The sequence below is a fragment of the Lissotriton vulgaris genome, chromosome 12, assembly GCF_964263255.1.
Source record: "Lissotriton vulgaris chromosome 12, aLisVul1.2, whole genome shotgun sequence".
Classification (NCBI taxonomy): domain Eukaryota; kingdom Metazoa; phylum Chordata; class Amphibia; order Caudata; family Salamandridae; genus Lissotriton; species Lissotriton vulgaris.
The window spans coordinates 260,336,393-260,480,571 of NC_141700.1; the positions used below are offsets into that span (position 1 = coordinate 260,336,393).

Below are 144,179 nucleotides of genomic sequence, written 5' to 3' on the forward strand. Positions count from 1 at the left end.
GAAGAAGGGTAATATAGTAATATTCGCCTGTTCAACCGCTAGGATGGTAGTTAAACTAACTTACATACACCATACCAAGTGGCAATAGTGTAGATAGTTACAGATACCTTTAGATACCTTCTAACTAGTCCCCCTGGTCCTGAAGAATCGCTCAGCAAATTGTAGAGTAGCGAGAAACATGTTGACCGGACTTTAACACACTCCAGAAGAGAGTGGGAGACATCACTTTCCACTACTCTCCTCTAGGATATTGGTTTTAACTGAAGCAGTGGCCCTCCTGAATAAAATTGTCTCTGGTACCACTAGCTTTATTTTACTTCACATAGTAACATCTACCCCGAATCCTGGCCCCATACCCGCACTTCATCTACACGGCAGTTGGAAAAAGATCTCCGCCAAAGAGCCCCTCTATGAGGTGTTGCCCGTTGGGTATTGCACCGCCGACCCAACAAGGAGCAAGCCCAAATGATGAAGCATGACACCTGAAAGGGTGTGTGAGGGCATTAAATCCAACAAAATGGATTCCCAGGGCGACCACTCGGTTACCCTGTTGTAATCCACATGCATCACAGACTGCACTAACTTCTTCCCTCTCAGTAGGAACACCTCGACAACCTTTTGTATTAACGCCTCAAAGACAGAATCAATGTCCTGGAATATTAATATAACTGACAATAACGGGACATCCAAAACTCAAATTCGCTACTTGGGGATAAACATAATTAAAGACATCAACGCAATTGCTTCTCTAAACTTCACCAAAGTAGCTGCAGAATGCCGGAAACTCATGAGAGACTGGTCACATCTCCCGCTCACTGTTTTGGGTAAGGTTAATCTGGCGAAGATGAGTATTTTACCGAAAATTTATTTTCTGTTTAACTCAATTCCACTTTCTTTTGATGTAAAATTATTTTCAAAGCTGCAGAGCGCAATTACTAGCTTTATTTGGAATAGTAAAAGTCCCAGAATCTCATGGAAAAAAAAATCAGACGTCGTAGGGAGAAGGGAGGGCTGGCTGGTCCAGACCTTCAAATCTATGCATGGGCTTTCCAGCTCTCGCATACACGTATGTTGCTTGAAACTCCTACATCTACAGGGATGGGCCTTCTTTTTTCTACACTATTGGAATGCGAAAGAGTAGACCAATCTGGTTTCTTGTTTAAATTTGGAGACCCCAAATTCTTTAAGAAAATAAAATTAAAAGTTTTACAAGGGATTGCATCTCCTTGGTATAAAGTGAGGCAAGCGACTAAAGTTGGCTACTATTCTGGGAGGGCTCCTATATGGAACTTGCCCGTTCCCCCTGCATGGACAACGGATGCACTTACCAATCCGTTAATAGAAGCTGGTATCAATAGTTGGGATGACTTGTTTATGGACGGGTCTTTGCTTCCATGGGACTATTTAATTAACAAAGTAGGCCCAAGTCTCTCGAGATTTAAATATATTCAGATATCTAGCTGGGCACAGTCATATAAGGAGCAGCCAGCACGGTTTAGTAAGCTGCCTATAGGTGGTTATAGTGAATTGGTAACTTGCCTTATAGACAGCCCAGTGGCAAAGAAAGAAATTTCACTTTGGTATAACAAAATAATAGATGAAATAGATTCCAACTCCCATTTACCAACATCACTATGGGCTGAATCAATACAAGGTTTGGATGTTGAAGAGCTTTGGACGGCCTCTTGTTCAACACACTGGGACCTAGTCAAATCTGCGTGGCTTCGTAGGAACCACCTTTTTACTATACATAGGGCATACTATTCCCCGCATAGGTTGACTAAGTTTTCTCTAGCAGGTCCGGTGGCATGCCCCAGATGTGGGTTAATTGCAGCAACAGACATTCATATGTTCTTCAACTGTCCTAATATATCCGCTTATTGGGAAGCCATTAGCAGCAAGTTATCACAATCTTTGGGTGAACACATCTCTATAGACCTTGCTCTTGTTATCTTTGGTCTTAATAGCAAAGTTCGTAATGCCTCAACCAACTTGCTATTCTATGCTATTCTAGCGGCTCGTAGGGAGATATGTAGACACTGGAAAGATGCTCAACCACCCACAGTGCATGAATGGCGAGTCTCACTTCTTCAAATTTCTTAATTGGATCTCGCCAGGGCAGGAAATTCCAATAGGAGAGCTTTTTGGGCCATGCTTGGATAGAAACGATAAGCCTGGGTTTTTTTTCTTTTTTTTTCCCCCCAGGTCCTATGATTAAAGCGTGCATTGCCTACCCTTGTTTCCATCACTAAGCGTCTTGGAGTTATGGGTCTCGATAATTCGGGCACTATCTACTAAGGCTCAGCCTTAAGCAAGATCATGGCCTGTGTGAATGGTGCTGATGGGAATTGGTCTTCCTCCCTTCCCAATGAATTCTCCCTCCAGCTATACGCTGAGACAGCACAGAACACGACCATACGCCTTATTGCTCTGTGGCGGTCTTTTGAGTTTGATAGATTGGAGCCGTGCACGCAAATGAGGATAAAAAAAAAAATAAAATAAAAATAAAAAAAAAAAAAAAATAAAAAGATTGTACATGTGCTAGAGGCTGATTTCAAAATATTGTCTCTAGAGTCTCTAAAATAGAAGTTCTGTTCTCTAAGAATAGTTCTACTTTAAGCAGAGTATCATGACCTAAAAAAAGGTAAATATTTTGGAATTTGGAAAAAAAAATAATTTTGCTTTCATGGGAAAAAATAGTTCCAAACACTTTCAGCAGTGATGTTTATCAAAACTGAAGGCCGAATTCAGAGTTCAGGGAACGCTGTATGCTCGCTTTTTCAAATATTATTCTTGTTGTTAGGAGAGAACATTACATCAGCTAGACCAGCAAAAAATGTGTCTACAACAGTAGGTGAAAGTTGGGCCAACGCTGAAAAATCAGAAATAGTGCACTGATGGTAGTGTAAGACAGACGTCCAACACGCATTCTTCTCCGCATAGCAGACATCGAAGCACAGGTAAGATGCAATTTTGCCAGATTGGACTGAATGAAAGAACCCAGGTAGTATTCAGATCTCTTAGCCGGGCCAATCTGAGGACCTTAGTGATACAGTCTCGGTATCGTATTGCTAGGATCGTTTCTTCCATCGTAGCCTGAGTTTTGTCTGTGGCTTGGCTTGCCATATCGGAGCAGAAGGAACAAAAATAAAATTCCTGCTACGAGTCCCAAAATAAGAGGCAGGCCACCGAAAAGAGAATGGAGAAAATTTGGGAAGATGCCCAGAACTGTTTCAAAGGGTGCTAACAGTCCCGAAAAAATTGTCTTAAATACATGTGCGATGCCACTGGTATCTGACATGTTTAAGATTTGGCTTAACATTTCTACGAAATGCACGGGGCAATTTGTTGATAATAGGGTATGTATCTCTGCCGCTGTCCTTGCTACTTGCAGGTCATACGTCTCTTTGGACGAGGTTAAAGGCACAGTTGTTTGTAAAAGAATAGACGTCATTCTGCTTAAAGTACCAATTCGAATAGAAGAGATATTCACAGAAGGCCATATTGCTGCCTCCATGTCTGGATTGCTGTTTGGATACAATACTTGCATACAACAAATGACCCAGGAAGTAACGCTCATGAGATAGGCTTTTCCTGGCATCATGCCACAACAGCTGTGGTCACTTAATATAGCTACCGTTGGAAAGTTGTCTGAAAAAGGGCTCTATCTGTGTAGCAGGGGTGCCGTGCAGATGACATGAAAGGTTGTTTGATGAACCTTTGCAGGCTCCATGCAAGTTAATACCTTGACACAGAAGTGTACCGCTTAGTGATTTTTTACAATTGCTACCACCAAGAAATACCTATTTTTCCCTTCACTATAACATCTATGTGTATAAGGTAAATTCGAGGTTGATTTGATGTATCCTTTACCCAACCTTTCATACAGGCCTGCTGGTATATACTTTTGGCAGTATTGAAACTGAAAAGTTGTTATCGGGATTGTAATGGTGCCATGTATATTATCCATTCAATGTAAAACATGTGCAATGGGACCCCCTCAAAAAAGTAATTTATGGCCCTGGAACCGAGGGGAGCAAGAAAACACAAAACAAGAGGGGTGTTCCTACAGTGGCCGTATAATTCAATAACGTGTATACATCTCTAAGTAATCACAAGGGGCAGTGACAGAGGGTAAAGTGCAAACAAAGTTCATTTAGAAAAATATTTATTTATTCTTTTTTCAAATTTTTTTCTAGATATAAATTCATATAAATATTATTATTCAACAAAAAAACCTTTTTTAAATTAATAGGTAATACATAGATTAATTGAGAAATTTCATAAAGAGCACAAGACAGTCATAAAAACAGCAGCAAATTAGCAGGTCCCCTGAAAAGCAATCATGCACCACACCTCACTCACGTACTAACAATCATTCTACATTCATACCACATACGAAAATGGAGAAGGAACTGGATTCCAAATAGCAAGATGACTATGCTAATGTGGTCCAAGGGCACCAGGATGTAATTGTTGGCCCTTGTAGCGGGTCTACGCGCGTTTCGGTGGGCAAGCCACCTTCATCAGCCATTAAATATAATGTTCTTTTGTACATAGTCTTTTGGTGTATGTGCTAGTGACAGAGACTTATATATATATTTATTTCTTTTTTAGGCCAAAACTCCTCTTGTTTGATCCCCTGATATCTTCACTTTTTTGGTCAAGAAGGTCCTGATGAAGGTGGCTTGCCCACCGAAACGCGCGTAGACCCGCTACAAGGGCCAACAATTACATCCTGGTGCCCTTGGACCACATTAGCATAGTCATCTTGCTATTTGGAATCCAGTTCCTTCTCCATTTTCGTATGTGGTATGAATGTAGAATGATTGTTAGTACGTGAGTGAGGTGTGGTGCATGATTGCTTTTCAGGGGACCTGCTAATTTGCTGCTGTTTTTATGACTGTCTTGTGCTCTTTATGAAATTTCTCAATTAATCTATGTATTACCTATTAATTTAAAAAAGGTTTTTTTGTTGAATAATAATATTTATATGAATTTATATCTAGAAAAAAATTTGAAAAAAGAATAAATAAATATTTTTCTAAATGAACTTTGTTTGCACTTTACCCTCTGTCACTGCCCCTTGTGATTACTTAGAGATGTATACACGTTATTGAATTATACGGCCACTGTAGGAACACCCCTCTTGTTTTGTATTATCCATTCAATGACAGGTCAATGGTAATCTTTCTAGCTTTTCAATGCTCAGCACCGTATAGTCTGCTCCTTTTTGTGCCAACGAGATTTGTCTATCATTAAGGTTAAAGATAGAAAATAATGACGTTGTGTTGATTAGACGCCAGGGCACGTAGCCTGAACTGAGGTGTTGTAACGTCCAGCCTAGCTGTACATTAGAACGTAATTGGGACTGGCCATGTTGTAACATTAGCATATCCTGTTCTATTATATCAATAGCAGATGATACAATGCTGTCCAGTGAATAAATTCTGGAGGACAGAGTCGTTAACTCATTGTCCACTACAGAAAGTGATTTTTCCAAATTAATATGATCAATTTCTTGTATTTTTTCTGCAGTTTCAATTTGTGTTACTTTCCTAGCTTCATTGTAAGCTGCGTATATACCGGCTTATATGAAACGTTTTTGACGCTGTTTGCGAGGTCCCATTATGAAATCTCGCAAGTCAGCACCTTCTTTAAGTAAAGTTAAGTGTTGCTTAATTTCGGGAAGTGTGGATCTCTGTAGCCAATCGAGGCATAGTTTTCCTACACTGTATGTTGTAATTATCCCTGGATGTTGTCTTTGGGAATATCTTGGGTCTGGCCTGTTCTGTTTGAACCCCTATATTTTGTTCAGGAATCTATCTTGACAGTTATTAGTGTCTGTGGGCCAGATCAACCATTTGTTCCAATCAGGAATTGTTCTGTTTTGTTTTAAAATATAGGACACGTCTAACCCCTCATCTGTAGTGGTGTTTCTATCAGGCATAGGCTTGGGTATAGACGGGTTGTTTAAATCTTTTATCTTGGCTAAACCAAGACATGTTGTTTGTTGAATGGTGTCATTCAAGAATATTAATTGTTCTGGGATCATGCAGGCTCTAAACAATGATTCTAGACCTTGTACCTGCCACTCTTTTGTACCCCAGATGGTTTTTGTCTCAATGTTATTTTTCCAAAATTCAAAACCAAATGTGGACATTTTTTCATAAAAGTTTTCAGAATAAATCAGTTTAGTATTTGTCAACATGTTTTGCACTCCTGTCTTATTTAACATTTTGTAATAAAACGTTTCTGGATTAGTGTGATTAAACCCTGAGAAGTATGGAAATTTCTCATAAAATGTTTTTGAACTGCCTTTTGGCGGAGTTGGAAAATGTTTCCACTGATTATAACTGAAAACATTTCTAGGATTAGCAGATTTATGCAGATAATGATGCTCAAAGTGATTGTAACAATACAATTCCTCATAATTTGATGAACCCTGTAAATAATCATGTTCTGTAAATTTTGCTGACATTTCTAAATCTGACATCATATTATAAATATTTTCAAAGTCCCAAATCATCAGAGAAGGTACTAGGTGATACAAAGTCACTTAAGGAGATCTTAAATTGGTGTGGATATTTCAGGAGCTCAACCGGGCCATAGATTTCATAGTCAGTTTTGTCCCATGCTTTACCACCAGGTATAGGGATGGCTGTGATGTTCACTGATGATAGTTCTCTTTTTTTCGATGTGAGAGGATCTGTGTGGTTTCAGGACCAAGTTGATGTTCTGACTTGCTGTGTCCATTGTACTATATTTTCCATCAATAAATCTACACAAACTTAAAACTAAGATGAGCCACAGAAGGAGGAAAAGTACACCTAACACAATCCATAATTTAATCCATGGTGAAGTTAGATATGTTTCTCTGAGTTGATGAAAGAGCATCGGGGGATTTTCTTTTTGAAAGTTTTTGTTGATGGCTTGTCTCCATGTTCACTTGGATCATCGGAAAAGTCATTAAAGGTGATAAAGTAGCCAGATGCAGTTCTGTCAATTGGTGGAATTGCTTCCGGATTCCTATTGATCTTTGGATTTTGTTTTGTTACATTTGTATAGTCCGAGGCTACATAGTTGTAGACAGGTGTTTCTTGACGAACTGTTGCAATTTGGGTTTCAAGAGGTACAAGTTCCATTGCTTTGTTGCATAGTCCTTTTTTATTCACTGCATGTTTATCAAATGTGATTAGTCTCTCAGTTTGAACCTCTTGGATTATAGCAAGATTTGGTCTTCTGCTATTTCTTGGGAGTCCACTGGGCCTCCTACTTATTATTGGCCACATGGTTGTGGTTTCACCAGGTCGATTGATACAACTTGGTTCTCCTTTTTACCAGCTAGGGGTGGTAGGTCAACTGATCTTGTTCCGCTGACAGCTAAGACAGGCACTGCTTTTCTGTAAGAAGGCCCAAATTCCTTCTTAACTGCGATCTTTTCTCTGACCAGGTCCCCAATCTTTGGAATCCAGACAGGTCTTGCTGGGACAGGTGGTTTTTCTTCAGTGGTAGTTTGCTTTAGCTTTTCTTTACTCAGACTTTTTCTTGTTTCATTTAAGTCCTGTAAAACAGCCAAACGATCTTTGATATCAAAGGTTTTTTGTTCCACCACTGAAGTCTGACAATCCAAATCCTGGATTATCATTCTAGTACCAAATAAAAGTTTGTACGGACTGATACCTCCCAGAGAATTTCTTGGCATGTTATTAAGACTACGTTGGACACCTATTAGATGTTTGACCCACCCGTCACCCGAACCTAATACCCTCGCTGTTATAGAATGCTTTATGTCATGGTTTTTTCTCTCCACTACCGCATTTCCCTCGGGATGGAATGGACTAGAATACCGCAATGCAATGCCCATGCTGGCTATGGCCTCCTTGTAAGCCCGAGAGCTAAACACAGGACCATGGTCAGAATGTAGCACGCCAATTGCGTATGTCCCGATAAAGACTCGCAAATCTTTTATAACAGTTCTGGCAACAGCCTAGCGCTGGGGCTACATCCAAATGAATCTTGTCTTAATAATTATGGATCGCATTTTTCCGTCCAGATGTCTGCGCATAGATAGCCTGATGCTGTCTAATAGTGGTGTCTGGGCAGGTGTCTGGTCCGGTTCACAACTGCGATCTCTATTGCAGTCCTGACAATTCATTGCAAAGTTATAAATTTGCACTCTCATCCCCGGCCACCAGTGTCGTGATTGTAATTCTATTAGAGATTTTAGGATCTCTTGGTGCCTCAGACCCAATTCCATGTGTGCTTCTTCAATCAAGAAGACTCTCCGGTTCGTGTTTGGAATTACTCTATCCCCCACAACGGAGTTCGCATCAATTATGTATGTATTTCTGAGTGGATAGTTTAGCATTAACGCCGCATAATTGCCTTCCATTGAGGCTTTTACTGCAAGCAGCGTTTCGCCATCTGTTTGTTTTTTCGTACGCTTTTTTGTGGCTACGGAAGCCGAGTGATCAGCTGCCGCTGTGGCTCTGTCAGCCAATGAATTCCCTGCAACGTGAACGCCATCACGTTGAAGACTCTGCGTATGTATCACGTGAGTCTTTTGTAGTTCTTTCTGCAAAAGAACTATTTGTTCCCATAGTTTTTTATGCTTTATTGTGGCACCTGTCTCATCTTTGTAACCGTTTTTTATCCAGGTCTGCATGGAATTATTGCAAGACCGGACGCAGTAATGCGAAGCGCACACTATAAGTGTCGGGAATTCGCGATCAGCATTTTCAAGCGCCATCTTTAAAGGTCGTATTTCAGCTCGCTGAGCTGTACAGTTTCTGAGGGATTCAGTTTTAGTGACTATCGGTCTGAATTTACCTAAGCGCCAGCGACCTTTAACAATCGCGCACGCTGCATTGTAAATTTGTTTTTCCACAACGTAGTGTTGTGCAAATCTGTCTGTGTAGATTACACAGGTGTACTGTTCGAGAGGCAGAATTTTGATTGACAGAGGGCATTCATGTTCGTATTCCAGATTTTCTAGTTTTTTTCATTTTTGGATCAAACGCATGTTTCACGTCTTCCGTAGCAAGAGAATTTTCCCATTGTACCCATTTTGGATCTAGAGCTATAGCATTTGGAATGCCTGGTCTTGTTACTGCCTCAAGGGCTGATACTGCTGTTAAAACAGATATCCTTTTCCCTTGGGCTAGGGCTCTTTCCTTTGCTACAGCAGTTTGAACCGCAGTTAGAATTTTTTCAGTAGAACTGAATGTCATTTCAGCTTCCGTGTACAAGTGTGATTTGTAAGCTATTGGTACCGTTTCTCCCTCATTAGAGGTCAGGTATGTGAATCCGCATTTTCCTGGGATGACTCGGAATACAAGGTTGCGTTCGTTTGCGCGTGTTTGCAGTTTTGTTTTAGTTAACATGTCTGTCTGTAATGATCTTAAAATTTCTGTGTGTTTTTTAGTCCAATTAATTGGTTTGAAATCAGGTTTTATTAATTCGTAGAGAGGTTTAACCCTCTCTGCATAATTTAGAATGTATGTTCTTGCGAAATTCAGGAAACCTAGTATTGATTGTAAGTTTTTCAGCGTTTTTGGAGCTTTGAGTACTGCACACTTCTCTAAGAAGTTGTCTGCTAGGCTTTTGCCTTCACTTGATAATTCATATTCCAAAAATAGGACAGTTAGGTAGGCAATTCGTGATTTTTTAAAGTTAAATTTGTACCCTTCAGATGCGAACCCAAGTATTATGGTGTTCACTCTTTTCAAGTGAGTCTCTAGGTCATCGTCTGTAAGATAGATGTCATCGATATAAGATAATGCCTCATCATCATATATTTGTAATAACTCTGTTACCCTGGCTGAAAATAATCCTGAGCTATTCTTGAATCCCGGTGGGAGACGACAAAATTGTTTTTGGGTCCCCATGCTGGAGAAAGCGGTCATATATCTGCTTTCTGGTGCTATGTTTTGACAGAAGAAACCATTTGAAATATCTAATGTTGTTTTATATTTTTCGCGCACAATGTTATTCATTAGTGCTGCACTGAGTGAGGTTTGTACTGCAAATGTTTTACAGCAGGAGTTTAGGTGTCTGTAGTCCAAAACTAGACAATATGAATCGTCTGGTTTGGAGACAGGAAACAAAGGATTGTTCATTTGCAAGGTGCATGTTTCAATCACCCCCTGATATTCAAGTTGATCTAAAATTTCTCTTACTTGTTTTTTAGCTTCTTGCTTAACCGCTTCCGTGCGGCGCGAATTCCCCGCCCATGCTGACTCCGCCTTGCGCGGGCGGAGTCATGACGGAACGGTTCCGTCATCAGCACAGCTCACCCGTAGCTGATGACGGAACCGTTCTGTCATCAGCATGGAAGGGGTTAACAGGATACTGCCTCTGTGCAACTGGATTTTATGGTGAGGAGAATCCTCATCCCATCCTACATGATTTTGTATATAATGCAGGAGCTTGGGCCACTGCCCATTTTCTAGCAAATGTGTATTTTTTATGAATTGGAATGTGATTTGAGAAGGCAGGCATAATCATTTCTGTAGTAGGGGATCTCTGTGTATAGTCATAATCTAGTGAATAGTCCCGCCCATGTGCGTGGACCCCGGCAATCAAAAATAATCTCTTAAGTTGTCAAAATAATGCAGAAACTGCAAGACACTTAAGAGAGAATTTAAAGACAAATAATGCAGCCTATATCCACAGGCTACACTGTCCAGTACTTCAACTAGAAATTCCACCAAAAATCACCACACACAGCCCAGCCTGCTAGTTTCTACCATAGAGAAACCTGCCTCCCCCAGTCAAAGACTCAGGAATGATAGAGAGGAAGGTAGGGACAGACAAGCCCTATAGGCTGCCATTATGTGGCTTAAATAGGATACTGTGCCTTTAAGAGAACTTTCCAGACTTCTCCCAGTATCCCAGAATGCATAGCAGGTCCAACTTACTTTCAGTTCTTTTTTCCGGCTCCTGCTTACAGGACCCTGGCATTGAGCTCTCCCTTTTTCAAGGGTTTATTGAATTCGTTTTTGCACTTTTTGACTTTTAAAAGTGTTGCAGTTACTGCTTGGTGTTCTCTTCTCACTTTTGTGCTGTTTTTTAGGCGTTTTGGGGCTCCGAAATGCCTGGCCTTTTTGTTAAGTGCCCAGCATGTGAGAGGAAGAAGGCCAAAAGCGACCCCCATGATGTCTGCATCGTGTGCCTTCCAGAAGATCATGGCCCTGAGGAGTGTGTTATCTGCCAGCAACTTTCTGCTAGGACCCTCAGGGACAGATTGAAGATCAGGCTGGCTGGCCTGGAGGATAGGCGTCAACGCGCTGCAGGTGGGTCTGGGCAGCCTGGGAGGGATCCCTCTGCCTCTGCTGAGGCCCCTGGGGGGCTCCCCGGGGGCAGGAAGTCCAGCCAACGATCCCATTCTCCGTCGACGTCGAGGGCTTCGACGACGGCGTCGAGAGGGATGACGACGGCGTGCTCCCCGTCTCCCCGGGGCTAATGTATAATGTCTAATGTATAATGTATAATGTATAATGTCTAGCAAATGTGTATTTTTTATGAATTGGAATGTGATTTGAGAAGGCAGGCATAATCATTTCTTCACCATGTGGGCACTCCCTGACAAACTCTGGTGGCCAGTCCTTTTCTACTAGAAGGATATCATAGCCTTTAGATAGATTCTCCCAAAAGAGACCTTTTTATTTTCCTGTTTTTTTCTCCCTCTCTACATAATATTTTTTCATATAGTTTATGGGGCATGCTAACTGGGGTGCCTGCAGTTTCCACTTGAATGTATTCATTCATGTCCACTGTCTCCAGAAGATTCATCAGGATCTTGCGAGCTATGGTCACTTCCGCTGCGCTGTCTAGCATTTTCTGGGCCCACTCTCCGTTTTTCAGTTGTGTCCTCAGGATTCTCTGCATGTTTTATTTTAATACTGGCTACCTTCTTTCTAGGAAATGTTTTTTTTTTACTTTGATGAGCAGGTTCCTTGTCTTTGGACTTGACGTGCTCTTCTTTATGTTCTGACCGTCCTCTTCTTTCCAATTTCTTTGAGGAAGTCTGAAAAGATCGAGAGGGACGTGTATCAATATCTTGATATCTGTCAGGTTTTTTCAAATTGTACCTATTTCTAAGGTTGTATCTTTTTTCAGAGGGCTCCCGTTGAGGAGACTTGCCCCCTCCTCTATTTCTTTGTTGGGGAGACCTTCCTCTGGACTGAAACTTTTTTTCTCTGGGAGAGATTTGTTTATTACCCTCCCACTTCTTCTTTTGAGAGTTGAGATTATTTTTAACAAAAGTTTTTTCAGGATTTTCAATTAGTTGGGGTTTTACTGGTTTACCACCCAAGCTATCTCTACCTAATTCTTCATAGGATTTTTCAATTATTCTAGCAAGTTCAAAAGGTTGTTCTGCTATGTCTGTTTCTTTCAATTTTTGGCGGATCGTCACAGATGCTGCTTCTCCTTTTATGTTGGCTAATAATATAGCCGAGACCTGCTTAAAGTCTTTCAGTAATTTCATACCCAGAGTTAAAGCAGGTTCTGGACTGTATTCATTTTGAATCTGTCTTAGTACGTCTGGTATAACCGCCATAGACGGAACACCATGTGTTTTTGTGTAGATAGAAGCAAAGACTGTGCCCCAAGTGTCACAGTCCTCCACATGTGGTGCGATCCCCATTGGAAGACAGATAGTCAGAATTCTGTGTTTTTTGTGAGGGGTAGTATCTGGAAATACTGCCTCTATTTGAGTGATTTTTTGAGCTAACCAAAAAGGAATTTGTTCCCGTTTTGCGGGTGTTTTACCAAGACATGATTGTATATTCTGTGGTGTAACTTTATTTGTGTTCCCCTGTTGAGGGGTGTTTTGTGGAATTTTAATTGCAGGTTGGACTGTTGAAGTCCTTATGACATATTGGACAATTGTCTATGTATTTTAATTAGTTGTTTTAACTGAACTAAAATTTCTCTGTCTGACATTGTTTCAATGTCCGGATGTGGTGTGTAGCTGGCTAGAACCGGCCATGTGGCTCCTGGTCTACCTAGTGGACCGAGCCTGGTAATGTGATTTTGATGTTTTAGGGCAACATTAAACCAGAGCAGGTGCTCTTGGTATGTTAGCGGAATTTCAACTTCCTCGAAAGGAGAGTATTCCTCTGGAGATTCCGCTATTATGTAGTAGTGGAACTCATGTGTTACAGCATGTGCTGCTGGAAAATTTATCCAGGAATTGAATACCTCTTTCTGCCGATATTCATGTGCCTCTACCACAAATACGACCGTACCACCTCTTGATGTTACTCCATTCTCTATAAGTTTTATAGTTACGGTTTTTCTTATATTGACCGGGATGATTATTGCATCCGGGTCATTATCTTCATTAAACCCTGTAACGTCTGCACCCGGTTGATTCGCATTTACTGCAGCTTCACCGGTTTCGTTGTTGTCGCCGTGATTTGACATTGTTTAATGAAAGTTTGCAGAGCAAGTTTTGAGGAAACTAAGATTAGGTGCACAATATTTTGGAACACTGTATCCTTCAACGTTGACTAAACCAAAAACTAATACATAGGAATCTCTTCCTACTAAGTTTCGGCGAATATTAACCTTTCACCCACTCCAGACGTCCATTGGAGTTTTTCCGGGAAAAAGGGGTCTGTGTGAAAAGCACAACTGAGTTACTCTAGTATCTTGCGTTAGATTATCGCCTTACCAAACGTTGGGCGCCATGTAGTGTAGTTCCTATATTCCAAATAGGCTCTGCGCCTTGGAATAACATAAACGGCAGTTTAGACGTAGGACTGAGGTCGACTAGGTCTCTACTGCATATGTTAGACTTAATTAGGCATGCCAGCTAGCTCAGAGGACACTAGAAACTTTCTCGAATGAACAGGGAGGAGTTAACTTCCCTGATTAGACAAGAAGGGATTAGCTTCTGACAACCGCATAAACATGACAACTTTGCTCCCTCCAGAATAAGGAGTATATCTCCAGAGTCATGTGAAAACTATAGATAGCTATTTCACTCAGTCAATCGTGCATGCTTAGTTTCACCAGCGTGCAGAGAAATAGAGACACGGGCGTTTTCAATAAAAGGTGTTATTTATTGAGCAGTCTTCTTTCTCATGCAAGAGAAATGAATTGCCACAATTGCAATACTTGTCATAAAGTAAAGTGCGTACAGTAAAAGGAGTATTATGAAATAATACTGTAAAAGCATTGATCTGGTTTCTGAGCCATATGATACTTAAAACGGATAAAATATATACAATTATATACAATGATAAAAGTTGACTAAACATACTCAACTGGTGCTTCTAAGATACGCCTACCCTAGTGTACCTAACCTAAGCCTAGCACGTGGGAAGGGGTAAGGGAGTTGCAGTTTAAGTTAAGTTAGTTTTGCCAAGAATCTGAATCAAGAATTTTCTAAGGATCTAATCAGCTCCGTACCTTGGTTTTAGAATGAAGGAGGTCTTGTATCTCGTTCTCAGGACTTGATCTCCCAGTAACCCACAGGGGTGACTGGAAACACTGGAGCTGGATTTTCTCGGCAGGAGAAAAGACAGCGTCTTTCTCAGTGCGTCAAATGGGAGGGACGGCTTCCTTCGGCACTCGCATCAGCTGGGCTTCGGGTAAGTAGATAGCCGCTCTGCTCCAAACCACTGTGTGTTGCTTAAGGCAAATGCTGGTATATTTATACCTGGAAGGTGCCGTGTTTGACGTAAGGTTGGACACAAGCCGTCAATAAGAGATGTCACCAAGAACTGGCAGTTCTTTCAGGACTCGCAGGGGTTCTAGGACAAATCAAAACAAAAGCAGGGGGAATTCTCGGGTTGCTGGAGGTTTGGTTTGTTTAAAGAACTCGTTGTACTTTCTAGGAGTCTAAGGAAGTAGCCTTGCCGTATTTGGACTGCATTGGCTGTTACTAAATATGGATATGATTCTTATGCCTTTATAAGGATATGATTTGTTATAACCACATAAGGGCATAAATCGGGAATATATAATTAGGGGCCTAGATACGTTCACAACACCACCTTCCCCAGGCTGCAAGTGCAGACCTGTGCTGTCAGTTTGGAAGGCTAACCAGGGGTGGCACAGTGCATGCTGCAGCCCCTGGTAGGCCCAAGGTGCACCTATGCCCTGGGTACCTAAGGTACACTATACAGGGGCTCACAAGGGTGACCCAGTAACCAATCTGGTATGTACCTAAAGTACATGGAGCCCAGTTTATAGAGAAAGCAGATAGACTGGGGCCCTGATTAGCAGGGTCCCAGTCCAACTAAATCTAAAACCAGCAAAACACCAGGCAAAATGTGGGGGTAACCATATAGTCAGTTATCCACTTTCCTGCAATACCCATCTCCAACGTTCCCTTCTAGGTAAAAATTATTGGAAAATGTGTTCTCTCCCAGCCCAACCAACACATTTACTCTAACAACCTTCTAGACTCTCTCCAATCTGGTTTCAGAAAGGGTTGCAACACTGAAATAGCTATTCAGACCATAGCAGAGGACTTACACAAATCGCTAGATGCTGATAAATGCTGTCTTCTCATCCTTCAAGACTTGTTAGCGGCCTTTGATACAGTCAACCACAAGTTGCTTTTAATATCCCTTCATAATCAGTTCGGGCTGATGACTTGATTCTGAAGTGGTTCGCCACCTACCTACACAACCGTTCCCAACAAATAAAAAGAAACAATGCTATTTCAGGTAGCTCTGCCAAACCCCAAAGGCATCCCCCAAGGCTCACTACACTCTTCAATATTTACATGAAACCCCTTACCACCATGCTCAAACAAGCTAACATTGCATACCACCTTTATGCTGATGACATGCTGCTCTACTTAGAAATAGCCTCACCAGAGGACTTAAGACGATTAAACACTACTGTCACTAAAATCCAAAACTGGTTAGCATACCACCACCCAGAACTCAACCACTACAAGATTGAAATCCTCCTCCTGACAAACAGTGGACAGACCACCCTAGTCCGAGAATGGATAAATTCCATTGACTCTTTAAACTGCAAACTGACACTGGCTGATTTCGTCAAATTCCTGGGAGTAACCCTGGACCCAAGTCTGAGCATGAACCCTCACATAAAGAATACAGCAAATAAGGCATTCTTCAGTCTAAAACTTCTATCTAAAATTAAGTCCTTCCTCTCCCAGAATGATCTAAAAACTGCCTTGCAAGCTTTGGTTCTTTCACGGCTAGACTAAGGAAATGTCATAGTTCTCTGGCTCTGTGAAGTCAACTCTAGCTTCTTTAAGGGCCAGACTAAATGAGGCAGCAAAGATGGCTCACTGGAATCAAATATAGCAATATCATCTCCCCCTCCCTGAAATACCCAGCATGGCTCCCGATTGAAGCCCATTGCAACTACAAAGCTGCCTGTCTCATTCCCAAAGCCCTTCTCAGAGGAAAACCATGCTTCCAAAGTCACTAAGGCAAGACAATAGAGAAACTTAAGAGGCTCCAACACTATGCTTCTCATCTAATCTGTAGCCCAAGAACTGAGGAGGCCTGGACAGCTGACGGCCGCAGTTTGTTGCACAGAGCTCAACCCCCAAGATGGCCAGTGGGGCCCACAACAGATGAACAAGCAGTACCCGGCGTGAACCCTGGGACTTGCAGCCGGGGATGTGGTGGTGAATTGAGGAGACCTCATCGGCAGCGTGGCGCCAACGGACGAATGCCGTGGAGCTGAGGCGCCCCAGAGAGGGGCCTATTGAGGACGGACGCCTCGCTTTGCCAGATTGCAGGCAGCCTAAATGGAGAAACCAGAGGAGAGCCCCACGCACAAAGATGAGGTTAGTGCTCTCACCTGGGGGCCACTGCGGGCCAGTGATCATGCCCCAGATGATCTGTGGTGGAACTGGGCAGAGAGCGGACACCCTCCCCCTCAGCTGAACAAAGAGAGAGACAAAATGTTACGGAACCTCTAAGGGCCGTGGCAGGCACTCCAGCAAGCAGTAGGGGCTGGTGGGGGTGCCTGATGACCAGGAGGGGCCATCTCTCTCAGTGCAGCATATCACTGGGCTGCAGCAAAACCATCGGCGCGGGCCCACTTGGATATCCCGGGATCCAACACGCAGGCTTCGCTTACCAGCACCCAGCCTTTTACCCCTCCAGCCAGCACCAGCTCAGGGATCCCTGCAGCACCAAGAACACTGCCTGTGAGTGCAACAGTACCCAGAAGGCTTGGCTGAATGAGCACTGCAAGAACCTCAGCAATGGCGAGAAGCTCATGCTCTGTAAATATGTAATATATTTGTCTAAGCCTAATCGCTTCAATTTTTCTTAATATGTAATCTTGACTGAATTTGCAACTTGCATATATGTAACTCTAACCACGAGTATCTGTAGTAGACATATGTACTTACTACCAATCTTTTTGAATTTACAGTTTATCTGTTTGTATCTTTTATGTAATTCATGTACTTTGGAGTCCTTATGTAATGTAACTGGTTCTATTGTAAAGCGCTCTGACACCTTCGGGTAAATTATGCCCTATATAAACACGCATAAATAAACACCTCCCAAAAAAGACAAACAAAATCCCTAACATGCTCTTTCTATGGCAATGCACACAGAATAGGGAACTCCTCCCAGTAAATGTCAGGACAACCCCTCCTTCTTGAGTTTTAAAAGACAATTAAAAGATCTTCTCCTCAATCATCACCTCGGGCTCTAATGCCTATTACACAACCTGAATCCCAACTGAAAACTCCTCTTTGAGTTTCACTTTATTGTTTGTTCCTTCCCAGCAATTGATGTATTTTGACGTTAAAAGACTCTATTCTGTAACTTTTAATCTGTAGTCAATATGACCTCGAAAGACTCTAATCTGTAATTTGTAATCAGTAGTCATAATGATGACCTCAAAAGACTATTCTGTAACCTACTTTAATCCACCACTGCCCTTGACAATGCTTGACAATAAAATGTTTGTAAAGCGCTCTGATAGCCTTGGTCTTGCCAGCGCTATATAAAACTCTTTTAAATAAAAGTACACAATCAGGTTCCAGGTGATCAAGCTCAACCGCATGGGAAAATCAGGAGCTTGCGCAAAAACGATCAAAAAATTTAAAAAGCAGTGATCAGTCCAAGTGCAAAACACAGGGAAGAACAGGGAATAGAAAGGAAAGAAAAAACAACAAAGATAAGGGAACAGGGGGTGCGGGCTAAAATGTCATGGTAAAGAGTTGAAACAACCGATGTTGCTAGATACATCCATCACTTATTGCCCTCTGCCCTTTCTCACATGGAAGTCAAGTCCTGGCCCTCAAGTGCTGGGGCAGTGATTATCAGACCCGACATTAGCAATCTATAATTGTAGTTTCCACTGCACTGCTCTCCATCTCCTCGGTGGGCTATGCTTTCTGACTCTTAAGTGTGTCTTATGTTCAAATGTGACATGGTGATTGACAGCTGCTACTATAGATTCTTTTTCCCATCACAATGATAAGAAACATTGAAGGTGTGGTTTTAGGAGCTTTTCTAATAAGTTAGTAAACGCTTCCATAAACAATCTTTACTTTTTGTATAGTCGGAAATGAAGCGTTTATTGCTTATAAACTGCTGCACGTTTGTTTACCACAAGGTTAATAATTACATGTTGCCTTTTATATCGCTTTGCAGTAGTTAAACCCGCTCTATTAGTATTTATCTAACTCCTGTGTCGCAGAATCCTTTCCTTTTAGTCATAACTGCGCTCTCGTATTTGCTTCAGACTGATGCATGTTTTGTTTTTTCAATGAATCCCAAATCTATCCAAGTGACCATATGTCATGAGTAATTTCTTGAGACAGCTCAGACCTTTAGCCAATAGAAGTTTGCATTTTTATTTGAGGTTTCACTTTACCTATTAATAGTATGGACCTGCAAGCATGATGGACATACAAAACCTATGACACAAAGTGCTGCTGTAAAAAACACAGACAGAACTAGCTCAAGAAACGTTATTGGCATGACTAAATGTGTAGGTATTGTATGCAAGGCAACATTTAAGAACGCCTAAGAGGAAGATTTGGAGGAAACAAATGGTGGGAATATAATGTCTATAAATACAAAACAAAATAACTGTGGGTCGAAAGATTTGTCAAATGAAATGTGTCTAAATGAGTCAGTGTGTGCTGAAAGTTGTTAGAAAAGCACACAACCAGATATTGCACTGTATGGGAAGGAAATCCATCAGTTACTCGTCCTTTACCGCCCTTTCATCCTTTGAAACACTTCCCAAAGTGGAGAGTCCAAGTTGTTGCCACCTTGTCAGGGAAAGGCTAGTGTTGTGCGTAGTGAAAACCAAGAGAGGAAAGAATGTGCTCTAAGATAAAATTGAATAATGAAAGCAAAAAGACTTTATTCTAGTGCCGTTCATTTCCAAACTTAAAAACAATTCAGTGCAAAATTGCCAGTGATTAACCCTAATAGTCACTGGCCCAAAGTGATGGTCGACATATTTCTGCGGTAATTTAAAAATCACAAAATGCCTTCATGTCACCCTGATTTTTTTAAATATCTAGATCTCAGACTTATAGTCATAGATACAGCTCTATCGTGAGTGGTTCAAGTATGTTACAGTGACATCCACAGGATGTCCTCATTAAGCCCAGCTTTGTCAGTATTAAGCTTATACACCCATTTCTGTGGCCAGGTGAGGAGTGGCACGTTCCTCTTACCCTATAGGTGAGCGAGGGGACTTGAGTGACCTAGCGACTGCAAGCTGGTCATATAGGTTTTCCATATAATCAGTTGGCAATATGAGATGACTTACACTAATCTTGGTAATGTCGTTTTTATCTTTGTATGTGTCTTTTATCAATGTTGTCTGTGTCTTGATGACGTCTTTCCTGGGACATCCCCTGCACAATTAAGAGGACTACCAGGTTTGAACAGGTGATATCTGTATCAGAAATCCTTTTTATATCGCACCTTTGAGCAGTAGCAAATGTTATAGGTCCTGAAGAAGCGGGAGATACTTAGTGATCTTTAAATTACCGCAGAAACATGTCGACCATCACTTTGGGCCAGTGACTATTAGGGTTAATCACTGGCAATTTTGCACTGAATTGTTTTTAAGTTTGGAAATGAACGGCACCAGAATAAAGTCTTTTTGCGTTCATTATTCAATTTTATCTTAGAGCACATTCGTTCCTCTCTTGGTTTTCACTACTCATTTTTGCACTGCTCCTCAGTTACTATACAGCACTTCCTGTAGCGCCTAATTGCACAACACTAGCCTTTCCCTGACAAGGTGGCAACAACTTGGGCTCTCCACTTTGGGAAGTGGTTCAAAGGATGAAAGGGCGGTAAAGGACGAGTAACTGATGGATTTCCTTCCCATACAGTGCGATATCTGGTTGTGTGCTTTTCTAACAACTTTCAGCACACACTGACTCATTTAGACACATTTCATTTGACACATCTTTCGACCCACAGTTATTTTGTTTTGTATTTATAGATTTGAGAAGGGGGCTGTAACTGTGTGGTCGCTAAATATTCCCTGGGACCCTCCGTCTATCTTTTTGTAGTTTTTTGGAAATATAATGTCCCCATAAACCTGCTTTGGAGTAGAGACTGTTTTCGGTGGGAGAAAGCAAAAATGACTGCATTTTTTGTGTATAAAAAAGGAGAATATACCATTTAATGTTGGATTATTAACATTTATAGACTATTGCTAAAGCCTATTTGTATACAGTATTTCTTTTAGATATTTGTTAAAAAATATATACATTAAGGAATATCACCAGGCCTTCGTTGTGTGTGGTCCATATTCTGATAAAGGCTTATGGTACAGGTAGTGCCAGGTACTGTAATCAATGCTCTAGTTTCAAATTCACCAATTTTAACATAATATCAAGAATATCCTTTCGTTAATATACAAACTAGAAATATACCTAAAATATGTTTCTTAAATGCTATGCTAGTGCAGAGTTTATTGTTTTGCCTTATCCTACGTTTTCCTTTGAACTTCAAACCTGGTGACACTGTGAGCACAGGCAGCGCTCAGAAGCAGGCCAAGCATGTAGACAAATCTGTTGTTATGTGTACAGTCTAGATCAGTGGTTGTGAAGGACCGGGAATGGCCAAGTTGTTGACTTTATATTAGTGCGGCTTAGTCATATATTATTGTATTTGAATTTGACTTAACTTTAGGCCTGTCTTACTCAAGGCTATTTCAGGTATGTGGAATGTGTCAGAGAGACTAGAGAGAGATAGATCAAAGCTAGGTAGAGAGGTGGGGGTTGGTGTTGGGTACATATATGTGCGCTGGTTAAGGGTGCAGTTTCTTTTGCTGACCCTTGATCCATTGGGCGGTTAGAGTATTAGAGAGTGCTGTTTTTTTCTGTTACTTTCCCCTTCCACCTGGTCCAGCAGTATGGTTTGGGGAAGTGCGTTGAAGGAGTTAGGAGGTGAAGATGGCGGGGTATTTTGGGCTGTTGTTTTGGCATAGGTTGGGGCTTAAGTGTTGGGAATTTCATAGGAAATTTGCCTCTGTAGGACAATTGGTGACTTGTTTGGGTGAGGTGGCTGTAGAAAGAATGGCTGTGAGATGAGAAAGAGAAAATGTATATGTGGCTTGTGAGTGGTTTCTTGGGGATGGGTTTGCCATTTGATTGGGGGGGGAGCTTTAAGGGAGGAGAATGCCCAGGTTGTTCACTTTATATTAGTGATGCTTAGGTATACATTATTGTATTTGATTGTCGACTTAACTACAGACGCGTCCTAATAAATTTGGAATTTCTTATTATATGGTGGTCCTTGGTTTTGTGTAATCATGCCCGATCCAACAGCGCAACATATTGCCATATAAAAAATAAAGCACAAAAAGAATAAAATAAGGCGTAACCATCTTGACATGGAAATTACCTTAACCCAGGAAGTAAGTGCTCATGTCAATAAAAGGGAAGATAGTGGCCTAATGTTCCAGCAGTATAAGAGTTAACTGGCCCGTCTTCTGTGTTCTTACTATCTTGCTTGAATGTTTGCATATTTTCATCAAGTGATGCAACATAACTAACACCTTGCAAAAGAGACTGCTTTTCACACATTTGTTTTCATTTACTTTGTTTTTCAATTCACCCGTTTCTAAAATGAAAATCAACAGATTAAGAAAAGCTTTAGAGAGTATAGAGAGTATACGGATTTTACTTTACAGACCAGGAAAGAATTTCCTTTACAATATTTTGAAGATTAAATAATCTAAAAATAACTGACCCAACAAAAACAAATTTTACAAAACTAGGCTTTCGCAATAATAACTCATTATTATATAATTCTGCATGAAAACATGGGACTGGAACTCCTCGCGGAAGGAAAGCATCAGTGAACACGATCTTTTCACGTAATATCATCCGATGTGCTACATCGGGTTTCACTTTCTTCTCCGGACTCATCGTTTCCGTTTCACTTTAGTTGAATGTCCTCGTTGTTGTGAGGGCTCGGTTTGTTTCGGCTTATTTTTCTCTTGCATGAGCTTCTTTGGCAGGGGGCTGCTCGAGCTGTCCTATCCTGCCGTGCCCGGCAGAGGACGCTCGGCCCCCTGTACTCCGCCCACACCCCTGTCACTTGCTCCAGAGGCTGGTGACACTGAGCCTGGCCTCTTTTTTCTGCCGCCGGTCTAATACGCAACTCCAGTGCGGGGATCCGGAAGCACCGAAGGCCTCAGGTAAAGAACCAAGGTAAGGCGAACAACCCTAGGCACTGTCCCCTCCGGCACATTCTCCCTCGTTGAATAGCGGAATAGAGGGGGCGCTGGCCCTGGCCTGAGCTCAACCTCCGCCGTGGGTGGGGCCAGGGAGAGAACAGGAGGAGCGAATTGGATGTATCGATGTGTGTATCGTATTGAACACAATGATGCAGGGGGTAGGTTAGCTGGAGGTGTTGGCACTGTGTGTGCTGCAGGCACAGATGAAAGGTGTAGGGTTCTTGGAGAGATTGCGTGGAGGTGCATGGTGCAGGTAGAATAGAGATGAATAAAATAGGTGGAGGGTTCAGGTGGACCAATGAAACGGAGGACCCAAAATGGACATTTAGTGCAGCTTGCCTGGTGTATGCAGGGATGGAGAAGGCTTCAGTAGGAGATTGTGCAATCGGAAGTTGTGTCAAGGCAGTTTAACTGTCTGTGCGTATCAAGGGGTAGATTCTGGAAGTAAATGCACCGGCATGGCAGGTTGGGCCTTATAGAGCAGGGTTCTCCAACCTTTTCTGTGATAGGAGCTACTTTTTTTTAAATGGAAATCATCACAAGCTACTATTATTAATGTTGGAATAGTGACTGTAACTGACAAGATTATATTTGTGCCCACCATATATAGGATTCCCATCAGTGATCTCACTTCATCATTCGCTGTTCCTAGCATTAATATAGAAAATGCAATGTCAATGTGGTATGCCACTCCGTGGTAATACGTTTTATAGAATGGGCTGCACACAGGAGAGCTACTCTTAGATAGTTTGGGTTCTACCAGTAGCCCATGAGCATCTAGTTGGGAGTAGCCTGTTATAGAGTAATGGTGATGGCGTGGTTCAAGTAGAGTTACCAGGAAAGAGGGAAGCATTAAGGGGGTGGGGAGAAATGACCAAACGTTTGGGGGTATTTCTGCATGATGGTAGCTTGGTGGTGTCCAACTTTCTTGAATCTTTCCTCAGAGAATTCACTGCTGTTTAGAACCTTTTACAAAACGCCTAGCTTTTTCGTGAAATTGCGTTCTAAGCTGCTTTTTAAATGTGGCACCTGTGTGCAGGGCCGGCGCTAGGCATGGGCAGTATGGGCAGCTGCCCAGGGCCTCGCGCTCAGCTGAAAGGCAGGGAGCTTTGCTTCACTGTGAAATGCCACACTTTCACAGATTGCTCACCTGCTCCTCCAGGGCCCCCTCCCCATTTAATCACAATACACATGCGAGATGTCTCGAGTCGACCTTGCTGGTCAGGGTGTGGTGGCATTCCTGGGGGTGCAGGGTTGGGGGGGAAGGGACAAACAGAGTGGGGAAGGCACAGCAGCCAGGCCAGCAATAATGTTGGCTCACAGTCCGGGGCGGGGCAGCACCTCTGTTAAGTACAGGCCATTCCCTTTCTGGCTTTTGTTAACTTTTGCATCACCCATTATTTTTGATGGGAATGTGCATTTAAAATGTATGTAGAACTGCCAGTGCTAGGGCAGTGTTTTACTAAATGCCTCGTTACTGCTTCGAATGCCCAGGGGAGGGAGCCCCCTTTCCCTGGGTCTCTAAGCACTAGAGCAAGCTGCAAGGTCCAGGTGTGGGGCCCCCCTTCCCTGGGCCTTGTAGCCAGTACCCCCTCTTTCCTTTCCTTTATTTGTTCCCCTGTGAAATGAATCCAAAAAATAAAAACACTTTTGCTGGAAAGGTCGTTTTTTATCTGACCCTTTTCACTTTCAAAGAGTAGCCTTGGGATGGAGAGAAATAAAAGGGTCAAAATGTAAAAAATAACTAAAGCAAGACAGAGTGGGTCGAAAAGGGGCCAGATGGATTTTATTCACACCCAAAACAGATTAGTGCCACTTTACTGAGATTGCCAGTGAAGCGCTACTTTTGTTTTATTGTTTTTCTCTGACCAGCGTTGTTTTCCCTAGGTGGGGAAGTGCACCATTCCTGGATGTACTGCAATACCTGCTTGATGGGCGGATTGGAAAACAAAATGCATACAACGGCTCTGTATTCACAAATGTGGTCTTTTTAACCCCTTGACCGCGGCACAAATTCTGCTGCGTTGCTGGGCAAATAATGAGTGGGCGGGGTTCGGACGGCCCCCGACCTTCCTCCTCACACACCCACCGTGACGTCGGACGGCTGGGGGCCTTCCGACGCATGAAAGGGGTTAAACCATATTGCTTACGTTTTGTAAGGATATTAGCAATGGACATTGATACTGGTCCCTTACGGCCCTGTAGTCATGGCCTTAACTTTTCATGCAAAAGCACTCATTGATTTCTGAATAATAAGTGCAAAAGCGTTAAGGTAACCATGTTGTTCCTGCTTACATTTCACATGCTTTTACTTAATCTTACATTCCTTATGAATGTTTACTTTTTCCAGGATGTTGTCACTTTTTTGGTTTTAGGCAGCATATTGCTCTTGTCTAGTTCCTAATTTGAATGGACTCGCCTCCAGGTGTTTATAGCGGGCGCAATTGGGTTGTAGTTGAAGGCAGTGCGAGTTTCTCTCAGTAGGGCAGTATAGTGTTCAGTGGGGGGATAAGATGTAGCAATATGGTCAAGCTGCCGAATTTGGAACTGGGGAGCCAGGTTCAGCCTTCAAGACCAGTCCACCAGACCACTCTCCTGAGAGAGCACATTTCCATGCTAGACCTTCGAAGGTCCCGAAAGACTTTAGAAGAATGGTGTCGGAGCACCAGCAGGTGGACCATAGAGGTGTCAAGTGTGGGTTAACCTTGAAGGCCTGTCCACTACAACCCCTATTGAAGCTCTCCTCTTGTCTTTTGGGCAGGCCTACAAAGCAGCACACCCTAGATAAACAGTGATCCTGTCATTGAGGTCACAGGACCCTTGAGCAGGAAGGCTCTAGGGCGGTGCGACCGACGAGATTGCACTGAGTTCTGACTTTAGGTGGGGGCGTCATGTTTGCGAGTATATTGTGTTCCTAAAAGGACTTACTGCCTCCTTCCTGGCCTCCAGTAATTTTTGGCAACAATAAAAATGTCATGATAACTCTGGTGATTAATGTTCTTCCTAGAGAGAGATGTAGTTTTGTTAAGTGGAAGTTTTGACTTGTGGAAAGGTATCGCAGAGGGTTAATGTGCCTACTGCAAAGAACATGTACCATGCAGATCACTAACTCCACATAATCTAAATAGGCCAGTGGGTTACTACTCCTATTGTTACTTGCAGTTTGAGTCAAAATCCTAACATAGAACAATGAGCTATTAACTGTCATCTAAGAGCTGCATGCAAACTGCAAGGTATAAATTACAGCGTTATGGTTTTTTCCCCAGTCTTTGATTATCCTAATGTTGCAAAAAGCGTTCATTTGGACAGAAATCAGTTCTGGTTATTAAAGAGAACCCTCAACCATGGTGTTACGTTCTAAATTCAGAGTTTGTGTTTCTCCAGATCAATCACTATTAAACTATACTGCCTACTAGTATGATTGTCATGTGCCTCCTAGTCCTTTGTCTTATGTAACCATACCCTTTATGATTGATTGTCTCTGTGTAATGTGTGATATAAAATTCTCTGACACCCTACACTGGTATCAGTGGTGCTGTAAATCAAATTAAATGTATTTAAGCGAGAATGTGGTTATTCAACCTTGAGGGTCACTGTTAAAGGGGGGTAGTGAGGGAGTCCATGGCAGAGCGAGTCATTGGGGGGCACCAACATTGTCGCACAGGGCTCCACCAGCGCTAAAGGCGGCCACTTCTAATTCCTACAAATTTAACACCAGAAGAAAGGCGTTGATTTGAAACCCCCTTGAATCTGAAGCATACCTTCAAGTCAATGTATGATTTAGCAGTGGTCTCGGTTGTTCCAAGTCTTTTTTATTAATGTCCAATCCTTATTTGTTTGCAATGGTGTCTTGTAATTTTGTACCATATGTGTTGTGTTTTTGCACTTAACATAATTCTGGCGAGTAAAGAGCCCACACACAAAAAAGATTCCTACATCTCTTAGCATGTACGTGTGGGATACTGGTGAGGGGATTTACATTATAACAAATTACGAAGTATTAATGTCATCCTAATGTAGCACAATAAGATAAGGGAGCCTTTTGAAATTTTCAATTATATCCATGGTGTGAGAGGTTTTCTCTTGTGTCATTATATATTTTGAATGATCCCGCCCCTCATTACCTCAACAGGATCTCCTACCTTTATGAGGCAGAACTGGAAATTGTATCATGCACTCATCTGGAAACAATCAGTTAACGAGGAGTAAATAATATACATCTTTGTGAGACCTGCACCTAGCTTTTCCATTCAGTGTGACAAATGTAATCCATTTAATACAGTTTTAAAATATATGGACTTATTTCATTTGTACATTTATCTTTTTGTCCATGTTACTGATATCCCTGTTAGGTCTCTTCAGTGATGCCAAAGAAGATCAATAGTCCTGCGAATTCACTTTCTGTGATGTCACTTCTTGTGATGCTACCAAGGGCGGCTCCTCCACTAGGGCAGTGGAGCGTCGTCCCACTGCTTTCTCACAGAGCGAAAAGCAGAAACACAAAATACAAAAACTACCATTTTATGTTTCTGCTTCTGTCACTGCGAGAAAGCAGAAGTGTTTGGTTGGGAGTGGGCGGGTCTGCTTTAGGGCAGGGGAGGAGTGCCTTGTCCCCTGCTAAGGGTGCTGACTGTTTGGATAGCCCTCCGGGATCGGCCAAACCAATCATGTACACAATGGCCTTTCTCCATGTAGGATGCAATGCAGCCTACATGGAGAAAATGGCCTCCCCATAGGCGCCTGCTGGTCGGTGTCCCGACCAATCACAATGCTGCCATTTCAGCGTTGTGACTGGCGGGGGGGAGGGAGGCTGCTTGCTTCCTGTTCCTGCAAGAGGCAGGAGAGCTGGTCAGGAGCAGAGACAACACGAGACCTGGGAAGGTAAGTTTATTTTATTTTTAAATTAACAACCCCTGCGAGACCCCATATCCGCGAGTCAAGCCAGCCGCGACTTGATGCTACCTGCAAATTGGAGGGGCCTCACATCTTCCCTTTCGCCCGGGGCCTCAGAAGTTCTAAGACCGGCCCTGCCTGTATGCCTTGGGTAAGGAAGAAGGATGGCCTGGCAGATAAAGAACATGGCAAGAGGGTGAACCACCTCTCAGTGGTACGTGTTTCCCCTTTTCAGGGATTGGGGGATGCACATTGGAAATTATACATGTATCAAGCCACCTTTATTATTGATAAACCTTGCGTAGAAAAGACAGTGGTTGTAAACCATTTTTTGTTGTATTACGTTGCAACCAACTCTCTCTTTGCGATGCTCCTTGCACAGCAAAGAGAGACCTGATGCACTAACAACTTTGAATACTCACCAACGCCAGAGTAACTGACTATAATTAATTAATTAATTAATTGTGGGTTTGTAATGCGCTAAAATCGATTCCGAAGGAGTATCTCTGCGCAGTAGACCGCTGGGGAACCCGTCCTGGCTTTCCCTGTGAGATGGTCCCTACTGGGTATCTCCAAGGTGAAACCAGGCATCCCCGGCGTATGTGGGGGGCCGTTGTGGAGATGAGGCAAGCTAATGCCCAGAGTTGCAGAGTGTGATCCCTGGTTAGAGTAGGCACCGAGATGAGAATTATCGAGTCCGCTGACCCTGGTCCACGACCCTGCCGCGTCGGGAATTGAACCCTGGTCCCGGGCCGTCCTCTGCTCTCGGGTCTGCCACCTCTAACCAGTGAGCCACACCACTCCAGGAGTGCAGAGTCTGAATTTGCAGTGCACAAAACTGCTTTCCTATTTTCAGTTAACTTTGTGAATTGCGATGCACACACAACTAACTCTTGTTTTCCAAACCGGCGCAGTAGCCCTTTAAGTGAATACTGAGCACATTAAATACAATAAAGTGACCTGAAGAGGTGTTTGAAATGACCAGCTTACTGAAAATCGTAAACCGCTCTTCTCTCTCACACGTTTTTATCAGGGCCGGACTGGGAAACAAAACCGCCCCTGGCAAAGTGCTCGGCCTTCCCCCCTCACCCACCTCCCGAAGGGCCATCAAATTGCAGTTATCATATTGTGGGGCGCAGAGCTTAGCATTTTAGTGCATAAAAACCAGGCCTGTACTGGCCGTTGCGGGCACCGGGCAATCCCCCGGTGCGCCGCATGGGTGGGGGCCGGTTTGGGGCCCCTGGGGGGCGTTTTTGTTACAGGGTCATAATTGGTGCCGTGGTGTAATAGTGACGAGTATGTTTTTAGTGTTGCGATGTCCCAGTCTGTGACAGAAAGAACATTGAATATGTACTTCATTATTTTAAACTTTAATTACCCATAGTAAAAGAGAGGCTGCCACAAAGTGTACAAAAATGTATTTTTAAGATTTTGAAAACAAAATTTGCATCAAAAATATAGATCCGAGTAATCTGCAGACTGTACCTTGTGCAAACATGTTTTATAACTGTCCAGTAAAAGCATTCACTACACAGCTCATCAGGTCACCTTACAATGCCTCACAAAAAGAATACTCTTCAAGTAACACCACCAGTTAAAGCCAAGCTCCCAAGCAGACTTTACATTTGCAGATTAACCAAATGCTCACATGTAAATTTCTTTCTGGCAGCAGACACCCTGGCCTGTCTCTTTTTCAGTTCTCCGTCCCTCCCTCCGCTTCACAGCACAGCAGACTCTTTCCCCTCTACTGTAGCTGAGGCGTCTCAAATGTCGTAATTAACTGTCCCTAGATGGTATTGTAAAATAAAGTAGAGAAACTGTTTTTTTTCAAATTGGAAAAAGAATAGACACGTAGTCCCCCTCAGATTTCTCCCACTTCGACCTCTGCATAGCATGCTGCTTATGTAAGCAAGAGCTTCTGTGCCCCACATAGCTGTAGTAAGCGCTGTGTAAATGTTGCAGTAAAATGCAATGTAACCCTTGCAATCTGTCTGCCTCTGGATATTAATAAAGGAACAGGATTTAAAATTTGCTAACATTCGTGCCAAGAATTTTCAATTCTATTAAGGACAGGAGGCGAGGATTATGCTTTTCTCAATTTCTTTACTGAACACAGGAGCCAATAAAAACACAGTAAAGAAAACAAAAAACTACGCTACCCATAAGCACTGGGTAACCATAGAGTACATAGAAGGTATATAATGAGTCATAGAGGTTCCAACTTCCTCTTTCTTTGTCCAGAATCATAAGAACAACAGAAGATAATATCCATTAAGAACGTCCAAAGGAAAAGTCATCATCCATAGGAAGGGACTGAGGCACTTCCCAAATCCACAGGAACAGAAGCAGGCCCACGAAGAGAAGGAACTCGCAGCACATCTCATTTAAGGTCGGAGCCTGGAGGAAATAAAAAACAGAGCTGTAAAGGCCATTCCAAAAGTAAGGAATGCAAAATAACATAGGGCGGAAACTTCATATAATCAAGAACATCACAGAATATTAAATATGCATACAACAATACAATGCATATACTGTCAATAAGGGTGGGATAATCCTCGCCTCCTGTTCTTAATAGAATTGAAAATTCTTGGCACGAATGTTAGCAAATTTTAAATTGTATGTCAGGACGGAGGCTCCGATTATGCTTGTTCAAAGCTTATCCACCACAACAGAAGCAACATCAACAATTGGTTTAAAATAAAATGTTTTAAAAACAGATTCTGAAGACCAATCAGCGGCCTTCATGATATCCTGGAGGCCAATCCCCAAGGAAAAAGCCTTTGAAGTTATAGCTCCCCGAGCAGAATGGGCGCCAAAGACAGAAACGTCAATGTCCGCTTCAAACATGAACCAGCGAACCCAACGAGTCAAGGTAGCGGGAGAGACAGGCTTGAAAGGCTTTTGTAAAGCTATAAGCAGTTGACCCTGCAAATCATGACGGAAAGGTGCAGTAGTCACCTCCTAATCCTTAATGCACCGTACCCCACACAGCTTGGGATTGTGTGGAACAGAGGGATAAGACACAGTAGATGTGTTACTCTTAGTACGGCGAGAAATGGAAAAATAAACACCTTCTGGTGAGAGAGTGCGCCCGGCAAGATGTAGAGCACGAACATCTCACACACGCTTGCAGGACAAGAGGCAAAGCAACATTGTCTATTTGGCGGATAACTGTTTCCTAGACAGCAATGAATTTTCAGGCCAAGAACTCAAGAAATGTAAAACCACAGATACATCCCATAATTGAACATACTTAGGGCAAGGAGGTTTTACAATCCGGATGCCTCGGAGTAATTTGGAAACCAAAGGATGTTCCCCAATAGGCTTTGAATCCACTGGAATATGACCAGCCGAAATAGCAGAACGAAAGTTATTGACTGTCCTGTATGCCAAACCAGAAGAAGCAAGAAAATTCAGAACTAAGGTGACATCTGCCGTAGAGGGATCCACTGATCTTAGAGAACACCAATCACACCACCGTTTCCAAGCTGACGAATAACGTTTGTGAGTGTTGGGGGACCAAGCTTCGCCGATAAATCGGGCAGGGTCAGAAGAAAGGCCTGTGATTTGCCAGCGTCCCCCGAAATCTGCCACACTACAAGACGGAGATGACCCGATAGAATGAGAGGGTGGGGCTGCAGAAGAGGGTCCAGCAACAGGTTCCACCTGTTGGGGAGAAGGGGCAACTCATCTCCAGAAGAACTGGAAACCACGCCTGAGCCCTCCAAAGTGGAGTGATGAGAACCAGATCCAAGAGAAAACGCCTTGTGCGGGCCAGAACACTGGGAATCATCATGAATGGGGGAAACGCATAGCACAGGAGAGGAGGCCAAGACTGGAGGAAGGCATCCGTGGCCAGAGCCTCCGGATCCGGACGTCAACTGTAAAACAGTGGAAGCTGTTTGTTCAGGCGAGAGTCAAATAGATCCAAGTGGCATGGGCCCCAAACCCGGACCAAGGTGCGAAACACTCGAGGGTGGAGACGCCAGTCGCTGTAATCCCGGAGGTGACGGGAATTCCAATCCGCCACTAGATTGTCGCGACCTGGAAGGTACTCGGCAATAATCGTGATCTGGCATTGTAAGCAAAGATGCCAAAAGTCCTTGGCGATCTCCGAAAGGAGTTTGGATTTTGTGCCCCAAGTTTGTTGACATATCTCACCGCTGAGACGTTGTCCATGCGGAGGAGAATGCAACAGTTCGTCGTTTGAGGGGAAAGACAGTGGATCGCAAAAGAGCCCGCAAGAAGCTCTAGACAATTGATGTGGAGGGATAATTCCCCCTGGGATCAACGGCCCCCTGTCGTCAGAGAACCGCACCGGGCTCCCCATCCCCAAAGGCTCGCATCGGACTCGATAATGATGTCTGGAGTCTTCCCGAACAGCTCTCTACCGTTCCAGGACTCCATGTGGTCCAGCCACCACAACATCTCCCAACGAGCATCCTCCGACAGGGGAATGAGATCGGAGTAACGAAGGCCCTTCTGAAGATGTCTGATCTTGAGGCGCTGAAGAGCGCGATAATGTAAGGGACCCGGAAATATGGCTTGGATTGAAGAGGAAAGGAGACCTACAATCCGAGCCACAGTCCGCAAAGAGACCAGTTGTTTGGACAAGACCAGACGCAACTCCCGTTTGATCGCTCTGATCTTCTGACCTGGAAGTCGAAGCTGACAAGCTACTGAGTCGAGGTTGAAACCTAGAAAATCCATCTTCTGCGAGGGTTGAAAGTCTGACTTCAGAGGATTGATAAGAAAACCTAGAGATTGCAATAGTTCGATGGACCATTGTAAATGAAGTTGCAGAAGAAGGGGGCAATGAGCCATCAAAAGAATATCATCCAGATACACAATCAAACGGACTCCCCGGGCCCGCAAAGATTCCATTACCGGTCTCATGAGCTTGTAAAGCACCATGGAGCGGAAGAAAGACCGAAGGGGAGTACAGTGTATCCGAACCATTTCCCCAACCATTGAAACTAAGAAAGCGACGGTGGGGAGCATATAGACAGATAGGCGTATTTCAGGTCCAGACGGACCATCCAGTCCCCTTCTCGAAGAAGATCCCGAAGAAGATGGATACCTTCCATCTTGAAATGACGGCAAACAACCCCGCCGTTGAAATCTTTGAGGTTTAAGACTAAACGGGAACCTCTCCCTTTTTTCTCCACTAGAAATATATTGCTGACGAAACCGTTGGGATGACGGGAAGATGGAAGGATGGCTCCTTTCGTCAGAAGGGACTCGACTTCTTCGGAGATGAAGTCCTGATCTCGTTGGGAAAAAACAAGGGGTAAAGGAAGGCGGTGTTGGAGAGGGCGGTCGTAGAACTCTAGTTTGAAACCTTGCACCGTCTCCAACACCCAAGCATCGCTGGAGATTAGCTGCCAATTGTGGAGAAAATACTTCAGTCTGCCCCCCAAAACAACCTCGGATGCCAAAATTAAGCTCACCTGAGTTGGAAGAATCTTGACGTCCTCCCTGGGCACCTCCGTAGCTGCCTTTGCCGTAGCTGTTTCTGCCTTTGCGAGAGGGGTAGAATCCAGTGGCGGCTGGTGACATTTGAAAGTGGTGAGGCGTAAAATGAGTGGTGGAGCACAACGTGGCGAGCGAGCGAGCCGGAGCCACCTAAGGAGGGTTCGAGAAAATTTTGAAAATGAGTGGGCAAATGGTGCATTTTCAATACTTTCGGAAGCCACTGTGCTAAACAGAAACAGGCCACTACCTCCCCTCAAACTATCATGAGTTCCAAGACCTCATGAATAAACCATTCTAAATTGTAATAAGCCAAAATTAATTGTGCTAGGTGAGTATTCACTGTGCCATAGGGTTCTTCACTGTGCTTTGGTACTACAGAGGGTGCAATAGCTGTTGCAAATAATTCTCTGATAACTGCACTCAAGTGTTGATCTTGCATGCTCAGATGTCATACAGCAGAGTTACCGTTTAGACCACAGATAAAGAATGATGACACTGTCCACAGTATTTCATTAAGAGACACACATTGTCCCTTCAGATTACACATTTTCTTAGAGTATAACTGTTACCCGGCTTACTGTTTGAAGCCGGCATTCATTGCTAATCTGATTTCAGTTTCTGAAGAACTATTGACAGATGCTAGAATAAGCCTCCAGTTCTTGATAGTGTCCTCATTACACAATAACATGCACATTTCAATATTTCCCTGTGTATAAAACACCATTCCAATGCCATGCTCTGCCTTTACCCCTGGGTGGTGTAAAGCACCATTGCTGCCATGCCAGTAAAATGCATAACATTGATTTATTTAAATAAAGATAGGAACATTTATTTTGGGAACATACAAAAATACATACAAAATAACAAAAATTGAACTACTCCCCCTTGCTCTCAAGCAGATCAAGTTTAACTTTCATCGTTAATTACAGTGAAGTTTCACTTTTCCTTGAGAACATGTGTAATCTTTTCTCGTCAGGAGGTGGGATGATCCAAGCTCTGTTTCACTGTCACTGCACTATTCTATTTCTAGATGGCTGCAGTCTGAAGATTATGGGAAGTGCTGCCAGTGCGCTGTGAGCCAAGTGGTTTGGGGACAAAATTCTGTTTTATAGGAAAATTATAATTGTATGCAGGCACCAAACTTAAAACACATGAGTGACAGTTGCACTATAAACAGATATGTTTCAACATGACATTCAAAATCCAAATCCAGAAAGACTACATATTTCTTCGCCTTTGCTAAAACGGATTCTTAGAAAATCGGTTGTCTTCAGCCTGGGACTCCATCACCACATCCATAGCCACAGACCTCTTTGTCACTTGTTCCAGCACTGATGCACTATGCCTCCTCCTTGCCACAGCCATTACCAAAGAATACCTCTTAGCCTATGCCACAGATGTATGCTCCTCTACTGTTGGAATCCATATCTAAAGCATTACATTTTTTCCACAAAACCATGTTCAGCTGTATGTTTTAAACAATTCCTACCTGTGATTGTACCATACATCACTAATTTGGAATGCCTCTCTTACCATGGGAGTTGTTCATGCCCCCGATCAAGCGACTACCACCCCGGTCGTTCAATATTAACAGCACATTGGTCTGTCTCAGGAAACAGTTGGGTCAACCCCGTGCATGAAAAGAGAAGTTACAAGTCCAAAAACGTTTTGGTACAGTTAATATTCAGAGTGACACAACTAGGGCACAGAATCCATATTAGCCAATATCACAGAATCTCACTTTCCCTCTCGACATGTACGAAAAAATCCTGACAGTGTTAAGAGGCTGGGTTCACACTGGTTCACATGACGCTTTATAGAAACAGCGACCATTTCAGAAAGGTCGCCAGCGCCACTTGTTAATGTGTGTGCACAGTGCACTGCAGCAAGCTAGCAACTTAAAAAATGCCTGCATGGGCCTTACTTGGGCAGGGGCTTCTGATGAACTGCGGTGGCATCACAGTCAGTATCAAACACACAAATATCACTTAAACATACAACAGCTCAGAAGTGTTATTAATAGAGATGCGTAAGCTTTATACTCCTTAAACAATTACTTTAAGTTGAGGGAATTCCGAAGGGAGATGAAATTAACTATGATAAAAAAGGCTTTGCTGTCAAATATATATATTTTTTTCTTGATTTAATCCTGGTTAATATCAATTCGTCAATTCTTTATTCCCAAAAGCTGAAAGCTGTGTTCAGTAGTCTGAATGTACAGATGCCAAAACTAATTTTGAAATATATTGGTACCACACCCTTCAGCTATTTTGAATGGGCTTTTCAAAATGGATATATTCACTGCAGTTTTGTAGAAAAAAATGAAGCACGTTCTCACTGCTGTGGTATGGCACTCGGCACTCTTCATCTGACAAATTCTGTTTTACGGATACTTCAGACCCAATCAGAATAGGTATTTGATGGTTTTGCAGCACTCTACAGCAAACTTTACAGAACAAATTAGCAGCAGGATTACCAGTTCGCTTCCATAAACAAAGGAACTGCGGCTTACCCCAGGAAAGGGTGCTACCTGTGCTTAATTTTACTGCCCATCTGCTCGCACAGGACTTGTTCACCTCTATTTGTTGGTGAAACTCACTGTCCCTGCGTTTCCCATGCATTCCTTTCCTGGAATGAGGCCCGCCAGAAGCCTGTCTCTGTCCTTCCACGAGACTGTCAGGTGGTTGTGAGTGTGTCTCTAGGACAGAGGTCCGGGCCTGCTGACGCCACAAGCACTGGCGAGGAGTCAGTGGCAGGTTGGGGACGACGGCTTGGGTGTCACTGTCCAGATAGTGAGTTTTGCACCTGCTCTGTGTATCAGACAGTGCGCAACTCACTGCATGGCATCAGACAGTGTGGTGCAATCCCGGATTGCCGGACAGTGAGATTGGCACCTCAGGAGGTTGAGCGGTGTGCCTCACACTACAGGGCATCGGGTAGGGGACACACACACGACACCCGGAGTTACACAGTGTCTCACAGTGGCGGGCCTCGCGTCATAAAACTCTAAGAGCAGATGGGATGGGCCCGTCTCAGAAAATGGCCTTGTGTCAACCCCGTGCATTTAAATAGATAAGTGACTGAAGTTACAATAAATCCAAACACTGCCCACATGGGCCTTACCTGGGCAGGGGCTTCTGATAAACTACCGTGCCGTCACAGCCAGTCATATTAATCGGGGAACTACTGCAGTACACTCCGACCGTGATCCAGATTTTCCTTGCAGAATATTCTAGATTTACCACAGGACAAGCGCTGGAAGGGTCGAGTCTGCGCAGACTCGAATCCTCGGTTTCCCGCCTGCCACACCCCTTTCCCAACTCATTACAGGATGGGGTGGGTCACACCACGCCCTGTAATGAGTTGGGAAAGCTCTCCACTCTCTGATTGACGTGGAGGGTTAGCGATCCCGGGCTTGGATTAAAAACGCCCGGGGCTAACTTTCCCTCCACGCCATCAGGGGGTGGAGACTGGGCCCTGAAGCTAGGTCTTTGCCGAGCTGATGACATCACAGCCTTCAGGGCTGTGAGGTTCTCAGCCGGCAAACACCTAGGCTTCTTTGGGACGCAAGGGGAGTCAGTCACGTCACGTGACATGCTTTGCTTCCAGTAACGGCGAGCAGCGGTATTGGTGAGTGGCCGGAGCTGTGTTGAAGATGTGTTCATTAATGCGGATATGAGACAAAAGAAGTCAAAACAACACGTATTTTTTTAAAATAAATAATATGATTGATGCACTTTTGGGAAGCGGGGCGGAGCCCCGATGCCCTCGGGGAGAAACCGCCACTGGTAGAATCTGGTTTTTCCAGAGCCATAGTTGTCCTGGGCTCCTCCTCTCTGGGACTGGCCTCCTCGTTGAGCAGGTTGGTCACCTCCCCGGCCGGAGGAACGCCCCCTTCGTCCGGCCCGTCCGATAACCGGACGGAAGGCACGGCGCAGGTTTGATTGCGCCTTGTCAAGGCCACTAAAGGTCGCAACAAAATTAGTGAGTTCTTTCAGAAAGGGTGGACCAAAAAGGAAACCTTGTGCCAAAGGGCCTGATTCGGAAGATGCAAGCTCTGTTAATTTAGGGTCCAATTACATTAGAATCGGACAATGGCGCTCACAGGACAGGGCGCAATTTGCATTACCTAAAATGCATATAGCCCTTTGAGACCACCCTGCTAACTCATCGGGATCAATCAGTGAATTAGAATTTTTTGCAGAATAAGCCAAATCCAAAATTTTGGTCAAAGGACCCAAGAGATCTAGTAATTTGTCCTGGCAGGACTTCCACGACCTATCCAGACCCTTCTTCGGGTCTTTGGCATACTTGCGCATATATGTAACCATGGATGGATCGACTTCAGGAGTCTCAGCTAACTTGTCCGCCAGGTCTGGGCGGGGACACTCAGATCGCAGCCTGGCGCGAACATCTTTCTCGAAGGGACGACGAATATGTGCTTGCACATATTCAGTAACCTCTGGTGAGGGGAGCCACGCTGAAGAGTTTGAGTGAATAATGTCATCTGGCTCAAAGGTTAATACTTGTGGGGTAGAAGAGGCATCGACGAAATGCTCTTTGCGATCCTTCTTCTTGGGTGGCGGAACCACAGGATCCGAAGAAGAATCAGTTGAAGACGAGTCTTCAGTCACGGTGGAGGCTTGATGTGTCTGAAAAGACGTGGCAGATCTTTTGGAAGACTTGGCGGTGGACAGATTTTTAGCTAGTTTTACAAAATCTGCTTTATGAGGATTTTTAGGTGATTTTTTTGGACCGACCTGAAGAAGGAATCCAACCCTGCTGAGTAGCATATTCAGCCAAATGTCTCTTGAGAGGGGCTATAGCGTGATACAAAGCTTGGTCCATGAATTCAGCACCTTCAGAGCCTGCGGGCTCTTCCTCAGCGTAGTAATATGCGTCCTCATCCTCCTAATACTCTGCCATTCTGACCTCTGGAGAGGTGATATGCCCAAGAGGAGGCAAAATATATTGACACCCAAATGGCACTTCAGGGGGAGTGTAGCCCAAAAGCAAGCCATTGAACAGGAATAACCTGTTAAAACAAAGATTAGAATGTGGAGGGAGGGCTTGCTTAAGACACTCTATGCAAAGCCTCTGCAATAATTTTACAACCCCAGGTAATTTAAAGAGCACTAGGGCGTCAGGGGCCTAACGACAGGAATAAGGGCAAAGGCAGAAGCCAATTCAACTCCACTCCGAAGAGACACTCGAGCGCTGGACGTCCTGTCAGAAATTCTCTCAGGAACAAGTGCGCAATACGACCGCCGACCACAACGCGAGAACAGCCGGTGGACTGCGCATGCGCCGAATGAACCTGTCGAAAATGGGAGACGCGCGAGCAGAACACGCATCTCTCAGCCCCGCTCCACAACAAAAGAACAGGCGCAAGAAGCAAGCCTGCAATCGGGGGGGGTGACACAACAATGCGGAACAGTAAAGCGTCGAAGGCAGTAGCGGTAACATGCGAACCGGAAGGTTCAAATTAGCATTTAGCAATAACACTGCAGTCAAATGCAAAGCGCGCACAATATTAACATGAATTAAGGCAAAATAGCAAGTAAATAAGCAAAGAGCACTTAACTGGCTGCGGAGCAGCAAAGAAAGAGGAAGTTGGAACCTCTATGACTCATTTTATATACCTTCTATGTACTCTATGGTTACCCAGTGCTTATGGGTAGTGTAGTTTTTTGTTTTCTTTAGTGTGTTTTTATTGGCTGCTGTGTTCAGTAAAGAAATTGAGAAAAGCATAATCGGAGCCTCCGTCCTGACATAGAATTGTGATTCAGTGCAAAAAGTAGTGAATGCTGTGATGGGGCAGCAGACCTCCCTTACAGCATTAGCAGTGTGCCTGCAATTTTATTACTGAATGATTGATTGCCCAGAATTAAAGTATTTGAAGTATGCATTTTTAGGTCTAGCCTGGGCAACGCATGCGCTGCTCTGCGAGGCATGCTGTATTCAGGTAGGGACTTAAATCTCCGGCCACTCTCTGCCCATAATTTTTCATTGGTTTGTGTCATTGTCCACTGTAAGCTGTGGCTGTTCATTGGTCAATAGGCTTAGTGGTCCCTCTTTAGTACCGCCATGTCTAATTTTGTAACCTTCCATGTCGTTACCCCCTGTTATGTGTGTTGTTACTCTGTAGGCTTTCATTACAGTAGCTGTAGCAGGCTGGACACACTCTCCTAACGTTAAAAAAATTATTTTATAGCACAAACGCATTTGCAATGCAATAGGTCTCTCAGTTGCGAGAGTTTAAGTTAGTGGCATTGTAAATAACAATGCCTTTTATTTATCTGTTTTAAAAACAACACCTAAATAAGCAGCATTGTCATTTACAATGATAACAAACTCTCAAATACGAGACCTCTTGCATTGCAAATGCTTGTTAATTTTTCAATAAGGTTTAATCGACGAGTTCACAATGCCATAAATAGTCCATATTGTGAACACATAATCCACCTCTTATTGTCTGAAATTTGCACCAGTGGAGTGTGATTTGTCAAATTTTGACAGCTTACGCATTACAAATGGTTATCACCGTATTTCGGAAAATGATGACCATTCTATAATATGTGACTGCTAAATGGTTTCACAGCATTTGCACGTGTGAGTGACAAAGGGCCTATACCACCCCTTTCCCCCTGCTATTTTAAGTGGTTTAAATTACAGAGAACCTTTGGGCAATTCAAATTTTGCTTTTGTTTTTATGTTAAGTGCCTTTGTATTGAACATTTCCAACATTTGCAAAGACTTGAAGCTCTTTTTCATAGTCTCTTTGATTGGAGTAAAAGTGGTAAAATGATTTCGGTTTTGTTTGAGTGTGTTCTGTAAGATAGTTATGACAAGGCTGGGCTAGGTTAATGTATTATTTAGTGATATCTTGTAAGTGAACAGCTTGATAAGTCATGAAGCTGTGTGAAGCAATATGTAAATGAATGCGTGTCGAAAGACCGTTTGGCTCATCTTCTAGGGTTTACAATGGACCATGGCTCATCTTCAAGTGGTTACGTTTTAAGTCCTATTTACTTACATATGTTATGATTAAATTAATTTCAACATGGTTGTTGGTACATATGCTGCTGGGCGGGGGTTTGGTGTTTCACGATAGTGCCAGCGCTGTGTAGAATGTGAATTTTCTGCATAATGTGAGGATAGCTTGATCTACATATGCTGCTGTTGTGGCTAACCAACAGGCAACTACGTGGTTTGGATCTGTGTTGTATGCCGCATGGTGCCTTGAGTTGCTTAGTGAGTACTGCTGTAGAGTGAAGTACAAGTAACGTTTTATCTAGATGTGTCGTAGAGATGGCAAATGTTGAGCCAACCACATCACATGTCTTTGTTCCATGCTGTACTCATAATGGTGTCATGAGTCGAATCTAATGAGTACTATTGGTTTGAATCAATATCTTGATTACTGGTGCGTACTAGATGGTGGGTTATCCTGTGGGAGAGACATCTGGAAAAGGACAGTGTAAGCTTTACAGACAGTTTTTTGAGGTTTTTGCATAAATGTACAACATAATGATCCCTTCCCAACTTCAAGAGGCACTTTGTCTAGTGTCTGCATTGTTTTAACGGTTCCCCAATAAATGAGTTCTACGCTGGACTGAGTTCCGCCATACCGGTACATGATATTATAGAAAAAAATGCACTCATAGGTATAATTTAGTGGAATAAATAATTGAAAAGTATAAACAGCCACGTGCATTTAACATGGAAAATTTTGTTCACCAAACCATCAAGGTACTTTAAGACAATATGCATTTATAATATACACCAACATGCAAGTTCTACACAATTACAGACGAAAACCATAAAAACCAAAAAAAAAACATGTACAGAAGTGCATAGTGCCCCCAGTGCAACAGAACCACAAAGAACATAAATAACCTGATGTATAACATCAAATTACACGTGTGGTACAAGTAACAAACATCCACATAAAATTAACGTAATTAGTCTATTAGCCTCAATTTGATGACGAATTCTCTCTTTGTTTGTTACACTTGTGTAAACAATGTTTTAACCGTATGGAAGGAATAACTGAGTCTCATCAGGAACTACAATTATATGAGCAATATCTGAAACCATGAACAATAAAAATAAATTAAAAACAAATTAGTAATTAATATAAAGCCTGAGCAAAAATGAAAAGAAGAGTTTTAGGTTTACAGAAGTGCCTTCTTCCAGATAAGTGTAAAAGAATGCCTAGTATAACACACCCTCTTGAGCAAATACAACAATCCACTTACTCGGGGTGCGGGGGGGGAATGGATACCTAATAATAATAATAATAATAATAATAAATTTCAATATAAGATCTCTAATAAATAAATACCAGACACCTACTCTCAAATAAGTCCAGCATCACCCACAAAAATGAGCTATCTTCTCACCCAGAGTACAATGAAAAACCAATATGGACCACAAGGTTCCAAACTCTAAACCTTTGCAGTCCACAATGTTATTTCCTTGTACTCCGGTTGAGTAGTTTATTGATTTTTAGGGATTGCTAGACTTATTTGAGAGTGGGTGCCCTTTATTTTTCATCAAAGATATCATGCAAAGATTTATGAATATTGCAGCCCCTCTCCCCCTTCAATATTTCCCTCCCCTCCAGTGTGCCTCCCAGGACATTTACGTCCAGGATCTCACCTTGGTCTCTGTTAGATCTAGGGGTCTCTAGTTGGCAGAGGTAGGTCCCTTTGTCCAAATAGGGACCCTTGCTTCTAGTCCGGGTAAGGGGAATACACACTTTAGATAACCCCTGCTCACCCACTTGGTAGCTTAGCAGGAGTAGACAGGCTTATCCCAAAGGCAATGTGTAAAGTATTTGTACCAACACTCACAGTAACACAGTGAAAACACCACAAATGGACACCACACCAGTTTAGGAAAGTAAAATATCTTTATCTAGACTTAACAAGACCAAAACAACAAAAATTCAACATAAAGAACTCAGTAAATTGTCTTTTAATAATAAAAAAGGTTGTTGTAAAAATAAACTTTTAGATCACAAATGTGGCACTTTAGTCTCAATGTCCCTGGGATGCGTAACGCAAATCACACAAAAGGGTTGCAGAGAAGGCGATGCGTTGGTTCTTCCTGTGCTCCGGTTCCGATGCGTTAAGATGGCGCCTCGAAGCGACACGACTGTCCGGTGCGATGAGACAAAATGGCGCTCTTGTTGCAATGCAACAACATAGATCTGATGCGTGCACGCCCGACGGCCGTGCGGCGAACTCTGTAAACTTTGGAGGCGCGACAGGCCATGCGACACGCTTCTCCAGTGATACGACGACACCTTCGGTGATGGCGACTCGCTTCTCCGGTGATACGACGGCACCCTCTGTGGCGGTGGCACGCTTCTCTGGTGATGCGACGGCGAGCAGCGGCGACACGCTTCCTCGATGATGCGACAGCGGCGGCGTCACGCTTCTTTTGTTGCGTCGCGCTTCCAGCTCCCTTCAGCAAAAGGCCTCACACACAGTTACAGGCCCTTCTGGTAGACTGGAACTCCCAGCAAGAAAGTTCAGGGAAGCTGGGGGTGTAGTCCTTTTGTGCCTGTGACTTCAGAAACAGGAGGGAAGCTCTTATCAGGCCCTTGGAGACTTTTCTTCAGATGGACACAGCACTGAGCAACGTCTATCTTCAAGCAGGGCACACAGCACACAGCAGAGTCCTTTAGATCTCTCCCCAGTAGAAACAGCAAACTGCAGGCCAGCCCTAGACACACTGGGGCAGTACTTCTCCTCAGTCTCTTCAGTTGATCTTCGTTGGCAGGGATTCCTCTTGATCAGGAAGTAGTAGTCTAAAGTTCTGGGGTTTCAACTCTGATATTTATACCCCAAAAGTCTTTGTTCTCCATGTGTGAGGGGTCCTGGACCCAGTCCAAACCAGTTCAGGGTGCCTTCTGCCAGTGCACCTCATCTCCTTGGTGAGTGTGGGCCAGGGCCATCAGACACACCGCAAGAGGTGGAGCCAGCATTGTGGAAGGCAGGCACATCCCTATTCAGACCCAGATGCCACTCCTCCCACCACTCCAAATGCAGATAGGTCTATTCAGCCTAGTGCTGACTCACCCAGCCTCCTGCAGCCACCCTCAGCCCCTGTCACTCACAAACCAGACCGTCAAATCACAAACAGGCAGAGGCACACAGAAAGGTTGAACTAGAAAATAGCCACTTTCTAAAAGTGCTATTTTCCTAAACCAAATTTAAAAACCATCCTCTTTAAAATATGTGTTATTAAATTCTGAGTTCAGGGATACCAGACTCCAATTTTCTATCTTTCTCCTATGGGAAGATATGCAGGTAAATATGATACACAGCATTCCCCATTCTAACCTATGGGCAAGATAGCCTTTCAATAGTGAAAAACAAAAATGTCTGTATTTAACTATCAGGACATGTTACCCACCATAGTGTATGTCCTAACTTTCACCCTAAACTAAACCCTGCCCAGGGGGGTACCTTGGGCCTACCATAGGGGTGTCCAATTTGTAAGAAAAGGGAAGGGTCAGGCCTGGTAAGTGTGTACACTGGCCAGGACAACATGGCAGTTAGCAACTGCCCACAGTCACTGCGGTGGCAGGCCTGAGACCCCATTTTAGGGCTACTCCTGTGGGTGGCACAATCTGTGCTGCAGGTCCACTATTAACATTTGAATCACCAGCCCTGGCACACTCAGTGCACTTTACTAGGGACCTACTGGTAAAACAAATATGCCAATCATGGATAACCAATCACAATTACAATTTGCATAGAGAACATATGCACTTTAGCACTGATGAGCAGTGGTAAGGTGCCCAGAGTCCTATAGCCAACAACCACAGGTCAGAAAAAACAAAGGAGGAAGAAGCAAAAGGTTTTGCAAAAAGAGCCAACTCCAACAGTCTCCAATAGCATCGCCACAGCAGAAACCATCAGCAGGGGCCCAGTCAGGTCATGAATCAAAGCACCCCTCAAGTTCGGGTCATCTGCCAGTTTCTCATCCTGCCGCACTTTTCTCATACGGACCTCTTCCAGCCCTGCCGATTCGATCAATTCACACTGCCAGCTCACTGGTGGGGATGGGGGTGTTATTTCAGGTTCAACTGTCAAATTGGAATGCTCCGCTTAGCCAAAGTCAAACCAGGCAGCGCCAATTTCCTACTGAGTTTTTTATTTTTCCTTCCAGGAAGTAGACCCAAGAGGCATTGCTGAATACCCAACGAGGGATTGCCCAGCCCATGGCCCTATGGGGCTGTTCCAACACCGCCTCCCAAAATTGTGTACCAAGGGGGCAGCTCCACAGCACATGAAAAATATCCTCCAATATTCAACTGCAGCTCATACATCCTGGGTCTCTAGCGGGATGTTTAGTATGCAACTGCCTGGGGAGAGGTATTCAATATGGATTATATTAAATTGAATAAGCTTAAATCGAGTATTGATTGATACCTCACACACTCCTGTGCCCCCCCGTCCGTGTACTCAGGCCCACTCCCTCGTCGTAATAGGGCCATGACTAAACTGCCAAGCACTCTTTTGCCTCCCAACAGGAGGAACCCAACCTGCGAATTATCCCCTCGTCGAACCATTGAACTGCATGCTGCCGTTGGGCCTATTAAATAACACAATTTGCGGCCAGAAACCTCCATTTACTCCATTGTCCCATTCGAATTTTAGCATTGAGAGTCCGACTCTGCAACTTTTCCTGGCCATAGTAGTTCTACCAGAAGTTGATCTTAGTCACTGAATGCACGGGAAATCTCGTACATTGTGCTCTGCAGCAAATAGAGGCGGCGGGGTAACACTACCATTTTGATATCAGTGCTATTTTCCCCACCAGGGAGAGCTTCAAGTTATTCCAGAATTTAGTAGAGGGACAGCGGTTGCTAATGACCCATCCCAGGTTAAGCACATGATATTTCTGCGCCTCATGTGTGATATGCAGCTAGAATATCGTACACTGTCTGTCTTCCAAGGCAATCCCGCCTCCGGGAGTACATCTCCACTCTTTTCAGCTGTCTTGGAACAAGCAGATTTCGACTAATTTACACAGCTTCATCAGTTCCCCCAACTCACTTGTGACCTTCAGGAGGATCTGGAATGAAGTGACCAGCTGGCTCAATTATATCATTGCGTCATACGCATATAATGACTCCGCATGAACCATCTGTTCCACCTGCATCCCCCATCCATTCAACACCTGGCTCAGTCTACAGGCCACAGGTTCCATCACCAAGTCAAACAGCAGGTGGGCAGTCCAAACAGCAGGGAGGGGCAGTGGGCATCCGTGTTGCGTAGCCCTCTGCAATAGGATTTTGCCCTGGACTTGTAAGTTGTACTCCTTTGCTAAACAATTCAGTTTGCCACATCATATGGCAAAGTGGCACAATCTAGTCCAGGGTTCTCAAATCTTTTCGACAGTGAGAGCTATTTCTGGTCAAGGAAAGTCCCCCAGAGCTCCTATCAAACTTTATCACTGCAAAATAGTGACCAGATATGTTAACTACTCCATGTACATCCAAAGCAGAATTATCAATAGTCAACACCTTCCCATTTCAGGCTACAATAACAGCAGAAATGCCAGGAACACACTGATCAATGCCTCAACCTGACTAATCAAAGACCAGCCAAAGCATCACATGCCCTCTGGCACAAAGAACATAACCCATTACAGTAAGTCTCCTAGGCTCAGCTTGGATTATGGTTAAGGCTTCCTGTTTTCCCTTTTTACAGATTTTTTACAGATGAATACAGACAGAAACCCATTTATTTTCCTGTCTGTTTTTACTTTTAAATGTGGATAAAAACTGAAATTGGGTTGTTTTTAAATGAACTGAATGCTGTCAGTCATAACTACAAGGTCACAAGCTGTGCAGATTGAGAGGCAAGGGATTACAATAATAAAATAATTTTAGTAAAGAGCCTTAAGCAGCAGTAGATTTGTACCACCATGATACTAAAATGTGCATGTTTTCTTATAAGTGCATATGTTATCATCTGAGTGTGTGTATATATATATATCATTAAATCCTGTCAGGCATTCAGGCACAAGTGTACTTTAACTGGTTAAATAAATGCAGAAGTATACACATTTCGGCTTCATTTTTTCACAATACCTAAAATAAATATGAATAAATACAGGTAAAATAGCAAAAACTAAATATGGATAAATGCAGACGGAAATTACAAAAATATAAATACCTAAAAAACGGGAGCTCTAGATATGGTTGAAGTATCAACTTTAAATGTGTTTTAGAATTGCAATCTTTTGTGTTCATCAGCATATCAATTTCTGAAAGTATACATTCTTTTCAAGCAAATACCACCTTCCATTGTGGAAAAACAAATTCAAGTGTTCAGAAGAAAAATCTTTACTGTAAAAATGTAATTTTTGCCTTCAAAATATCAGTTTTCATATTTAGGAAATACACAGTCCTCCAGAATATTTTATCATTTTCATCATGTACAAATACTTCATATGGATGGATTCTGCTTAAAATGTACAGGTATTTCAATTGTAGGCTGTGTGTATGCCAACCGTAACATCATGGGTGCCTGTTATATGCCAATAATGGCCACCATTAGACCAGGGCCATCATTGTCCCAAGGCTGGACAACATTATGGCCAAGATGCCCACCATATGTTAGTCATGGCTATTATTATACTAGGGGTGGTCACCATTATATCAGGGATCACTCAAAGAAGGGCAGTCACGATCTTAGTATGTCAACCATGGCTGTTTGTATACCATAAATAGAAAAAGATGGCACCAACTGACAGAATATGATCTATGAATAGGCACAACTGTGCCAAAGATGAACCCCTTATGAAAGGGGGTAGCATACGCTTTTGGTGATCCTTGACATCAGGCATAGCGTCTTGACTAAAATTGTCTGACATCAAATTATAAAAATTGGCGCTAATTAGTACCCTTTGGGCTACGTGTTGTCCTGTCTTTTAACCCCACGGGTGTGTAAGTGCCATATGAAGATTAGTTTGGTGGTGATGTCCACCTTTTAATATATATCACTGATAAACACTTTTTATATAATTTGATATAACGCAAGGAAGTTGATGAAAGGTGCTAATCTTGAGGGAGAAGGAAAAGTGAGGCATATGAGTACAACATTTCCTTTTCTGTTTCTCTTTACAGTAAATGGTGTCCTCTATGTAATGCTTAGAAGGCAAACTGGAGACTTTCCTGTTTTCCTTTTTGCAAGACCCCAGTGAGGGGTAAGACCACGTTAATTGAAGGAATCTATACCCTGATGAAGGCCGCCGTGACCCTTGCGGGCATTTTTAAAAAGGCTGAAACATGCTGGTTCCTGCAGCTCGGATATGGGAGCACTGATCTCAACTGTATATCCTAATTTTGATGTTTTAACCCTGTCGAGGGGAACCAAGAATAAAGGTAACTTTTGGTACCCTTTGAGATAGTTCTACTTGCACTTGCTTGCACTTCACGATCCCTTCTTGAGGGAGCATATTCCCTTTTCTCTTCTTCTTTTTTTGTCATACATTTTTCTTCCTTCACCACTATATATTTAAAAAAAGGTTTTTGCGCTCCGTCCAGTGTGTTGGTCTGCACCTGGATGTGGGATGCGGCTCTATGATGCACGACACTGCAAAGTGTGTGAGGGCAGTATTAACAAAATTAACTCTTTTCCCTTTTGTTCTGCCTCTTGTTGTACGAGTTATAAAAAGCTCATAGTGAGAATAGGGAGCAATAATAGATTTTACGATTTTGCTCTGAGTTCATTTGTTTGCTTTATTTAGTCCCTCTCTCTGTAGTGAGTTGTATAGCTTCAAGGGAGCCTGGGCCACTGCCTCCTCATTCCCTTTTCCATGCCTAAAATAGTCTGCATTGTCACACTTGTAGGAGTGGGATAGTTAGGTGTCATGTTACTACTATCATTGTCAGCGCTGGACGGGGCAGTGGGTGGTACAGACTGCAGTGGCCTTCCAATAAGGTTCCAGGCCCTTAATTATTTTTCAAATTAAGTACTGTGTGACTCCTCACTGTGCATGGACCTTTCTTTGAATAGAATAGCCATTGTCATTCTCTGTTCCCTGTTCTCCTCAAATGTTGAAAGTAGCATAAATACTGTTAGAAATGATGCCTTAATTGGTCTTTGCATTCACAGTGTACACCTTCAAGATTAGGGGGTGGGTGGAATTCCTACTTGATAAGTGGGATTGCCATATCTGCCAACTCACATGGTTCCCCTTGTGACACAATGTCGGCTTTCATCACGCGTTCTCCTCACTGCTTCTAATCTCTTGACACACCCTTGAGATTTCTCGATATTTTATGCTATCTCAAACATGCCCTATAGTTTGGGAGTTTGGTCTACCAGTAGCTTTTGTATGAAATCTCCTGTTAGCTTTAATTAAAATCCAACCTCTCACATTGTTCTAATGTTTGGAACAATAGGTTGCTGCCCAGGTCCCTAATGATGAGGATGAACATGTAGGTGTCATCTCAATGCGCACCTTGCCGCTTTTGTTGAGAGCTTGGAATGTCTCGATTCCTCTCAACATGGTTTCAGGAGGGAACACAGCAATGAGTCCGCCCTCACCATAGTGTTGGATAATATCCGCACTCGTGTTGATGAGGGCCAGACCGCCCTCCTGATCCTCCTAGATCTAACACCGGCCTTTGATACCCTCTCCCCCTCAGTCCTAACATCTCGGCTGAGGGAGATTGGGGTGCGTGGAGCAGCCCTGGATCTTCTCACGTCTTTCCTCACCTATCGAGTGCAAAGAGTGAAGCTGGGGGAGTAACTACCTCCATCCCTCCCTGTGCAATGTGGGGTCCCCCAGGGGTCGGCCCTCAGTCCGACCCTATTTAACATCTACGTGACCCCACTTGCCAGGCTCATTAGATCTTATGGGATGGAGATAGTTTCCTATGCGGATGATACCCAGATCCTGGTCTCTCTCTTCCACGCTAGCGTCCCGACTGCCTCCAATTTTAGATCTTGTATGGAGGCAGTCGGTAAATGGATGATCTTAAACTCGCTTAAATTAAACGGAGAGAAGACGGAGGTGATGGTGTTCGGAGGGAAAGAGGAAGTATGGTCATCCTGCTGGTGGCCAGACTCACTAGGAGCCAGTCCCACCCCCACCTCCTCCGCAAAAAACCTGGGGGTTATGATGGACCCTGCCCTTGACATGGGTAAGCAGGTCAGTCGAACCATCTCCACCTGCTGGGGCATTATCCATATCCTGAGGAGGATTAGGCATTACCTATCCTTACAGGCAAGGAAACAGCTGGCTGTTGCCCTTATCGGCTCCAGAATGCACTACTGTAATGCGCTGTATGCGGGCATGAAAAAGAGCCTACTGCAGCGCTTACAGGTAGTCCAGAATGCCGCAGCTAGGTTTGAAGTCCTACGAGGGGTTTGTGAGTATTCAGAATTGCGTTGGCGCACAACAGGTAGTGGTAGGGTCAAAAGAAATGTTTGAATGTGGTTGGTGCAGCTGGATCAGAGAAAACCCTAAACTCTGATAACAAAGGTGGAGGAAGTCCTCCCTTGTGGTCAATATAAGCAAAGTCTGATGCACACAACAGAGTATGAGTGATATGATTGATCACCAACACGTAGTAAGGATGAAATCGTACAATTGTGTTCTTTTGTGTCGTTTTATTTGTGAATCAATAATTAGAACATGAGACCAGCCGACACGTGTTTCGTCAAAAAGGGTGATGGCCCTTGACTCTTCAGGTCTGTAGACGGGTTGTGAAGGGAGGGGTCAGGGGACCGGTGATAATTCCAACCCGGTCCTAGTCGGGTTTAGTAACAGCAAAGATTACGCACTAAGAGGTGCGTGTGGATTTAAGGATCAATTTGTATGGAGATATCCCAGGCTGCGCAGGCGGCGTGTATTGCCGTTTCTGTGAGCAGCGGTTTTTTGCGCACTTCGAAAAGTGGTTGATGAGGGTAATCGCGGAACTGGTGTTCCCCGGGGGCAGAGAAGACCTTATTTCATTTTGGTGTTTTAGGAGGATGTCGTTCAATATTTTATAATTTTTCTCAGTCGCATCTTTGAGATCCATAGCTGTAATGTCTTTCTCCAGTACGTCTATCTCCGCTTGTAGCTTGTTCATCTTGCGTTCGGCATTCTCTATGAGTATCAGTATCAAGGTATTGGAATTTGTGGTGAGTGTTTCCTCCCATTTGTCTAGCAAGTCATCATCCAGATCTTCGAAAGTGGGAAAAGTCTGAGATCGTAGTCCTCTTGGTACTCGTTTTAGTCGTCTGAGGTACTGTTTTAATGTAGCGCTGTCCCACCATCGGGCATTTTCGGTTTTCTTTAGCTTTTCAAGTTTGATAAATTTAGCTTTCAGACCTTGTCGGTCGTTGTGATTTCCACTGGTTGAAGTGGTGGGTAGTTTGGTGCCACTGGCTAAATTCTCAAATAAATCTGAGGCGATTTTGTCCCTATCCATGGTGGGGGATTTTGTCTGTCACTAGTGTTGTGACTGGTTAGTGTCTAAGTCTTATTAGTTTGTTTGATTGTTACCACTGTGGCAGCCTTTCTGAGACCTTAGAATTGAAGTCCTATGAGGGGTTTGTGAGTATTCAGAATTGCGTTGGCGCACAACAGGTAGTGGTAGGGTCAAAAGAAATGTTTGATTGTGGTTGGTGCAGCTGGATCAGAGAAAACCCTAAACTCTGATAACAAAGGTGGAGGAAGTCCTCCCTTGTGGTCAATATAAGCAAAGTCCGATGCACACAACAGAGTATGAGTGATATGATTGATCACCAACACGTAGTAAGGATGAAATCGTACAATTGTGTTCTTTTGTGTCGTTTTATTTGTGAATCAATAATTAGAACATGAGACCAGCCGACACGTGTTTCGTCAAAAAGTGTGATGACCCTTGACTCTTCAGGGCTGTAGACGGGTCGTGAAGGGAGGGGTCGGGGGACCGGTGATAATTCCAACCCGGTCCTAGTCGTGTTTAGTAACAGCAAAGATTACGCACTAAGAGGGGCTGGAAATTTCTTCTACGCACTAAGAGGGGCTGGAAATTTCTTCCTTCATGCGTGCCTACCCACCCGTCACACAGAAACATATTTTCCTGCCACATGGCTAATACACCGAGTAGTGGTTACCCGCTGTTAGTCGAAGTATTTCGTGCTTTGTGAGATGACCAGCTCATGCTGGAATCTAGCATCCCATTCCTGGCTCCAACTATAGTGACATTAAGATGTAACCATTTCCTAGCCCGTGCAAATACAAGTTACAGTACTATTAGGGACACCGAGATAAGGATTACAATTTACCTTCTTTACTGCATGTGAACAGTAGTCACACCAAACATATAGTGGAAGAACCTAATCTTCCAGCAGCACCTGGGATTTAAACTTTAAAGCATGTGGTTGCAATGCACCACGTTAGCCCAGAGGTGCCAGGAGTGGCTTTTTTTTGTTTTGCAAGAATACTGGATATTTCCCCCCATTTGCGTGTGATTAAGTTGGCAAGTTGGCTTAATAATTGCGGTGTGTGCTATTTTTGGGTGTAATGCTGTCTGTACCTTAATGGCATGGCTATGCCTCTTGATTTTTCCAGGCTCTTTGTCTTCCTTGCCTTCTCCAAGTGTTCCAGGACTGTCCATCATACAAGCACATGGAAACTCCGCTTATGGCAACCTTGCTTGATGCCTTTGGCTTGCCTCAAAATGATTTGTGTGGCTAGTGTGTATGTGTGTGTGTGTGTGTGGGTGTGTGTGTGTGTGTGTGTGTGTGTTGGGGGGGTGTTTTGGGGGGAATCATTGTAATCATCCTTGCTGGCTAGCAACATGAATCAAAATATTTTGGGGATTATTGTCCGTCGCTGGCCTCTCCATATGGCCCACTCTCAGAAACTGTCCATCCCTGGCAGCAATGTGACATCCAGCTGTGAGAGGAGAGTTGAAGCTTACCTGCTCAGCCTCTGACTAAAACCACCTCCTCCTTTGGAAGACTAACTTCCGCAGGTACCATTTACGGTCCTTGATCGGCCTTACTGCCATATGGGACTTTTGCCCACCGATGGAAAATCCATCCAGTGGAAGCCCGTGTTGGAGCTTGGCCCGTCCAGCTGCTGACATGTTGATGTCTTCTTGTTCGAGACGAGCTGAGGCGGAATGGGAGGACGTGCAAATCTTTGAGAAGATCACCTAGCGCCTGCCCACGCCTCACAATGATATACTGCAGTGCACTGAAACAACGGTGCCTGTCTGATGAAGCTATATAGAGCACAGCTGATTATCTTCACTGACAAAAAGGAGGAGTCAAAGATGGCTCGGGGTGCCCCCAGCCTAACTGCCAGAGCGTGAAGGCTTCCACTGCTCTGCGTGCTCCCTAAGCCTTTTTTTTAATAAACCCTAAAGAGTGAGTGAAGGGACTGGAAGGTAGTGTAAAGGTGAAACAAACAAATGCTATGTTTTGCACCCAATGTAGGTGGGCTCACATGTTGACTGTCTCTTCTACCTTTTCTCTTCTCTCTATCTGGCTACTTTCCCATCACACCCTCTCTCCCTCTTCTATGTATTTCCTTGTTATCACTCTCCCTCCTGCCATGCCTCTCCTCTTCCATAAGTTTTCTCAACTCTCCCATGTCTCATTCTTCTCATCAATCCAACTCTCTCTTCTTCTTCAGTCCTCAGTTATTCCTCACCTGTTTCTAACACTTGTCATCTCTGTCCTGTATCTTCTGCCGTTCCTCTAAGAAGTGACTCTTAATTTCCAAAATACTGGTTCTTCCTCTCCCATGTCTCTGATCCCTCCCTCGGCCACCTTTCTTTTCTCCTTTGTTTGTCTCTGCTACCATCTTGTCTTCCCTATCCATCTCTTTACATAGACCAGCTGAATAGGAGTCCTTCCACTCCCCGCCCCCCACCAATCTGCCTTGCTTCATGAAGTGTTGCGCATCTCTCTTGTTAGCGGCGGCTGCCTTGTGCCTCAGCAGCATTACCCCGAGACAGGATTACTCTGGCAGCCCTATCTAGTGTGTATTTCTTTACAGAAGCAACTACAGTGCTTCATGGTTTCGGTTTTGATGCATAGGTGCATTCATAGAATAGGTCTGCAAATACGCTACAAGTGCTTGACGTGCGCACTGCCCTTAAGGACCTGTACACCATTATAGTCTCTAAGGCAGATCCGGCTGGTGTGGGGGCTGATGGAACAGTACTGGTTAGGCAAGCTGAACTTTGAAGAGAACAAGTAGTCCGCTTGCAAGTTTCACGACTATGGGACTCAATAAACTCTGGCCCCATGTCGAGTCACATCGATAAAATGCTCTGATGCCAGCCATGTCTTTTACTCTTATTTATGAATTTCAAATTTGCCTGTTCCCTGTGTTAGGGAACAGGCAAGGATTGGGAGACAGCGGGCTTCTGGATACCATTCTACTTATGAGACATTCTACGAGCTTGTGGCTAAGTGTATCCAAGCAGTTCTCTCACCATTAGGGTGATCTAGGGGCCCAGTCATGACAGATAAAACGGATTTAATCAAGGAGTGCCTGCTATGTAAAGCCTGTTGCCTTCCTTACACATCCAGGCAAAATGCACTCTTTTTCACACTGAGAACACTTTTTCCCAACAGTTTAAACATCTTCAAGTCTTAGGGGGACGTGGCTTGGACAGCAGTGGAAATGGCTGCCTGAAGCCGTCGCTCGACACACAGAAGAGCGAATTAACCCATTTCCAGGAGATTAACCTATACTTTTCAGCCCAGGACCATGGGCTGCAGGACCGCATGTCTTCTGGCGCACTCCGTTACCTGTATTTTGTGCCTTAATCAACCTAGACGGCGGATCTCGGCTCTGGTAATCGGACCGCTATGGACCCTTCTGACGAGCCCCATAATGGCGCTGACCCTCGGCACTGACTAGTTTGCGACATCCGCATTTTGGACCCTACGACCCTCTATCCAAGGCGAACTAACATCCAGACAGGCAAACTTTTCACTCCTAAGGTGAGTGGCTCCCGCTTACAAGTTTCGGGGGTAAAAGCTCACCCGATGCACATCGTGCATGTAGTGCCTGACCTTGTAATGGCAGAGGAGTGTCGCGACAGCGCTGCAGATCCCCTCATGCTTTACGCTGGTGGAAGTGATCTCTCTCTCTCCAAAGAATCCCTTGCAGACGTCTGCACGCAGTGCCCAGTTTCCTCCCTCTTGCCTGCCTCCCAGCACTCGTAACGCCCGAATAACGCTAATACGGTAACGACAGGGCTGACTCCAAAATGGCTGCGGTGGCAGGAATTAATCCGCGCAATGAGCTTGTGAGTGCAAGAGAAGCGGGAGATATGAGAGGTGCTGAGTGCTGTGATACTGATCGCAAATGAGTATTGTTATCGGTAGCTGCAGCTATACAGGGACCAACATCGAGTTACAGTGTGGGAACTACGTGAGGCCTGCTATCACTGCCAGCCCGACCTACACTACGAGGAACTCAAAATGAAAGATACTACCACCACAACCTGCTTGTATTGTGCCAATCTACTTAAGACCTATCCGTGACCCACATATTGCATAATACATAGAACCTCTAGGTGGGGTGCCCATCCGCAACAGCAACCTACCTACCTCAGCCAGGTTCTCATAATTCTGACTGCCAACTATTTGTTAAGCATTGCCAAGTGGTTACTACCGGCACATTGTGGTAAGAGGTGCTTCTCAATACCTTCGTTCTGCCTGGAATCAGTCCCTTTCCCCATTGCTGCCATCCATCTCCAGGCGCAACCATCCACAAGAGCATTGCTCACTATCTGGGTTTTTCGCCTCACAAGGGTTTCTACTGAGTTGGCATCTGTTCTGCGAGTAACAGTCAACTACACAAGTGTAACAAGTGTGGTGCCAATACTGTCAGTCTTTAGTCTCCTACCAGTTCACGGCCTAGCCAGCAGCGCCAACAGCACTCTTACGAATTACCCTGCAGCGCCCAGCTCCCAGCTCCCGGCTGCTCCAACAGCACCAACAGCACCCTTATGACTTATTCTACACGAGGATCGTTCATTGCCTTACCACTTACCTACCAGCAGCAGTGTGCTCCCCCTCATCAGCACCCTAACCAGCAGACCGCAATTCATATAAGCAGGTACTCTCTTTCAAGTTCACGGTGTAAAAGCGCACTACCTTATCTGATCTCATCTCCTCTAAGTCTGACGGTCCACGTAAAGATGGCGGACAGAGACTGCAAGAACAATAACAAGAAAGTAAGACCTGAACCAACAATATCTGAATCTCCAATCAAAGCTAAATCAAACCTGTCTAGCACGATGGACATGATTCTTAAAAAACTGGCGGAAGTCCACAACTTAGCTAAATCAACGAAAAGCAGTACCGATACCATGCAATTGGAGCTCACAACGATCAGAGCGGACATGAGTTCTATGAACAAGTGCATTAATGAAGTGGAGCAACGTATAAGTGACATAGAAGATAAAACCTCCCAATCGTCCAAAATAATACAGCATATTCAGTGCGCCACAAATGATCTCCAGCGGCAGAATGCGGAGTTGGAGGATCGTAACAGAAGAGGTAATATACGCATCTTTGGTGTTCCGGAGGATTCAGAAAAAGACGCCGATTCCTGCGTGGCCTTTCTTGAAGTATGCATACCAACGGTCACGGGGATTACTTTCCACCACGGTCTAGAACTGGACAGGGCGCGCCGAATACCAACATTCATCACCCAGGGAAAGAAAGGCCCTCGTCCCTTGATATGCAAGCCACTCTGCTTTCAGCACGCTGAGGCCATCTTGCAATTCGCCAGGAAAAACCACCACATCACCTGGGAAGGTCAACGTATAATCTTTACCCAATACTATTCCAAAGAGACTGTCGAAATAAGAAAAGGATTCCGGTCTCTAAGATATAAACTGAAGGCGAAAGACATTCAATTCTCCTTTGCTGGTGCATCAAAATTTACGATCATCGAACATGGCAGACCATGCTTTTTTTCGTGCCCTCAAGCCCTTGCACACCATCTAGAAGACTCGCCTCCACAATTCATGGACTCCTCAAGCGGCTCATCGAATAAAAGGAAAACGGACACCCACGACGCTACTGGCCACTGAACTGTTCATCTGTTGGACTCCACTGGTACCTTAGTCTTCTTACTCTCTCTACGTGGCAGAGGACTCACCATGCTGATCTTTAGCCACAGGTTTCTGCCAAACTATGTCTTAACCTCAGGCCGTAACGTTGGTTTCATGTCCTGCTGAGGTAGTCCCACTATTGGGACAGCCTAATAGTATTGTCAGAACTATGTAGTCCTAGTTAGTTAGCATAGACCATTATAGTGGTTCACTCTTTATGAGCAGTCACGTTCTTAGATCTTGTAAGAGATCACTCTATTTCAAAGATGTTCAAGATGTTCAAGTTGTTAAAAGGTTCTCACACGTGCTAAAATATACTTGAGGTACACCTGAGTTTCATGTATATCCCAAGAACAACTTATGATACTTTGAGTTGTGATACTATGAGTTTCAGGCCGTAAAGCTGGTTTCATGTCGTGCTGTGATAAGCCTCGTTGAGCAGCTTACTGATTTAGTCAGAGCTACGTAGCTCAAGTTAGTTAGCATAGACCAATATACTGATCCACTCTCCATATGTAATTACGCCCATAACTCTCGTATGTGATCACACTATCTCAGAGCTGCTCAAAGCAGTTAAAAATTTCTCACATGTGTTAAATTACACTTGAGGTACGCCTGAGTTTCATCTATGTTCTAAGGTCCACATCCGACAATATATTTGCTGTAGCACAGTTGTTCTGGGGTTATTCAATGCGTTCGTTTCTCCTGTTTAGATACTACCCTACTAGATATTTCTGTGTTGTCTTTAGACGGTACTGCCGTCGCTGCTCCTAAGTTCGAGTTATTCGAGGGACGGGGCGAGGGATGGGAGGGGCGGGAGCGTTGGGGGGGTGCAAGGGTACTGTGGGAAGGGAGGGGAGGGAGAATGGGGTTTTGGGGTCAATGAAAGTTTGGTTGTTTCCTTATTGTTTCTCCTTTCTCTCTTGTTTGTCGCTGCCCAGTTCTCAAAAGTAGTATTGTACGTTTCTTATTCATTATGTTGTCCCAGTAACGGTCACCACAGGCTGTTTATCATGAGTCGGTCCCTCCAGCGAATGGTCCACAGTCTTGTAGCACAGACGTTGTCTGCGTTTTACATTGATCCTAACGTTTACACAGCAGCATTCATTATAAGCTGGCCACTTTCCCTGCGACCTCTACCGCTTAGATGACTCAGGCTAAAACATTGGCAGAAAGCCTTAAGTAGTTTCCTTAAACGTCAAGGGTCTTAATCACCCAGTAAAACGTAGAATAGTCTTTGATTATTTGGCAAAATCCAAGGGGGATATCATTCTACTTCAGGACACAAAACGGTCAAAAGAAGACACTGAATTCATTAAACATCATTAGATCTTGTACACCCTATGCTCCCCAGCCGTCCACAAAAAGAGGGGGGTGATCACCCTAGTTAAAAAAAATCTAACATTTCCATGCTCTCACACACTCAAGTCAACAATGGTAGACTGTTGGTTACACACCTATTGAGAGATGAAGACCCCATCCACGTGGTAAACATATACGGGCTGAATTCTGACGATCCTGAGTTCTGGGAATCTGTCTCATCCCCCATTGAGGGCATTTCCCATGATGAGCTCTTGATAGTTGGTGGGGACTTCAACCTCCCTCTAGACCCCCTTCTGGATCGCCAATCCAAATGCGTATATCACCCCTCACGATCCCATGATATACTCAACCGCCTCTGCTCCAAGTTTAACTTACGTGGCTCCTGGCGCCTTCAACACCCTGACGGGAGAGATTGCACATTCTATTCGGCTCCCCATAATTCTTACTCAAGAATTTACTACATACTAATCTCCAGCCCTTTTACACACCTTATAGAAGAAACGGACATAGCACCCAAACTGGTCTCGGACCATTCCTGCATCAACACTAAACTCGCAGGTTCACGATCTATCCTACCCCCGAAACGTTGGCGTTTTAATGATGACATCCTCTCAGACCCAGAAAACAAAAAACGAATAGAGAACGCCATTTGTGAATACATTACATTGAATGATATACCAGCTCGGACATCTCTGTTGTATAGGATGCACTTAAAGCCACAATTAGGGGTGTCATTATAGGCATCCGGGCACAGACAAACAAAAAATTGAATGCAGAACTAGAAACACTTGAGAGGGACATGAAAGCACTGAAAATCTCCCATTCGGGCGACGTAAACAATAATTCCTCCTTAGAACTACTCACTAAAAAGAAATACGAATATAATTCAATTATGAGCAAACGCTCTGGTGTATGGATAAATAAATTCAAAGCACTGTAATTATGCGAAGGTAACAAAGCAGGGAAATTGCTTGCATCTTACCTCAAACACAAAAACACTTCAACATAGCTTCAATAAAGGACACAGCCAGCAACATCCATACCAAACAAAACAAAATCCTAGACACTTTCCATTCCTTTTAGAAGACCTTTACAAAAATAAGATGACTTTTGACCCAGAGGCATGTACCAATTACCTAAGTTCATTAAACCTCCCTAGACTCTCTGACGATGACAGCTCCAAATTAGGATCCCCCTTCAGGGACAAGGAACTCTCTTCCTCCATCAAATTCCTTAAGAGCAATAAAGCTCCGGGCCCTGATGGCTTCTCGGCCAGCTTCTATAAAGAGTTTGAAAATCTTCACAGCCCTGTCCTACTAAAACTGTTCCAGTCCTTTACCGTGAAAGGTGGTGTCTCCAAATCAATGAGTGAGGCCACCATAATTGTTATCCCGAAAGAGGGTGAAGACTCTCTTTTAACAAAAAATTACCGCCCAATCTTGCTCATAAATCTAGACTGTAAGATATATGCAAAAACCCTAGTAAACAGACTCAATGCAATCCTCCCTAAACTAATTAGCAACTCTCGTGGGATTTCTTAAATACCGCATGTCCAACGATAATACGAGATTACTTTGTCATGTTCTGGAAAAAGCAAAAATAAACAGCCTCTCCCTCTGTTGCCATCACCCGGGATGCGGAAAAAGTGTTCAACAGGGTGTTGTGGCCCTTTTTAAAACAATGTATGTAATCTTTTAACCTGGGAAGCCCTATATTGATATGGTAATGGCTCTTTACTCCTCCCCGACCGCCCGGATTGACATAAATGGCTCCCTGTCAGATCTGTTTTGCTTACTACAAGGAACAGGCAGGGCTGCCCCCTTTCACCAGCCTTATTTCTCCTGGCCCCCGACCCCCTCATAGTGGATATAAAACGAAAGGACGATATCATGGGCGTGGAGTTTGGTGAGTTACGAATAAAAATGGCTGCATATGCGGATGACATCCGGGTGGTTACAGAACACCCTGAATCCTCCATCGAGGCTCTCATGTCTACCATAGAAAATGACTCTCTCCACTCCGGCTACAAATTGAACAGAGATAAATCTGAGGTTAAACCCTTGAACATATATGGTACCAGAGACATGCTGCGAAACTCTGGCCTGTCCTGGCAGACCGGTTTCATTAAATACCTCAGAATTGAATTTGGTATGATCCAGCGCTCCTACCAAAATTCTGCATAAATGATGTCACCATCTACCACCAAACTTACCAATCAATACCAGTCCCATAAAAATAACAGAGCAGCTGAATCATGAGGCGAATGAATCTAATATGTTGTTTAAACTATCTACAATAAACAAGACCAGCTTGTCATTTAGTAAGTTTATTCAAACCTATTCATGAAAACTTAGGTTTTGGAACTTTATTAAACAAGTATTAGAAAATGTCATTAAATAAAAGTTTATTCAGCATTTATAAAGAGAGCTTGATTCAAGAAATATAATTCATTAACAGAAATAAGTGAAAAAGAGCATTTCCAAACCCTAACTAATTCCCTGTCTCTACCCTCATCGCCTGAAAACAAAGTCTTTAAAAGTCTCCTTTCCTTACGTGTGTTCGTCGATCAGCAGAACACGACCCTCTGGAAACAAGTACCGTAGGCAAAAGTCTGCTCCTTGAGCCAATTCTTATACCCTAAAACTAAGGCTAAACTAACTATTTTCACATTCCAACAGCTGATTTCTGGCTCCCCGTTGGCTGAACCACCTCATGCCACAGTAAATTGTGACATCTTCCACCTCAGGTCCTGGCTTTTTCACTAACCCATTGTTCATGCACAGAGTCCTGGTGACACTTCCTTAGGCTGCTACATTTTGTAGCAAAGATGTTCATGTAGTACACAAAAATGCCGCAACTTACATCCTGGCCTTGAGCCTGTCCGTTCTGAGCTTCCCGTGGCACAATAGCAAACCTCTCCACAGGGTCGCATTTGGCAGTTCTTTTCACAATAAAAGTTTATAGGCTTCTCATATTTTACAGAATAAGTTTTCTCTTGTGGCTTTACATCAGCAGGCCTCTTTTCAGAAAGCGTCAATTTTCTGCGCCACTTTTTCTTGCGTTACTTTTTTTTAAAATGCATTATTTTTCTGCAGCCAACTCTAAGCTTCTTTTGGAAAACTATTATTTAAACAAACATAAAACATCAATTAATTAAAGAATTGACATTTGTTCTGTTACCCACCCCGCACATTTAAGCAGCATATATTACCTTTGATATACCAATCCGATCTGGAACTGCATTTGTCACAGAAAAGACAAGACAAAAGCACATTTAAAAAGCACATGCTATTATTTTTAACAGCAGCAGTTGGTATACAACAAAAACAATAGACAATTATTGTATTATTTCTTTAGCATTTTGCACAAATAGGCATAATGTTAGTCCCATATGTTCATGTTGCACAGTTTATTCTAGGTTGATTTAATAACATGCAGCAAACATATTAGTTTTATTAAACATTATGGAAGTCTGACTTCACAAGCCTGAACAAAATATTGTTCATTAACCCGCTCCATCAGGTACTACCCTTCTTGAAACCCTCCAGCGCAACGAAAAAAACATCTTAGAGAAAATTAAATCGCAACTTGATGGATGGTCTCCTCGGTTCATAACTTGGTAGGGGAGAGTTGAGACCATCAAAATGATGATCTCCCCTCTAGTGAATTACCTCATCATGATGTTGCCCCTTACTTTATCCCCAGACTTTCACCACAAACTAGATGCCTTAATCACCAAATTTCTCTGGACAGGTAAAGGAGCAAGAATTAGCATAAAGAAACTCCCTCTGGACAAGTCTCTTGGAGGGGTCAACTTAACGGACTTCAAACTGTACCAAACTGCTTTTCTCGCCAAACAGGGCTCTTACTGGCTGTCACCTCCTGCCGACTACAGCCCTGTTTGGCTAGCGATAGAAAAAACCCTTTCTGGAAAGATTGACCCAGCGGCTGTTTTATCAGAAAATCTGAACACAACCTCTTGCTCGAAATCGATCTTCCAGAAAACAAAAATCGCCCTGTTAAAAGTAGATAAACTCTTGGATGCCAGTATCTGACGCTCTCGTGGGAATCGATCCGGCATAACCATTCTGTGCTGTACAAGGGCAAACAATTACAAAATGATATCTGGATTAAAAAGGGTATTTTTTTACCTCACCAACTATACAAGGATTCATACCCCCTCTCCTTCAAGGAACTCCAATCCAAATATAACCTTGCCCCACTTGAATTTTATAACTTCCTGAAGGTAAAGGCGGCAATCACTAAAGCACAATTCTCTGCAAGCACTCCCTCTCTTCCGTCCTACTTCTCTAGACTAAACAGACTAGGCCACCAGGTGTCCTGGATTTATAAGCTCATGCGTGCCAATCTTATTAAACAAATCATACAGTTCTGGGAATCACACTCCTCTTTCCCTATATCTAATGTAGATTGGGCCAAAACCTGGGAATCAACCATGCGACACAAAATCAGCCCTACTCTTTCCCAGACAAAATTCTGGCTGCTCTATAAAGCCTTCTGGACACCAGCACGTCTTTTCGCTCACAACATCAGAGCTGATGCAACTTGTTGGAACTGCAAAAGTGCTGACGGTGTACTTGAACACCTCATATTCCATTGCGAGTGCATGGTCCCCTTTTGGGATAAAGTCTTCGAGTTTCTCAAAAAGATCTTCTCTTACACCCCCCTCCACTCCCCCCCCATGAGAAATGTCCTACCTAGTCTTTGGTTTCCTCAAAGCCACGTCCCTTAACAACAATGATAGGGCCTTATTAGATTTACTCCTCATGGCTGCAGTGAAAGTCGTTCTCAATAACTGGAAAGATACCCGAAAATCCTCCTTTGCCTGCTGGTTAAATTGGGTAATCAATCTTGTAGGTGCTGCCAAATATCACTTCAACACTCACCACGGCGACCACCTCGGAGACTATTGTGGGACGCTCTTGACAACTATTTTAGCACCCACAAACCACCTTGAATCACCTACATACACCCTCGACCCCAATCTCCTTCACTTCACTTACGTTCTGCCCATGCTCCTCGTTCTATCTAACTGGTTAACTAAACTTTCTCGAAAGAAGCCTCAATAACCTGTGGACCAACTCACTGATACTACTGATCCCATTGACACGAAATGTATATTCAATTTTATGATTTTCCTCATTATGTTTTGTTATCTTGTGTTATGTTCCTGACTGATTGTTTGTTTACTTTCTCCCATTCAATTGCCAATATGATAGCCACTATTTTAATCCCATTTATCACAACCATTTGCTTATGGCTTTTATGTACTCAATGTATGTATTCAGCATTTTTTCCTTTTGTTTATTTTGAAACTACCAATAAAAACTTTTGAAATTAAAAAAAAAAACATTTTCAAGTCTTAGAAATATAATGTTCTTACTATTTACGAAAACTCTTTTTGTGGACAGCTTGCTTGCATTGAACCACAAGATAGTAAACACCTGAATATACTGGTTCTTTAAAAAGCAATACAGAAATCAATAAAAAAAATTAAAGTCTCTGCCATGAAATGTGCTCCCACACCGGTAGAATGCCCTTTCAATTACTTTGCACCTGAAATGTTCCCGTTTTCCTCTGTGCTCATTAATGCCACCCTTGTTATGCACTGCTTTTCTCCTGTAAACTACATTAACTGCAATCCATTGCATTTCCTCTGTTCCATTTTCTGTATTTCTTTCATGCACATTTTAGAATGTTCAATGATTTTTGCAACTGCTACCTCCAGTGTTGGATTACTGGCAGCCCAAAGTCCCTCCTGTAGGTTTTCGCTGGAAAGTTTTATTTCCTTTTGAGGAAACAGTCAGTCCATGTAAAGCCAATATATAGTTTTCAGATATGTCTATCCATTTTCCACAGTCGACGAGAGATGATCCAGGTTGAGGAAAGAGGCAAGGTAGTGGTATTAAAGCATGAGCAGAATCCCTCTGGTTATAGACTGTAGTGACTATGCTTGTTATGGAATGTTATCAGAGAACACCTTAGCCTAGTTGTTTTGTACTAAGGTTCTAGGTGGGACAGTTGATGGTCTTTGACGAAGGCTGCTGCTGCTTTGCTCCGATGGCCTGATGTGGTTCAAAGAAGTTAAATCAACTCGATGTACTGAGTCTTCATTCACTACCAAATCTTTTATGGCGACGGGTGCCTGGCCATCCTCAAGAACCCACGTCGATCTTCATTGTTCAAAAATCACCGGAGAGCCGATAGAAGATCTGTCACACTATCAATCTGGCAGTCGGAAAACGAAATAAGTAAGGAGAAGACATCCGGGAAGTGGCAGCTTATAAACAGCGGTGGGAGCAGAGCGGCAACAAAAGAATTTAAGGTCAGTGGACTGGAACGCACAGTACAGACGTGCGTTCCAGCAACGGTAAAAGTGACGCGCTTGACGTCAGAGGCATCTATAAGCATGCACGTTTGCATACTTGATTTTTCGTTTTATCAATGAAACGCATGGGAACTTCCGAGGAGTTCGTCACAGTGCTTTCCTCATAGCTTTCCAAGAGGGATTACAAAGATTCTGCCAGCATTAAGCTCCACGTCACAATCAGACAAAGGGAGCGGCAGGCAGAAGGAGCAGCAAGCTGTCCTGAACCGTTCATTATTCCAAGTTCATTGAATACTCAAACTTTATTTACACACATTGGGCTTGGATATTATTATCATTATGTTTAAATCAGCACACAAAGGAGCAGGTTTATATTTTATCACTGCTTGAATGTTGTCAAAGTGCACAGACATTCTGCCAACGCAAATAAGCACAAGAAGGAGCACGTTTAAAAAAAAAAAAAATTTGTTCAACTTTGGTCAGAGTGCACGGATATATTTCCGCCAACACTGATGAGCAAGGCATATTCCATGTAATGTTAACCTTTGGATGTGCGCATAGTGAGTGAAATCATCGAGTGTACATCAAGTTCGCTGACGGACACTGCTTCACTTGCCAGTCCACATTGCCATATAACGCTATACACGCAGCATTGGTGTGTCAGTTTGCTATTTCAAGGAATCTTTATTATCTTTGCGATACACACAGCGTTGTTTTTTCTTTCTCTACATCATTGCTTGTCATATCGATGTGATAGAAGGCTTTCAATTTACAATTTTGCTAACATTGACATTGCTTGTTACAACGCTGCCATCTTGTGGCTTAATCCTATATTGCATTTTTATTCAGTTTAGCTAAGCAAGCTTTAATATACCTTTCTTCTTCTTTTGGGTAATCATTCTTATCATCTTCAACTAGAAACATGCAAAATGGTACACCTCCTGCACCTTTTTTAGAGACACCAGGTGATCCACCCATCAAATGGAAGCAATGGTACGATGGTTTTGAGACCTATTTTAGCGCAATTGGTGCAGGTTCAAAGCCGAAAGAAGATAATACCTTCTATTATATTCATTAGGATATGAAGTAAGAGAAATTTTAAAACATCTTCCCGCTCCTGCTGTTGATGAAGAAAATCCGCTTGATGAGTACCAGGAAACATTAAAAAATTTACAAAGCAGATTTGATGTCCAGCCTAGACTTGTTATGCTCCCTCACAATTTTTTTTTACGAAAGCAAAACACAGGTGAAGATGTGGGTACCTACATTACTTCTCTTAGCAGGCTTATAGCAGAATGCCAGTTTGAAAACTTTGCTGACCAACTTGTTTGTGATCAGTTCATTTGCCAATGCATTGACAAAGCTATCAAACAAAAACTACTCTCAATGGGTAATCCTACTTTGGAAGAGTAAATCAAAATCGCAAAAAGTTTTGAGGTGTCACAATTGTCGGCAAAAGAATTAGAAGAGAAAAAAAGTGAACGTGTCTCTTCAGTTAAAACAAAAGACCTCAAAACTGTAGAAAACAAAACTAATGAACGACAAAATTCATGGAATAATCAAAACTCTTTCTTTTCAGGAAGTAACATTTGCTTTAGGTGTGGTTACAAACCACATGCTGTTGGCACTAGGTGTCCAGCTAAATTTGTTACATGTAAAAATTGTATTAAAATGGGACACTTTGCTAAAGTATATCAGACTGGCAGAGGCAACACACGATCCAAACCTGTTATAGTAAACTGTGTCACTGATCAAACTGTCCATGATGAGGAAGAAGTTTGCCAAAGGTATAATAGAACCTGTAGAATCCTCTTTGTGGTTATCCCCTTTAGTGGTTGCACGAAAACAAAACGGTGAATTGAGAGTCTGTGTTTATCTCCGATGCCTGAACAAAGAAATACGGGTGGACTCTCATCCCCTTCCTAACATTAATGAACTGTTGGCTAGAATCTTCACAAAGTTAGACTTAGCGTCAGCCTATCACCAGAATGAGCTAGCTCCTGAATCAAGAAGTCTCACTGCATTTGTATCCCCTTTTGGCACGTTCCAATATGTACGTAGGCCTTTTAGGCTTGCCTCAGTGGCATCAGTGTTTCAACAACTTATGACGAAAATTTTGGAGGGGATTGATGGGTTGTCTGTATTTAAAGACAATGTTCTTGTTTTTGCTCCCGATACAGTCACACATGATACCAGCTTAAAAGAAGTACTTTCTAGGTTTCAAACAAATGGTGTTGTCTTACGCAGAGACAAATGTGTTTTCATGGCAAAAGAAGTTGAATACTTGGGACATTTAGTCAGTGAGAAAGGCATTCTCCCCAAAGCAAGTCTACTTGATTCTATTGTTAAATCCAAGGCACCTTCTGATAAAGCCACTCGTAAGTCATTCCTTTGGTTTATGTGAATTTTATTCACAATTCATTCAAGATTTTGTGAGCAAATAAGACCCTTGTCTCAAATGTTAATGAAAGGAGTGGTGTTTGAATGGACAAGAGAGTGTCAAGTAGTTTTTGATTGGGTAAAACCACTAATAGTTTCTCCTATGGTCCTTAAACATTATGATCCGCCCCTCACTTGTACTCTCACGGTTGATGCAAGCAATGTTGGTTTGGGAGCTGTTCTTTCTCAAAAGAAAGGAGGAGAAGTTAGGACCATTGGGTTTGAATTTAGGGTGCTATCTCCTTCAGAAGTAAAATATTCGGTTATCGAAAAAGAACTGTTGGCATGTTGGTGGGCGGTCATGAACTTCAGGAATTTCATTTGGGGAAGGAGGTTCTGCCTGCAAACGGACCACAAGCCTTTGGTCTTTATTCTCAGTGGAAAGAATGTTAGGAGTTTCACTCCCAGAATTGCACGGTTGTCATATAAGCTCCTTCAGTTTGACTTTCCTGCAGAATATATTCTTGGTTGCAAAAATGGGTGCGCAGATTTTTTGTCTCGTTCTTCAGACACTGTGGAAGATGAGCCAGATATAATGCAAGAGGACAAAGAGGATTTCATTGTAGCGGCAGTGGATTTGCCACATTTGTGTGCGGTTTCAGAGCAAAAATGGCGTCAAGCTCTTAGTGCTGATGTTTCATTAGTTCAGGTCATGAGTTTTATTGAAAAAGGTTGGCCTAAGGAGAAGAATTTATCCTTTGACTCCAAAACATTTCTACAAGTTGCAGATGAACTGACAATTGAACATGGTCTGTTGCTTAGAGGTGATAAGCTTGTCCCTCCTGTACTTTAAGGGCAAATTTAGTTAGAGATGCACATGAAGGACACCTTGGTGCCACGTTAACAAAAAAAGGATGCGATTGTCGTTTTGGTGGCCCTCCATGGATAAACTTGTGGATGAGTTTGTTGAATCTTGTGGGATATGTTCACGGTGTGATAAGGCTGTTAAGTTGCGCAGTCCACTTTCTCCCATTGAATTGCCTTCTGCACCATGGGTAACGTTAGGATTAGATATTGTAATAATGTGCATATGTATATAAACTGTTTCCCTTTCTTTTTAATATAAAATATTGAATAAAAAGTGAATTTGTAATAATATTTACCCATGGGTGTGTACATGTTTGTTTAAGCATTTAGTCCACTTTGTATTGTTTCCTATATAGTTTCTTTTATTTATACCATTATGTAAAGCCCATGAGACCATTTGCCAGAGGTGACCAAGTTCCACACCGCAATGCAAATGTCTGACCACCTGGCGGTCACGGAACATCCATCAACGATCCTTGTGACAACAGTCAGACCTGTGGAAAGGTCAGCAGTATTTGGCTACCATATAGGATATGGAAATAAGAGGTGCAAATCTAATCTCGCATATTGGAGAAGAGGATTTCTTCTGAAGTCTCTATTTAGACTCATACTTCAGAAGAAGTATTTGGAACAGTAGGGAATCAAATCAGCAGCACAGCATTAATATGTCTCCTTTTGTAGTCCTATGGTTGTTTTTTTCCGATTTCTAGCTCCAACATATCATTTGTAGCTGGCATCTCCATTGCTTACTCTCCCGTGCCATTCTCCCCGCCCCCTCTCACAACACTGAGCCCACCCCCACCACCACTTCTCGCTCCAAAGTCGCTGCTCGGAGTTTAAGATTGAAGGCTTTTATTTACTTTGTTCACCATTTGCGCATGTCACTTATTTCCATGTGCAGTGCCCTCCACATCCTCCAACAACACAGCTACCCAACCCCCTTCACTCTACCGAGCCAGCCTCACCACCACCCCTCGATCAGAGGTGGCTGCTCAGCAGCTTCAAATTTCAGGCAGTTTTGATTACTTTGTGCACCGTTCGCGCACATGATTTAATCCCTCCCCCCAACACTGTTTAACCGCCTCCACCAATACTCCTCCGTGGTAAATAACACCACTCCTTCCGCAGTTGTGGCTTGTACAAGCTGTTTTGCTTATTGGTAAATAGTCGAGCCCTCGGTAGGCCGTGGATGCAGACTGGCGGCTTTCTGGTTGGTGCATTTTAAGCTGGCCCTTCTGCGTCCCCGGTGCTCACACGGAAAGTTAGTAGGTAATAAAAAAGAGCACATTATCCACGCTTAGGTGGGGGCCAGATGATCTCGTAAACGAGCAGCCCCAGCTCCTGCTGTGAGCAGCGGCCGATTTTTCAAACCGGACTGGTTTGTAAGCACAGATTTGTATTCATTTTCACCTAATATCGCTCAAAGTATGGAAACAGGGGCATTTGTTTTCAGTAAGGTTTAGGGTGCCTTCTTTTCTGTGGCGGAGTGGTTTTGTCATGTAAAATTGTAACTTCTTTTTATTTGTTAAACGTATGCATGCAACCTTCACAGAGCTGGAGAAATTAATGTATTTTGCATATGTTTGCAAAAAATGCGGAAGACTTGCGAAATCACTTTCACTGAGCCCGGGACTTATTAGATTCTGCTTATGAGAATTGTGATGTGTCTGTATTTAACCCGCATAATTGTGATTTACAGAAGATCATTTAGTAAACTATTCTCTTGAGCAGCCAGTCTAATTATAAAAAGGCCATAGATAATGGGATCATGTCTTAAAAACGGCATGATATGACCATTTCAGGTCTCGCCTAGTATCTCAGCGCATGTGCTGCTCGCTCTGCGAGATCTATTGTCGTCGGGTTGCTTTCGGAAGTGGAGTCTAAGCTCCACCCATGCATTTCATTGGTGCGCATCACACTTTATGCTAAACACACGCTTTTGATTTGCAGTGAGGCTTGTTTGTACCCTCCCTGTCTCCTTTAGGCCCTGCCCATCCAGACTCGTACATGAGCATGCCCTCTGCCGCAGGCCCGGGCCGCCGTCAAGCAGGATCCTGAGTGGAGCGATGGCGACCTCTCCTCGTTCTCCGTCCCTTTAAAGGCTGTGTCCTTCTGGCGGAGGCGGCGCTTAAGGGTGAGCTCAGCTGCTGCTTGTTAGTCTTGAGTCCTGTTGTGGTAACTGCATTCTTTCAAGCTGATTAGTATTTTTGAAGGCTTCAACTCAATGGACTGTCTCAGAAAATCAAAGTTCTGAAAAGTGTATCCGTTTCAATAATCATGACCTCAGTGTGCAGGTGGGGTGAAATGTGAACACGTTTGCAGTGTCTTTCTAGTGGCATTTTTAGGTTCTTATTTCACGGCGCTGTAAATATAAACGTTTAAACAGCAACTTTGCAAATAGACTTGAAAGTGTATAAACTTGAAAAGTGCAATACTTTTCTCCTTTTACATAAATATAACTGGTCTTTTAACTTAAATATAGCTCTTAATGGTGACGTATAACCATTTCCAAGCGCTTGCAGTGTTGATAAACAAGGGCAGTGAGGCACAGTAAAACTCTAGCATGCTCCGCCCACGCGGACCTCCTATTGGTTCTCCCCCAGCATCCAGCCCTCGTTGAGTCAAAAAGGTGCTGGTGCCTCCGGGAGACAGCCATCGCAGGCGCCCCCTCCCTCCTCGCCCCCACCACCACTACCCGCGATGTCTGTGCACATACAGGGACCAGTGGAGGTTTCCACGGAAACAGACTCCAGCTGAAAAGGGGAGCGAAAATATAGTCTTCTCAGAACCCGACAGTTACTTCACCAAACCACTAATCATTTTAATTCTTTGCTTTTCTCCGGACTCAGTCTCTACTCTAAACGCCCTGCTTCCTTCTCTCTGCAGTCTTTCTTCACAACTCTTCCTGCTCTCCCCGTTCTACCCTCCACAGATCTTCTTTCTCTCCTATGCCCAATGTTGTTGAGGCGACTGGAATTATGCGGCAGGGGAGGTCCTAATTAAGCTGCACGGTTGATTAATCATCCTGCAACAAAAGGCAAATTATGCTGCTTAACCCGTTCGGCCCCCAGCCATCTGAAGTCACAGTGAGCATGTGAGGAGGACGCCTGGGGGCTGTCCGAAACACGCCCACTCAATAAATCACATGGACCACGGCGGAATTCGCGCCACGGTCAACGGGTAAATGTGGCGGTTAGAATGCTGGCAGTCAGCCTTTGCGAACAGCCTTCCGCTGCGCAACGCCGGTCACTGTGTTTTTAGCACCTTTCCATCCACTTGGGCTAAAAACCATTTTTTTAAAATAAAATCTGCTGATTATGCTGTAGATGATGGATTTGGGTGCAAATGCGTCACATCCATAATTATGTGGAAAACGCCAAAACCGCAGAATTGCACAATTCCAGTGGTTCTTATTATAGCCCCTCTGTCCACAGCTCTTCCTGCTCTCTCTGACCTTTATCATCCCACTCTTCTCCACCTTCTCAGCTCTCCCTCACTGCTATGGTCCAACTCTACAGGTGTTTCTGCTTGGCATCTCCTCCCTTGTTCCTCTCTCCACATCTCTTTCTGCGTCCACTCTCCTCTCGCCCATCTCCACAGCTCTGCCTGCTTCTACTCTCCTCTCGCCCCTCTCTCCACAGCTCTCCCTGCTTCCGCTCTCCTCTCTCCCCTCTCTCCACAGCTCTCCCTGCTTCCGCTCTCCTCTCGCCCCTCCCTCCACAGCGTTCCCTACTTCCACTCTCCCCTCGTCCGTCTCGCCACAGCTCTTCTTGCTTGCCTCATCTACCGTCGCTCTGCCCCCATTTCTTACTGCTCCCCCTGTGATCCCTGGTCCACCTCTCCACGACTCTTTCTGACTCCCTTTCCTCTTTCGTCCCTTGGAGAGGAGAAAACACTATCTTGAAGGAGGACATAAGACCGCTCCCTGCCTGGATGGACTATCTCAGTCAACCCTCATGTGGCCCCAGTGCCTGGATTGCTAAAGAACAATACTGCAGTTGTGACCTCCAAGGATGGACAACACAAGTCCTCACGGCTGCCGGCCGCACTTGGCACATTTCTTCCGTCATTGTTAAGACGTAGTTTGAAAGTTAAGGGTCATAGAACAGGATTAACCGGGTGGGCAGTGGTTATTCTGAGGCATTCACCTGTCACCTCAGTGCCCAATCCGGTCCTAGTTTGAGGCGTCAGTGGGTGCACTGGCCAAGCACGCTGTTGTAATATTTTTATAGTATTTAAGAAGCTTAGTATGTAGAATCCTTTCTATGTCATAGAGAATGTTAGAGCTGTGATGTGGCATTGTAACCTGGACCTGGATTGAGACAAGACTGTTGATGCTGACTTTTTTCTCCTATCTAATAAACCACTATTTTCCACATCATCTGGAGTTGGATTATAGTTTATTACACTGGCGACGAGGGACCCTGCTTGATTGGGGACAAGCATCCTCAGCATCAATTCTCATTGACATTGAAGACTGTGAATTTACCTGGATTTCGTCGATATTCAAAACTGTGAGTTTTCCTTATAATATGATTTATGACCTTATTGGAATCCACAAAGATTGAAATTTCAAGCTACTTTGGACTTTGAATTCTTCTCTGATGTGATATACGCTCGTACTCACAACTGTGAACCGCTAACCTGCTGGACTTCGTTTACAAGGTCTGTCAATTGTTTTAAAGACAACTCTTTTGTTGCTTCCTTTGATTATTTATCCAATGACTACGCTTCGTTGGAGGACAGTATTGGTAACAATGTGCTTATTTTGAACCTTCTGCACTAGCGCATATAACAATTGAATTTTATTATTTCCTTTGTGCTTTATTATTTCTCCAGCGGTTGATTCACTTTTGAAACACTATTGTACACGGAGGATTGACAATTCAAGAGCACTGGTAATTTACCTTTAGCTGGTTATCTTTCGATATTTTGAACAACCGCCAACCGCCATCTAGTTGTTTTTTTAAAACCATTTCTTCTAATACAAAAAAATAATTTAAAAAAATCATTAATTTTCGGGGCAAAATAATGCCAGTTAATGCATTTAAGCGCAAACAAATATAAAATAATCTACATATGAAGCTCCTTAAAATTATGTAAACAAAGTGCCCTAGGAAAAAAAGATAAAATCGCAAGCAGTGAAGTCTATTAAAATAAGAACTGTGACGTTAAATGCATGTGGTCATTGCCGGGCTGCACTGTAAGTGTCACATTTTTTGTATGGCCCATAGAAAAAAAAGCATTTGCACTGCAATAGGTCTCGCCTGTGCGATAGTTTAAACTATTGGCATTGCAAATGACAATGCCTTTTATTTATGTTTTAAAAACTAAAATGAATAGAAGGCAGTCATTTGCAATGCCAATAGCTGAAACTCTCGCAAATGCGAGACCTATTGCATTGCCAAGGCTTGTTTAGTTCGCATCCATCTTCACACCAACCATTTTTCAATAACCCGATGCAGGATACTTACAGGGAAACGACGGCATATACAATAACGTTTTACATTAAAAAAAACTATGTTGACGGGTCATATAAGGCTTTGCAATGATTTATAATGCGTGTGCACATGGTGAGGGAATTGTTTAGCGCTCACTGCACAAAACTTTTCTCTAGGCGCACTGTGCAGCAGGGGATGGAAGCCAGATGGAGGGGGATAAACACTAATCACTGGTTGCATTCTTAAATGCTCCAAACGCTGATAAATTGTGTTTATTATATAATAGTATTTATCACTTCCTTTAAATGATTAAAAAGCCTCGAGCATTTTTAGTTTCAACAGGAAACACTTACAGCTTATTAACGCGACGCTTTAACTCCCAACAGTTACTTGAGCTCTTCATAAAGGGCAACTCAGCCGCTCGTGTGCTTTTTCATTTACATGTTTTGTCACTACAGCAGAGCTGTTCACGTTTTCATGAATCTACATGCAGCACAACTCTGAACGCGCTCTGCTGTCTCTTTACTTAAAAATTTCATTTGCCTACATTTCTTTTCTTGCAAAATGCCCTATTTCCCGCTGTGACAATTGTACTTGTCAAAGCAGTGCTATTAATATCAATGCTTCCATGTCGAAGAACAGTAGATGTTGCGCCACCCAGGAACATGTGCTGCACGGCTAAATACATATAAGGTTTCAAGGGTGAGACCGATTGCATTGCAAGTGCTTGTTTTAATCTTGAGTCTGTGTAGAATACCTTTTATCTTATGTGTGTCATAGGATACATATGAACAGACAGCACATTCTGAGACAGAAAAGTTAAAGGTGAAGTGCACTTGGTGAGTAGTGTACTGATATTGGTATGGTTACACCAATATGATTTGCATATTATTCTGCATCTAAGGGCATCAGGCTAGGTCATGGTTTTTGACAACACTTACATAAAGGAACTATTGAGTAATGCGCAAAAAAGGATTACATACATAATTTTGTTGTAAAGTCGGGGTTATATATCCTATTTAGGAATGAGGTAAAGATATTGAGGCAGATGGTAGAAAATTGATTTATTGAGCCTTTAGATACAACAGAATGGCTCTGCTCAGTGGCTGTCACTAAGAAGCTGATGGGAATTTAAGGTTTTGCATAGATGTACATGGCTTAAATAACAATCTCCCAAAAATGTTTCCTCTGCCCAACATTGACTAAATGGTTTTATTGTTAAAAGATGGATTGTTTTCAAAATTAGACTTGAGCAGTGCTTATAATCAAATAAGATTGCACAATGATGCTAGAGTGTAGATTGTGTTCTCTACCACTGAAGTCAGCCTCCAGGTAAGTGTGTTACAAAAGCTTATGCCAAACATATTTGGGGAGCAGAGGCTTGTCTTCTTTTAAGACAAAATATTTCACTTTGAAAGAATATAGTGGAGCACAAATTTTTTAAAACAGACTGGCTCCGATGAGCTTGCTGGGATGGATGCTAGACTGCAGAGTTTCACCCATTCTGTTGAATATGTTGCAGGCTGGAGAAAGAGTGGCAGATTGATTATCACAGTTACCTGTTGTCAGTGAGAAGAGTTATGTGATGGAAACTGAAGAAGTAGTAGCAAGTGAAAGCAATGTCATGGAAGGTTTGGATGGTGTGGTGTTAAAGGAAGAATGAGAAAGAGCTATGCTAAGGGTAAAAGACAGTTTTGATAATGGGGAAGGACTTGTTAATTAGGAGTTGTCTTCTGGTGCTCCCAGTCCACTTTTCAATATTATAGATGAGTTGATGTGTGAAGAGTTTGTAATTATGAGGGGTGATAAATTTGTCCCACCCCAAGGGGTCCGAAATAAATGAATTGGTCTTGCTCATGAGGGTCATCTTGGACGAATGTTAACAAAAAAGAGGTTGCAAGACATAAAAAATAAAGAGTGGGTGGTTGATTGTGTGGAATGGAAAGAATACAAAAATGACTGAACGTAGTGGAAGGAAGCAATGCTGTTCCCAGGGTACTGATGAGTCAGGCACACTTTGGGAGAGAGTTTGTCTTGATATGCGTTAGTCGTGGTGGACTTACTTTCAAGGTGGAAGGAAGTGTGACTTTGAGATCTGTTACTACTCAATTTACAATTCGATTTTTCAAAAATATCCTCAGCAGAAAAGGCTTTCCCTCTTATCTAGGCAGACAATGCTACTCCATTAACTTCAAGTGAAACACTGCTGTTTTCTGGAGAGATTTGGTGTGAAGCATATTTGGACTACTTAGTATAATGCTTAGTGTAATGGGCTGGTCAAAAGAGTCAAAAGGTTAATTGACGGTTCTATGGAACTGTCAGTAAAGTCAAAGATTGATATAGAAGACTCCGTAAGATATGGTGCGGGTGAAAGCAGCAGCAAAACTCCTTTTCAGTTGACATGGGGTCGAAATTGGGATTACTTGAATGGTTCCAGGATAGCTGAGAAATTGTGACGATTTTGAATGTGGTGGTCAGAGGCGGTTCTCCAGAGGGATCTGAGTCAAGGTAAAGTCAAGCAGAACATCAAAAGGCTATAACAAGTTCAAAGGAAATTTAAAAATGAGGAGTGTGTCCGGACAGTGAGTGGAGTTGGAGAGTGGACAACAACAGAATTAAGGGTGTCTTGCCCTCTAGTGGCGGGGGCAGGTGGGTGCAGGTCATGTGTACTAGCTGAAACAGCTAGTGGCATGAGCTGTGAAATGAGACAAGGACACAGACGCCAGGAACAAGAGGGGTGAAGTGACGATGATGAGAGTATAGCATACCAGGTAAAAGATGGGGCAGTCGTGGAGAATCGGTTTCTGTGTTCCATGTTTTTTCTTGTGTTGGGATTCCAGGTTGTCAGAGGAGATCAACTGCTGCCATGTCAAGATCATCACATAGCGACCCTAATAAAGCATTCTCTTCATAACCTGCTGTTTCACCTATTTATCACAAGTGGTTTCTTGTGGGCAAACAGCGGTGGTTGGAGACCAGGTACGGTGCGGGGGGGTGCCCTGACCTAGCTCGCCTCGTTCCAGTTAACGATTAGGCAGAGCTCAGAAAAGTGCCACAAAAAAAAAAAGCATTAAAACTGCACCACCTAATTGGCACCTCCAGGACAACAGGTCATTCTACAGTGCAGTAAGCCATCTGCTCAACACAGGCTAAACAGTCTCCAACGCCAGAATCGGCTAACCCTCTAGCTTCTAGACCCCGGTCACGTCAGAGCCTGCTGACCCATCAGAGATCCAAATCACCGCTACTTTTTCAGACCATCAATTTGCAACCTGCTCCGGCAGCGCCTGCCCAGCAGCTTCAAGTACAACTCTCACTACAGTACAGAATTGTTTCTAATAAACCCCCAAGCAATGAGATCCGGGAAAATAAGAAAGACTTCAACGGCACCCAAACGGCAGAAATCAAAACAGCTGGGTCCAAAAGTCGAGCCCCATCAGGGCAACCATAAGTCCGTCCTGGCCTGTCAGGAAACTGCGACAGTGACTAAACCCTTGCCAGATGGTGGAGTGAAGACCTCAGCCAGAACATCTTGCAAGAAAGCATGAACGCAATAAGAGGAGGAATCGACCAAGAAGCCTCGCCAACTGCGACATGGTCAATGCTCTGCTCACACCTGATTAACCTTTTTCCAGCCAAACAGCAGACCCAAAGGCCATTCCAGCATCGCAAGTTCACAATGTCAACTCAGACCAAGTCACTTAAGAAAGCGAGAAACAACGCGTTGCGGTCACTCGCAAAATCTCCAGGGAACAGTGACTGTCTAATCTACTACCAAGTTGCTCAGAAGACTTTCAGGCTGGCAATGACCAAAGACAAACAGTTGCATGAAACCCAACTCTGGTGTAAACTGGTGTGGGAGAGTAAGAGTAAAAACTCAAGAAAATTTTGGGCCTTAATTAACAACATTAATCAGAGCACATTGAGCTTCGGTACAGCAAACATACAAGAATCGGACTGGGTAACATTTCTAACCGACCACTTTAGATCCTTTGAACATCCAAGACCAACAGGTCCCTACTCTCTAAGAGAGACTAATGGAGTACACTATGCTAACGAGGCCCTGGAGGTGACTCAAGAAAAGGTGGCTACAGCAGTGACAAAAGCAAGATCAGACGGAGCACCTGGTCCAAACGGCCTGCCACAGAGCCTGTTCAAATCTGACCCACCCTTTTGGTCAGGAATTTTAACAAACCTTTTCAACTATGCTTTGAACACTGCAACAATCCCCGACTCGTGGCGGGGTGCCATAATCCACCCAATTTATAAATCGGGATCCCGCTCTTTGCCGAATAATTACAGACTGATCACCCTACTGGACATTGAGGCCAAGCACTACGCAGGCCTCCTTTTGGAGGACCTGAGGATATGGGCAACGGAATGTAACTTGATCCCGTTGAACCAGACAGGGTTTGTGGCCAACTCAGGGACCATGACTAATTTATTAGCTGTATCAACCATAGTCGACAAGGCACTTCTAACATCTAGGCCAGTGTTTTGTTGCTTTGTCGACTTCAAAGCAGCATTCGACAGGGTCCCTAGGGCAGATCTATGGGAAAAACTGAGAAAATGGGGGATCCCAGACAAACTCTTGGAAGCCATTATCCAACTCCACTCCCGTACTTGGGTTCGAGTGAAGTTGGGGTCCGGCACACACCTCTCGCGGAAAATTATGACAAAGCAGGGATGTGTGCTGGCCCCTCTTCTTTTTAATCTGTTTATATCAGATCTGTCAAGTACGCTGGACAACACAAACAGTCACCCCCCAAAGGTGGGAGGCATGGCCATAAACAACCTATTGTATGCCGATGACCTGGTTCTTTTTAGCCTTACCAGGGTCGGGCTGCAAAGGCTACTCGATAAACTGCTGAGCTACACAATTACTAACCAATTAGAGGTCAACCTTAAGAAAACACAAGTTGTCCCCTTTGGTAAAAAACGATACGCCGGTGGTGGGTGGCTATTTGATAAAACAAGCCTCGCTATAGGTCAGTCATATAAATATTTAGGTGTCCACTTAGACTCCAGAGGTAACAGCGCAACGAGATCGCAGTTAAAGCCACGTCCCTGACAGTGTCACTAAGCAAGCCTTCCAAAAATTTATCAGGCCCAACACTGGCACCTCTCTTGGAAGTCATGAGAGCTAAAATTGGCCCCACTCTTTCTTACGGCATTGAGATACTCAGGGGGAAATTGAACACTGCCTTAAATCAGCACACAACCAGAATTTATAAAAGAGTTCTCCGACTCCCAAAGTCTGCATCTCCAGCGCAGATAAGACTAGAGATGGGGCTTCCTAATTATGAGGCCTTAAACGTGGGCACTTACCTAAAGTTTTGCCATAAATTAAGACAGGCGGACTCAGGTACCCTAGAAGCCTTAGTCTGGCTAGAAATCACTCAGAATAACCCATGTGGAACGTTTGGTCGCCTTTTCAAGGACGCCATTGATCTAATGTCAGCAAGTGATCTATGGGTCCTGAATCCCAGTCAGTCAGCATTTAAAATGGCTATTAAAAAATGTGTGACATTGAGATCGCTAAATATGGATAAAGCACTTTTTGCAAAACGTAGCCACTCCTGGGCACTCATAAACTCATACAGACGGCCAGCTCCCGCAACCTATCTGTCTTGTACATACTCATTGTACCTTAAACGTAGCCTTATAGCAATCAGAATGGGTGACTGGCATTTTTTGCAAGATCGGCCCTCCTGGCAACGTACGGTGGAAGACACAACCTGTAGAGGGTGTGGCAAAACGGGGGAAACTTTGCTTCACGTGGTTTGCCTTTGCCCTTTTTATAATTCTCAACGTAGGTGCAAACTAAAAGCCGAATGGAACAGGTTGGGTGCCCGGACCTGCAGGCAAGCCATCATCGTGGCCTTGAACCCAGAAAACACAGTTTTAAATATAAGGCTAGCCAATTTTATTCAGCAAGCATATCGTAATTTTAACCAATTGAGTCCCCACTGAGCCTTGCCCAGATCCTTTTAACTACTAATACACCTTACAACATCTATTAACTTCTAAGGAAGCAAAAATGAAACCACTATAAAATGTGTTGTAAGAGTATTGGGCTGGTTTTATACGTAAGCTACCATTGGTCGTGTTCATCTCATAATGTCATTCAATAAGAAGGATCAAGTTGTGGATAACCTCTACTTTTTATACGACTGTTAAACAATTTATCGTGTCTTTGTACTTTTTTAATATTTGTAGTATAATGTGAATTTAGCATTCTTTTAAAGATATTTGTGTTATATCTAAATAAAGACATTTGATTGATTGATTGGCAATCTTTTTATTTTAAAATGGGAAAGCTCATCCATTCAGGGCATTGCAATGAGTTGTTCTAATATGTTTTTTTCACTAAAGTTGATAAATGCAGGAAGAGCCTGTGGGCTGAAATTATTAATGATTTTAGTGCCTCTTAGGAGGCCCAGAAGCTTATGTTTTTCTATCAAAATGCCTTCACCTGCTTCTGCTACTAGCTAATGTAAGTAACCTTCAGGCAGTGGTGCCCTGTTCTATGCACCACCATCAGTCATGGAATGGGGTGCTTGATTTCTGAGGTCATATCCAGGTGGTCATCAGAGTAAAGCTTTTGTGTAAGCAGGGAGCACACCTCTTGGCAAAAGTACAAAAAAGTGGCTTCTCTCTGTTCGTTGAAGAGCATTTTTTTTAGAGCATGACTTGCTCAATGTATGTTGTCTGACCAGTTCTGATGTCTAAGAAGAGTAATGGAATTATTTTACAAATGGAGTATGTGGAATTTTAGCCAAAGCTTTTTTGTTTTGCCGACAAATTGTTAGGTTTTACTAATAGGCTCCTTCAACTGTACAACCTCCACTCTTGTTGCAAGACGCCAGTTAGCTTGAGATTTAAATATTATGATACCGTTACAGACTCCAATGACTTTTGAGCCATGCTTTAAAGTTGGGGCTAACTGCCCCATAGTAGACTGATTTCCTTTTAGCTGTTCTATGCACCCTAAATGAGCATGGTCTACCTCTCTTTTTTGTGTTATTCTATACTATATAGTGTTTTCTTGAGATAACACTGTTCCTTTTACTTGTTCTTTGTTTTGACAAACGGTTGCTAACAATGTATTCCAAGTCATTCTTGTGATGCGAAAAGAATCTTGCATGGTTTGAGTGTAGAAAGGGCTCTTGTTGTAGACCAATTCCTTTAATTTCTTGAATATGCTAATACTTGCATAAGGTTTCCCAGAACCCGAAATGGAAGTACCATAGTCCTCCGCTGCACGTTTGGTCATCTACTACATCCTTTCTTGGATCCTCTTCCCAAAGGTGCAGCTTGCCCTTATACAGTTAGGGCTAAGGCATATTAGTCTAGATGCACTATCCACTGCTTATACTCAGGTGTGTGGATTGGCACGGGGTTCTATGTAGTCATCCTGTCAGTACTGTGTTATTGACATTCACATTGTTAACGTCTAGTGCAAACAGAAGGTGAAATTAAGAGGACCATTTGATAGATTTTTCTAAGGGAAACATTAAACAATTGCTTCTTTTAAAATCCTCCAGGGAGTGCCAGGGCTGTAAGTGCTGTTTGTATGCATTTCTGTGTAGTGGCTATGATTTTTTATTTTATTTTATTTTACAGAGGTTTATAAAGCGCAAACTTGACCCGAATCGGGTATCCGAGCGCTTTACATAGCACCAGTTGCATTAAATGGGAACACATTAATTTTTGTTAGGCAGGGGGAGATTAAGTGATTTGCCCAGAATCACAGGATGTTCAGCGACATTGCCGAGACTCGAACCCAGTTCCCCAGATTCGAGGTCGACCGCCCTAGCCGTTAGGCCAACTCTTCTTCCCTGAATGGCACTGATTGTGTGTTTGATGTAGAGCTAATAATTCAATCAACAAGAGAGTAAGGGTCGGAATAAACACTCCCATGCCCCTCATCAAATCAATATTTCAAACAACGAGAGAGTGTTAATACAAACATCCAACACAGTAGGCAAGCAAAGGATTTGAACAGGCACTACTGAACTTTTAGAAGAGAATGTTATTATCAGTAGGAAAAGACAGAGTGCACGTGCTCAGAGACCTAGCTAAAAAGAACCCTCAGGCCCCAGTGAAACACTGGTAGCCGGTTGTCTTCATTGGGTTCTCATTGTTAGCTAGGGAAGGTGAAAGTGAGTTAAAAAGAGTGTGGACTACTCCTCGAAATTATTTTAATAGGAGGGTAACTCTAACTCTATTAAAACCAGTGTTTAGAAAACGTGATAATTTTCCCGGACTATTGAAAGGTTGTGCAAGTTTGAACCAATCAGTCCCTTAATAAAGTGAAAAAAGCAAAACTAAAAAAGTGGTCAACATGTTTCTGCTTTGTGAGCACTACTCCGCTCAGCATTCATCAGGACCAAGCATGAAAATTAGTACCGCTCACTGATCAGAGCACGCTAAAGCGCTCGGACCCAGTGGTGGTTACATGGAACAATACGACCTGTAGGTGTCGAAGCTCCTTTAGGAAAATCTTCCTCAATTTGAATTTCACTCCTTATTGTAGGAGAAACTGTAGTAACCTATATGGGTGGATAAAAAGACATCCAAATTGTGAACCCTTACAAAAATGCATTTACGCTGATAAACTCTAAACATGTGCACACATCTACTTGAGACAATATATATGCAAACTTTAGCAGTTGTCTGTCCCCTTTCTTTTAAATTTAGAAAAAGGAGCATGCTAATCATATATGTATTAATCATTTAAAAATACAAACCACGTTTTGTCATTGTCTGTGGTGTTTTAAATATTTATCAGGAGTGAATAGTTGCCTAAAAACAGTGCTCGGATCGCCAAATGAATGGTTGGGAAACTGGAAGTATTTAACTCCTTAGAACACCTGTGCAAGAAGCATGTGGGGCGCAGTAGACTACTAGAGAGAAAGAATCCGCCAAACACTTACTTAATATCGTAAGGTGAGGTGCCCCATGGGCATAGCGGCAGGAGGAAATCTTCACGTTTGGGTTTCTAACGTGAAAACAAAGAAGGCGTCTCAGTAAGAAGTTCACAATGCCGCTATTGGTGCAATACTGGGCTCTCATTAAGACCAAGACGGGACTTACTTGTCTCCAAACGGCTCCCCGCTGGATAACCTACACGCGGCCACGTCCGCCGCCCGTTACAACAAACGCGGAACTGGAGCCGCGAATGATATAAACAAAGAAACGGAGGGCTGGAAGCGTGTGACGCGGAGCGTGTGATCACGTGTCTTGGGTGATCGCGTCAGAATCTTAAAGGCGCCTGTCTGTTTACAGACGCACTCGGGCGCATTAAAGACGAACAGTTAAACCTATGTGAGAAATACCTCAAGGAACACAGTAAATGGGGGTCGAATATAAACGGTAGCATAAATAATGCCTTGAGATGGAATAGGCAAATAAAATTCTTTGCCCATAGAGGACCGTGTATTAGAAATATTATGGTCACCTCATAGTTAATCAAAACCTTAGTATTAGGGAAAAAGTATCAGTTCTTATCTCAGTGTCCCCAGACTAAGAAACCACGGACTATAGAAAGACAATTAATTAACAGGGATGGTAGGTTGTCTATCTACGCATGACTGATCCCCATGGGATATCATCGTTTAGGCCATATTTATGGGTAGATAGACGGTATACCCATCGCTGCTCCTTCTCATATAAAGTACCTTCATTCTTAGAGCTCAACTGTTCAATTATAACCCATTTAACATCGTTTGGACAATGGCCTTGCTCAAGGAAATGGGTGGTCAGTTTTGTAGTGTTCCTGCCACATCGGATATTACTACGATGTTCTCCTATTCTTGTTTTAATTTTTCTGGTGGTCATCCCTACGTATCTGAGACCACACGGACATGTAATCAAGTAGATGACGTTACTTGAATTACAGTTGGTGTGGCCTCGTAGGTGCCATGTTTTGCCCTCTTCTAATTGTAGTGTTTTCGTGGATGACGTAAGATGGCATACACTACATCCCCCACAGGGGAAATGGCCAGTAACAGAAGGCAAACCCCAAGCATTCAAAACAGAAGCATCATGTGTGGGTTGATTAGTTCTTGGACGAGTATGTACTAGAACATCATGCAGACTCCTTTCTCTTTTATATGAAAAGAGTGGTTTCTGCCAATTTCTTCCATTACTGGTCAGGATCTGCCAGTGTTTACCAATGCAGCGATTTACAGAGTTAGAAATGTTATTATAAGTGGTTACACAGGTCAGAGGGACCTCAGATTCACTTTCTTTCTCATTGTCTTCCAACAGAGCTTCTCTGTTGTTGTTTCTCGCTCTTTTACGACTCTTTTGTAGGATTTTCCTGGGATACCCTCTCTGTTCTAGTTTAGTTGTTAGGTCATCCGCTTGTTTATTAAAATCCGTGGTGTTACTACAATTTCTACGAACACGTAGATATTGGCCGAATGGGAGGTTTTCGCGTAGTGAGCGCAGGTGAAAACTGGAGAAATTAAGGAGATTGTTCCTACTGGTGGGTTTATAGTAGGTTTTGCTCGTTAGTCGATTCCCAGTTTTTGTGAGTGTAACATCTAGGAAGACAATGGAATTGGAATCATATTGGTGTGTGAATCTTAAATGGGGGTCACAAGTATTGACCCAATCAAAAAAGGAATGTAGACTTTCCTCCGACCCTTTCCAGATTAAAAGCACATCATCAATGTACCTCTGCCACAGGATAACATTGAGAGCATAAGGATTGGAATTTGCTTGGATGTGAGTTTTCTCGAAGTTGTAAACATACAACCCCGCTATACTGGGGGCAAAAGTAATGCCCATCGAGGTGCCAGTCTTCTGTAGGTAAAAGGTATCCTGGTATTGGAAGAAATTCCGTTTTAATGCCAGGGTGGAGCAATCCATCACAAAGGTCTTAGAGGTATTGCACGACCATGTGGTTTGGTCCAGGATGTCTGCCAAAACTTTTAAAGTAGCATCTTGAGGGATACATGTATATAAACTTTCAATGTCTAAGGACACTAGGTAGCATGGTTCCTCAGGAAGTTGTACATTAAGCAACATTGAAAGAAGACTTTTTGTATCCTTGATGTAGGTACTGGTTGATTGGATTAAACGTTTGAAGAAAAAATCACAATACTTAGAGAGTGGTTCCAACTGGGACCCAATCCCTGACTCCATAGGTCTTCCCGGAGGTGGTGTACGATTTTTATGGGTTTTGGGAAGAGTGTAAAAGTAGGGGACTTTCTCTTCAGAGTTGGTAAGGAAATCAGCTTCTTGTTTAGTGATGTATCCGTCTCTTTCTGCGGTGGAAACAAGTTCCAGAATTTCATCTTTAAGGAAAGGAGAGGGGTCCTGTTTGAGTATGGTGTAACTAATAGTATCCCCTAGGAGCCGCTTGCACTCAGCATCGTAAGCCGTGGCATCCTGGATAACTATACCTCCCCCCTTGTCAGCACTTTTGATTACAATGTCTTGATTCTCTTGCAGAGATTTTATAGCCTTAAATTCTCCTGCTGTCAAATTTTTAAAGGAGGTAGGTTCAATCAGAGACTCTACTTCCCGAGATACTGCCTGTTCAAAAGTTATGATGTCAGCCGGTATCAAGTGTGTTGGAGGGGTGAAGTTGGATTTCTTTTTAAAAGGTGTGTCACCCGCTGTGGCAGGAAGTAGTGCATCTTGTTGTTCAAAAAAAGATTTCAATCTGAGTTTCCGAAAAAACTCTCCCAGTTCGCATTTCAATTTAAAACGATCCAGGCGAGGACTGGGTATAAAGCCAAGTCCCTTTTCTAACACTGAGATTTCATCTGTAGTTAGAATCACTTTGGATAAATTTGTTATCAGGCTTACAGGTTGCTCGGTCCGGCTCTCTGATCCTGAGCCTTGCTCCGTGTGTTGTCCCCCACTGTTTCTGTGGGACCCCAGTGTACCTGATTGCCTGTTCTTCTCTTCCCCCTGCCTCTCCGGCCAAAACCTAAAAAAGGCTGCGGGTACATGTTTTGATGGAATTGTTGTGGCGGGGGAGCAAAGTGTGGGTTCCAACCAAATTGTGGTGGAATTGGTGGTTGGTTAAAGGGATTTGGATGGAAACCTCCGGGTCCTTGGTGTGGATAGGGGAACCAATGATGGTTGTATTGGTTGTAATTTTGTTTTCCCCTGCCTCTGCCTCGCTGTTTATTCCCTCTACTTTCAGTGTTTGAATTACTAGAGTCAGAGTCTGCTGAGGTATCTGGGTCATCATTGGTACGGGTTGGAGGAGCATAATCTTGGCTAGCGTAGGGGTAGGTTTTATCATAGGACCATCTTTTTAAATCTTTTTGAAATTTGGCTACTTTAGACTGTGCAAGATTTTCTTTGTATTCATTAAGCTCTTTATTGAACTCATCAAGCTTCTTTTTGTAACCTGTAACGGTTGCTTTTATATGGGCTTCTGTGGCTTGGATCTCTATTAATAAAGCCTCGGAAAGACGCATAGCTGTCTTGATGATAAGAATGGCCCAGTCGTGCGTGCAGTGCCAGGCTATTTGTGCCCATTCTTTTCTGAATACACTGTCCTCCAGAAATATTCGTGGGGCATTAGTGACCAAAAGTCCCTTAGGGGCCATTTTGTTATTGAGGTATTCCTTCATCATAGTTCCATGTAAAATTGCTCTAATTCTATTTTTCCTTTGTTCACCAAGTTTGTCCCAGTCAGTAGTCTGGGATATAGCTTGAGCGACTAGTGGGTCCGCAAAAAGGGAAGTATCATTAAAAATAGCATCAGCCTCCTCTCTAGAGTATGACAAGCCCGATGCCTCCATTGCAAAAGTGTACCACGATGCACTGTTTGAATGCAAAAGACTCCTGAAAATGGTTATTAATATTAAAATATATACTCTCGCAGCTGCGCGCTGCTTAGAATAATTCAATCAACAAGAGAGTAAGGGTCGGAATAAACACTCCCATGCCCCTCATCAAATCAATATTTCAAACAACGAGAGAGTGTTAATACAAACATCCAACACAGTAGGCAAGTAAAGGATTTGAACAGGCACTACTGAACTTTTAGAAGAGAATGTTATTATCAGTAGGAAAAGACAGAGTGCACGTGCTCAGAGACCTAGCTAAAAAGAACCCTCAGGCCCCAGTGAAACACTGGTAGCCGGTTGTCTTCATTGGGTTCTCATTGTTAGCTAGGGAAGGTGAAAGTGAGTTAAAAAGAGTGTGGACTACTCCTCGAAATTATTTCAATAGGAGGGTAACTCTAACTCTATTAAAACCAGTGTTTAGAAAACGTGATAATTTTCCCAGACTATTGAAAGGTTGTGCAAGTTTGAACCAATCAGTCCCTAATAAAGTGAAAAAAGCAAAACTAAAAAAGTGGTCAACATGTTTCTGCTTTGTGAGCACTACTCCGCTCAGCATTCATCAGGACCAAGCATGAAAATTAGTACCGCTCACTGATCAGAGCACGCTAAAGCGCTCGGACCCAGTGGTGGTTACATGGAACAATACGACCTGTAGGTGTCGAAGCTCCTTTAGGAAAATCTTCCTCAATTTGAATTTCACTCCTTATTGTAGGAGAAACTGTAGTAACCTGTATGGGTGGATAAAAAGACATCCAAATTGTGAACCCTTACAAAAATGCATTTACGCTGATAAACTCTAAACATGTGCACACATCTACTTGAGACAATATATATGCAAACTTTAGCAGTTGTCTGTCCCCTTTCTTTTAAATTTAGAAAAAGGAGCATGCTAATCATATATGTATTAATCATTTAAAAATACAAACCACGTTTTGTCATTGTCTGTGGTGTTTTAAATATTTATCAGGAGTGAATAGTTGCCTAAAAACAGTGCTCGGATCGCCAAATGAATGGTTGGGAAACTGGAAGTATTTAACTCCTTAGAACACCTGTGCAAGAAGCATGTGGGGCGCAGTAGACTACTAGAGAGAAAGAATCCGCCAAACACTTACTTAATATCGTAAGGTGATGTGCCCCATGGGCATAGCGGCAGGAGGAAATCTTCACGTTTGGGTTTCTAACGTGAAAACAAAGAAGGCGTCTCAGTAAGAAGTTCACAATGCCGCTATTGGTGCAATACTGGGCTCTCATTAAGACCAAGACGGGACTTACTTGTCTCCAAACGGCTCCCCGCTGGATAACCTACACGCGGCCACGTCCGCCGCCCGTTACAACAAACGCGGAACTGGAGCCGCGAATGATATAAACAAAGAAACGGAGGGCGGGAAGCGTGTGACGCGGAGCGTTTGATCACGTGTCTTGGGTGATCGCGTCAGAATCTTAAAGGCGCCTGTCTGTTTACAGACGCACTCGGGCGCATTAAAGACGAACAGTTAAACCTATGTGAGAAATACCTCAAGGAACACAGTAAATGGGGGTCGAATATAAACGGTAGCATAAATAATGCCTTGAGATGGAATAGGCAAATAAAATTCTTTGCCCATAGAGGACCGTGTATTAGAAATATTATGGTCACCTCATAGTTAAACACAACCTTAGTATTAGGGAAAAAGTATCAGTTCTTATCTCAGTGTCCCCAGACTAAGAAACCACGGACTATAGAAAGACAATTAATTAACAGGGATGGTAGGTTGTCTATCTACGCATGACTGATCCCCATGGGATATCATCGTTTAGGCCATATTTATGGGTAGATAGACGGTATACCCATCGCTGCTCCTTCTCATATAAAGTACCTTCATTCTTAGAGCTCAACTGTTCAATTATAACCCATTTAACATCGTTTGGACAATGGCCCTGCTCAAGGAAATGGGTGGTCAGTTTTGTAGTGTTCCTGCCACATCAGATATTACTACGATGTTCTCCTATTCTTGTTTTAATTTTTCTGGTGGTCATCCCTACGTATCTGAGACCACACGGACATGTAATCAAGTAGATGACGTTACTTGAATTACAGTTGGTGTGGCCTCGTAGGTGCCATGTTTTGCCCTCTTCTAATTGTAGTGTTTTCGTGGATGACGTAAGATGGCATACACTACATCCCCCACAGGGTAAATGGCCAGTAACAGAAGGCAAACCCCAAGCATTCAAAACAGAAGCATCATGTGTGGGTTGATTAGTTCTTGGACGAGTATGTACTAGAACATCATGCAGACTCCTTTCTCTTTTATATGAAAAGAGTGGTTTCTGCCAATTTCTTCCATTACTGGTCAGGATCTGCCAGTGTTTACCAATGCAGCGACTTACAGAGTTAGAAATGTTATTATAAGTGGTTACACAGGTCAGTTTTGCTTTTTTCACTTTATTAAGGGACTGATTGGTTCAAACTTGCACAACCTTTCAATAGTCCGGGAAAATTATCTTTTTTTTTTTTTTTAAACCTTTTTTTTTATTGAAGGAAGAACAAAGCTACTAGAAAAGTATATAAATAGTTACAATATTAATCGAGTAGACAATTTTTGGACAAAGAACATTAGATACAGAGGTTTGACAAAAATTAAACTTTGACAAAAGTAATATAGAAAAAAAATAAAAAAAATAAAAAAATACAGTCTTATAGATAATAAACCCATATTTGAGCTGACCTCTTTTTCTTTCTAGTTCATATAGATCATGATTCAAAAAAGTTTAACCACATTTTTTCCTTCTTTTGTAGAGCCTTGAGGCCCCTGTGTCTTGCTAGCGACAGTTCCATAGTGTTAATTTCTTTCATCAAAAGCCACCAATCAAAAACATTTGGTATATCTTTAGATATCCATAATCTAGCGATGACTAACCTGGCACATGCAAAGATAATAGTGATTAGTTCTTTATAGGGACAATTCATTTCCTGGATATCTAGTAAAATCAATTGTGCTGACAGTGGTGGTGTTGCAATTTGTTTATTAATTAAGATGTCTGTCAGTCCTTTCCAAAATATCAAGAGCGCTGGGCATGAATACAGCATATGCTCTATGCCTGCAGCTTCTTGATCGCACTTCGGGCATTTGGTGTTCTTATTTACTTGATTACCCTGTACCCAGCTAGCTATTCTCTGTGGTGTATAATACAGTTGTGTAATAGTTCTATAGGTCTGTAGTCTCAAGCTAGTAGACTGGACAATCAAATGTATATGACGTAGAGAATATGAAATCTGTGAGGGATTGATATTCATACCCAATCGAGAGGACCATCTGGTAGCTATTTTTGTGTAGTCTTCATTTTTACCCTGTGTTAGATATCCATACCCTAAACTTATTATTGATTTTACTTTATTTGAGTATAAACATATAAGTATATCTGATTCTATCACTTTCGTAATTTTCATTGTAGAGAACAAGTGGTCCCTTATCTGGATGTATTTAAAGTACATATGATCCCTTAAATTGTAAAGGATTTTAAGTGCTTCAAAATCCATAAAACCGTTTTGACAATATAAGTCTCCTAATGTATAAATGCCGTATGTCTTCCAAAGGGTTCCTGCTCCATCAGAAAAGATATCAGGAAGTCCTGGATTGTCCCATAAACTAAGCTCTGCATTGTAAAATAAGATTTCCCCAATAGTCATTATTTGATCCCAAATTTTTTTTATGTGCCTAGCTGATTTAAATTTCACTCGCTTAAAGTAGTTCGGATCATGCAAGCGATGCAAAAATTGGTTACTATCCAATCCCAACATAAGCCGGTGAAAGAATAGCGAACTGTCGTTTTTTAACAAACTTCGAATACGACAAAAAAAGGTAGCTAAAAAATAAAGTCTAAAATCCGGAAATGTCAGCCCACCCTTTTCTATTGACAATGTTAGTAATTTCAGCGCCCTACGCGCTTTACTGTAAGCCCATATGAAGCTGCTACATATACCCTCAAGTTTTTTAAAGAAGGTTTTATTAGGTTGCAATGGGATAGATCTAAACAGGTATAACACCTTCGGCAAAATTTTCATTTTCACTAGATTGATGCGTCCCAATAAGCTAATCGGAATCTTATGCCATTTTGTGAGTGACTTTTCAATTTCTTTTAAGAGAGAATGATAATTTAGCGCAATGATTTTATCAATATTGGATGCTAATCTTATGCCTAAGTAAATCGCGCTTTGACATAAGCCTGGGATTGATTCCAAGGGTTTATAATTAGCTATTACTTGTGTTTTACCTACATTGAGCTTATACCCTGAAACATTACCGTAGTTCTCAGCTTCTTTTATTATTTCAGGTGAAGCTTTTACTAAATCTGTGGTGAATACCGCTATATCATCTGCAAAAGCAGTGATCTTCAAGCTCTCTCCCCCATGTGAGAAAGGGTGAATATTTCCTTGCATAGTTAGTGCGTTTAAAAATGGCTCCAGAGAAAGGGCGAAAAGCAGAGGGGACAGAGGGCACCCTTGTCTGGTTCCCCTCCCTATAGTAAAGATCCTTGAGTCTTTCCCACCATAGCTAATTTTGGCCTGCGGGCTGTCATACAGTGAACAAACCCACTGTAGGTATTAACCATGAATGCCTACCTTCTTTAGTGTTTCCCACAAATACTCCCACCCCACTCAATCGAATGCTTTTTCAGCGTCTAACATTACCATTCCGAGTGGGGTGAGGGTAGTTGAGGCGACATCGAAGGCTGTAATCGCTGTATTTACATGGGTCGTTGTATCTCTCCCTGTCACAAAACCGTGTTGTTGTGAGTTGACCAGGATCGGCATATTAGGTGCTAGGCGATTTGCTAGTATCTTAGAAAAGATTTTAGCGTCTGCGTTGAGCAGGGAGATCGGCCGATAAGAGCCACAGTCTTCTGGTGATTTATTTTTTTTAAGAAAAAATATTATTTTGGCTACTTTCCATGATGTGGGAACTTCCCCCAACCTCTCTATGGAATCAATGACATTTTCGAGCAAAGGTGTTAGTTCTTGTGCACAAATCTTATATACTTCCATGGGCAGACAGTCCTGCCCGGCTGCTTTTCCTGATGGTAGGGCTAAGATAGCTGTATTTATTTCAAGTTGTGTTATTTTTGAGCTAAGTAGTTCCAATTTTTCCTTGACATTATCTTTTTGTACAGGCATATATTTATCTAAATATTGTGTAATGCTATCTCTGGAAGGTATATTATCAGAAGTGTATAAATTCTGATAGAAATTAACAAACTGGCCAAGATTCTGCTCTGGTTGGTCATATACATGTAAGTCAGACCCTTTAATCATTTTAATCTTAGTTCTCGCCTTCTTATCCGCAACTTTAAATGCGAGTACTTTTCCTATTCTATCTCCCCCTTCATATTGATTTAGTTTATATTTATGTATTTTAGCGCAATATCTATCTCTTAACGTCTTTTTTAGAGAGGATTGTAATTTTAGTAGTTCGAATCTTATGTCGTCAATATTTCCATTTAATAGCTTAGTTTCGTCGGCTAATTTCTGCTCCAATAAAAGTATATTTGAAGTAGCTTTTTTAGTAGCTCTCTGGTTTTCTGCATTGAGTCTGTAGATGAATTGTTGAGTAAACCCCCTTATACTGCACTTACATGCGTCCCAAACTACATTAATTTTAGCTGTATTAATATTCAGTTCAATAAACTCTTTAATATAATTCTTTAGAGAAGTAACAAAGCCCTGGTCAGTCAGTAAATATCTCGGGAATGTAAATTGTCTTAGATCTGGCCTCGACTCTCGATTTTCGAATTCTAATAATATTGGATTGTGATCAGAGGTGATCCTCGGACACAGTTCAATCTTACAATTGGTCACTATTTGATCGGTTGCCCACACCATATCAATTCTCGAGCAAGATCTGTGGGGCGCTGAATAGTATGTGTGTCCCGCTAGATTGGGGTGTTTATGACGCCATACATCTTTGATATTCAGCAGTCTGCCTAGTTCCATAATTGCAGATCTGACTTTGCGCATCCTGCGATGAGAGCTATGTCCAGTAGAATCAATTTTGTAGTCTATTACGCAATTAAAGTCTCCCATTACTAGTACTTCACCCTCCCACTCTAGTAGCTCAATGCTTAAATATTCAAACAGCTTGGGGTCATCTATATTAGGGCCGTAAACCAAACATAAAACAAACTTCTTGTGTTCCATTTGGACTTGAGCTATCGCCCACCTCCCCCTTGCATCTGATGATGTTTTTAAGATTTCTATCGCTAATCCTTTCTGTTTTAATATTGCCACCCCTCTAATGGAGGCACCCAAAGTTGAACAAACCACTAATTCATACCCCATTTGTGAAAGCAATTTCCTGTCTTGATAGCTGATATGAGTTTCCGAGAGAAGAGCAAATTGTAGTTTATACATGCCCAACTCTTCCTGAACCAGTCTCCTCTTTTGCTTACTGTTGAGGCCAGCAACGTTCCAAATTAACAATTTTGCCTTAGACATAGCTTACGTCTAAATTCCTTGTCTTTCCTCTGCATTAAGTTTCTATTAAGACATTTCATTGCTCTGTCCACATCATATTTCTTCCTTACAATATGTTTTTCCCCATTTTTCCCCTCACTCCCTCCACCCCTGTCTTTCCCTTCCCTCCCGAGTCCCTTTGGGGGGAGCACCCCTCTATCCCTTGCTGCCGCTGGTATGGCAGCCTAGTGAAATGGCTAACACAGGGGCATAATCAACCCTTTTTTAGGACAAAATTATTCATTAAATCCACAAGAAGCCCAACGTATATAAGAGTATGTAAGTGATATACATGAGACAGTGGGCTAGAACATATAGTGCATAAATTCAACAAATTTTTAATCCCCCTTGTATACCAGCATAGTCTTACATTTAAGTGCAGACACCCAACACCCTACAAGTCAACACTCTCATTTCTGTCTTTCAGCGGTGAATTTTTCAAGAGCCATAACCGCCTCTTCTTGGTCGGTAAAAAAGAAAGACCGCCCATCATTGATTACTTTGAGCCGAGCAGGCTCTTGCAAATAGACTGTACAATTAATAGCTTTGAAGGAATCTATTAGCTTTCTAAGTTCCCACCTCCTATCCATTGTTTCTTTACTTAGGTCTGACCGTACAAAAAAGGTTATATTATCAATAGTGACCGGGCTATTGAATTTGGCTTTTAGTAATACTGCTTGTTTTAGCAGAAAATTTCCAAAATATATTAAAATAGGTCTAGGAAATTTACTATTTGTATTCTTTTGGAACAGAGGAAGTCTATGTACTCTTTGTAGTTGAGAGTCCCAATCCCAGTCAGATAGGTCACCGAATGCTTTTTGAAATGGTTTCACTACAAATGACCTAGCATCGGCTCCCTCTGCCCCTTCGGGTATCCCAAACAGCCTGAGGTTGTGTCTGCGTGCCCTATTTTCCATGTCCTCAACCTTATTTTCTAATTTGGATATCCGTGTGGCATGTTGTTTAATTTTCTCATCAGAGCAAATAGTTCCTTCTTCGACTACCACTACACGTTGTTTAAGATCTTCCATATCTTGTGTGACATTCCCAAGCTTTTCGCATACTTCACTCATGAAAGCCTGTAGTTTTGTATTATCTTCTCTTAGTTGCAAAAAATATTGCTGGCTCTCTTGTCTTTGAGTGATAAGAGTCTGCATTATCATATCCATTGTCGTCAGGTTTGGTTGATCTTCGGTAGTTGCTGAACTCAAGACCTTTCCATCTCGTGTCAGATCGGCTAATTCAATATTAGGAGGGCTTGATGGCAACCCGTTATCTGAAGCGGGCATATGGCTTGTTTCAGATATTTCGATTTCCATATCAGATCGGACCCCCTCCGATGAATCTTTCGTTATATCTTTCGCTATATCATTTTCTGTCCCAATACTCGAAGCCATAGATTTAGGAGCTATCTCCTTTGTGGTTAACCGGGGGCGGAGTCAAGATGGCGGGTTGACGCCGCCAGGTGAAACAGGCAGCACGGGGTAGCTCTTCCCGTAAACTTAACTTAAACCCGCAAGTAGCCAAATAATATATCCGCGGCTGGCGTTTAAGCAGATAAACAGAAGGAGAACGCTTTCCGGGCCAAGCAGCTGATCGGAGTGTCGTGGTTGCCGAGAAAGCGATGTCGAAGCGGTGACAGATTAACTGCTTACCACTGTGTTCTCTGCGAGGGCTGAACGCTGGAGGCTCTGTCAAAGCGGCTGGGCAGACGAGACTTCGGATTAACAGGCTGCACGCAACCCGCAAGAAGCAAGAAGCCGAATGAGATATACACTGCTGCCATCCGAGTAGGGAAACAGAATGAAAACAGAGTGATTGATTTCTGGGCTTTGCAGCTGATCGAGTGGCGCGGAGCATCGCGTATGCTGAGAACGCGGAGGCGGTGAATGCTGTGAACGCAGAGGCCGTTTCTCGGGCTGCTGGACGGACAGACTTCAGATTGCGAACGGAGGCAAAGAGATTGATTCTTTCCACTTTTGCAATCACGCAATCCTACAAAATTAAGCGTTTGTGAACCATATCTGTGGAGGTGAAGGCGAAGGTTGAATGCTGCAGTTTCTCAATCGCTTGAGCCGCCTGAGCAGGAAGATACTGCTGGCGTGGAAGACTAGAGGAGCTCACACACAGCAAATTCGCTGGTTTAGCTGGGCGGGACTAGGAGCTTTAGTGGTGCAATTGAGCACTGCTACCCCAAAAACCACAGCTACAGCTGAGAGGAGAACGTCAGACACCACACGAGTGAGCAATAAAGATACAGATACAGGTATGGCTCCAAAGTTGAATACCCGATCTGCACGGACCGGCAAAAATGGTGGTCAAGAGTATTCAGGTACTGTAAACGCCGCAAACTCTAAGAATAACTCCAAATTAGGAGAAAGCGTCAATAATGGCAAAGGGAAAGTGGCGGGTGCGACAGGAACTATCGAGGGGGCTAAAGGAAGCTTGATATTGGCCGCAAGACAAATAGTTAGTCCGGGTGTATTCGATAAAAGAATCGCTAGAAACACTGAGACAGAGCTGCTCACCAGTGAAGAAGCTACTCCGAATAATACCTCGAATATCAATAACATAATGCCGAATCTGTTTGCAGACCAGATAGAGCATTTAGATCTGCTAGAGCTCGATGATAAGATTACAGGCGAGGAACAATCAGAGGAGGCTTTCAATCAAACAACTAAATCTTTGAACTAGGACCCAGAAATTGTACTTCCTGGCAATACAATCGGGCCTGTCGATTTATTATGTGTCACGCAGCTTACAACAGATCCCAATGGACTCAATGGATCAATAGACCAGAATTTAATTAATAGTACAGAGAGTGTATCGATAGACGAAGTGGAGATCAATGAGGATGGATCTAACTTTGAATACGAAGAGGTGTCGGAAGGCGGCGATAGCGAGACAGAAACTACACACAATAGACAGAATAATCGTAAACCATCAGCCTCAAGGAAGACTAAGAACAAAGCCTGAAATAAACTGAAAAAAGTTCTTAGTAAATCACTTATCAAAGTTACCTCCTCCTCTGTACCCAAAACTGGGCTAAAGACCAAGATCAATGTTGATGACAGTCCACTTAGAAAATGGATACAGGCTAAAGGGGGAGTAAAGAATATGGCAAAGAGGCTCTCTGGAGCTAATTTTGATGAAGATGTATATCAAAAAGGGGGCAAGAAAACAACACTGCTATTGGAGAGCACTGGCATAGCAGCAGACACAGATACGATCATAGATGGAACTATACCGCCAATCAATTCTGCTCAGAAGGATAGGGCTATGGGCACAACAGCAGATACGAAATTGACTAGCCCCACCTTAAATTCCCCAATCGCTACAATTCCAAACTCAAGCGTCCGGGAAAATTATCACGTTTTCTAAACACTGGTTTTAATAGAGTTAGAGTTACCCTCCTATTAAAATAATTTCGAGGAGTAGTCCACACTCTTTTTAACTCACTTTCACCTTCCCTAGCTAACAATGAGAACCCAATGAAGACAACCGGCTACCAGTGTTTCACTGGGGCCTGAGGGTTCTTTTTAGCTAGGTCTCTGAGCAAGTGCACTCTGTCTTTTCCTACTGATAATAACATTCTCTTCTAAAAGTTCAGTAGTGCCTGTTCAAATCCTTTGATGTAGAGCTGACATCATACTCAAGAAATCTTTTGCTGGACCCTTGTATTTCTTGTACCACCACAACCTTTCCTTCAGCTCAAACCCCCCCCCCCCCCCCCACAATCCATTATTACTCTTTTTTCAGATGGATACTTCTAATCACAGATCATGAGCTCTGCTCCCATTTTTGTCAGCCTTCCGACGAATTAAAAAATAATCTTCAGTGTTCCAGGGAACAATGAACCCAACGAAAACTACAGAGTATAGGGTATAAGCCGTACTCAGACTGAAGGAAACAGTCTTGTGCTTGGATGTGCACGATTTGTGCATTTGGTGCCTGGGCTCCGGCCACAACTCTTAAGTCATGTGACCAATGTGCTCTAATGCACCAAAATGTGAATGAGGCGGGTAGGGGAGTTGTACATCCCCAAACATAACAAGTCGCCGTGTTCACAAACGCCCTGCTCCCCCTCCAAGTTGTGTACCTGTTACTGGTCCTGAGGCATGTTCTTGTAACTGCCCACTTCCTTCTCAGAATCTTCTGGTAAGTCTATGTATGAGTCCAATCGCAAAAATAACAAATGCAAAAAGAACAATTGATGGACAGAATACAAAACAATGTACAGAGATCTGGGCCTAAATCCATCGTTTTTTTGCTCCCATGCCATTCCAGTTTTGACCCAGCCATATGTAAATTAGTCTTTAGCCTGTGCCCAATGGCAACAGTTCAGCCCGAACTGCCAGGCAAGATCCTTCCTGGACTGGAAACAAGCATACTAGGACCGGTTTCGGGCTTTTAGCCCTCATCAGCCCAGACGTGGGTCCCGTGCTCACTACACCACTGGATTCAAGCTAGCCTGGCTGATGAAGGGTGATGCCCTGAAACCGGTCCCAGGATGCTTGTTTCCGGTCCAGGAAGGACCTGGCTTGGCAGTTCGGGCCGGACTGTTCCCACAAGGAACAGGCTCAAGACTCCTTTGCATATGGCTGGTTCCAAACTGGGGTGGTGTTTTGAGCAAAAGAATGATGGATTTAACATAGATCCTTGTGACTGGGGGTGAATGTTTGCATTGTCCAGCATTCTGTCCATCAATTGTTTCTTTTGCATGAGTCCAAACGCAAGCACAAAAAAGGAAAGCAGGGCTTGGGCCCATGGTTTCAAAGAAAAAGTGCAAGCTCATCAAGAATTGAGTCTCGCACCCTCCAGGTACCCAGCCACAGAACCAATACCTCAGCTGGTACCTACATACTTCGAGTTCCCCGGGCCATTGACGGTCTCCTAGAAAATGGAGGATTGTAAGGAGGACATGCTGGAAATCTTTAGTATGCTTCTCGCTCTGTCTCATACACCAATGGGCCCCACAGAACTGCAGGGGCCTTCCATCGGATTACCAGTGGCAGGCCCACTCTTGAATCGATATGTACCCATTGGACACATTAATAGGTCATTACTGATTGCAGTACTGACTTCCATACTAGGCCCCACGATCCATACTGGTTCCTGTTCCAGATAACCACTCCAATGGTGCCGCTTGATGACCCAAGGCTGACTCCAATGTCGGACTCCGAACTGACATCAACCCTAACTCAACTGATGTACTGATGTTGTGCGATAGAATCACAAAAGGGCACGCAGTTGTTATGCAACTTCAATTTAACCCTGTGCCTCTACTGCCATGCAACTATCAGCAGAGACACCATTCTTTTGGTCGAAATCATGTTCTTGTCTGCCCATTACTTGACAAGCGGTCTAGGGACTCAGGCTAGCTCCTGGTGAACCAAATTGTCTCTCCAAGCACCCTACTCTGAAAAGTCTTATTGCACAATCTTCAACCACTACGGTTAGTCTTAGTTGATTTCTAACCAGTTCTTCCTGAGAAGGACGAATGGTTTTGACAAGCAAATGTTTTTTTTCTGCTAGCCAGGAAATGCAGTCCATAAACTCATTCAGTTGGTTGGACTGCTTATGTGCATGCTTATTGGGACATGTCCAGCAAGATCTTCCTGGCTGAGCCAGAGAAGCCCTAAGTATTTCCAGGTCTGACAGTCCATGAAGGGCAGCGCAATATGTCACCTACGCAGCTTATGCACACAAATTATGTTGCCACACAGAGCAATTGGCACGTGTTGTGCTCTGCAGACACACTGGGAAGAGGTCAACTGGATTTTCTGGCAGTGTGCAAGTATCACTGATGGACATGCTCTTTAAAGGGACACACCTTTTTTATTTATTTAAATTTTTTTTTTAGAGAAGGTGGACTCTGAGCTCAAATGGTTTAAAAATAGTAGTGCCACAAAACGTTCCTTAGATTTATTGGCTCCAGCGAAGCATTTTCCCCTTCACTTCTGCACGTTTAAGGCTTTCATGCAGGGGTGAGCCTGTAGGCAATGAGTATCTTGTCAGCCAATTATATAGCAGACACACCAGTCCTTTCGGGGCCTTGAATGCAGTGCAAGCAGACATCGTGCAGGCCAGCTTGCACAGAGCCCTAACTCCTTTTACCCTGCTACAGCAGTTGCCAAACAACTTTAGTTTATCTCAGGGCTCACACCAGACTGGTGGGAGACATCATTCAATAATTTCCTTCCAAGCTGGCCATCCACCACATCTGAGAAATGGGTCTTACTGATCTTCCAAAAGTGTTACACCTTGCTTTTCAAATCTGCAATCTGGTGCTGTGCCTGGGATACTGACCCCATACAAGTGAAACCATAGGAAGTCCTTTTGTTTGAAGGCCTTAAAGTGAACACTGTAACAGGTTTTTGGTCCGGCCTGTGGTCCTTGTATGTTGCTGGTCCAACTGCCCTTGTTTAAATCACCAGTTGTGAGGCAGTTTATTACAATGTTCACTCCCAAACCGTATGGGATACCCTGTGGGACTTTCACTTGATCATGGCATTTTTTGTGTATACACCCTTTTACTATATTCATAGTTGTTAACTGTCTCTTGACTCCGAAAACTGGCTTCTTCGTTGTGATTGTTAGCTCACATGAGTGAACTACAGTTACTTTCAGTGGAGCTTCCCTACACCACAACCTTCCTAGACAAATTGTTGCTGAGGACTTGGATGACATTTTGCTTTAGGTTGTGGGACACCCCCGCGCCGCACGGCCACCAGCTGCTGCGTGTGCCCCATTGCCTGCCTTCTGCCTCAGCGCCGGCCTCGCTGCCGCCTTGGTCGCTCCCCTTTGGTTTTTGCCGGTTTTTTGCCCTAAATTTGTGCTTGTTTTGTTTTTGTGCCGTATGATCGCTACTTTCGCTGTATTTCCACTGTTTTGTCCGACATTTGTGCCTGTATTTATTGTGCCGTTTTCCTTCCTGTTTTGCCCTCCATTTGTGCCTGCTTAATTGATTGTGACCTCTGTGCCGTGTTTGTCTCCTTCCTGTTTGCCCGCCTACCTCGCCGCCCTCCGCTCTCCCTCCCCGCTTCCCGCCACCGCTATTTGCCCCGCCCCTTTTCTCTTCTGTTCCCTCCCCGCTCCCGCCTCCCAGCTGCTCCGCCCACCCGCGCACTTGGCCTTAAATGGCGACCGTGCGACGCAGGTGAGTGTGCCCCACTTGTGGGACACCCCCGCGCCGCACGGCCACCAGCTGCTGCGTGTGCCCCATTGCCTGCCTTCTGCCTCAGCGCCGGCCTCGCTGCCGCCTTGGTCGCTCCCCTTTGGTTTTTGCCGGTTTTTTGCCCTAAATTTGTGCTTGTTTTGTTTTTGTGCCGTAAGATCGCTACTTTCGCTGTATTTCCACTGTTTTGTCCGACATTTGTGCCTGTATTTATTGTGCCGTTTTCCTTCCGGTTTTGCCTTCCATTTGTGCCTGCTTAATTGATTGTGACCTCTGTGCCGTGTTTGTCTCCTTCCTGTTTGCCCGCCTACCTCGCCGCCCTCCGCTCTCCCTCCCCGCTTCCCGCTTCCCGCCACCGCCATTTGCCCCGCCCCTTTTCTCTTCTGTTCCCTCCCCGCTCCCGCCTCCCAGCTGCTCCGCCCACCCGCGCACTTGGCCTTAAATGGCGACCGTGCGACGCAGGTGAGTGTGACCCACTTGTGGGACACCCCCGCGCCGCACGGCCACCAGCTGCTGCGTGTGCCCCATTGCCTGCCTTCTGCCTCAGCGCCGGCCTCGCTGCCGCCTTGGTCGCTCTCCTTTGGTTTTTGCCGGTTTTTTGCCCTAAATTTGTGCTTGTTTTGTTTTTGTGCCGTATGATCGCTACTTTCGCTGTATTTCCACTGTTTTGTCCGACATTTGTGCCTGTATTTATTGTGCCGTTTTCCTTCCTGTTTTGCCCTCCATTTGTGCCTGCTTAATTGATTGTGACCTCTGTGCCGTGTTTGTCTCCTTCCTGTTTGCCCGCCTACCTCGCCGCCCTCCGCTCTCCCTCCCCGCTTCCCGCTTCCCGCCACCGCCATTTGCCCCGCCCCTTTTCTCTTCTGTTCCCTCCCCGCTCCCGCCTCCCAGCTGCTCCGCCCACCCGCGCACTTGGCCTTAAATGGCGACCGTGCGACGCAGGTGAGTGTGACCCACTTGTGGGACACCCCCGCGCCGCACGGCCACCAGCTGCTGCGTGTGCCCCATTGCCTGCCTTCTGCCTCAGCGCCGGCCTCGCTGCCGCCTTGGTCGCTCCCCTTTGGTTTTTGCCGTTTTTTTGCCCTAAATTTGTGCTTGTTTTGTTTTTGTGCCGTATGATCGCTACTTTCGCTGTATTTCCCCTGTTTTGTCCGACATTTGTGCCTGTATTTATTGTGCCGTTTTCCTTCCTGTTTTGCCCTCCATTTGTGCCTGCTTAATTGATTGTGACCTCTGTGCCGTGTTTGTCTCCTTCCTGTTTGCCCGCCTACCTCGCCGCCCTCCGCTCTCCCTCCCCGCTTCCCGCTTCCCGCCACCGCCATTTGCCCCACCCCTTTTCTCTTCTGTTCCCTCCCCGCTCCCGCCTCCCAGCTGCTCCGCCCACCCGCGCACTTCGCCTTAAATGGCGGCCGTGCGAACGCGCAGCGGGCGCGCCGATTGTGCGCCGAAGGCGCGCCAAAGGTAAGCCCGTCTGCGCCCGTCCGCGACCGGATCGCGACCAGCGCCTGGACCCCTGGCCCCCGTAGACCCCGTCCGACCCGCCTGACGTACTCCGCCGCCACTCTCATCGCTCTCAACTCCGGCCGACTCCCAGAATGCAATCAAGCCACACCACGACGCACCCACGGACCTTTCAGCTGCCACGCCTGCAAATTCACCTGCATCCGGACCTGCCTCGCACCAGCACCCGCCAAGTCGAACACCAGCAGCACCCACCTCAAGTGCATCCTGCTCAACACCCGCTCCGTCCACAGACACGCCATCGAACTCTGGAACCTCCTAGACGCCACAGCCCCTGACGTTGCCTTCCTCACGGAGACCTGGATGAACGCCTCTTCAGCTCCCGACATCGCCATCGCTATCCCAGAGGGCTACAAGATCGTCCGGAGGGACCGCAACGCCAACCAGATGGGAGGAGGCATCGCCATCATCCACAAGAACACCATCCGTCTCACGACCAGCACCGACAACACCCTGACCACCGCCGAACACCTGCATTTCCAGATCCACACCAACCCGAACACCACCCTCAGAGGCACCCTGATCTACCGACCCCCTGGACCACGCACACAATTCAGCGAGGACATCGCCGACTTCGTCAGCCCGCTTGCCCTCCCCTCCTCTGACTACATCCTCCTGGGGGACCTCAACTTCCACCTGGAGAACAACAACGACCGCAACACCAGCACCCTGCTCGACAACCTCGCCAACCTGGGACTCAAGCAACTGGTGTCCACCCCCACCCACCTCGCCGGACACACACTCGACGCAGTCTTCTCTTCCAGCACAGACATCGACTTCAGCCACGCCACAGAGCTTCAATGGACGGACCACAGCTGCGTCCACTTCACCTTCAAGAGAACGACGACCCACCACCACCAGCAACAGGCCGCCCGCAGAAGCTGGAACAAGATCACAGCAGACCAGCTCGCCACCTCCCTGAGCCAGCACCCTCCTGCCAGCTCAGCGGACCCCAGCCAGGCCGCCGACAACCTCACGAAGTGGATCAGCACCTGCGCGGACGAGCTCGCCCCGCTGAGGACCCCGCCCAGCAGACCCAGCAGCAAGAAAGCCCCGTGGTTCACCGACGAACTCAAGAGCTCCAAGAAGAACTGCCGAGCCCTCGAGAAAGTCTGGAGAAGGGAACCTACACCGGACAACAGGACCTCCTTCAAGCTTGCCACCCGGAAGCACCACCAGCTGATCCGCGCCGCCAAGAAAACAGCATTCAAGGAACGGTTGGACAACAACGCACACAACTGCAAGGAACTCTTCAACATCGTGAAAGAGCTTTCCAACCCCAGCGCAGGAAACAACGACATCACCCCATCGCAAGACCTCTGCAACTCCCTTGCTTCATACTTCCACAACAAGATCGCGGACATACACAACAGCTTCAACAACCAACCAACGCACACCATGACCGAACAATCACCCCCCACCACCACCCTCCACGCCTGGACCCCGATCAGCACCGAAGACACCATCCGCACGATGAACTCCATCCACTCCGGATCACCGACCGACCCCTGCCTTCACCACGTCTTCAACAAGGCCGACGCTGTCATCGCACCCCACCTGCGAGACATCATCAACACATCCTTCGACACCGCCACCTTCCCTGAGAGCTGGAAACACGCCGAACTCAGCGCTCTACTCAAGAAACCACCAGCGGACCCCACCGAACTCAAGAACTACCGCCCCATCTCGCTCCTCCCGTTTCTAGCCAAAGTCATCGAGAAGACCGTCAACAAGCAGATGGCCGCCTTCCTCGAGACGAACGGATCCCTCGACCCCTCACAGTCCGGCTTCCGAGCCAATCACAGCACCGAGACCGCCCTCATCGCCGCCACCGATGACATCCGAGCCCTGATGGACAATGGAGAAACAGCGGCCCTCATCCTCCTAGACCTCTCCGCGGCATTCGACACGGTCTGCCACCGCACCCTAGTACAGCGCCTCAGCAACATCGGAATCCAGGACAAGGCGCTGGAATGGATCATCTCCTTCCTCGACGGAAGAACTCAGAGAGTCCGCCTACCACCGTACAAGTCAGAGGCCTCCGAAGTCATCTGCGGCGTCCCTCAAGGATCATCTCTGAGCCCCACCCTCTTCAACGTCTACATGAGCCCCATCGCGGCCATCGTACGCAAACACAACCTCAGCATAATCTCCTACGCCGACGACACCCAGCTGATCCTCTCCCTGACCAACGTCCCCGCCTCCGCCAGAGCCAACCTGCACGAAGGGATGAAAGAGGTAGCCGAGTGGATGACAACCAGCCGCCTGAAATTGAACTCTGACAAGACGGAGGTCCTCATCCTGGGCTCTTCCCCCTCCGCCTGGGACGACTCCTGGTGGCCTCCCGCCCTGGGCACCGCACCCAAACCGACAGACCATGCACGCAACCTGGGCTTCATCCTGGACTCCTCCCTCTCCATGACCAGGCAAGTCAACAACGTCTCCTCGGCGTGCTTCAACATCCTACGCATGCTACGGAAGATCTTCCGGTGGATCCCCACCGAGACCAGGAAGACCGTCACCCAGGCCCTCGTCACCAGCCGACTGGACTACGGAAACGCCCTCTACGCCGGTACCACCGCCAAGCTCCAGAAGAGACTCCAGCGGATCCAGAACGCCTCAGCCAGACTCATCCTCGACATCCCACGAACCAGCCACATCACCGGACATCTGAGAGACCTTCACTGGCTCCCCGTCAACAAAAGAATCACCTTCCGCCTCCTCACCCACGCACACAAAGCCCTACACCACCAAGGCCCGAGCTACCTCAACAGCCGGATCAACTTCTACGCTCCCAAACGCCACCTCCGATCAGCCAACCACGCCCTCGCCGCCGTCCCCCGCATCCGAAGAGCGACTACAGGAGGAAGGTCCTTCTCCTACCTGGCCGCCAAGACCTGGAACTCCCTCCCTCCCGACCTGCGCCTGACCCAAGACCACCTCTCCTTCAGGAAGAAGCTGAAGACCTGGCTGTTCGAGCAGTAGCGCCCCCCCCCCCCCCCCCCCGCCCCCCGCAGCGCCTTGAGACCCTACGGGTATGTAGCGCGCTCTATAAGTGTCACTGATTGATTGATTGATTGATTGATTGACTCCCTTCTTGTAGGAAAGTAACTTTTTGCCAGATACCTGGTCCAATTTGACTGAGTGTGCACTGGGACCTGCTAACCAGGTCCCAGCACCTGTGCTCTTTCCCAAAACTGTACAGTTGTTTCCACAATAGGCACACCTCTATGCCACATGCAATTCCCTTGTAAAAGGTACCCCAGGTACCGAGGGCCTTGTGACCAGATAGGGCCTCTGAGGGCTGCAGCATGGATTATACCACCTTTGGAGACCCTGCACCTTAATACCCACACACTGCCATTGCAGGCAGCGTGTTCAGGTGCAGACCAAAGTGAAGAGTCGACATGGCACACATCTGTGTGTGCCATGCCCACCAACACTGCCAGTGTAAAGGGTAAGTCACCCCTCTAACAGCCCTCACAGCCCTAAGGCAGGGTGCGTCATACTACAGGTGAGGGTATAGCTGCATTAACAATGTGCCCCTATAGGGTCTGTGCCATTCACAGACATTGTAAATGCAGTAAATCAATTTTGAGTACATGGGCTGGTAGCTTGTCAACACAAACTCCACAGATCCATGGTGACTTTACTAAAGACTGAGAAGTTTGGTTTCAAACTTCTAAGCATAATAAACCCACACTGATGTCAGTATTGGATTTATTATAAAATGCACTCAGAGGGCATCTTAGAGTGCCTCCTGAAAAACTGCAACAGTACCAATGTTGTTTATATGCCCCTGCGAACTTCAGTATGTGGGAATGACTTGTAGGAAAGTCCAACAGAGGATCTGCGAACATCGTATCACTATCTGGTGCAAAAAAACAACAACAAGACTAACTGAGCACTTCCTCCAAAATAATCACACTACCAATGACATGCGATGAACAGTCATTGAGCAAATAAAATCAGGAGAAAGATTACAGCAACGCTTATTCGAGAAAGAACAACAATGGATATACAAAATTTCCACACACAAAAATGGGCTGAATGATAACATTCCTTTGAACTCAGTCCTTTCTAAATAACCTGTCCTTCTTTTTTCTCACGATATTAACAAGTAGTACGGCTTCCATTGTGTGAGGACATTCGTACTCCCCTTGCATCTATGAACCGCCCTGGGCACTAGTCATGCCAGCTCTATAACCCAGCAATTGGTGCTATCAATACCCTCCTCCAGCCTGCCATTACCAGGCATCTAAAGCACTGTTTTCCATTGCCAGGCACCAAGAACATTGCCTTTACGTTCCCAGGCACTCCTTGTTAGGCTGCGCCTGTTTTTTCCTTGATCCGCGTTATGATATAGCTGGGCACTCGGCACTGCAAACTCTACAATCCAGTGATTTGCACGATTAGTACCCTCCCCCAGCTTGCCATTAAAAGGCACCAGCAGCACTGTTCTTCATTGCCAGGCATTCAGAGTATTGCCCTTTACTTTCCCATGCACTCATGATTAGGCTGCGCTTGCTTTTTTCTTGCACCGCGCTACAATATAATAGATCAGCATCACTAGCAATTCTACCTACGTTTTCCCGTTTGCTATCACTTGCCTTTGTTAGGTACCGAGCTCAGGCTTTACCCCGCGAAGGCCGAATAGCGGCCTTTACGCAGCGTCCTTAGCAATGCGCGAACCGAGCCTCCAACTACCGTCACACTTTACACACCTACCATGTGAGGGCACTGTCACGCCCCCCAACATGTACCCGGAAATGAAGCGCATTGATGCAGCAGGCAGAGGCCCCTTCTGTGTTTTCGGGACGCTGCTGCGGGTCTTAGGCTAGGCGTAACAGCCGGTAACTGGTCTCCACGCAGTGAGTATTCATGCATGATGCTGGCGGGCTCCGCCTTCTCTGTGTTGGAGCCCTGTATTTTTAGGCACTAACCCTGTTCCCTACTTACTCCCAGATAGTCCATAGCACCAGCACCTCGACCCCGGCTTCCATGAAGCACACGATTTTGCGTTTTAAGTAAGCCTTGTGTTCTTCTTTTCCCTTTCCCAACAACATTCCTTTTGTTCACGCCATTACCAACATGCATGCTTTTTATTGATCTAACACACTCACGGAGTGGTGTGAGAGTGTAGACACCAGCACTTTTGAAATTTAATAAGTGTGGATGATTTAGGTATTCACAGTTGGAATACCACTAGGGAGTTAATGTACAAGTGATACACTGTACTTCCCATGACAGTCATGATTCGGTAAGAGCGCGCAGACACTCACTTTATTACTATGTTCAGTGGGTTGTAATGCATGATCATGGACGGATGTCCTTCTGATCATGCACACAGTGCCACAGAGGTTTTGTGGCATGGTACCCGTGATTACCATTGGGTAGTCATTGGACACACCGTGTTTATACCCACTGTAGTAAGCACGAGTTATGACCAGAGTAGCACATTCTTCCTTTGACATTTGTGATACAATTGATTATGTTGTGTATTTGTTTGTTTGTGTTTTCAGATGATTTTTCTCTTTCAACAATTGAGAAAGGGAACGCCTAACTGTAAGTACACGGTTGGGCTTCACAGTGACCAAGGGTAGGGTACACCTTGGCGCGTGTAGACCGCCCTGGCCATATCCACTGGTCCGGATGAAAACCTGGAATCTTCCTCCTAGATGTTGAAACATGAAGACTCTTTTTGATTTCACTTTTGTTCTATATTTAGATACTGAAGGTCAATCAAACCTAACACTGTATCGATAAGAACCTTTTAATATTGCCCAGTTGCTCCAGAATAAAAAGTTTTCAAAAAGGAGTTAAATCTGGCCAATTTTTGATTCTCACCTTTTTTCACTCACTCAAAAAATACCCGCTCCACTGTAATCGGGTCTCTCAGCACACCCGAACGGCACTCAGCTGTTTGGGTGGGACCCCATTGATGAAGCATGTCACCAACTAGGTTGGCGGGTGAGGGGTCTTCTTAAAAAGGAGAATTTTTCCTTTTTTTGTGTGCACCTTTTCTTTGACTTCAGAGACATCACAATGTCTCTAGGGTGTACCCCTCCTATTGTTTTGACTTTTCCAGAAAGCCTTCCAGGCCTCCAATAAACCCCGGAGATCTTCAAACAATCTCCAAGAACCTCTTTTTGGGCTAGAGAAGCGACTCCCCGGCATCCGCCATTACAAAGACCGCAGTAGTTGAGGACCAACCCTTGTGTTGGCGCAACAAATTACTAAAAAAGGAACCACAAAACCGCAGCGGTAGAGGATTGACACTTGTGGCAATGTCTCTCTACCCAGCCAGAAGAAAGCCCCACAGCTGTATGTCCTCCAGGATCTAGAGGGTCCCTCTTGACCCAAGCTGAGCACCGCTCTGTTCTAGAGAGCCTGTACCCTTCTAAAAGTGGCCCTGTCAGACTCCTCCTGGCCCGCCTGCTTGACCGCAGCCTCTCCGTGACGGCCCAACCTTGGTGGAACTCTACCATCCCCTGCGCATCAACTGCTGGACTGGTGGTTCCTCCCTTCGATCAACAGTGTCTGGCTGATGACTACTGCGACGGTCCTGTGTTGGTGGCCTAACCGAGTCCCATTTATCCCCATTCTTCTCCGCTGACCCCAAGAGAGGAACACCATTGCCGGTATGGACTGTGCGGCGTTGCCACTGAACTTTGCACGCAGCTGTCCTAGTGTCTTTGGTGGTGCAGTGCCTAGCTAAAATTGACCCTTGTCCAGGGTAGGACTAACCCTCGAAGACTGGCAATGTAAGTCGTGTACTTACCCGCTGATGCATAACACTGTTTTCCTTCCTTAGGATTGCATTGCATTCTAACGATAACTAGCAACTGTCTTTCTTGTACCAGTTCTAACTGTTTTGAGTCGACTATACCAGAGTAATTCCAAGACCATAAAGTATTCCTACTGCCTTTTTGAATGTATTACATGCCTGTAACTGAGTTCAACTTGGTTCCTGAAAAAAAAGTAACTAAAGTAATACTTTTACAAAACATTTGTCTGGTGTTAGTCATTGAGTGTTGCTTGGATGGATTTGTACAGCAAATGCATTCACACTACCCTCTGATAAGCCTTACTGCTCAGCCCAGCTACCACTAAATTGAGAGTAAGGTATTCTCTACTTTAACCTCTGCCATACCTTTGGGGACTCGCTGGACTCTGTGCACACTATACATCTTTTTGGTATAGTATATACAGAGCCGGCTTCCTACACTTCTACCTTGAGTAGTCAATCCCTTTGTCGTTCTTTGCTCACACTCCCCTTTTGAAAGAGAAGAAGACGCTTTATCAGTTGGTTCCATAAAAGGGTTATATTTTTACATTGATCGTACTGTGGTCAAATGAGTTGGGGATTAGCAATTTGTAAGGTTTTCTGAAGGAAAGAAAGGGTAGACTTTAGAAGAGGACCCTTTCGAGGTAGGTGGCCCTCAGCATCAAGATCTGCTACACACTGTCCAAGAAAACAGACTTCTGATGGTCTGAGGGTCATTCCATCATTGCAGAGTCTGGTGTGACTCCCTTTAAGTGATGGGGCCTGTCCTTTATATCTGCCAGACTGCGATGTGCTAGTCTCTGTACATGTTTAGAAGGCACTACTGCAGAGAGAGCCAGGTCTGGTTTGAAGGGCACTTCTCCCTCTTGGTTATACAGAACGTTTCATTTGAGTCACTTCTCAGACCCATGACTTTTGGGACGCACTCCTGTAGTATCTTTTCTAAAGGTGAAGCATCTGTAGTTGGAAGTACCCTTTAGAAGACCAAATTTCATACATTTGGTAATAAAAAAGGATCAATTAGAAGAACAAGTTGCATATCTCCTGTAATGCTCCTTCTAGTGAAGTCTGTACCTTACTCCAAAATTCACACTGCCCTCCCACTTTCCTGTTCTATAGAGTAGATTTAATACCTTTTGAAGGTTCTGAGGTTGACGATCGGCACATGGTTACCAACAGTTGTTTTGCACTCTGCGTCTGAGGGCACACAAAAGGAACATTCAAGAAACTGATGTCAGCACACAGGGGTGATGCTTACTTATTAGTGCCTCTGTTCTGTCCTTCCAGTGTGGTCTGGAGTCAATGCATTCTCCCAAAACATCACCTACCAGCGTCACTGGTGATTTCTGAAAAAGTCTCTGGATTAAGTCTGGCACCTATGGGATATTCTAAAGGAATTACTTTGCGGTTACAGTAGCCATCAGAAAAAGGGTAACCGACCCTAAATAACTTCCTTGTCCGAGACAAATGAATCTCATCCACAATAGCAGCAGAAGGTAACGTATTTTGCACTGGTCCCTAGGTGATCCATTTGAAGTGGATCCTCCAGCAGCTGGCTGATGGAGGACCTCGAGTTTTGGACCTGGCACAGTGCCATGAACGCTTTCGCATGAGTTATTTAGTCAGATGGGTTCTGGACCTCGAAGCAGGTTCACACTGTTCCTGAAAAGCACAGTCTGTGGTCTTCTCCAAATGTATCAGTCTATTCTCACAGTAGTCAATCACAGCAGCTCTTTGTCTCTAATCCAGGCCCTGCAACACACTGGCAAGGGAGATATTGGTTAGCAGAGTGAAATCTCAAGATCACAGGCTCTTACAAGCGACACTAATATGTAGCTCCTCTTTGGATGATCAAACAAAACCAATCAAGGAAGTGGCGAAGGAGGCCGGTACTTATGGTCATTCCTGACTGATGGGGACATCGGTAACCTTTGAATCTTGACAGGCTCTTCCAATGTATTAATCCAACTTCAAATGGACAGGCAAAATAAGAATCAGACCCCATACACTGGGTCTGATTGCCCCGAGCAACAGAACGCTGTAGGAAGAGTTGGGTACAGGGATGGGAACACTCGGGCAGGGACGTTACAGGTACTTCAGCGGCTATAGAGGCAACCTCTCCCACCTGCAAGAACAACTTCACTAAGGGGCAGAAAGGAAGGGTTTTGGAAAAACTTGGGTTACTAGGTTAATTGTTTGAATGTCACACACATCTGAAGTTCGCCAAGCACATAGCCAGACATGCACATAGACCTTGCATTCATCCATAAACATACACAGTTGTGTACATTAATTTTCTCTGGTTGTCCCGGACATTTTGGAGGTCTGGTACTCAAGTTAAGGAAGATCGAACATATCTTTTACATGGAAGACAACAGTGGGAATCTCCTGCCGAAGGGCACCGGTTGTAAAAGATGGAGTCCTAACTTCTAATTGTGGTGTTAAACCATCAGTCTGCAATAGACGTGGTGGAGAGGGCAGTAACCACTTTTTAAAATAGAGGCTGCATTTTAAGTGTCTCTCCCTTGACCTGTAAGCTAGGCTAAGGAATCTTTATTCTGTAAATCTCGTGGACTCTCACATGATTTGTCAGTGTGGGAAAAGACACAGGGCAAGGCAGCATGTCTTTTACTGGCCATATTGTGGAAACTCTGTCCAAACATGGTTGATTATTTGAAGGGATTCAGACAAGCCTTGGCATGGACAGGGCCACACATACACTTAAACTTCCAGAAATCTTTTTTTCTTCATTTGTTTTACTTCGTTCTATTGCCTAACCACTGGAAGGTCATTCGAGGAGGGAAAAGTGTTGTATGGCTTTGAAGAGGATATAGATTTGGTTGCTGAATTTGAGTCACTAATGTAAATATGTGTTACTCTTTTGTGCTGCTAGTTGATCTATAATATATCTATATATAACTGAGAGCTAAATGTATTTTCTTTCTGTATTTCAGGATTTCCCCAGGAGTCATCTGTAATTGGCACTTACAGTGGGAACTGAAGTTGAGCAGTTATGCAGTTGTGCACTAAACGGAGTCCCATGAATTCGAAAAGATGAAGGATTGACATAGCAGGCATCCCACATTACATTCACTTTAAATCTGAGGCCCTACTTGCTGTTTGTTATCCGTCCTGCACAAGGTTGAAACCAGCATCCAGCAAAACGTGTTTCTTTTTCACAAGCATGTCGGAAGGTTGGCTGCCACAGCAGCAGCCTCCATCCCAGCACCAGCATCCATCTCAACAGCAGCCACAGCAGCAACCACAGCATCCGCCTCAACAGCAGCCGCAGCATCCGCCTCAACAGCAGCCGCAGCATTCGTCCCAACAGCAGCCGCAGCACCCTCCACAGCAAGCACAACACCAATCCCAACAGCAGCCCCAACATCCATCCCAGCAGCAGCCACCGCATCCAGCTCAGCAGCAGCCACAGCAGCAGCCGCAGCATCCGCCTCAGCAGCAGCCGCAGCATCCGGCTCAGCAGCAACAGCAGCATTCGTCCCAACAGCAGCCACAGCAAGCACAACACCAATCTCAACAGCAGCCCCAACATCCATCCCAACAGCAGCAACAGCATCCAACTCAGCAGCAACATCCACCTCAGCAACAGCATCATGTTGGGGTGTTGGCAGCACTTGGGGAGCACTCTCTGCCACCGAATATTGTGGAGAATCCATTGGGCTGTGCAGTCTATGGCATCCTTCTTCAGCCAGACCCCAACTTACAGCACCACCAGCACCCAGCACTGACTGCGGCAGAGCCTGTACACAAATGCAGTTTGTGCGGCCAAGACCTAACCCATCTTTCAAACCCACATGAACACCAGTGCTTGACCAGCCATGACCGATCATTTCAGTGTACCCAGTGTCTGAAAATATTCCACCAGGCCACAGACCTTTTGGAGCACCAGTGTGTGCAAGTGGAGCAGAAACCCTTTGTGTGTGGAGTGTGCAAGATGGGTTTTTCACTGCTCACATCTCTCGCCCAGCATCATAATGTCCATAATGGGGCTGCCATGAAGTGCTCCATTTGTGAAAAGACCTACAAAACGTCAGAGGACGAATCCCCGCCACCTCCACTGGTGCCCCCTGAGGCCTCGGAGAAACCCTACAGCTGCACCATTTGCCAAAAGACGTTCAAGCATCTGTCTGAGCTTTCACGCCACGAGCGTGTGCACACAGGTGAAAGGCCTTACAAATGTACGCTGTGTGAAAAGAGCTTTAGTCAGTCCTCGCACCTCGTGCACCATAAGCGAACACACAGTTCTGAGCGGCCCTACAAGTGCACAGTGTGTGAGAAGTCCTTCAAGCACCGCTCTCACCTCGTGAGACACATGTATGCACACTCTGGGGAGCACCTCTTCCGCTGTAATATCTGCGAACTGCACTTCAAAGAGTCGTCGGAGTTGTTACACCACCCATGCACACCAGTAGGAGAACGGCCGTTCCGCTGCGGAGAGTGTCAGAAGTCCTTCAAACGACCCTCTGATCTGCGCCAGCATGAACGCACACACAGCGAAGAGCGGCCCTTCAAGTGTGACCTCTGCCAGATGAGCTTCAAGCAGCAGTATGCCCTCATGCGTCATCGCCGTACCCACAAGGTGGAAGAGCCTTTTAAATGCAACTTGTGTGAGAAAGGCTTTGTTCAGCCTGCTCATCTTATCTACCATCAGCATGTGCACGGCATTGAGAACCTCTTTAAGTGCAATGTGTGTCAGAAGGGCTTCAACCAGTCCTCTGAGCTGCTGCGGCACAAGTGTGTCCAGAGTGCTGAGCGGCCGTTCAAGTGCACGCTATGCAACAAGTCGTACAAACGTTCCTCAGCCTTGCAGAAACACCAGTCCGCACATTGTGCTGAGAAACCACTGAAGTGTACTCTGTGCGAGCGACGCTTCTTTTCCTCTTCTGAGTTTGTGCAGCACCGCTGCGACCCAGCCCGCGAGAAGCCTCTTAAGTGCCCAGACTGTGAGAAGCGCTTTAAGTACGCCTCAGATCTGCAGCGGCACCGGAGAGTTCACACCGGGGAGAAGCCGTACAAGTGCCCCTCGTGTGAGAAGGCCTTCAAGCAACGGGAACACCTTAACAAGCACCATAGCGTTCATGCCCGGGAGCAGCAGTTCAAGTGTATGTGGTGTGGGGAGCGGTTCCTAGATCTGGCACTGCTTCAGGAACACAGTGCGCAGCACACTGCAGAGGGCGCCTACCAGGTGGCAGCATGCTTGCCATGAACACCCTACTCGCCAAAAACCAGCAACTCGCAGCTGATAAAGGCCACCCAGGCCCACCTTGGAGCCAAACCCCACTCCAAATACAGTGATAGAATTATTAGCACTTGATTGAGCAAGGAGCGGTCCTCTGTGGGAAATAGCTGCCTTTTTCCTGAGAGCTACCCACGTTTGTGAGAGAGTACTCCAAGTTATGTTTTGCCTTTTTTGGGGAGCATGTTAGTGAATTGGGGGCAATACAGTATCCATTCATGGTCACTGGGTTTTGCAAACCATGGCACACTGATGTTCGGTTCGCCAAATGGTCCCAGAACACCACTTTCCTTTGTATTCTGAGAGAAGTCTGCGAAGTGTATGAGGGATATTAAGTATTTTGCAAGGTTACTTGTGCGGTGAGAAGGGACCACTGTTATTGTGCAATGGATGGAGGGTATGATTTCAAGATTGCTGATAAGAACTAGACCATTCCAGGAAGAGCTAGTTGAAATCAGTTTTCCCTCTGTCCTAGAAATACAGATCGCTAGCAGATGCCAGATAACTTTCTCTTCATGTTATCAAAGTCCATTATTGAGTCACCGTAAGTAGGCTTTTGAAGCCAGACTACTGGTGTTACTCTCTACTCACTTGCTTGTCTCTAATGGGTAGTGAAGAGTGTTTGGATTGCCTACTTGCCCAATCTTCGTAAGTCAATAGTCCTTGTAGGATTTGGCGATACCCACATTGGACAGTCATGTGTGATCAGATCACATCTTGTTGATATGTGAAAAACTGAAGCCCTCTGCAGCTTGGAAGCCCATTGTTTGCCCTTTATGGTTTTTAAACCAACCTATAGTAGCAAGGCACATGCACTTCTTTGAGAGTCTAATCATTGTAGCATATCAGGACGTGTGTAGGAACACCTTAATATACTCTGGATTAATTTAACTTGTATATGTGTATGTGTATATATACATATAAATCTATACTAAATATCTGTTTCAAACTATGTATGTGTTAAGGCTACATTACTCTATTAGAGTATTTTGGTAGTCAACTCACTTGTGATGCCCATACTGTCAGTTCCAGTTGATGTAATGTGGTTTTACTTTTCAAAAATTATAGCGCATACCTCAACCTAGAACACACTTCTTGTTATTGTTGATTAGTATGAGTCATTGAGAGGATGTGTTGATCTGGATACTTAAAAAATAGTCCTCGCTTCTTCACCTGTCCTTTTATCACACTTGATGCCTTGGACTCTAATAACTCTCTTCTGATTAAAACCCGCCCTTTGGTCTCTGCAGTATCATTTCATACCCATAGACTGTTTCATCTAAGGAAATCAAAGACTATATGATGGTTTGGAAAGAGAGTAGTGTTTATTAAGAATGACCTCTTTAAATGTCTGTTGCTACTAAAACCAGATCTCCGCTGGAAGCAAGCTACAAGCATCATTACAGTTTCTTTTCATTTACATACAGTAAGGGTATTAATGAATGAGAGCCCTTAGTAGTAGGCGATCTTCACGGGGTTTTTCAGAGAACTGCCAAAACAAAGTCTTGACACAAAGATGACTGCTTCCCTGTGAGAGACCAAAATTATATACATGATGCCCACACATACATTTCAGAGCTAGATTCAATTATGTAATTTGACTCTGCCGCTCAGAGATGTTGATCTATAGGAAGCTTCCATTCCCATAGCACAATTTGCACTTCACCAATGCATCCTCCATGTTGTGTGACTTGAATCATCAACCTGTTCCCTAAAGAGGACGATTCAATGGGTAGCGACTGGTGTATACCTCGTCAATCATTACACTCTGCACTGTTTTCATTGTCATTAAGGATCGATTGTCTAACACTCTTTTCCTCCACTTGATGCTTATGGTTTCCACCAACTGCCTACGTCTGACCTTCATTGTGTGTTTTTGTAGAGTACACTCCAAGGTGAAATGTTTGGACTTGCCTAGCTTTTTTTGATTCAATTCTCTGCTGATACTTTTTGTTTCATGTGTTAGTTATATCTTTCTTACATGTTGCTTAGTTTCAAGACACAAGAATTAAATCACAGCTTATGCAGGCATGGAAATTGAGGCTGAAAATGTTTTGGATAGTCATATGTCTTGGGACTATGACTGTGGATAAAAGTATATGTATTGGAATTTAAAAATGTATTTGTGTACACTTGTGGCAGAGAATGCCGAGAACAAAGGTTCTTTTCATACTACAAGATTATGTGCATGATGGGACTTTACTGTGAGTAGCTGTATGTGTTTGACTGATCTTTTGAGAGGATGAATGTGTCAGTCTAACTGCACTGTTAAATGCAGTGAAACTTTATTATACAGGCAGTGAACATGTTTAAATGTGCCTTTGGGTTAGTGTGCAGGTGAGGATTTGGCTGTGTTGGAATGGCGGTTGTGGGAAACATCTTTGCACACATGTAAGTTGTTGGTGCGTCAGGCACAGTTGTAAACGGGTGGCAGTGTGACTGTAGGTTGATATTTATATTGAAAACTGACCAATACGTTTATTGGTCTGTGACTTGATTGACATACATAATTATGGAGCTGAACTTTTCGTTTGGGTGCATAATGTATGGTGATGTGTAGGACTTTGGTGGACAAATTGTATCATCAAGACGTAGAGTATATAAGTTGTGTACAGGTTGTAAGATTCCTGTTGGAGTAGAGATGAGATAGATACCGTATGATTGATTGTATTCATGTAATTATAACTAAGAATTGTTGTGCATACGGGACCGAGAGGCATTGGAATGGTATGTAGCACATAGTCTGTATGAGATTTTGTAGCTTCAAAGTGTGGTACTGTGACTACATTGATATGTGTACATGAGAATTGATGTGTGTGTACAAGACTCCTGGTGTCTCTGCACAACAGTTGGGTTTGTCCGAAATGTGGGTCTGTGGCGAAGTCTGTCTTTTCTGTATGGATTGATTGTTCAACTGAATGGTCGGACATTTTGTTAGAAAGGGGCCAAGTTATGAAGATTTGTTTTGCTGTGAGCTCTTGGTTTGCTTTATATTTATTTGAATTTGTAAGATGGCTGCTAGAGAGAGTGGTTTTATATGAGAGCCTGGATATATGTGTCGGATGGGATGTGTCAGAATGTTTTTGTCACATAAAAAAGTGTTTGCAGTATAGTACATCCAGTTCGCTGGGGGAGGGGGTGGGTTAATGGCGTGGGTGGAAGGGTGGGTAGCACCTTTCCAGAGGTCATGTTTAGTGCCTGAAAAAGTTTAAGCCCAGACATTGGTCTTTACAAATTTGGGGTCTCCTTCCCAACCCTCAACTTGTTATTTACATGTTCTCTCTTCCTATTAAAGTTTCCCAGAGTTTTTTTAAGGAGGATATATGTACTGCCCTGCAGACGCTACTATTGGGGCTCCCATGTAAGCTACAGGCCAGTTTTTCCAGCAGTGTAAATGTTGCAGCTTGCACTAAGATTGATTCCACTCTCCATTGTGCATTTTGTTTTTATCAAGCTGAGTGGGTGCCCAGGTCCCTATGATCTCGTACTTCTGGTAATCTCTTTCAGTGCTGGCTTTGAAGATCCCCTTAGAATATAAGAATTGCTTTACTCACGTTAATCTTAAGAAATTCTGATATTTCTAAATCCGAAGATTTTCCTACTGTTGCTCCCTTGCACTGAACCAAAAAGGAAAAGGGTCAATCCTCTCTTACCAAGGGGGCACTGTTAGCTATAAACAAAGGACTCTATGTACTCCTCTGTTCTGTTTTCTTAAATGCCCAATGGCAATGTTAAGTCACAATTCTCTTTATTTCTAAAGTAATAAACTACCCAGAGTTACAATGTAGGGTACTCCACACTTAACATAAATACACAGTTTGAGCCCACCTGAAACTGTGTGACATGGTACTTGTGTTGGGCTGATAGCATAGGGTTGAGTCAGGGCTGGACTGAAAGCATGAGTTATTATAATGTGGAGTGTTTCTGAGTACGCTGGTGTTTGTGCTGGACTATTGAAATGTCAGTTTTCTGAGCAAGTAAGAAATGAACAGTGAGTGGAGGAAACATTCTGTGGTTTTGCTTTTCTTCCTAATGAGATATACATTGTATGCTTTGCCCTAGCTTTAAAAGAATTCACGCACGACCCAAATAAAATAACCAGTTTTTTTTAAGTTGACTTTTCTTTGGGAGCACGTGTGAATAAAAAGATTCAGGTTGCGTGATATTGCTATCACATGTTTTACATTCCTTAGTTTGTCTTTCACCATCACCCTAAAATAATTTTGCAGAACTTGGGTCAAAATATATTGTAGAACCTTTAATTACAAACTAGTTGTGCAGTTACTATAAAACCTATCTGATGCAGTTACTTTAAAATCTATCTGATGCGAAACTGGCCTAGTCATAAAAAGGTGGACAGGAACGTTTACGTACAGTTAAACATGAAGACTTTGAACCTTCTTCCAAACTCAAGGCACGCACAATTGAGTGAGTCTGTTGAAAATGAAACGTTGCCTTTACTGGGCTGGAAATCTGATGTCAGATTGGGTTTGTTTGGGTGTTCCTCCACTAGGGTTTTGCATTACAAAACTGTACTGTAAGAAAAACAATGTACAATACTTTAAAGGTGAGAGAAAAAGTTGAAAGTTTTGATTATCATCCTGTTGGTCTTTGATGTCTCTTTCAGATTGAAATTCTTGGAATTTCTCAGCACCCAGACGAATGTTGAAAATGTTATCTTAATCGGATTCAAGTACTAATAATTGTCAAGATTGCAAGCAGAGCCTCCGCATACTGCATAGATCATGTCCCTTTGAAAAAATAATTGGTTAAAGGGAAGTTTGTTCATTAAAATAATGTTTGTCATTTTATATTCAAGTCTTAACTCAACCATTACTACAGAGTGTCGATCACTGACTCCTTAATATAGATTCTGTAGCTATGATTGATTTTAGATTCACATGGGATTTTTTTTATGTCCTGATAACTTTAGCTCTGTTTGATGAATCCGCTTGAAATTATGCAGGCGATTGCTGTATCCAATTTGTTTCCTTAATTCCAAGATTAATGCTGATCGGTCGATAGGGGTGCAGTACATTTTCTCATGGTCTCAAAGCAGGCAGAATTTACTTTGTCTCCATTGTGACTATTGCGTCTGTTTACTACTGGTACCATGGGCCACAATACTATTGACCTCCACTCAGAGAGTAGTTTTGACCTCGACCTCCATGTTGATTACTTCAAGTAGAACCTTTTATGTTCCAGAAGTTCTGTGCTTAAGAAAAATGATTGCCTTTTTTAACCTGACGCATACAAAAAAGTGATGGATTGTATGCTTGAATTAATCTCAGCCACTGTTAATTACTCTGGCCCAATCCAAAGTTATTTTGCACACCATGCCACCTTAGTTTGGTTCCAGCTGTATGCAAATCAGTCTTGATTAATGCATATCAGTCTCCAATGGGAACAGTCCAGCCCAAACTGCAAAGTCAGATCCTCCCTGAACCAGCACAGTAGCAACATAAGACCAGTTTTGCCCTAGCTAGGGCTCAACAGCCAGGTATAACTTGGTTCCAGGAACAGTGTGCACAGGTTCCTAGTCTCAAGAATCTTTAGCTGTCCTTTCTCCCACCACTCTGACCTGCCTTTGTACCCAGTCTTCTTTCAGTGTTATGCTCTTCCATTAGGCCACCCTTCTCCACTTCAGCAAGCCTGTCATGCCCTAGTCATGCTGTCCCTGTTTTCCGATTTCTCTCTTGCCAATCAGCTTCTTGTCTGCCAGACCCCCATCATTCTGTCCCCATTGTCCCAGTCATGTCTCGCCATCTCCCTGATCCGGCTCTGGGCCTTCTCTACTTGTGGCCAACTGACTGGTAGCTTCTCTCGTTGTTCCCTTCTCCCACCATTGACCACCCTTGAGCTGCACCCTCTCCACTTCTCTTTGTCCAGCAGGCTTTTGTCAGGCTGTTACCATTATCACCTTTTTCTAACTCCATCTTCCTTGTCCTCTGCATGCTGCCATGCTTCATTTCTGGAAACCCAATTGGACCTATTTATGGTCTCCCAATTATCCATTTCTTCTCCTGCAGCTGTCCTGCTTCTCTTCCTGGCTGCCCTTCTTCACCTCTGGATTCCTTGCATGCTTCCATCATACTGCCCCCATTGTTTTCTTTGCGGCAGTCCTCCTACTTCCTCACTGGGCTGTCTTTCTTTACTTATGAGTGTGAAATGGGCACCTATCATGCTGCCTCTGTTGCCTCTTTTTGTGCTGCTGTCTCCTGTTCCTCTACCAGGCCAAGTTTCTTCTCCTCTCGGAAGGCTCTGACCTGATCACACTGTTACCGCGGAGTGTCTGTATGAGTGCAGGGTGATTGTTGTACCTATGTGCTTGCAGAGACTGTATGTCAGTGAGTGATGTGTGGGGGTGCAGTCAGTCTGTTGAGGTGGCTAAGGGAGTGAGGCAGGGGCTACTGGGCTACAACCACAGGGGTTGAGGCCGTTTGCCAGTGCTGTCAAGTGTCTTACTATGACTTTGCAAACTAGGCCAAGTTCAATCCTTTCCACACGTGACTCTCAATGTTAGGGAGGCGAGTAGTCACAGGCTTCTCAATACCATACCCCCAGCCTCACAATAAGGTCCCAGTCCCACATAGTGTTTCTCGTTGTAAAAACAAGTACTTTATTATGAGGAAACACAGAATTCCACTATACATTCAATAATGCACAAATACCTGATTCACAGGTGTGGGGCTGTGTGCTTTAAGTGAGCCTGCCATCTAATCTAATTATGCCCTCACCTGTCCTTTCTTGGGTCCCCACTTCGCTGGGTCTCATGCCTCCTCAGGTTCAGAGTTTGAGGTAAAGTCTGTAGGTGCAACTTGTGGTACATCCGCTTGGTCTTAGCACTAAGTCTCTCTAGCGTAGGCTTGCTCAGTTTCTCACACAATTCGTGTAGTAACACTGGGCTGCATCATTCGGCCCCTTGTGACATCTGGATCTCATCTGTTGCTAGGCACTTCCATGTGGCACTTGGCAGTCTTCTCGAGAGCTCCATTGCAGTCCACCATGTAGCATGCCTCTCAGAGGATCGCAGCAGGAGCAGAGGCTTCTATGGGTATCTCTCTTCTGGGTAGTTGTCTCTGAGTTGTGGCTCACTCTGATGCTCGGGTGGGTATTTTTCTCACAGCGCGGCTCACTCCAACACTACAATGAGTACTTGGTGCTTCTTCTTCAGCGCAGCGGCCATCCACCCACGGGTGCTGGATCTTCAGTGCTGCAGTTGTCAGATGCCATTTTCGACTTGTAGTGATTCCAGGCAACTACCTTGATTTTTCACAAAGGCGCACACAGGTCTTCAACAGGCGCTTATTTCACCTTCACTCTGGCCTACTACTTGGCAGGGTGCTTCAGATGCCTTGGTTGCAACAATGGGAATAAGTGGTGAAGGTCACATAGCCCGGTCGTACCATGAATCCTTTGGTGCCCTTGCTTATCGAGCCTGTTGGATGGGCCGTACACCAGGGTCAATTTCGGCAGTCCCTTTATTAGCCTCTCTTCCTTCAATGAGGGTGCTTCCTTTCTTACAGGCAGGATGTCTTGACACCCAGGACAGTCCATTGATTCCTCCTTCAAATCGGACTCAATGTTCCCTTCTCTTTGGGGAGTTGGCTGTCAGCGCTACACTAACCCTTGCCTACGTAGTATTCCCAGAGTACATGTGGAGTACACCCTGCTTGGTAGAAGAGACCATAATGACGAATGACGATGGGTCTTGGGCTGCCATCCTTATATCGATTTTGCATACAAAGGATGTGTATGCCAGGTCTGCTTCCTTATAACCGGTTTGGGTCTGTTCCCCTTTCATGTTTCTTGGCGAGGCCAACTTCAAGATCGGACCTTTATCGGCAATGCTACTCTGTCCAGCAGGACAGTCTCCAGGTAGAGTGCCCAACACAAAAGTATGAAGATGTGTGAGCAGGCTGCACCCAACTACCCATTACCCCTCCTCACAGAGATCAGGAAGAGATACCACAATCTCTGCTCCTTTATAGGACTCCTTTCCCTTACAACAGATACTGCAGGCTTCACTCCACACCAGATGACATCTACCAAACATTAGCCTCAGTCAGTCATTTACAGTTCAACATATCAGTAAAAGCTCTGGCTCGTCTAAAGAAAGTTCCTCTCTTTCCTCCGATACCTAATGGCATCATCATTTTTTTTTAAAGTTTCTCCAAGTGTCTATCGACTATTTTTATTGTTGTCCTTGCGTTTGCAGAGTACAAAACATTTACGTTTTACATCCGTTGGCCTTTGGTAAAGCCTTTCTTTTTTCTCTGTAAGCATTGGGAAAGAAAAAATATGTGGTTGGTGTGGATTTCCTAGTCACATTCTGCCTTGTCTGTAGAGGAGTGAGCCCATAGGGCTTTCAGGCTCCTTGCCATACCAAGTGGGAGGGCGGGTGTATTTAATGTCTCTGTGTTGGCAGTGGTAGGGACTGGAAGGAGGTTTGACCCTCTCCCCCGTTTCCAAACGGTGAGCGCTAGAGTGCCTTTATTGTATGTCCCAGATCTGTTTTCATTTGCAAGTGTCAGTAAGTCCGCTATCTGATAGGAACTTCTAGTCGCACATTCCTTACATAAGAATTAAGCCCTAGGCATCACACTTGATCCAGAAATCTTTCTTAAGCAGTACCCCTACGTGACGGTAGGTGGTGTCATTGGGGTCTGCGTGGCGTCGTCTGTGCTGGAAGTGACATGTGGTGCCTATATAGGTGCCAGCCGAGCGTGCTCATTCCAGTTCTTTTTTTTGGGCGCCAGTCAAGCAATTCCGGGAAGAGCTGCCCCTAGTCATGTTCAACATTTTGTCAAACTGTTTTGAGGTTTTTCCCTTAGGTGTGGCAAGTTATAATGGTTTCAGTATAAGCTATGCACCCGAAGACCATGACGGAGTGATCCCTCAACCTCCTGGCAGCTCTACAAGTGACCCCACGGTGATCGAGATCTGGTCGAGAGGAAGGTCCCAGGAGCGGTTGCGGAGTTCGAGAAGCTTGTCGCATTCAAAGTCGTCAGATCATTGGGGTAAGTCCCACCACAAGAAGAAGTCGAAGTGTGCCTCGACTTTACCTCGTCCGTCAGCCAATGAGATGAGGGAGCATCACTCGAGGCCTGGCTCCACGATTGAGCCAGCGCCTGAGTCTGCTCCAAGCCTCCCCCAGTTTCCAGGAGCCAAAGCGACCCGCTTAGTTGAGAGAGTTCTATCATATTTAGGTAGCCCATTCCCTCCGGCGTGCCTTCGGGCCCTGGAGATTTAGGAGGGGCCCCTACAGAATACACGCCAGTGCCTCCAGCAACAGTCGTGTCCCAAGGATCCACAGATGGATCTAAGTCTACACCGGTCGCTCTGTCGACTAAGGGTGATGCTCCAGGCACCGCCACTCACATTTACATCCCAACTCTGACATGTAGCCGGATAGGTGTCGCCTGACTGGAGCAATGCCTTCCAGGCTGGAGCCTGACCCATAGTCCTATGGGCTAGGAAAGAATTGAAGCGGCTGCTGAACCCTGAAGTATACCATCCTTATGACTCTTTGGACTGATGTGAGGATCAGGGTGTAGCCAGCAGAGTGGACACTTCACCAAATACTGGCATGGTTTCCTACCCCTACTGTGGCTACCGAGGAGGGAGCTTCATTCGCAATGGTGGTACTTTGGGCGGTCAAGATCTTTGATCTTAGCTTGCCCTCATTGGCAGTCCAGACTAATGTCTTGACAGAATTGCTTCAACTGGGAGTGTCCCCTTCCAAACCGCTTATCTCATTCAAGAAATGATTTACGGATGTCCTGCTTGGGACCTTGTCCAAGCCCGCCAAAGGGACTCCTATTAACGGGACAATTGCCTGCCTCCACCACCGTGTTCCAGGGGACTCCAAATTGTTCCAAAACACGCTACCCTGGAGAGCTTGGTGGTGTAAGCCTCCTCTTTGCACGCAAATCCTGGCATATTCCCAACCACCTCACCGGATCGGTAATCCATGAGGCTGGTCTTTAGGCAAGAACATTTTTTCTTCCACCAGCCTGGCATTGCGAATGGTGAACACCTCAAGGCTTATGGGCAGCTGTTCCCACGCTTTGTGGGATAAAGTTGTGCAGGTGCTGCCTGTAGTCCGGAGGAGGCCTGGACCGTGCTGTCTCAGGCTGTTCAAATCGGATGGATGCAGCTAAGTTCACCATTAGATGTGAACTAGACCCCGCCGACTCGACAGGCAGAGCGGTTTCAACGACAGTGTCCCTCAAACCGAGCCACACCTGATTGAGGACTTCTGACTTTTCTGGGGATGTTCAGTGATCACTCATATACATGCCCCTTGACGAATCCCATCTCTTTTGGAGAGCAGGCGGTTTCAGCGCTGGAGTGATTTAAGGACAGCAGGGCTACAGCCAGGTCCTTAGGCCTTTCCATGGCCCCTTGTCACCCTTAATCCTTACACTCATTTTGTGGTCATAGAAGGGACGTACAGGTGCGTCCTTACACAACAAGGCACTACGGTGCACAAGCTTTCCAGCCTCTGTGTGGCTGTGGACACTGTTCCTAGCGACCCTGGGTACCAGCGGTTGGGTCTGTTCACCAATCTCCCTTCCTCCCCCCCATCCCCCTTTAGCAGCTGCTGTTTCGAAACACTCCTAGTCTGCCCTTTTATCATCATAGGCACCAAGTGGGCAGCAGGTTTTGCCATCACCTGCCCCACAGGTCCATAACCTCATAAGGAAGGGTTTTTTCAGATTGTCCAAAGGGCCTACAACCATCCGTTCAAGACTACTACTCCCTCCATGTCACCTACTTACGACAGGCTGTTGGAGGACCACCTATCCCTTCTCCGCGAAGAGGTGCCGGCTCTTTTACTCCAAGGAGACTTAGCTAGAGGGCCGACGTAAGAGGTAGGTCGTGGTTGCTATTCCTGCTATTTTGTGGTTGCCAAGAAGGACGGAGGCCTTCATCCTATCCTTGACCTGCGCTCTCTCAATTTCTTCCTCAAGAAGGAGAAGTTCAAGATGCTCACTGTTGCTCAGGTCCTGTCTGTCCTGGACCCAGGAGACTGGATGGTAGCGTTGGACTTGCAGGACGCATATTTACACATTCTTGTCCTGCTTGCTCACCTGTGTTACTAGTGGTTCACAGTGGGCCACAAGCACTCTGTTTGCTGTGCTCCCCATTTGGCCTCATCAGTGCCCCCCCCCCACCACCACCCAGGTTTTCACCTAGGTGATACCAGTGTTTGCAGTTCATCTGCAGAGGTCAGGGGTCAGGGGTGCCAGTCTTCCCCTATCTCGAGTCCTGGCTGTTGAAGTCAGGCTCTCCCTATGCTTTCATCTTCAACCTCCAGACTATGACTGACCTGCATTTACTGGGTTACCAACTAGTCACACCTGACTTCATCTCAAGCACTCCCGTTCATCTGAGCTGTACTGGACATGGTGCAGTTTCGGGCCTATTCTTCCCAACTGCGAGTCCAGGAAATTCAGGCTATGATTCCGATGTTTCAGACTCTATCCTGGGTTTTGACGTGACTGACTCTGAAGTTGCTGGCCTCATTGTCTCCTGCATCCTGTTTGTGACTCATGCCCGTTAGCATATGTGGCTTCTGCATGGGACCTGAACTTTCCATGGGTGCAGCATCAGGGGAATCTCTTGGGACAAGCTCCAGATCTCAGAGGGAACTGCAATGGACCTGTGGTGGTGGCTGCTTATGAACCATGATTGGGTCAGCAGCAGACACCTCTCCCTGCCCCAACCAGATCTGACTGTAGTGCCAGATTTGTCACCCTGGGATGGGGCTTCCATCTAGGAAAGGTAAAGATCAGAGAACTCTGGTGTCCGGCGGGATCCGGATTCCACATCAACCTGTTGGAGCTTCGAGTGATCCGATTAGCATTGAAAGCTTTCTTATCCTCCATCCCGCGAAGGCTAGTGCAAGTGTTTAGGGACAACATTACCTCCCTGTGATACTGCAATAAGCAAGGTGGGGTGGGGTTGTGGTCTCTGGACATTGTTGTTATAGCATGACATATCCCTGGTGGTTCAACATCTGGCAGGCTCTATGAACCCCAGAGCGAACAAACCCAGCTACAGATGGCTTGTGGATCACTAATGGTGTCTCCATCCAGAGGTGGTGCAAAATCTCTTTCTGCAGTGTGGAGGGCCTTGGTTAGATATGTTCCCCTCTGCAGAGAACGCACAATGGCAGCAGTTCTGCGCACTACTTTCCAAGGCAACTCACTTGCAGAGATGCTTTTGTCTCAAGAGGAGCACCTGGACGACTTTCTGCACATGCCACTCCTGTCCAGAGTTCTCAAGAATATCAGGAACGACAAGGCCCAAGTCATCCTTGTGGCTGCTGACTGGGCATGAAGAATCTGGTATGTCGAGTGGTTGAGCATGCCAATGGGTCCTCTGATCAGGCTGCCCCTTTGTGAGAATCTTCTGTCTCAGCAGCAGGGGAGTGTTATCCTCCCAAACCTGTCAATGCTTCGCCGCCTTGCATGGAGATTGAGCAATGACAGTTGAATGCTTTCGACTTTCCTCCCTAAATCTGTGATCTTATCTTTGCAACCCGGTGTCCCTCCTTCAAGACAGTTTACGCTTGCTGTTGGGCAACATTTGTGGTGTACAGAAAGACAAATCGATACCCTTTCTGCCCCTTTCTCAGGTTCTCCTGTTCATCCTTTCCCTTGCCCAGCAATGCCCTACTCTGGACACTCTGAAAGGCTATCTCTCAGCTTTTATGGCTTTTCTGCGGTTGACTAATCAGCCATTCCTCTTTAAATCCACTATTGTAAATAGGTTTCTGAAAGATTTACATCTGTTTCCACCATCTCCATTTATTATGCCCCAATGGGACCTCAATTTTCTCATGTGTGCTCCCTTTGACCCCTGCATAATTATCCTCTCAGACTACTTACCATCAAGATGGCCTTCCTGGTGGCAACTTCTGTCTAGAGGGTCAGTGAGCTTCAGGTCTTGACATTCAGTCCTCCTTATCTAAATATCTACCTAGCCAAACTGATTCTTCGTATAAGAGCTTTCATTCTCCCAAAAGTGTTCTCTCCTTTTCACGTAAGCCAGTCCATCGCTCTGCCTATGTTTTGCACTCTGCCTCATCTTTCCAAGAAAGTGGGGTGACTTCACCGTCTGGACCCAGAAAGAGCGTTTTTGTTCTACCTTGATTGCACACAAGTTCTGGGTGGATGACCAACTCTGCGTGGGGTATTTTGGAGTGAAGAAACAACAAGCCATATAAAAGATGGCCATCTCACATTGTAACATGCTTTGTGTCAAAATCTGCTATGCATTGGCTAAGAAGGAGCATTTGAAAATCTGAGTTTATACAATACAACATTGTCTCATTATATCAACTTCCTTATGCATATATAGCCTTTCTATGTAGTCATGTATCTATGTATGTATTACTTAACTGCTACTGTACAATGAGAAAAAACACTTTGGCTGTCTCCACTGCACTACGATTCACCCTATATCTCTCTCAATATATCCTCTACCTCCACTCGGACTCATCCAAAACCTCATTTTACTACTGTGATCACCCCAACCCCTTTCTAGAGATTCTTCACTCCTCCACCTCTCCTTTTTACTCATCCCAAAGCTCATCCTACTATCATCTCCCCAATAACACTTTCTTTACTCTTCCCTCTTTCCATTATTTTATTCAATCCAACTTACAGACTCGCATGTCACCGCTCAAATTAACTCATTTTCCTATACTAATCCACCACTAAGCCTTTTGGGTTCCGGAGTAGCGTTCTACTCGTCAAACAGCACTTTGGCAATTCTTCAGGAGTAGTAAGCAATATATAAATACAATTACAACCTCCTGAGGGTTTGAGTCCTTGACATTTGCCTGGCAGCAACGTGGGCACCCCTGCACACGTTTTACCTAGCACTACGGCCCTAGACCGTCTGCTCTGTAGGGATTGGCATTTTGCCCGTCCGGTCCTGCAAGACCTCATGTATAATTTTGTCCACACACCCACCTCCGATTAGAAATTGCTTGGGTATCTATTCTGAGGTAAGGAATCTGAAGCTAGTAGATTCTGTCATATGAGCACGTTGCTTACCTTTGGTAATGCCTTATCTGGTAGAGACTATCTAGCTGTAGATCGCTTACCCACCCACTCGTCCTCCCCAGTCTGCAAATGTATTTCTAGGGTCAGGGCTTTCCCCTTTCAGGTCCCTAGTTTTCCACACCCCAGTGGTCAGTGTACTTCATTGCTCCGCCTTTCTGGTGTGGAGTTGAGAAAAGTAATTGATGTTAGCATGCTGGGGTAGTGCCTATAAAGGCACCGCAAACGTATCTTCCGGCGCAGAGGACGCCAAGCGGAACCAAACGATGCTACATACCGGCACACAGTAGTACGGCTAAGAAACATTTCCAGGTTAGCCTGACGCTTTGAGATAGTTCTGAGGTAAGGAATCTGCAGCTAGATATGGTCTCTACCAGATAAGGTGTCTCTGAGGGTAAGTAACCTGTTTGTATCCTGGCAGGGCCCTCCTTCACAGTCGCATAAATGGAAGTGAAGGATGCCATACAGGTTTGCTACCCTGTTGCCCTTTTCTCACAAACAGGGAAACTAGTAATCTGAGCTATCAGAATTCAAGGCTGTCCCACTACACTTTTTAGAAATGACAACCGGAACAGATGCAGCTGTTAGTTGCCTTGTGGACATGTTTTCGTAGCATCCCCTCACACTCTAGCCAGTCAGGGAATGGAGGTGCTAAAAATACACTTCCGCCCATGTGCAAGATGTGGGGGTGGGCCTAATCCTTCACCCCTGCAACTGGGCAACGCAGTAATTGAGGGGATATAATTGCTACCTGCCTCTCACTTTAACCAAAGTGGAAGGAGGAAATTCTGGTTTCTAAAATGGACCCCACCGAGAGGCAAGGCATTTGGCCAGACCACTTAGGTAAGGCTGGAGAGGGGTTAGACAATAACTCCTCGTTATTGGACATGTCACAAGCTTCATTAATAAAGGGGATGGATCCAAGACATTCATGTTTCCCCCCCCCATGAAGGGCAAGGAGCATGGATGTCAAATGCGGGTCGCGTCCTGCACTTTGCTACCCCGGGGCTCTGCTAGAGCCCAGTTTTCATTCCGTAGATCCACCCTCGGCAGCAAAAACAGCGGCTTTGGATAGTTTATGGTTGTACAAAGTTGGGAACTAGCCTAAATATCCCACCCATAGTCTCGCTGGGAATGAGGGGTCAGGAGTTGATTTGTGCGAAGGCACCACCAGCACTTATTTTGGGTTCTCCTCGCAGATAATGACGAGAGCCACATTCCTTATCAGATTTTTATTAATGTTGGAGTCCACATAAGTCACTTTCTGTTGCTATAAGAGCGACATGCTCTAATGAATTCTTTTATTTTGGCTTTCTTTTCCTCAAGGCCTTTAGGCATGGCAATGGCTTGTCCACACTAACCAGAGCCGTCTCCCACCTGCTGACAGTAAATAGAGCTAGGGTGTGCCATCTGTGCATGTCATGCACGCTTTCCTTAGCCTGCACTATTGCTTAGCCACTGTGGTCCCTCCGATCTTGACGCCCTTCTCCCATTCCTTTTGAGGCATACAAGGGGCTTCCATCCGATTTGCTACAACAGAGCCAGGTTTGTGGTCCAGTGTTGCTGTTGTCTACAAAAGCAGTAGCAACAGTGGTGGCTGGTGATATTTGAAAGTGGTGAGGTGTAAAAGTTTGTTATGAGTGACCAGTGGTGAGCGAACAAGCCCGAGTGTCATAAGGGGGATTTGGGGGGTTACCCTCCCGCCCACGAGAACATTTTGAAAAAAGAGTGGGCAAATGGTGCATTTTCAATAATATTTGAAGTTTACTAAAGCAATCGTAAGAGTGTGGTTATCATGACATCAAATTTTTTTAAAACTTTATTTATAGTGTTTAGCAGAACAAACCAAAGGTTGGCAGTATGGAGCGTTACAGTAACACCTGTCTCATTTCATTCAGATAAGTTATGGCAGCAGAGCAGTATTACACATTTAGGGATAGGTACTTGATCAGGTAAGATGCATGTTCAACAGGGATAGCTTCCAGAGGTAACTTTACAACACATAGGTAACACAGTTTGACTCAATTCGAAGATTTACAGTGGTAGGTAATTGGACGTCCGTGCAGATTAACAATTAACAGTAACATGAGGTATGAGATACACGGCTATGCATTCGTACATGTAGTAAGTTTCCAATAGTAACCCCCGCTCACAGGTAGCATCATGAAGTGAGCTGGGTAAGTGCTGCCTGTCCACCATCATCAGCCCATAAATCCCCCTCAGATGTGTCGTCGTCCCCATGTCCCTGGGCAAGTAAATATGTGGCCAAAGGGCCCCAGACATCCCTAGGCTTACTGGAGATCGGAAGTGTCTCAGCGAAAATAGTGGACTGTTCCTGACAGTGGGTTAGATCTGCGAGCCACTCCTTAAACTTCAGTGCCCTACCACGACCCCATATACACGCCACGCGACGTTTTGCAAGAAGGAGAGCAATGTCCAGGAATTTCCTGCAGGTCTTAGGGATGCGTGGTGTGTACCCCAGCAACATCAATAAAGGGTCAGGGCTTATTGGTACTCCGATCATGGATTCAAGGGCAACATGCACCTGCTGCCAGTAGGCGAGGACCAAGGGGCATTCCCAGGACAAGTGCAGGAATCCATCATGCTCCGCGCGACATCTGTCATCGCTGGACAAGCGGAACCTGTGCTTCTTAACTGGCGTGTAGTATAAGCATTGGAGGAACTTATAGTGAATCATCCTGAGCCTACAGCTGGCGGAAATTCGAGCCGTGAGGTCGCAGGATTAGGTCCACTGGTCTTCAGTGATCTCCACTGCCAGGTCGGCAGCCCAGTGTGATCGGGCCGAGCTCTCCAGCCCAGCTCTGAGCGATCTGACGTGCCGGTACATGCCCGACACCAAGTGCTGGCTGTCCTGTGAGCACAGCATGAAGTGTAAGGGGGACAAGACCGCAGGCTCATTAGGAAGGTCGGGCAGAATCTTTTTCATCCCTTGCCGCAGTCGCAGGTAGTAGAATGATTTGAGAGGAGTGGGGTTATGAGTTTTAAAAAACAAATCCACTGCATTGAACTGGCCATCGGTGAAGAGGTCTCTCCAGCAGGTGACCTGCAATCGTCAACAAAGTGCCTGGAAACCACGCTCCTGAAGGAGTTCCAGTGTAGGGTGGTATGTCAATGGCAGTCGAGGGGAATAGGGCATGGGGCAGCCCAGCATCTTTGTCATGCGACGCCAGGCATCAACAGTGCATGTAACCGTAGTAAACGGCGTTTCTATGGACGCCACTGGGCAATGAATGAGCCCACTCAGAGGAAGAGGATTCGCGATCCAGTCTTCGACTGCTAGTTGAGGCATAAAAGGTGTGGGGTTCATCCAATGATAGGCATAGTGTGCCTGCGCACATACATAGTAAGCCTCGAAATCTGGTATATCGAAGCCTCCCTTATCATACGGCTGAATCAATATCGACCAACTGAGTCATGGGCACTTACCCCCCCAGAGCAGTCTGCACAGCTCCGTCCTTAATAGTTTGAAGAAAAAAGCGCCCGGGTAATAAGGAATATTAAGAAAAAGATACAAAAAGCGGGGCAGCACCACCATTTTAATAAGCGATGCCCTCCCAGCCATGGACAGGGGAAGAGAAATCCAGCGATCAACCGATGCAGTGTGTTTTGTGATTGCAACTCCATAGTTGAGCCGCAAAGTTTCATCCTTCTCTCTCGTTATTTGAATACCCAGGTAGTGTAAGTCTGTTCAGCACCATTCTAAGGGAAAATCCAGCGGAAAGTCGGTGACTGCGTCCGTAAGGGGATAGAACTGCGATTTAGCCCAATTGATGTGTACTCCAGACAGTCTGCCGAAGACAACTAATTCCCTCAGCAAGGGGTTCAAATTTTGCGACGGGTCTTTGACATAAAGCGTCATGTAGTCCGCATATAACGACACATCGAGCTGACGCTGAAAGCAGCGAAACGCACCCTCCCGATGCAGCTGTCGCAGCCTACAAGCCAGGGGCTCAACGGCAATCTCAAAAAGGAGAGGGGACAGTGGGCACCCCTGTCTGGTGCTTCTGGTGATCTCAATTGAGGGAGAGAGGTAGCCGTTGATCAGTACTCTCGCCGAAGGCCGCATATAAAGTAACTGGACCCAGGAGATGAAAAACTTAGGGAATCCCATACGGGTCAGGACAGTAAATAGGTACGACCATTCGACCGAATCGAAGGCCTTAGTGGCATCCAAGAAGAGCGCCGCAACTGGGAGATCTGGGTGCACCGTACGAATCAAGGAAAACAACGTGCGCAGATTGTGGGAAGTGGAGCGACCAGGGACAAATCCTGATTGGTCAGGTAGTATAATTTGGGTCATAAGGAGGGATAGCCTGGTGGCCAGCACCTTAGCCAGTATTTTTACTTCACAATTTAAAAGAGATAGTGGGCGGTAAGAGTCACAGGTGTTAGGGCTCTTACCAGGCTTAAGGAGCGATGTGATAACGACTTCTCGCATTGAGTGAGGAAGGCTCCCGTCTGCCAAAGGTTCCTCAAATATCTCTCTAAGGACAGGAGCCATTATATTTATGTACGCCTTATAAAATTCTGCCGGTAGCCCATCGAGGCCGGGGGCTTTACCATTTTGGAGAGACATAATGGCATCTCTGATTTCATCCAACTCAAAGGGAGTAGCGAGGAAGGACCTGTCAGGGTCACTGAGCCAACAGAGGGCTATTTCCCCGAGGAAGTCGTCGTATAGTACTTCATTGGTTGTGTCAGTGGTATACAGCGCATGATAATGAGACACGAACACAGATAGTATACCATCCGCGTCCCTAACTGTTTGGCCCTGGTATCTATGACCTCGAGGATCGCATTTGAGGTGTGGGGAGCGCGGGTCAGCACTGCTAGTGCCCTGCCAGGTCTATCTCCCTCACAATATTTTCTCACTTGCCAGTATTTTCCTTTAAATTTAGCTTCCCTGGCCGCTTCCTCCTCATATTTCGTTAATTTGTCCCTAAACTCTGCATGTGCTTCAGATTTGTCACCCACTATCATCCTAGCCTCCAGACTTTTCAGGTCTCTATCGAGGGTGCGTATTGTGCGCTGTATATCGCGCAGCACTCCAAAGCTCTTAGATATGCAGTATCCCCTGACCGTAACTTTGAACGCCTCCCAGATGGTTCCAACCGAGTCCACAGACCCCTTGTTGCGAGGGAAAAATGCAGCGATCTCCTCGCCTAGCTCGGCGCAAAACACCGCATCCAGCAGTGCCGCAGGTTGTAACCTCCCATGCGGTCAGGGATTGTCCCAACCGGGCACCTGCAGGCGTATCAGAACAGGGCTATGATCAGAGTATGTCCTAGGTAAGTGTTCCACCCTAGTCACACCAACACTCATTCTTCTTGACAACAAAAGATAATCCAGCCGTGCCCATGTACCAGTCAGTGACGTGAAGTGCGTGCCCTCTTTGCGGGATGGATGTAGGTGTCTCCAGCTATCCACCAAGTCTCCCTCCTCGATTGCACCCACCCGTGCTTCTCTGGATTTGGGCTTGTAAAGCGCCACTCCATCTGATCTATCTAGGTGAGGCACTAGCGCCCCATTAAAGTCACCCCCCCAGATGATATGCTGAGACCCTATGTCTAGGATCTTGCCCCATAATGTGGTAAAGAAATTAGGCTGATCCACATTAGGGGCGTAGCAGTTCACCAAAGTAGTAGTGTCGCGACCCAGGCGCCCCCACACAATAGTAAAGCGTCCCTCTGCATCCGAGACCTCACCTACCACCTGAAAGGGGAAGTTGCGTCTGATCAGGATAGTCACCCCCCTTGCGTATGAGGGATAAGACAAGAAAGAGCGGGCACCGGCCCACCTACTTGCAAATGTGGTGCGAGTCTGTGGTGATATGTGCGTCTCCTGCAGCATGGCGATTTGGACCTGGTGACGATCCAAGTATGCAATCACATTTCGGCATTTCCTAGCATTATTAAGACCCCTGACATTCCATGACCTACAACTCAATTGCGCATCAAGTCCTATCCCCGCCATAGGCTAAAGAACACTCTGTAGAATTGCAACATGCCATATCGTATTCTAAAAGAACATCTCTACTCAGGCGAGATATATAACCACACGCTCCATACAACAGGCCCTCCCCCACTGTAAAGAAAAAACCTTCGTAAACATGGGTCCCCCCCTCCCACTACTGCATCCCAATCATGCCAGCAGCCGCCCGTACCCTCCCCACCCCCCCCTACTCTCCTCAGCAGCCCCAGCTTGCTGGGGAGGCACTCTGTATCCCTTCTCCCTTTCCCTCCCTCCCAATCTAAACAAACCTCGAAAGTCAAAACCCAAGTATGGGGTATACCCGCAGGGGGAACAGCATCAAAGGGCACTCAACCACAACTCCCCCCTCTAGCCTCTCAGCGTGTACCACCCTCGAATGGGGCTGAGGAGGGGTAGTGGACCCTAGAGTACATTACCACTGGAAGTAGGTCACTGCCCTTGTCTTAGTATCAGTACTCTTCCGTTATGCACAGGAATCATTGTCTCATCAGTGCAGGGCCGCCGCCCAAAGTCCGGTATCCGTTACAACTAGGATGGTTCAGGCGTCTCCATCCGATTCAGGTCGGTCGTCTCCCCGCGCCGCGCCATGTTCATGCATCCCTCTCTGCTGCCTCTTGGTTGCCTTTAAGTAGTCTTCCACTTTTTGCGGGTTAGTGAAGAAGCGCTGCTTTCCTTGGTGCGTGATCCGGAGTTTCACCGGATAGAGTAAGGCATAGTCTATCTGTGCGATGCGCAATTTTTTCTTCACTTAAATAAACTTGCGTCTTTCCTCCTGGACCATTGGAGTGAAGTTGGGATAAATGGAGAAGTTCACACCGTTCTAGGGGAGATTCTGCTTTGTACGTGCCGCTCTCAAGGCTGTGTCGCGGTCGCGATAGTTCAGTAAGCGGGCTATTATGGGTCGCGGCGGCGCACCCGGTTTGGGCATTGGGCCCAGGGATCTATGCGCCCGCTCAACGATGAACTGCGGGGAGAAAGCCTCCTCCCCAATGGACGTTAGGAGCATCTTCTCCACATACAGTTCCATTCTGCCCGTATCTGTGGATTCTGGTACGCCCGTGACGCGAATGTTATTGCATCTGCTGCGGGCCTCCAAATCCTCATTCTTAGCCGCGATGACCCGCAGCAAGTTGTCCATCCGGGCTAGTTGAGTGGTATGGGAGGCCGTGGTATCATCATTGTCGGAGATCCGTTGTTCAGTAGCCGCGATTCTCTCTTCATGCTGATCAACTTTGTGGACAAGGGCATCCATCCTAGATGACATCCTGTCCACCACTGTGGCGAAGCCCTGTCACATCTCTTGCAGGATTTGCTGCAGATCCTAGCTTTCAGGGGGAGGGGCAGTGCTAGCTGCACCTGTGCCGCTCACGCTGGGCCTCTCGACTGTCGCCTTCTGCCCCCTCTTTGTGGCCTCAAAGGATAGCTTCGGTTGGCGGTTGTCTTGCCTAACCATTGTGTCACCAAGGCCAATCTCCCAGCCCGTGTGGTTATGCCAGACCCCTCAAAGGCCTGCAGTGGGGGCACAATCCTCCGCAATATGCTCCAGCACAACCGCGCCTGCCCACGCCAGGAGCGACAGGAATATATACGTGGCCCACTAGCGTCTCAGGATGAGGCAATATCACACATGGGTGTGCTGGGCTACCAGTTCCACAAACCCTCAGCAAGACAGCCACAAGGATAAAGTGTCACAATAACTCAGAAGGCTCTCCCCAGTCCGTGGGGGCGTCGTCCATTGCCGGCAGAAAGCAAGAATCTGCCTCACACCGTGCTCTCCGTCCGGTGCCGCCAATGGAGTCGGCCTCAGGCTTGTGACAATGCGGTAAAACTCGCCGTCAATATCAGTGCTAGGAGGTGCGTGAACCCAGTACAGTGGAAGCAGATGTAATGTCACAGTGGTGTGGGGCCACCCTTCAAGTCCGCCCCAACCGTAGGTGCACTAACCGGCAACACAGGACTTCACAGTTGGTACAGCGCTGCCGCACGTCGGGTCTCCCACAATAATGGCGGCAGAAGCAGCAGGATCCTCCGATGGTGCCTCGGAGATATCGTAGGCGATCACGGTCTCTGCAGACAGCAGCGCGGCACCTGGGGACTCTATTCGGCGAAGGCAGATGCCAGACCCCTCAGTGGACGCCTCCCGCAGGAGCCACCGGCAATCTCCGCCGATGTCACCAGCCAGTCCCCCGGCAGCAGGGGGCTGCAGCTCGTAGCAGCTCCGGGCAGGATCCAAGTATGGCAATATTAGCCCTCGTCGTTCCAAGCGGCAGACAGGCACCAGAAGCAGCCTGCAGCACAGGGCGGGGGTTCGCGCGACAGCTCCGTAGTCAGGAAAGCTGTGGCACGGATGTTCCTGACCGGGGCCCGCAGACGAGGCCCACCACCTCGTGGTTATCCCCGGCCTCTCCTAGACCTGTCAGCCCGGCTCACCTCCCTCAGCAGCTCCAGCGACAGCACCGGGGGAAACAGACTCAGCCCAGTGTGCAGGCACCGCTGCCTGGATTCGCTCCAAACTCGGACCGAGTCAGGAGGATCGGGTCCGTAGCAAAACGAGCAGGTTTCGGGACTGTTCAGCTTCCAGCAAGTAAGGATAAATAAAGGATATATGATCCAGGGTACAGGAGCCTCACCGTTAGGCGGCCATTCTGTGTGCGCGCCCTCTAGCGCCCCTATCATGACATCAATAAAAAGGAATTCATATGATAATGATGTAGCTAGGTCCTGATTCTGTATATTCACAGAACTTCATTACAGAGATATGCGCAAACAAGCAAGCACACAGATACATAGTAAGATGGGGCAGGTACAGGGTTTCTTGTCTTAGATCTTAGCTCACTATTGATCCATGTTTAAAAACTCTAATTTAAAAAGTATCTCTCATTGCAGTGCTGTAGTGTGACACATTAATGCCAAAATTACCACATGGTAAATAAATATACTTTTTGGGATTTTGAATAGTTTATCATATTATACATGATGTTTGTAGTATGACTTAAATAGTTAAAGTTTTCAGTGCTCGGCCAAGCACTTGGCTATGCTATCCTGCTTTTTTTATTTTTTTATTTCTTTATTGAACAGACATACGATCCACTCTTACATATACAAGAATCAATAAAATGTGAGTTGGTAGATGTCCAAAACATTATACATATAATAAACAATCGTTCAGAGGGATCATCAACAGTTGACGTGATGCATTTCGATTTTTGGTTTTAGGACAAATCAAAGTAATGAAAATGCAATGGAAGGAGTCAAATAACTAAAAGGAATATAAAACAAAACAAGAAAAAAAATGTTTTAAAAAGGGAGTGGAGATAAAGTATACATCAGTGTGTGCGAGAGAGAGGAAGTGGTTCAATCTGCACAACAAACCATTTTCGAGTAACATTTTCGTTGTTATAGGACAAATAGCATCACATTATGAATCGGAACATTCCGCAATGAACACAAGCGTGGGAAAAAAGGCCTTCTCATAGGAATATAACAGCAATTAGGGACCAGCGTGTAACTTCAGGTACAATCATGGTGTCTGCATTCTTTAAGCTCCACAATTCAATGTAAAGGTGCGTGTGGCACAGGCAGTAGCAAAGGCGTTCACATTTACTCCATGCACAAATGCCTATCCCACTCCCTCCGGTGCTATGGAATTAATCAACTGTGCCTGCGAGTCCTGGGTAAGTTTTGCGATATACGTGCGATACGGCCCCCAAATGTCAACTGGACGGTAGGCAACTGGGACCAGCGTGGAGTATTCTTCACTGTTGACATTGCAGTAGGCCATGCTACGAAGCCAGGCCTGAGAGCTTGGTGTGCGCCTAGAGCCCCAAAGCAGTGCAATCTCTTTTAGCTAATAAGAAGCCTATGGCCACCAATTTGCGGGTAGCGCGTGGGAAGTTTACGACATATCCCAGTAAAGCTATCTCAGGGGTGGGCGTAAGCTCCAAGTCCAGTATGTCCCCCAAAATACGATGAACCTGAACCCAGTAGTCATGAAGCAGGGGGCATGTCCAGGAAAGGTGGGAAAAATCAGCATGTGGGCCTTTGCATTTAGGGCAACAGTGTGGCCTATTGGGGTCGATCTTGTGGGATAGGTCAGGGGTATGATACAACCGTCTCAAAAACTTAAAGTGAATTAGCTTGTGTCTGATATTAATGGATACCTCCCTGGTGGCCGCACAGCACGCCGCCCACTGATCATCAGTGATTGAGTTCCCTAGGTCTTTTTCCCATGCGGCCCGCACTGCCGTGTCGGAGGAGGGAAGCGAGGCCAGGCATAGTTTGTATAACTTAGAGACAGCATGTGCTCCCGTTTAACTCTGTATAATGAACGTGAGAGTCGCCGTGTCTTCGGGGGGAAGTGGAAACGTGCGGAATGCAGATCGAAGCATAGACCGAAGCCTAGTCATTATGAAAGAATCCATAAATGATCGATCAGCAAAGCGCTGATCATCCGTCACGGAAAAAACATGCCCGTCCGGGAACAGGTCCCCGATCGTGTGTAACTGATATTTGGCTAATGTGCGCTGAACCACAGACTCACCAGTGATTGGGAGCCAGTGGGCATTAGGCAACGGAAAAGCAGAGGAATATAATACCTCAATTTGTATTAACCTATGCAGTTTTTCCCACGCCCAGCACGTGGTGGAGACGGTTTGTATGTCCTGTGGGTCCCTAGGAAACCCCTTTGGGAGAACGGCATGAAGCGGAACAGGTGACACCAGGTCTGCCTCAGGTTTCAGATACAAAATTCTAGCATCTGGATGGAACCAGGGATAGGCATATGAGCATTGCGCGACCAGATAATAAAGATAAAAGTCGGGTACACCAAAGCCACCCCTTTCATAAGGAAGTGTTAGGGTACACCAGGAAACCTGTGGATTCCTATCACCCCACACCAAACGCAACAAGAAGGAGTGGAGTTGCGAGAAAAAAATCTTGGTGAGAGGAATAGGAATATTGTTGAATAGGTACAAAAACCAAGGGAGTATGATCATTTTAATAACGGCGATCCGGCCTGCCATGGATAAGGGGAGGCGAATCCATTGCTCCAGGTGGTCCTCTACAAAATCAAGGGCATGCCCATAGTTCAAACGAATCATGGACACCGTGTCAAGGTGGACGTGAATTCCCAAATATTTCACCGATTCAGTGGTCCACTCAAGAGGAAAGGCACACTCCCATTGTGAGGTGGAGGGGGTAAGCGGGAAGACGACAGATTTGTGCCAGTTAACTTGAAGGCCAGAGTATTCTCCAAAATGGGCTATTTCCAATAACAGGGGTTCCAAATTGGTCTGCGGTGTGAAGGATTCCGAGATGGTGCTGTTTAAACGCAGCCGGTCCGTAGGAGCAGTATACAATAATTCGACTGTAGCCGCGAACATGGTGGGTATACCCATCCGTCTCATGACCGATTTAAAAAAAAAAAAAAAAGGGCCATTCCAGCGTGTTGAACGCTTTCTCTGCGTCCAAAAACACTGCTGCGGCTGGGGTCGAGGGATCGATCCTGTGCAAAACAGAGAACAATGTCCTCAGATTGAAGGAGGTGGACCTGTGTGGGACGAAGCCGGACTGAGCCGGTGATATAATAGATTCCATCAATAATGATAGGCGAATCGCAAGAACTGTAGACAATATTTTGTAGTCTAAATTTAACAATGAAAGGGGTCTGTAGGAGCCGCACGGGGATGGGTCGCGCCCAGGCTTGGGGAGAAGAACAATAACCGCTTCCCTCAGCGTGGGCGGCAGAACGCCGGCCTCCAGTGCCTCAGCGTAAACCTCTACTAGCCATGGGACAAGTTCCTCTTTGTTTTCCTTGTAGAAATCTGCCGATAAACCGTCGAGGCCCGGCGCCGAGGAACCCTTCAACGCATCAATGGCTTCAATGATAGATTCTAGAGTGATGGGCATAGCCAGGAACTCCTGCATCCATTTTTCTAAGTACACCATTGCAATCTCATTCAGGTAAGGGCCAGGGTTACGCCTTTCCCCCGAAAGTGTGGAAGTGTAAAGAGTCTTGTAATACGACAAGAAGGTATTGCAGATGTCAGGGGTGGCGTGGTGTCCTGAGCCCTGATCGTCAAAATGTCAGTGATGTATGATGCCGGACGATGAGGATGGAGTAGTTGCGCTAACAATTTGCCAGGCCTATCACCATCACCATATTGACGAGCCGTACAGTGCTTGTTCAGAAATTTTAACTCCCTGTCTGCATTATCCAGAAATTCCAAGAGTAAGTCTAGGCGTTTAGCTTCCTTCCTATCTGATGGGGCAATAAGTATATCTTTCTCCATCCTGGAGATGTCCCCTTCAATGCGGGTCAGGGTGGAAGGAATCTCACGCAGTACCCCCACATGTTTATCGATACACACCCCACGAATGGTGGCCTTAAATCCCTCCCATAACGTGGCCCATGTTTCCACAGAACCTGTGTTATTGTCGAAATAGTCATCAATAGCGCTGCGGATCTCTTCTTTAAAGACCGGGTCCGCCAGGGCCCTTCCAGGGAATCTCCACTGCCTTTCGTACCCACCCAGTCTGGGGATCTGTAGAGTCCGTACAATGGGGGAGTGGTCAGACAACGTGCACGGGAGTGTGGAGAGGCTATCTACCCAACCGGCCACACCTAGGGAGAGGAGCAAGTAATCTATCCTGGTACTAGTGTTGTGAAACCCAGAATGATGTGTGAAATCAGGCGAGTGTGGGTGCAGTCGTGCCTCTATATCTACTAGGGAAAAGTGAGTGCAAATGTCAGCAAGCGCTGATCGAGACCTGGGCTTGCAATCTGGGGAAGGGGTGGTACTATCCCTAGCAGGGTCATTAACAAATTAAAGGCACCGCCCAACACTAACAGGTCTATGTCTGAATGAAGTAACGTCACCTGAAGGTCTTGGAAAAAAGCAGGAGAGTCGACGTTGGGACCGTAAACTCCCACTAATGCAATTTTGTAGCCCAGCAGCACTCCGATTACCACCACATATCTACCTTCTCTATCTGTTATACTGCTAACTAATACAAACGGAACACGTCTGTGAACTAGAATCGCAACCCCTCTTGCATACCTGCTAAAGTTCGAAAAAACTCTGTGGGCACCCCATCCCCTGGCAACGGAAGAAGAGTCTGTCGGTGCCAGGTGCGTTTCTTGAAGAAAAAGAACATCTACCTCGTGTCGTGCTGCATAATTCAGGACCTGTTTACGCTTTCTTGTGGTGTTCAAACCGTGGACATTCCAGGACATTAACTTCAGTCTGGCCGGCCCAGACTGCAGTCCTATCCTGGCCATAAGTCAGGCCAGAGCGTGAATGTGAATATGTGTGCGACTGGTATTCCACTCTCATCTGCATTACAAATTCTCACAAAAAAGGATGAGCATAAAAACAAAAAATAACCCCCAACCCCCCACCCAGCCTCCTCACACCCCAAAAGAGGCAATCCCTGAGCAATCGGACACTGTGACTGCAACATATCCAAAACAATAGCCATTTAGTGAAGCACTTGAACAAATAAAAAAATATAACCCCAAGTAAGGAAAACATGGAGGCATTCGCCATAGGGGGTAGCAACGCCACGCCTAGCGGGCATCCCAATTAAAAGCGGCATCTGAAGTGATACTAATCGTGTGAAACTATGTAGAATCCACATCAAGTAGTCCAAACAGTGAACATTAGCTATGAACCATTAGTGTCAAGAATTCAACCCTGGCCGGTTTCAGTAAAGAGGTCAGCACTGGCCTGCGAGTCCTCACGACGCGGAGAGTGTGGCACGGAGTTGGACGCCCGTGGGGAGCCCTGTTTTCTATAGCTTTGGCAAAAGTCTTGGGCCTCAGTGGGGGAATCAAAGATGCGGAATCTGCCATCAATATCGACCTTCAGTCTAGCTGGATACAGCATTCCGTACTTTAAACCCAGGTTACGAAGACTTGCTTTAACTCCAGAGTATTTGCGACACGCCCTCCTGAACCATCAAAGTAAAGTCCGGGAAAAAGGACAGAGTGCTGCCCTGCCATCGCACCTCTCCCGCCACCCGCGCCGCACGCAGCGCGGCTTCTCGGTCGTGAAAGTTCATGATTCTGGCGATAATTGGACGAGGGGGCTGTCCCGGGCGAGGTCTAGGGCCCAACGACCTGTGGGCTCTCTCGACCACAAAGCCATTCGTGAACGTGTTTCTGCCGAACAGTTTAATGAGAAGTTTCCCAACAAAAGTTTCGATGCGCCCTGTAGCCGTCGTCTCCGCCACACCAATTGTGCTACGCGCTTCCAAGTCTTCGGTCTTGATCGCCACCTCTTTCAGTATTTTTTCAACCCGTTCTAGCCTCTTGAGCGACTTTGCGCCATTATCTTCTACATCTGATATCCTGGATTCCGCCACATCCAGGCCCCGGTCGTGGGCTTGCACTTTGGATCCCATATCCGCGATTTTCTGTTCGAGGCTGTCAAAGCGGGTATCCAGAGCCTTGAAACCTGCTCGCATTTCGCCCAACATGGCGGCAACCATGGATGTGGCATCTCCTACAGCAGCGGTCGCGGTAGCCCCAGTCGACGAACCAGACGGAGCGTCAGCCGCAAGTAGGGGAGTCTTGTCAAAGCTCAGTTTTCTCTGGTTCAGATCTCTCTTCCCCATGGCCAGTGCAATGGCGAATATACTGCGCACAATAACAATGAGTGGTACCAAGCAGGGAGGCAGTGTGTAGCGCAGGAATCACAGTACAAGTTGTTAAGGGTGCCAATGCCTAGGAAGGATCACGAAAATGGCGTCACTTCGATTTTATGTGTCTCCGTGCAGGACAGACTGTGCCAGGCAAACAGGTTAGCCAGGTCCCGGGGGCCATCTGCAGCAACGCTCCGGCCAGTGTGCCTCATTCACCTGCTCCACCACGATGTCTCTAAGGGGCAGTGGATAACGCCGATGCTTCCCCCACTGTATGTAATCGGGGTAGGTGCCCATCAACAGGAGACCAATGTGCGCGGCCAGTGGGGGGATTACGTGCTCTTTTGTGTGTCTCACTCAGGTGGGGCCGCAGCAATCAGCCGGATGCGCCCTTCGGAGCCCCCACCACCACTGCCCACTACCCCGGCAGGAACCGAGCAAGCCGTCCCGCCCGCCGCATGGCGCCCGCCGCAAGCCAGCAAATTGAGGCCCCGGTCCCCACGCGCGCCCAGGCCCGAAGACTCTGACCTCGCGCAAGAGCCCAGCACCCCCACCCAGGAGCCCGCGGAAGACTGGCGACCGGCACAAGAGCCCGCCGGCAGCCCGCGAAGGAGCAGAGGTCTCGGCAGGGGAGCCCGGCGCAGCACTCACCGGCTAATCCCGTGGAGACAGGGAAGATGTCTCCGAGGCCCGGGAGGCCTCTAGTCCCCTCCGGCTTTCACACCTTTCTTATCGACCCTCAGGCCACTGGGACCGTCCAGCTGGAAATGGCGCTGTCACATTACGGATCCGCTTGTGATGTGGGCACAGGAGCGGCTGGATCACTTCTTAAACGCAGTCTTTGGGTGCCCTCATGGAGCTTCACGCCAAGGCAGCCATTTCGGACGCCTCCGTGGCCACGCCCCCACTATGCTATCCTGTTTAATAGAGCTTGGTGCGGGACAGCAGGACTGGAAATTTTCCTTTGAAGGAGGAGGCACCTATTTCGTGGTGACGCAGCTGCAGTTTAAAGTACAATCTTGGTATTTCTGAACTTGACTGCATGAAAGCTACACGCAGTTTCAGACGGGTATCACTTACTCATGGTAAAAGAAACAGGTGCCGGCTTTTATGTTAATAACGGGCCGGTTTCATTCTTATATCTGGAAGGAGTGTTGGATGGGAAATGAGTTTTGAGTCTTATAGACTTGAGTGCAGCGCTATGATATGTGCACCCCTGAGCTGCTTCCATGGCTAGTACAGAGTCTGCAGAGTGTCCGATCATGGACGCCCCCGGTCTGTGCTTATAGTGAACCACAGATTGTCCTCAACTGAGTCCCCGGGGGTGGGGGCGGTGGCAGTGTCCACAGCAGCTGGCAATGAAGACCACATGGACCTGCAGGGTAGTCGGTTGGTTTTTCATCCAAGTTCAAGTTTTGCACCTTTTTATGCCATCTCTTGCCATTGTTTTATTTGACTGAGTAAGCTGACTACAAAAACCTATGAGCATGAGGTGCACAAACCTGAGGTGTGTAGGACCACGTGCAACCACAGTGGGTGTCCGAATGTAGACTCCATGTGTCACTCGTAATAGGGGGTGGGGTCAGCGGGATTACAGTAATGTTAGGGGGTGGCCTGGACAACCACTGCCGAGGGCCGCAAGTTCTCCTAAGCGCCTATTTCACACTACTCACTTCCGATGGGCTTAGTTGAACCCACGAAGGCGTTTCCTCACTGTGTGTCAGTGGCAAAAACATGAAGGTACCATTGCCCCTATACAGATCAACCAACATTACAGGCAAGCACTTATAGCAATATAAATTACCTGTACAGTCCGGAACATGCCCCACAGAAACCCTGCTCTGAGAACACTTGACACACGTGTGGTTCATTTTTAACTGAGAACTGTCCTCCGATCCTACCTCTCCCTCCCCACTTTTGAGCCAATCCTCACACTGCTACTTTGCTGTAAACAGCATGATGAGCGCAGTACAAGGATTGGCTGAGTCAGAGACTTGCAACGCTCCTCGGAGACTTGGGAGCTGTGGACGTAATCCACTCCAGGCTCCTATCATTGCAGATAGACAAGGGTTTAAGTGCGCATGTCGGGCTGGGCAGAGCAAGGAACCTGTCCAAGTCAACATGCTCACTTCACCCAAAGGAGGCCCAGCTGTGTGTGTCACTCACCATTCAAGCACCACCCCGACCCACATCCAACTCGGTCTGCCCTTACCTCTGACAACGGCAAACTTTACCCACACCATACCGTGCACTGCTGCAGCAAATAAAAACATTTAAAGTGGTGCCAGGGGGCAGCGCCCCCGTGTAGTAACTGCCACTGGGTAGCAAATGAACCAACAGTGTTTGTGCCATGCTGTGTACTATTGAAACACAGCCTCTCCACCCCAACCCCTCTTCAGCACCATGCCTGGGTCACGACTCCGAAGTAATTACTGACTATTTCCTGTGGCTGGCACCCAGTGGTAAGCGCTTCTGCAGACAAGTGTACAGTTATAAAAAAGTTAATTACATGTTTGTAAAGAGGACATTTGTTTTAGAAGGAGACTTGAAATACGTTTGAAAAACGTCATTGTCATTAATTCCATTTCCAGCTTTTCGTGTTACAAACCTGTTTAAAGGCACACTCTGAATTTAACCACCAGTTCGTTTCACCTTTTTGTCTCACAAATCACACATTTGGCTTTCATTGAATGTTTACAGTTACACCCAATGTTTGTTGGGCAGCATTACATTACATTGCTCTTTGTCAGTAGGATTGAAGGCATGTTTTGGGGGATGTGATAGTGCACCAGTCAGAACTTGCCAGCTGTTTATTTAGAATATCACTTTAACAAGGGTGGAAAATATTTCCAGTCATTCACAGTGAATTTCAA

At 45.1% G+C, this 144,179-nt stretch overlaps 1 protein-coding gene across 2 annotated transcripts; it reads left to right on the forward strand.

Annotated features, from left to right (window-relative positions):
- Nucleotides 1-22,541: 22,541 nt before the first annotated feature.
- On the forward strand, nt 22,542-113,655 carry ZNF319 (zinc finger protein 319). 2 transcript variants are annotated; one of them, XM_086947808.1, is made up of 3 exons: nt 22,556-22,666; nt 47,216-47,473; nt 110,271-113,655. In XM_086947808.1, exon 3 carries the CDS (start codon nt 110,501-110,503, stop codon nt 112,541-112,543), a length of 2,043 nt encoding a protein of 680 aa, XP_086803934.1. In that variant the 5' UTR covers nt 22,556-22,666; nt 47,216-47,473; nt 110,271-110,500; the 3' UTR covers nt 112,544-113,655. The 2 variants fall into 2 exon arrangements, with proteins under 2 accessions (XP_086803933.1, XP_086803934.1); XM_086947807.1 differs by lacking the exon at nt 47,216-47,473 and having other exon boundaries at nt 22,542-22,666.
- Nucleotides 113,656-144,179: the final 30,524 nt, after the last annotated feature.

Coding starts and splice junctions, on each gene's coding strand:
- ZNF319 (XM_086947807.1), top strand. CDS start 110,501: ATGTCGGAAGGTTGGCTGCCACAGCAGCAGCCTCCATCCCAGCACCAG.